Source organism: Dermochelys coriacea, chromosome 1 (genome assembly GCF_009764565.3).
Source record: "Dermochelys coriacea isolate rDerCor1 chromosome 1, rDerCor1.pri.v4, whole genome shotgun sequence".
Lineage (NCBI taxonomy): Eukaryota > Metazoa > Chordata > Testudines > Dermochelyidae > Dermochelys > Dermochelys coriacea.
In genome coordinates, this window is record NC_050068.2 from 62057882 (window position 1) to 62202060 (window position 144179).

Here is a 144179-nt window from a genome sequence, read left to right on the forward strand (position 1 = left end):
CCAAACCCATGCATTCAAAAATTATGAGTCAGGACACCAAAAAAAATCATGACTGGCTTTAAAGCCATGAGATTTTTAAAAATAGTAAGTTGTGTGTTCTTCCTTTGCGCTTTTGGTTTTTATGTGCACTTGGTTTACAGTTTCAAGCTTTTCTCCACAACCATGATGGCTAGAAATTTCATTTTCTTTTTTTTTTAAAAAGCAAAGTTACAAAAGGTGGGGGCTTAAAGAAAAACATCACAATGTGGGACTTGCAAGAGTTGGCCATGCTGCATGTTGTTCAGGCACAATGAAAATTAAGCAGCTCTCCAACCCTCCATCAGTCCCTGGATTCCCTCTCCTTCTACCTAGGAATTTGGATTAATTTTTGTAGTATGGATACTAGATTTATTACAGGTTTCAGAGTAGCAGCCATGTTAGTCTGTATTCGCAAAAAGAAAAGGAGTACTGGTGGCACCTTAGAGACTAACAAATTTATTAGAGCATAAGCTTTCGTGAGCTACAGCTCACTTCATCGGATGCATTTGGTGGAAAAAACAGAGGAGAGATTTATATACACACACACAGAGAACATGAAACAATGGGTTTATCATACACACTGTAAGGAGAGTGATCACTTAAGATAAGCCATCACCAGCAGCGGGGGGGGGGGGGGGGGGGAAGGAGGAAAACCTTTCATGGTGACAAGCAAGGTAGGCTAATTCCAGCAGTTAACAAGAATATCAGAGGAACAGTGGGGGGTGGGGTGGGAGGGAGAAATACCATGGGGAAATAGTTTTACTTTGTGTAATGACTCATCCATTCCCAGTCTCTATTCAAGCCTAAGTTAATTGTATCCAGTTTGCAAATTAATTCCAATTCAGCAGTCTCTCGTTGGAGTCTGTTTTTGAAGCTTTTTTGTTGAAGTATAGCCACTCTAAGATCTGTGATCGAGTGACCAGAGAGATTGAAGTGTTCTCCAACTGGTTTTTGAGTGTTATAATTCTTGACGTCTGATTTATGTCCATTCATTCTTTTACGTAGAGACTGTCCAGTTTGGCCAATGTACATGGCAGAGGGGCATTGCTGGCACATGATGGCATATATCACATTGGTAGATGCGCAGGTGAACGAGCCTCTGATAGTGTGGCTGATGTGATTAGACCCTATGATGGTATCCCCTGAATAGATATGTGGACAGAGTTGGCAACGGGCTTTGTTGCAAGGATAGGTTCCTGGGTTAGTGGTTCTGTTGTGTGGTGTGTGGTTGCTGGTGAGTATTTGCTTCAGATTGGGGGGCTGTCTGTAAGCAAGGACTGGTCTGTCTCCCAAGATCTGTGAGAGTGATGGCTCGTCCTTCAGGATAGGTTGTAGATCCTTGATGATGACTGTGTTTGCACATGGGAGTTGTAAACATAGGACACTTGTGAGGAAATTAATCTACCTTTAAATGAACTGAGATGCCTGCATCACTAGGGTAATATAAGGAGTAAAGCTCTTGCTCTCTAAATTGAGTAGATAATACATACATTTTTGGTAGGATGATTGAAACCACATCTTAATTAGGGAATCTGGTGTTTAGGTTTTAAAATAGAAAATTAAAAAAGAATGATGCTACTAACCAGCCCTTATTTTGTTAACAGGAGAACAGAGGGCTAAGGGTTATCTGCGAATTCATCTATATTAGGGCAGCATGTTCTGTGGGGGGCTAGCATAAGAATGCTTCCTTTACTCAAATTGTTCTCTCTAATTATAGAAAGCTACTACATTGAGGGAAAATATAAAACAAGTTGAACTGTAAGCATACCAGAACTACAAGCATGCACACTAAACAGCACACTCAAAGATAGTGTAAGAAGGAAAAAGTATCTTTAACCAAAAATGATTAGTTCTCTTCTAAAGCTAGGTCTATAAGAAGCCTTACAAACAGTTTCTCAAAAGCTCTTTGATCACATTAAGGAGGCCCCTCCAGCCTCTGTTGGGAATTTCCAACACCACCCACCTCTTTATTTTCTCAGGCCATCACAGGAAGAGAGGTTTTACTGAAGATGCCAACATTTATTAGGCCAGTCAAGATCTTCTATCTTAACCCTTTCACTGCTCCAACCACCTCACCCCAATGGCAAAGCAACCAAACTTTTTCTGCTCTCCGGATTTCAACTTTAAATTGAGATGTTGATTCAGTTAGCTCCTAAATCAATAGGGTCTGAAATGTGCACCCTTGTGTTGCTATGGAGATGCTACAGCATAGTTCCTTTAAAACTCAAATGAATTTATTACATGTTAATTCAAAGTAACTAGTTTTAATAATTAATGGGCATATTACATAATAGAATAAATTTAAAGAGTTCAGTTTAAGGTAGCAGTTAACAAATGTTACTATGTCTCCAGAAGTGATTTCCCCAGGCAATTATGTTACAATTAGCTTCTTCCTCAGTTTATTTTCCATGGAGTTTCTTGCTTGGTCATTTCTTTTATATTCCACTCTTCAAAGGAAACAATTTATCTCCTGTGAATCTAGAGTTTCCATGGTGACAAGATGGTCAGTTAGCCCTTTACTGTATTTCTGTTCATATTACACTAACATTCTTGGAGGAGAAGGAAAAGCATGACTGATTTTGTGTGGTTAACCAATCTGGCTGTAATGTCTGCTGACAGCACAAGGTGAAGAGGTGGTAATCGTGAAAACATACCCTTTTTCAATGACAAGTAAATCAAAAATCATATCCAGTTTGTTATTAAATATTATGGTCCAAACTGAGACAATGTAAGCAACTCTACTGATTTTGCTGGAATTGTGCCTGCTAATAGTAGGGTGAGTCTGGTCTTATGTCTATGCAGGGTAGCAGCTTCCATACAGCACCGCAAATATGCTTTGTCTGTTCAAACAATACAGTATGTTAAATTTACATTATATTTCTGTAGCTACTTAGCCATGCGTGCTGGTCAGCATAAAATTTCAGAGTTTTGACAGTAATGAAAGAGATCCCAAACCTAAACACCCAGTTTTTTTTTTTTTTTTTAAGTGGGGGGAAAAAAGCTGTAATTGAGGTTGATTCTTCTGCTTTGCTGCCGGATGGTTTCTGGGAGGTAACCTCCTTCCATGGCTTACCCTCCCAACTGAACAGTCTCCCCCGTTGTTGGTTTTTAACCACTCCCACTGGCCAAGAATCAGCAGTGTAGGAGTCACATCAGCAGAACAGGTTGCGGTCAGGAAAAAAAAAAGTGTGAAGACAGCAGTGCTGATCAGATAGGGACAATCACATAAATGAAGTAGGTGTGAACAAGGAGGTACCCTTGTGGAGAAGTGAGGTGTTCTGGCCACAGGGTTTTTGGAAGGTGAGCCTGGAAAGTATGGCTGTGGATAGAGGAGTTGATGTGAGAGAAGATATCACAGGGATAAGACAGACAGAAGAAGCATACCCATCTTGGTAGTTATACAACTATAAACATCCAAAACATGGATTAAACAGATAATCCCATCTCTGCCACCTTTTCCACAAACAGGACCAAGACTTTTATTATTTTTCTTGAAAATAATGTAGAAGCTAATTGATATTTTCTCCTGAAGGCCCTGATTCATGGTCCTCCTTAACTCTTGTGGAAAGGAGCTCCAGGATCATGGGCCAATCACTAAGAAGGCTCTTGTTACCACTCACACTAGTCATAAATAGTTCCCTCGTTTCTGAGGATCACAGTCTTTGCAACTTGCCTTGATGGGGGGAGGGAAACAGGCTACCAGGCATTTGATAGCTACCCAAGGTAGCAATCTCAGCCTGCTGTCGTAGCACGACACTTCCCTGGCCACCTCTCAATCTGATCCTCAGGATGGAAGTCAGTCACATTAGGAGCTCAAGCTATGGACTGGGGAGAAGCCAGCAAGGGAGGTGTAAGGAGCAGGAGCAAGGTATGTGCTGGGGAATGGTATGGAGTAACTGAGGACAACACAGAAGTTTTAGTATATCTGGATTAAACAGACCTTGCCAGACTGACTTGATGTAATCTTCCCTACTCATCCCCACCAAATTTCCTTTTTGTCCTGTGTATTTTTTTTTTTTTACCATACAATGTAGCAAGAGTGTATACAATATATTTTAAGCCATTCAGTAGAGATTTCCATTCAGTTGAACATGAGAATCAAAAGCATAAAAGTCTCCCTACTAATGGATTTCTTAATGAAGCAAAGAATGTTACCAAATGAAACAATCAAGTACATAAAAAATATCCTACTCAATATCCATAAAGACCATTTGGGTTTTTTTTGCTAAAATTATTTTTAAAAATTGTGAAATCAACCTCCCCAACTTCTTGCTCCTCAAAACAACCGTTTTCAATGCATTAGTATAGCAACAAAAAAGCGTTAATGTAATTTACTTCTTCCTTGAGTATTTGACTCATTCTCCATATCGAGAGTCTTTGGACTTAGCACAGTCCAGTCACTTTGATGTAGTTTACAATAAAGCAATTCCTTATCTGACAAGTTAAGCAAACCAGAATTAGTTCATATAACACCAGATCAGTTAAGTATTTTTAAACAATACACATATGCATATATTTTCATCACAATATCTTATTGCATTTATCCTGAAGACTCCATAGCTGTTTTTCATCCTGAAGGATTCCCCAAACACTGCACAATCTGTGCAGGAATCACTTCACCCAGCACTGAACTGTCAAAACTTTAGGGAGCTGCTAAGCACACAACACTATGCTACTGTTTAGAACAAGAAGGGAAGAACACTGTATTGAACTGACAAGCGTAGGGGAGACTTAGGTGGGCAGGATTCAATTCTCAACTTGGAATTTAGCAAGAAAACCAGGATTAACTTCGCTAACTTTCATAAAAAGGACTGAGGTCTTTACTACAAGTGGTCAGAACCTGGTTTACACCTCTCATGCCAAGGAGAGCACTACAATGTTTTTTAACATCCTGCTGGGACACTGATTTAGTGCTTAGTTAGAAGGCCATCTACTCTCGCACTAGCACTATTTACTGTCCCATCCTTTGAGTTCTTTCACATAACCAGACCAATCCTACTTAGTTTGTGAGAGCTGAAAAGGAAAGGAAATTCTGAGAGTTTATAATAAATGACTGTTCTCTCAAAAGCATTACAACACATAAGATGTGTTTGTTTTATTTGAAGCCACTGCTAAAAACAAGGACAAATTTAGTGCAACCTGAAGTTCATAATCTGGTAACTGAATACATCATCAAATTACTAAAATGGCAAAAGATATCACTTTTTTTTTTAACAGTACAAGACCTTCATATTGCATTTAGTATAGTTACATAAACATTTAAAGTTATTCAAACTGCTTCTGGTATACAATTGAGTCACTAAACTGGGCTGTGAATCATCATAAGAATGCACAAGTAACCAAATAAGCAGCAGTTACAGTTAAATACTATTCAGACATTACAAAGAACAATGACCCTCTAGAAATACAACTCCAGCTATACAACAGGAATGTACAAAGATGGTACAAAATAAAGTGACTACAGTGGTCAGACACTGTACTTGTCTCTTCAAAGCTCAAGTACAGTATAAGCTTGATAGCAGTGGCTCTTGCTCAAAAAAGCTGAAATTGTTAAACTAAATCAAAAACAACACAAATTTCTGAAACCAATATTTTATTCTTTCAAATAATGCTTTGTAAATAGCGAATGCAAATACTAGCTCCTCTTGTGCCGGTGACAATGTTTACTACTTACTGCGTTCCCACCTTCCCAAGTCTGAGCATCTCTTTACAGAAGAGGTCCATATATAGTTACATTAGAAAAATGTAACATTCAAAATCTGATATATCTTTGAGGCACCTAGGTTCTGGAATGGTGATTTTTTAGCTCAAAGAGCACCAAAGATAGATGTACTATTTATATGACTTTTAAATAAATGCCTAGGCTTCAGTTATTTTGTGTTCTAATTTTGAAAGAGAAATACTAGACCTTGCTGATGGCATTTTACCATATGGGCTTGTTAGAAATGCTTTAAAAAATCCTAATATTAAGGCTTTTGTTTGCATCTTATTTTACAAATTTGAAGAGAAAATATATTTGATTTAACATTATCATTTTCACTGTTATTTTATAGAGGGACCCTTCTTAACTTGCTTTAACTACAGAATCTTACAAAATATATCAAAATATTACCAATTTTCAAAATACCAAAGATATAATTTATAATTTGGTTACTAAATGGCATTCTGGAACAGTAACTATTTCAGATATTTCTATCAATCTAAAATTAAAGAATAACCAAAACAAGTTTCCCTAATTTTAGTATGCCAATACATACACACAGTACACGTAATAGGATAAATTCTGCTCTATTAATCTAGTCTAAATCCTGGAGATACCTAGATTTGCTCTGGTTTGAGAGATCATCATGTGGCCCACTGTCTCGTTCACAGTGAATTTTCATTTCATTACACTTGTACTCTGAAGGGAATGGTTTAAATAAACTAGTTTATTGAATAACCTTTGATTCACTTTAGAATAGAAGACAATTTTCTTATTAACAGGACAGATTACGTCAATCAGATTTGTTCAGGATAAGGATTCCCACGAAATGTTATAGTTTTGTTTATTTAATAACACAATTGTATGAAAATTAAATCAGTAAACTTGTCTCCTATTTTTAAAAGAAGATCTGTAAAAATATTATCTACTTTAAAGTAAAAATTGAGTATTTTCCATCAAAAACCTACACACATATATTTGAAATCTATGCTATATGTTACTTAGAGAAAAAGCTAATGGGTCAAATTCATTCCTGATGTACCACTTAAGTCAATGCAGTTATACTGTGGATATATATTTGGGGCCAAAGTCTCCAAGCAAGAATCACTTTTAAAAAGTTATACTAACATTTTAACGTAAATGAACTATTTCCTGCTTAGCTACTGTTTAAACCTTTATAAAGTGTCAAAGAACCTGCTCATCTGTCTACCTTTTGTAGAAAACCAACCTTATAAAAAAGTGATAATCTGTTAACCAACTTTTTAGAAACCCATCATATTCTACAAGTTTGTTAATCTGTTGATGTTGCATGGAAATTTTTGGAAAATTGTTCTTTTTTTTCTTTTTTCCAGACAGTGGCGTATTTACATTATTTTTTGTATTTCTCATCCCTGTTTTAATTTGGGATACTAATGGGGACTTGGAAACCCTGGACCAATATTCTGTGCTGTCCTTCAACCCTTGAAAGATCACTAAAGGGATTGCAAAGACTGTAAATCAGAGAAGAATTTAGCACAATGGAATTGTTTTTAAGATTCATTTGGCTCTTGTTGCTTATCACTTAGTCAATTTTCTATTTGTGATAATTCTATTGATTGCTCTGCCAAACAGGAGAGGACACAAACAGAGCTTGGTTTCGAATGAGGACTAAGCAGAAAGATCCAATGTTCTCAAGAAAACAAAAAAGACAATCAACCAATCACACACATGCACACATACCAAGAAAACATAAGCCCCTGAAAAATATATTTTTGGGGGAGGGAGTGGGGTAGAGCTCGGAGAGGATGACAAAACAACAAACCTTAATTCATATTTTCAAAGCACTGTAAAAACAACTGTCATTAGTTGCATTATACACATTGGGGGAGATAAAACAAAAAAGTTAAGTAATTTGGGCAAGGGCACACTGCAAATCAGAAGCAATGCTAGGATTAGAACTGTCTCCTTGCGCTATGCTTAAATCAACTAGACCAAATTGCCCATATGAAACAAAATCATCTCTAAATAGATTTTTTTTAAATTTTGCCATGAGGCACCAATTGTTTTTTCAATTAATGAGATGATACAGTGACATGAAATCTGGTAACAGTACCCGAGCAGATATCAGAAACTGGAAATTTAAACTGGTGTCAGTGGTCTAGGTTATATACATTAATTTTATTACACACACACACACACACACACACACACACACACACACACACACACACACACACACACACACAAAGTACCTCTCAAACACAACAAAAGAGGACTACCATTAAAAGTTAAGTAATCTTTCAGTTTGGTGTGAAGACAGACCTGTATCTTAACCATATTCTAATGTTGGGGGGGGCAGGGGGTCTTTTTAAACCCAGATTACTGTAATTGCTAAAAGATGAGCACTCGCATATTTTTTCAAAGCACAATGGCACTGCAAGGAAAGTGCTGGTGGGTTCACCAGGGTTCACCAGCTCTATGCATGGACCCTTTATCTGTAACCAAAGATGAAATTATGAGCGTTGCTGAGCATACGCAATTTCCATTGTAAGTTCTCAACTTCTCAGGATCCGGTTCTAAATTTGGTGATTTAAAAAGTGACAGTCCTTTGAAGTCAGCTGGCTGTTTAAGTTCCAAAACAGATAAGGCCCTATGATTCTCTTGCAGTGACATCACTTTTGAGATAGCATCCTGATATTTATCAGGGAGCACTTTATCCCCTAAAGGGTCTGTAAAACAAAAGAAGATGAACTACTAGCACTTACAAACCAAAAGGCATGTAAAGACACAGACAAACCCTTCCACCACAGGACAAGGAGACAGCATTAGTAACCAACCTCACAATTCCATTTGTTAAAAGACTTGATTGAATGGCTTCCTTTAAAACAAGAATTTTAGTAAAAGGTATTTAAGAAAAATGACCACCAATTTGCAAACTTTTCTTGTTTTATATTTTAAGAAAATTTACTATTTTAAAGTGTTCCTCATTCAGAAGATCAGTTTGTGCCACAAAAATCATTTATACGTGAAGGATTAGGGATAAGGAACTATTTTTCTGAAAAGACGGCAAAATTCCAAGAGGAAAATCTCCAACAAATATTTGCTATTTCTAACACATTGATATGCCATACCAACATATGAAAATGCTCCAAAACAAAGAATTTGCAATAAAAATGGTTGCATGTAAAATTAAAACACGTTTCTTTAGCAATTCAAACTTAATAATCCTATTAATACAGTATGCCTCCAATTATAAACAACTATACCAATTCAGTCGGAATCCCTATATATCCTGTTTTATCATCTGTCAACTATTGTCCATGGACAAGATCTTTCTTCATACACATTCTATAGTCTGAACACAGCAGTATATACAAATATGCGTGGATGGACACAATACTCTAATATCAATTATGAAGATATGCACTGGATAAACATACCGTGTACAGTGTCACAAAATACTTACAGAACAGCTATATTTACTTTCACCCCAGTCTCTTAAAATGCTGACAGTTAATAGACAATTCATCAGTTAAATTTTAACACTATACATCTTTGTCCTTCATGTCTCTTTCTAAAGGAGGAAATGAAAGGAAGAATATTGGGTCTTTGGATTTTTCAGACATTTTCCAGAAGCCAGCCAAATAAAGGTTTATTCAGAAGTCTATCCCCATCAGAAGTCTTCTCCATCATTTCACAGTATTTCAGCACTGCTTGCAAGAGATCTCCCACTTTCCAGTCCCTTTCTCTCAGTCTTTTTGTAAGCTAGAGAAACAATAATAAAATATTTAAGCTACTGAAATAAAAAGCTTGAATGATTGACAATTAAGAAAATTCTCCTTGAAACATCAGGTTTTATTAGAAAACCAGCTGTGAAGAGTTAAACATTATTCCACAGCTATAAAAACAAAACTTCCTCAAGGACCAAACATTTTTTTAAGTTAGTTTCCATAAAAATTTCTTCTCAAGGAAGTTACATTTTCAAGTGATATCGTCCCACAGCTATGTGGTCTGTGGTTCATGGGGGTTGCAGAAAACAGGAAATTCTGAACATCAGATTAATGCATTTGCCACCACCCCCAATAGTACACATGCGATACTGTAAAAGACAAAAGTAAGGATTAATGTAAGGATGTGGATTTTTCTTTCACAACATATAGTGTGGTTTGCTTGGTATATATACACTCTACCCTCAACGGAAACAGAGTCTCCAGTTAGGAAATTTCAATGTCTCCAAAGAAAACAAAACAAAAACAAGAATAAGTTAAACTTCCACTTACAAGCAGAGTCAGTGTAGTTGGAAACTACTTTTCCCTCAGAGGTCTGAACCAGGAATCCTCATATATTAGATATATACTAAGCACTGGGAGACAGTGACAAATTAATGTGTTTTGCCAGCTTCGAGTTTTACAACCTTTCGTTCTGGGCTAAAATTTCTTCCACCATTGCGCCCATTGTTTTTCTTTACATTTAGCTCAACCATGCTTGTCTTCAGTTACTGAAGGCCGTTAGTCCAGCTTGAATCCCCTCTCTAATAAATATTCCACATTAAGAGGAAGTTAAAATACAAAAGAAATAGATTTATAGCACATCTACCACTCGTCTAAATGAGAAGAGTAGACCTGGGCAAATATTAAAAAACTGGCAAATACTAAATTTAATTTTTCGAGGCACAGAAACTATTAGCAAATGATGTCAAATTATGGCCAACCAAAAATTATCTATCTATATGAAAAAGGCACAACAAATTTTTTGATTTTTCACTTTGAAATAGCATTTCATTTAGCTCAGTTAAAAAAACAACCCCAAAAACAAAACAAACAAACAAAAGGCTGAAAACCACATAAAAACAGCCAGATACGGAAAACAAAACAAAAATTCAATTTCTGATCAAACAAAATGGTTCATTTGACCCAAACCAAAAAATATTTCAGTTCTTAATTTTTGTAAGAAAACTGAAAAAATTCAGTTCTGATTCAAATTAAACTGATTTTTTTTTTCCATTTTAACCCCCAAAACAAAAACAAATACAAAAATCAACTACTTCCGCTAGCAGGAAGTGCTCTCCTCTTCAATGCACTAACCTGAGTGAAATTCCTCATGTAAAATTCCTACAGAATTCAATAGGAATGAAGCCAACAGAGTTCTACAGAAATTACTGTTTAAATCTGTATAATTATTTAATTGTATAGGTTTTTTATTATATCCTATACAATCCTACCACAAGGACACAACTCTGATGCATGTATACATGCAAAAACTGACTAAACTATCTAGAAAATATCTGGGCGTCAGATTTAAAATAATGCAGAGTGACCAAACCAAGATTATATTATATAGCATAATTATTTCATGAAAATTCCAGAGTGAGGCTGCTCATTTATCATCCAAACATAAATTTGACTGATGTTCTTAAACAGGATTATTTTCTAGTGGCTAAGTAAATATATTGTAAACACTTTATCAGTTTTTGTAATTCATATACTGCGAAAGTAAAAATATAATAAAACAAAGATGCAAAGATGGCATCTGGCTCTTCTAAATCTTATTGTTTCAATACAGGTTCAAAGGTCAAGCCCATACTTTCTTCATCAGACCGGTCTGTTTCCTACTGTCATCAGAACAGCTATATATTTCAGTTTACTCAAGTAGAAATAGGGTTTTAAATGGCTGGATGGAGGCCAGGACGCCTATAATAGTTAGGTCCAGTTTTGTTCCTTTGAGTCAGCAGTTGTAATTATTTTTCCCTCTATAAATGACCGTCATCTTTTTAAAAGATATTTATATTGCTCACTGTTTTTTTTAAAATCGTGCACTTTCCAGAACTCTCTTGCGCTTCCTGTTACTGCATTTGATGAATGGTGGCAAGTGTTAAGAATAATGGATTCTTTGTTAGGCTTACAGAAAAGGGATATGGTAGCTTTATTAAGTGTGCATGATATGGAGAGGAGAGTTAAATGAGTTATCATTTGGTTAAAAAACTGGCTGGCTGTCTAAGAACAACAGATTTTTTTCCCCCTTTTTTTAAACTAGCTAAGGGCCTGATCCAATGGGTATTAAATTCACTTGGACAGGCCCCATGACAGTAAGGCCAAAAGGGGAAGGATATAGGTCATATGTTCAGATTTTATGAGATCTTTTAGTAGTTGTTCTGTTCTCTTGGTGTCAAGGATTGTCAATTTCAAAGTAGAGGCATCTCACCTGGCAGCTATTTCAGAGGTACTTCTATTTATATATTTGGATTCAAGTTATGGCCAGTTGGGGCAGTGCTGTGTACTTCAGAATATTAGGTAATTTAAGTATCTAAATAAGGATTTAGAGGCATAAAATTTTAGGTACCCATTTTTGAATATCAGCCTGTATGCCTATGCCCATGCCCAACCCCAACCCGCCCCCCATCTCCTGAAATACTGTATTTAAACAAAAAGAAAAGGAGTACTTGTGGCACCTTAGAGACTAAAATTTATTTGAGCGTAAGCTTTCGTGAGCTACAGCTCACTTCATTGGATGCATTTGGGGGAAAATACAGTGGGGAGATTTATATACACACACAGAGAACATGAAACAATGGGTTTTATCATACACACTGTAAGGAGAGTAATCACTTAAGATGAGCCATCGCCAGCAGTGGGGGGGAAAGGAGGAAAACCTTTCATGGTGACAAGCAAGGTAGGCCCTTTCCAGTAGTTAACAAGAACATCTGAGGAACAGTGGGACGTGGGGGGGGGGAAATAACATGGGAAAATAGTTTTACTTTGTGTAATGACTCATTCATTCCCAGTCTCTATTCAAGCCTAAATTAATTGTATGTAATTGTATGTTAATTGTATGCCAATGTACATGGCAGAGGGGAATTGCTGGCACATGATGGCATATATCACATTGGTAGATGCGCAGCCACACTATCAGAGGCTCGTTCACCTGCGCATCTACCAATGTGATATATGCCATCATGTGCCAGCAATGCCTCTCTGCCATGTACATTGGTCAAACTGGACAGTCTCTACGTAAAAGAATAAATGGACACAAATCAGACGTCAAGAATTATAACATTCAAAAACCAGTCGGAGAACACTTCAATCTCTCCGGTCACTCGATTACAGACCTGAGGGTGGCTATCCTTCAACAAAAAAACTTCAAAAACAGACTCCAATGAGAGACTGCTGAATTGGAATTAATTTGCAAACTGGATACAATTAACTTAGGCTTGAATAGAGACTGGGAATGGATGAGTCATTACACAAAGTAAAACTATTTCCCCATGTTATTTCTCCCCCCTCACTCCACCCCCCCGCCCCACTGTTCCTCAGATGTTCTTGTTAACTACTGGAAATGGCCTACCTTGCTTGTCACCATGAAAGGTTTTCCTCCTTTCCTCCCCCCCGCTGCTGGTGATGGCTCATCTTAAGTGATCACGCTCCTTACAGTGTGTATGATAAAACCCATTGTTTCATGTTCTGTGTGTGTATATAAATCTCCCCACTGTATTTTTCACCAAATGCATCCGATGAAGTGAGCTGTAGCTCACGAAAGCTTATGCTCAAATAAATGTGTTAGTCTCTAAGGTGCCACAAGCACTCCTTTTCTTTTTGCGAATACAGACTAACACGGCTGCTACTCTGAAACCTGTATTTAAACAATTACATATTCTTTATAAAAAGACCTTGAGAGGTTAAAACACTCCTGTTTACTTTTAAATCTTATTTATATCATTTTTAGGGCAGGAACTGTCTACTACACTGCATACTACTACTCTACTACTACTGTATAGAGCTTAGCACAATGGGGCCCTGTTCATATGCACAAATACAGCAAATAGAATAAATAAAAAATTAAGAAGTGAAATGCACAGAGTTTGGAAGTTTGGTGTTTTGAATTCACTGAAAGAACTGAAATCAAAGGAGTTACTCTAGGTCCAAGAATTAGGACCAATGTGCCTGGTGTTTATTGGTTGATATATCTGATTGTTTGTTGGGAATGTTAAAATGTTTTTATGGAAGGTAATCATCATATCTGGAAGAAATAATGTTAATAAATAATAAACAACAACAATTAGTGTTTATACAGTACTACATAAAGTACTTTGAGAAGCAGCATTTTCCCATTTTACAGATGAAGAAACTGCATAGGAATCAAGGTGGTTTTTTTTGTTTTTTGTTTTGTTTTTAAGGAAACCCGGAAATTAAGAATAACTCCCTGATTCTTAAGTGGGGCTCTGGATAAACTGTCCACACTGGAATTATAACAGGAATGAAGCCGAAATGAAGAAGAACAAACGAAATTTTAAGAATCACTTTAGAAAAATCTTTCATCCTCCAAATCTTCAATCCTCTGGTGACAGTTTTCTGAGTTATCCAGAAATGACACTGATGCTACTTTGCTTCAAACCATAAGAAGATTCATATTTTGATGCTTTCTGGACTGTGTGACCACTACCTCCCAGTGTAGCACTCATAATGGCATGCCAGGATTATGTTTACCTGAGCCCTGTCCCTTACATCTATAGCCCTATTCCTTTAAGGGTTTGGAGCTCTGCTAAAGAGATTAATTAATGATTACACAATTAGGAAGCAAGGTGTGGTCCCAGGAGAGTATGGTGTGCTCTACTGAGACTGTGTAAGTGGGAGTGTAACACCTGCAAGTTGTATGTTGCATCTGGATGTGTCAATCTTAATTGAGAAGTTGCAGTATCATACGGATAAGCCATATGTACTGTCTTGCCTCTCTCCTGAATCTTTAGGGGTGTACAGTCACCTCTTTTCCAGAGTGTTCCTCTAAATACGAGAGGTATCTAAAGACAGAATAAATGTTGGCTGAAAAATGCATCTAACCCTAACCCTAGATCCCTTCCTGTGAGAATTCAAGTGTTAGTACCCCATGTCTGACACCTAAAGAAGTCAGAGTAGGTAAAGGGATGAGGCTAGAAGAGAGATGTGGTAAGTATGCAGAGGCTTCTCCCATTCAGCTGATCTTTTCCTGACTCTCGTGTTCACCGAGTACAAGTAGTATTACTATAAATACAGGCATTTATATGGGTCCATGCCGTGGGTGCTATATAAATGCTTGAAATAACAAGTAATAATAAAACAAGGATGAAAGGAGGGGAAAGAATGATAGATAAAACAGATTCCCAAGCAGGAATATAGGGTCTGATCCAAAACCCATTCTAGTCAATGCAAAGAATATCACAGAACTTGAACGGGCTTTGCATCATGCATATGACAACTGAGCAGTGCAAAACTATCACCAAAACACTTACAAAACTGACAAACACAACGGGAAAAAGAAATGAAATTTGTAGAACATCTCCACAGCTAATGGAGGCAAACAGAATGCATAAGATAAATCCTCTTGATAAGATCCCTTTCCAAGTTCACATAAAATTAGACATAAAAAGTAAACATAAAATTCACTATTTCTCCTAATATTTTGATTTTCATTAGAAATATGCGTTTTATGTTGTCTTTTAAATTATTTTATCTATCTTCAAGAAATGGAATTCTGAACACACATTTTTCAATATTCCCATTAATTATTCTGCAATCTTCTGGACTTCTTTGAATCAGTACATGAGTTTTTTCACACGAAGAGTTTAGAAATAAATCTAGTTTTTCATCTACCTGCTTTTCCTGGGACAATACAAAACAACTGCTTTAGCTGCTTGAACTTCACAAAGCACCAAATAAGCTGAAACGTCAATATATCAAACAATCAAAATGATCCAAAATACAGTAGTCATGCTTTCTTAGCTATAAATACACTTATCACAAATTATCCTGCCAAGATCTTCATTCTAAGATGCATGGCACTAAGTTAAGGGGTAATCTTTCTCTTTACATGTCAACAGCATGAAAAGAACACCACCTGACAGGACACCATTCTTATCAATCTCACTACTTGGAAACAAAAGAAGTCCATGCTTTCATTAAATGATTCACTTGTTATAGCATACTGATTTTGTGATTACATTTCCCAAACTTGCTAAAAGCCACTATTTCCCAAAGGTAGCTGTCTTCTCAAAGGTGACTCAAAAGACTGTAATTTAACACATTTTTATATTTAATACAGTATTTAAACATGAATAGGAGTGACTGTCACTGCATAATCTTTGAGGACAGGACCACAAGAGGAACACGTTTTCAAAGCCTATCAGAAGTGGAGGGATCCCCAGGTCAGTCTCCATTACAATACTTTGGCTCTCCCCAAAGGCACATGCAAAACCCTGAAATCAGTTGGGCTTCTTTAAGCCTTCCTTCATTCTTCTTGATTACATAATAAATGCTTGGTGTACAAACACACACTCAAAAAACTGTTTAAATAGGAAAATGTGGATAATTTATTGTGAAGTCTTTTTCTTCTAACTATTTGCCTTGTAATAGTCTCTGGAATGAAAATACACTTAAAATCAAGTTTAATTAGATGTTAAACTTTTTCCTCTGTTGCTAATAAATGTACATTCACAACTGTAATAAGATTTGTACAATCAAAATATTAAACTAAGCTATAAACCAAATAACTGCAATTTAAATTCACTTGTGTGAACAAGGTATTGGCAATGGCAAGGGTCAATTTTTTGGTAACTGAAAAATACTGCAAAAATAATGCTAGAAAAATACAGTCTATTCAGTTAAAGGGAAACTTTTATATTTTATCTGCTTTTGATTAAATTTAAATGAAATAACTCATTAAAATATATGGTTAACTGAGCACCTGATACAATTCTGTATATGCTATATTCAGAGACAAACAGGCTCTCATTCTCTCTAAGGCTTAAAATAATTAAGCAATTTTTCTGAATACCTCATACTTCATTGGCAAGTGCAGTAGAAACAGATAATAAATATCATAAAAAAATCTAATCACACTTTGCAATCACATGGCAACACCACAGTACTCACAAGAATGAATTCCTTCGTAGCAGTGTCATGAAAACAAAGCTCGGAGACCTCTGTTTCGGAAGCTGCCAGCCACTGCAGGGTCGTTCTCAACTGGGGGTCCACCATATGTGGTTCCATGTCAACATTCACTATTAGCAATGCCTTTCCTACCTGTCCCACATCTAATATTAAAAATAAAACACAAATGATCAAATCTGCAAGTCAACCGCAGACTCTTTTGAGACAGTTGAACTAGATATGTAATGAGAATGCATATATTAAATACATCATTTTTAACTCTCATTTTAACAAACATATTTTGATCAAGTAGCAGAGATTAGAAAACACACTGGCCTGAAAGTGTCCTATTCTCCTATATGGGTTGGGAAGGGGAAGGGAAAGCACCACTAGCTCCACAACTTGTGGCTGAACTAAAGCATACCTGAAGGCAGAAAGAAATCTAATCGTGATTTAAAGAGTTCAAAGGATGGAAAATTTACTACATCCCCTAGTAATATGTTTAAATGATTAATTACCCTCATTGTTAAAAATTTTCATGTTCCTCCCAGTCTGAAATTTGCTAACTTCAACTTCCAACCACTGGCTGTTGTTAAACCCTCAACTGCTAGATTAAATAGCACTTTAGTATAATATAACTTATCTCTGTACAAATTACACACTGATCAAACTGCTTCTTAATTTTCTATACAAAACACTAAGTTGACTGAGCTCCTTTAACATTTCACTGTGAGACACATTTTTCCAGAACTCAAACCATACTTACTACTCTTTTCTGAGTCATCTCCAATTTTTCAACATCTTTTTTAAAGTATGGGTACCAGAGCTAGATGCACTATTCCAGTCATCATCTCAACAATGCTAGACAGAGAGGCAACAGCCACCTCCCTACTCCTGCTTGATGTTCCGCTATTAATAAAACTAAACATCATGTTAGTCCTTTCTGCCACAGCATCACAAAGGCAGCTCATATTTAGTTGGTTATCTGTGATGATCACTGAGTCCTTTTTGGAATCACTGCTTTCCAAAATACAGTCCCCCTTCCTCCAAGTATGACTACATTCTTTGTTCCCAGATATATGACTATTTGTATTAAATGCCTGTATTAAAGTACATAGCTTACATCCGTTTAGCTTCTATTCCATGAAAGCCTATAATTTATATAATTCTATTGTAGCACACAATTTAATTGAAATTCACACCAATGTGGCAAAGCTCAGCAAGGAGGGAGAGAGATTCTGTAATGAAGAGGACGACTGCCTGCCCTCTGGGAGAAAAAAAAATGAAAGGAATGTAACTGGCAACGGGGAAACCAACAGTTAATAGTAGGTACACATTTGGCAAGCAATGGGAAATTGATTTGGCTATATGCCTGGAAGCTTGACATGTCATAGGAGGAAAATGCTAATTTCAGAAAATCCCTGATACTCAAGTGGATTGAACGCGATGTGGTAACATGTCTACATATGGGACTTGCCCAGTGACTACATGCTTTTCGGTTTCATATGCTAATTATTCACTGAAGAAATTTAATTCTCAATTCTTTACCTGGAAAGGTACCTCAAATAAAATTAGCTTAGAGAACATTCGCAGTGTTGTTGTGGCTGTGCTGGTCCCAGGATATTAAAGAGACATAGTGGATGAGGTCATAGGCGCCAACTCTGTGGGTGCACCAGAACACCCATGGGGAAAAATGGTGGTTGCTGAGCACCCACCGGCAGCCCCCCATTGGAACCTCCCCCTCCCCTCAGTGCCTCCTGCCCACTGGCAAGCCCCGCCGATCAGTGCCTCCTCCTCCCTTCCCGTGCCTCCCGCCCGCCGCAATCAGCTGTTTCGCGGCCTGCAGGAGGCTTGGGGGGGAGGCGGGGCACGAGCGAGGAAGGGATGGGATGGGGTGGAGTCAGGATGGAAAGAGGTGGAGCTTTGAGGGAAGGGCAGGAGTGGGGGTGAGGCCTGGGGTCGAGCACCCCCTGGCACATTGGAAAGTCGGTGCCTGTGGGTGAAGTGTTATTTTTTAATTGAACTTCTGTTGGCGAGACAGACAACCTTCTGAGCGAACATAGAGTTGTGACCAGAAGAAGAGCTCTGCATAAGCTTGAAAGCTCATCTCTTTCATTAAACAGATGTTGGTCCAACAAAAGATATTACCTCACCCATCTCTTAGTTTAGAGAAAACAGAACTAGTGACTGACATGATACATACTGTGACATATTCTAATGTTCTTCAGGGCAGTACCTGTGTGTTTGCTCAGCACGCACAAAGGGTCGCAATCCTGATTGTGGTCTTTGGGTGATACCATAATGCAAGCAATAAAATGATAAGAAATAACAATTCTCTCCATTGAATGACGAGTGGATAACTTGATAAAATGGAAATAGCTGCACTAGAAAAATGGACCACAAAATTCCATAATAAAAGAGTAATATATTAAACTCTAGAACACATTTTGGAATTGTGTAAAAAGTTAAAGATCAAGAACTGTTTTACTTATAATCCACTTTATGGATGCTACAATTTAAAAACAAAAGGAGGACTTGTGGCACCTTAGAGACTAACAAAGTTATTTGAGCATAAGCTTTCGTGAGCTACAGCTCACTTCATCAGATGCACTCAGTGGAAAATTCAGTGGGGAAATTTATATACACAGAGAACATGAAACAAAGGGTGTTACCATACCCACTGTGACAAGAGTGATCAGGTAAGGTGATCTATTACCAGCAGGAGAGCAGGGGGAAGAAAACCTTTTGTAGTGAAAATCAAGGTGGGCCATTTCGAGCAGTTGACAAGAACGTCTGAGGAATTGGGGGTCGGGGGGGGGAGGGAGAAACTAACATGGGGAAATAGTTTTACTTTGTGTAATGACCCATCCACTCCCAGTCTTTATTCAAGCCTAAATTAAATGTATCCAGTTTGCAAATTAATTCCAATTCAGCAGTCTCTCGTTGGAGTCTGTTTTTGAAGTTTTTTTTGTTGAAGAATTGTCACTTTTAGGTCTGTAATCGAATGACCAAAGACATTGAAGTGTTCTCCGACTGGTTTTTGAATGTTATAATTCTTGACGTCTGATGTGTGTCCATTTATTCTTTTACGTAGAGATTGTCCAATACGGCCAATGTACAGGGCAGAGGGGCATTGCTGGCACATGATGGCATATATCACATTGGTAGATGCGCAGGTGAACGAGCCTCTGATAGTGTGGCTGATGTGATTAGGCCCTCTGATGGTGTCCCCTGAATAGATATGTGGACACAGTTGGCAACGGGCTTTATTGCAAGGATAGGTTCCTAGGTTAGTGGTTCTGTTGTGTGGTTGCTGGTGAGTATTTGCTTCAGGTTGGGGGGCTGTCTGTAAGCAAGGACTGGCCTGTTTCCCAAGATCCGTGAGAGTGATGGGTCATCCGTCAGGATTGATTGTAGATTCTTGATGATGAGTTGGAGAGGTTTTAGTTGGGGGCTGAAGGTGACGGTTAGTGGCGTTCTGTTATTTTCTTTGTTGGGCCTGTCCTGCAGTAGGCGACTTCTGGGTACTCTTCTGGCTCTGTCAATCTGTTTCTTCACTTCAGCAGGTGGGTACTGTAGTTGTAAGAACGCTTGATAGAGATCTTGTAGGTGTTTGTCTCTGTCTGAGGGGTTGGAGCAAATGCGGTTATATCGTAGCGCTTGGCTGTAGACAATGGATCGTGCTCCATTTCATGGTCTGGATGAAAGCTAGAGGCGTGTAGGTAGGCACAGCGGTCAGTAGGTTTCTGGTATAGGGGGTGTTTATGTGACCATCACTTATTAGCACCGTAATGTCCAGGAAGTGGATCTCTTGTGTGGATTGGTCCAGGCTGAGATGCATGGTGGGATGGAAATTGTTGAAGTCATGGTGGAATTCCTCAAGGGCTTCTTTTCCATGGGTCCAGATGATGAAGATGTCATCAATGTAGCGCAAGTAGAGTAGGGGCATTAGGAGACGAGAACTGAGGAAGCGCTGTTCTAAGTCAGCCATAAAAATGTTGGCATACAGTGGGGCCATGCGGATACCCATGGCAGTGCCACTGATTTGAAGGTATACATTGTCCCCAAATGTGAAATAGTTATGAGTGAGGACAAAAATCACAAAGTTCAGCCACCAGGTTTGCTGTGACATTATCGGGGATACTGTTCCTGACGGCTTGTAGTGCATCTTTGTGTGGAATGTTGGTGTAGAGGGCTTCTACATCCATAGTGGCTAGGATGGTGTTTTCAGGAAGATCACTGATGGATTATAGTTTCCTCAGCAAGTCAGTGGTGTCTCGAAGATAGCTGGCAGTGCTGGTAGAACCTGAGGAGGGAGTCTACATAGCCAGACAATCCTGTTGTCAGGGTGCCAATGCCTGAGATGATGGGGCGTCCAGGATTTCCAGGTGTATGGATCTTGGGTAGCAGATAGAATATCCCTGGTTGGGGTTCCAGGGGTGTCTGTGCGGATTTGTTTTTGTGCTTTTTCAGGGAGTTTCTTGAGCAAATGGTATAGTTTCTTTTGGTAACCCTCAGTGGGATCAGAGGGTAATGGCTTGTAGAAAGTGGTGTTGGAGAGCTGCCTAGCAGCCTCTTGTTCATATTCCGACCTATTCATGATGATGACAGCACCTCCTTTGTCAGCCTTTTTGATTATGATGTCAGAGTTGTTTCTGAGGCTTGTGTTCTGCATGGCTGAGGTTATGGGGCAAGCGATACTGCTTTTCCACAATTTCATGCTGTGCACGTCGGTGGAAGCACTCTATGTAGAAGTCCAGTCTATTGTTTCGACCTTCAGGAGGAGTCCACCCAGAATCCTTCTTTTTGTAGTCTTAGTAGGAAGGTCTCTGTGGTATGTTAGTATGTTTTTTCAGAGGTGTGTTGGAAATATTCCCTGAATCGGAGATGTCGAAAAGAGGATTCTAGGTCACCACAGAACTGTATCATGTTTGTGGGGGTGGAGGGGCAGAAGGAGAGGCCCCGAGATACCCCAGCAGAAGAATCTGTCCTAAGAGTACATTCAAAAACCAGTCGGAGAACACTTCAATCTCTTTGGTCACTCGATTACAGACCTAAAAGTGGCAATTCTTCAACAAAAAAAACTTCGAAAACAGACTCCAACGAGAGACTGCTGAATTGGAATTAATTTGCAAACTGGATACAAGTAATTTAGGCTTGAATAAAGACTGGGAGTGGATGGGTCATTACACAAAGTAAAACTATTTCCCCATGTTTATTCTCCCCGTCTCCCCCACAGCTCCTCAGATGTTCTTGTCAACTGCTGGAAATGGCCCACCTTGATCATCACTATAAAAGGTTTTTCCCCCCCACTCTCCTGCTGGTAATAGCTTACCTTACCTGATCACTCTCGTTATAGTGTGTATGGTAACACCCATTGTTTAATGTTCTCTGTGTATATAAATCTCCCCACTGTATTTTCCACTGCATGCATCCGATGAAGTGAGCTGTAGCTCACGAAAGCTTATACTCAAATAAATTTGTTAGTCTCTAAGGTGCCACAAGTCCTCCTTTTCTTTTTGCGGATATAGACTAACACGGCTACTACTCTGCTACAATTTAAGGCTCTTTCAATCAAATAGGAAACATAAGGAAAGCTAACAATTTAATATTGAAGGCACTGCAGTATACCTTGAGAGCAGAATACAATTTGATGACATTACACAAAAGGTATTAGCTATTAAAAAGATAATTGTGTAGATAAAGACAGGAGAAGCAGGATTAATTTAGTCAGTCATCTCCCTCAGATTCTTGCAGATGCTTAATGACAAGCCAAACTTTCTTTACTTTTCCTTAACATCTACTAATTTATTTTTTCAAAAGACTGTGGTTGTATTCCACATCAGAAAGTATGTTTCCCCACATCAAGTCACTCTGAAATTGTGCAGCAAAATTCACTCCCTAGTTGAAAGAGAGTTAACTAGAGGTTTACTATTTCACACTTCAGTGGCCCTGTCAGTCAGCAAACTCCTTGTGGTCCCATCTAAAACATCATCTCAATATATGGGAGTGTTACCTGGCACAGAGGTGTCATAAACAGCTCTAACACAAGACCCCCCTTCATCTGGCCCCAGGCTCACAGACCTATAGAATTTAAGGCCAGAAGAGACTGACATCATCATCTCGTCTAATCTCCTGTACATCACAGAATCTTATCCACCGACTGCTGTAATAGACCCAAAGTTGAGTTACTGAAGTTCTCAAAATGATTTAAAGACTTCCTATTACAGAGAAGCCACCATATACTCTAGCTTAAATCGGCAAGAGACCCGTGCCCCAGGCTGCAGAGGAAGGCAAAAACCCACAGGGTCTCTGTCAATCTGACTGTGGGGGAAATTCTTTCCCAACCCCAAACATGGTGATCAGCTGGACCATGGGCATGTAGGCAACCAACTAGTCAGACACCTGGGAAAGAATTCTATGTAGTAACTCAGAGCCCTCCCCATCTAGTGTCCTGTCTCTGGTCGTTGCGGATATTTGCTACTAGCAGTCACAGATGGGCCACATGCCACTGTAGGCAGGCTCATCCCTCCATAAACTTATCAAGCACAGTTTTGCAACTTTGGTTTTTTGGTCCCATTGCTCCCCTTGGAAGGCTGTTTTCGAACTTCACTCCTCCTTTGTCTAATTTCAAGCCTAAACTTGTTGATGGCAGTTTATATCCATTTGTTCTTGTGTCAACATTGGTGCTTAACTTAAATAACTCCTCTCTCTCCCTGGTATTTATCCCTGTAATGTATTTATAGGAGCAGTCATATCTCCCCTCAGCCTTCATTTGGTTAGGCTAAACAAGCCAAGTTCCTTGAGTCTCCTCTCAAAGTACTTTTTCATTCCTCTGATCATCCTAGTAGCCCTTCTCAGGGACAGGGAAGGAGCATGCCCAAAGCACAGTGTATTCTGGCTATCCTCTACTAGTGTAAAATCCTTTGGCAGCTCACATCTACACTGGAGCTGGTGCAGATTTACCCTCAGAATTAATGAGCTGAAACAAGTTACCGACAGACCCTATTCTGTGCTTCAGTGAAAGGAAACAGCACAGCAGAGAATCTGGGTCAATGTGCACTCAACACAGTCCTTGTAGAAATGTTAAAATCACCTGTACTTAATATCTTCCACAGAATGATGACAGACACATGAATTTACACTTCCAATGAGCTAGACACAGAGTTCAATGGCTTATGTGAATAAAGGTACATATTATATTTTCCATATGTGAATAAAGGCACATATTATATTTTCCATTTACCATAATTTAAAGGGCATTAGAAAGTGTTTATAGGTATATCTACACTGCATCTGGGAGGGAGCCTCCCAGTCCGGGTTCACAAACTCACACTAGCAGGGCTTTTCTACCATACTAAAATAGCTGTGTAGACATGGTTTGATGTTGCAAATCAGGCTGTCATTCAGGCTCTCAAGCCCCCCCCCCCCCCCCCAAGATCCGGCCTGAGTAGCAACATCAAAGCAACATCTATACAGCTATTTTAGCATGCTAAGCCCCACTATTGCAAGTTTGTGGAGTCACGCTCGGAGGCTCCCTCCGAGATGTAGGGTAGATATACCCTAAATGGTTCTAGATTAACAATATCCCTTTACACTTACATGATGTGTGCTATGTAAACATCTTTGTATAACAGGGTTGTTACATGGGGGTATGTTTACGTACTATCAAAGCAAAATAATTATAAAAAATAATCCATGTAAATTACAAAAGTCAGTTACAGCAACCTGTACTGAAATCATCATTACCTTCTACAGAATCCCTAGCGTCTTCATCCTTATCTTCTGTTCCATCACTGGATTTTAAAAATAAAATATCAAAGAATTAATAGATACCCAGTACATTTACAATGGATGGAGCCAATCCTAAGAATCAGTGATGAGTGTTAAAGAGAAAAGGAACATGACCATGAAAAAGCATCTTTGCTTCTTACACCATTTCATGTTGTAATTGGGTTTGTTAACAAGTTCCCAAGGTTTAAAAAAAAAACAAACAATCAAAAAAAACCACAAAAACAAACAAACAAACAAACAAACTAATAAAGAAATCCTACCTTAATATGAAAAAAAAATTCTAAGGGATTTTAAAAAGGAAAAAAACATGTTGCTACTTTTAAGCCGGAAACTTTATTTTAGCTTCATTACAAAAAAAAAAAAAGCTCATTGCATTCTTTCAGTTTATATTATTCATATTAAAGACCCCACTGTAAAACAATTAAAAAAGTTTTCATAAGCTGAAGCAAAAGAAAAAACAAAACAGAAATCCTGTAGGAAGCAAGCTCTCATTTGCATGACAAAGTAAATGAACGATTTATAGACTAGCAAAGCAGAACATGCATAAAAGGTATTTTTCATTTTGCAATTAGACATTTGCATTTTAGCACAGCAGAATTTATCCATTCAGTATGAACTCATTGTTATGATTAAGTGAAAAAAGCACATTGATAATGTATAAGATTAGCACATAAATTGTATCCTTCATCTTCAAAAGTGATGATTTCATGCATTAATTATGAGGAACCTATCTGTTTAAATTTCTGGACTCGACCAACCTGTCTGATGTTGGAAAGGATAAATTCTCCTCATACATATCTCCTTCTAAACCAAGACTGCTCCAGCTACTGCTGTTACCATTACTGCCAGGGGAAGAAGAGAACAGAGCTGAACTAGAAAAGAACAACAGCTCAAACTAGAACCTTTACTTTCCTCAAAGCCGCTTTGTCAAGATATTTGATGTACGAGCACTGCAATTTCCTAAGCAGGTTTGCTGGAACAGAATATAGGCATGACCATCAGGGCTGTTCAGAATAGAAAACTGCACAATCATGAAATCTGGTGAGTGCTATAAACAGGTGACAAGATTAATTTGTACTCACACTCATTTTCCAAGTCAGTAATTCTATCCTTGGGCCGAAATCTACAGATCTTTATTTGTGCAAATAGTCTCATTGATTTCAACCGGACTACTCACAGGTCACAATGTAAGTGTATGCATATAAAATATTAGGCAAGAGCTTGTACAAGTATACACTGTGAAGAAGGCTTCACAATAAAAATATTTCTGTAAATCTCATTCCAAAACCCCAGCAGTGATCTACAACAGGTCTGATTAGCAGGAAAAGTTTAGAATTGAAAACTAATTAAATATGCAGAAAATATTTTATTTCATCAGAACTATAAAATTCTTTACAGGTGACTTTTTAAAAATTGCTCTTTATTGTTTAGAACACTTCTAAAACATGACTTCTTATTTTGCTACAAGGTTCTATTTCACTAGTAGTTGGAGATCCATTCCACAGATAAATTGAATTTATTTTTATGTTTCTATGCAGGACAGAGCTAAATTGGGTAAAACACCACCCTAAAACATAGAGGTGAATGCTAATTTAACTTGAATGCCTGGAGCCCTCCAATATATTTTTAAAAAATGTTGCAGACCTCTGATTCAGCCAGTTTGGTGCATTTAACTAGAACATGCTGTGTTTTAGTATGTCTGTTCACTATTCCAATAAAGAAAACAAAAGCAGCGATTTCTAGAGTCTCCAAAGAAAGCAATTAAGTTCTAAAATTGCAGCAAACCAAATAAAATGGCATAGCTTTAAAAAAAAAAAATTCTCAAATTCACAGAAGTATTCGACATGCAATTACTACAATAACATGGATAATTACAATACTACACAAAGTAATTATACAGACAGTTGTGAAAATATTTCTCAAGCAGCAGTGTGCTATATACTATGTAAACATTTTCATTTCTATATATACGAAAAAAATGAAGCTTTTAGTTCTGAATTACAAATATAGCATTCCACATCACAAACATTGAATATAGTTTATTCAGATGACTGCTTTACACATACATATGGCACCTTTCAGCTAGAAATTCTGAAATGTAACTAAAAGACAAACACAGAAACTAAAAGAGATCAGTAAAAAGTTACTAGGTTTCAGTCAGATTGTAAAAGAAAAAAGTACGATGCTTGGAATCTAATAGAATTATCTTGTACATAATACTGCTCTGATTATGGAGCAGCTTTATATATTTTCAACGAGCACTAATTTCACACTACTGTTTGAATTATTCAAACTAGATACTCAGCCACGTGGCTAGACTGTACAATAGCAAAGTATCTGTTTTCTTGTAAAGTGAATTTTGTGCTGTTGCTAGATGCTAGATCCCTGGAGAATAAAGTCATCTATCCACAGAATATGCAGTGAACAGAAAGTATTATTATAAAGCTCCCGCACACTGCCCTCAACCATGACTGATAGAGAAACCCATGGAATAAGTAAAACTTGCTGGTCTGTCAAGTAAGTGTCTTTTGTATTATGTACATGTAGATGCTGAACTAAAAGCTACCAACCACCTTTACAAAGGCTATTGCATTAGAATTATCCCAGGTCATGTTCGCCACAGTAAACTGGAGATATAAGGCTTTGTAACCAATTACTACTCTTTCAAGGCAACCTGTCTCCTAAAGCGGGATGCCCATTCCTGCATCTTCACAGGATCTGCATTATTCCAATCTCTCTTCAATCCAAAAACTGAACAAACCTCTCTAAATCCCATCAAGATAAGTATATATACTGTCAAAAGATTGTTTAAGAGTCACTACATAGAATATACTCTTGTCATGGAAAATATTTAAGAGGAAAGCATGGCACGCTGGATAGGACTGCAACAGCTTGAGGTGCAGATGCTTTACTCTGGAGAAATTCATCCTCTGCCTCAGTATCTAAACCAATAAAAATTATGAGTCTAGCTCTTACAGTTATGAAGCTAACTAAATATAGGCTTGGCAGGATTCAATATAAATAGATAGATGTCTGTAAACATCAACTTCAGCTGAAACACTGAAATTGATGAAAAATATCCATTGGTAACAGTCAGAGCGAGTGCAGCCTCCCCAGTGCACCTGGTGCTGCAGGAACTGAGAGTCATCAGCCCTGCAGCAGCACAGAGAGCCCTCTGCAGCTCCGCAGTCATGGCCCTGCTCACCCACCCTCTAGCAAGGAGTGTGACATTGTTGCCAGGCAGGAACTGTTCAGCAGCAACCTGAACAGCTCGTCCTCCTCCTTACAGACCTGCCAGGGAGTCTCTGCTGTACCGGGCCAGGACACAGCCTCCTCTGCACCTTGTACCCCAGTGTCCTGGGCCCCTCAACTGTACAGGGAGCCCCCTGCACCTCTGCTGTCAGTGCTGGGCATGCCCAAAAGCTCTGCTATCAGCACTGCCCGAACCCTAACCCCAACACTACCCGGCATAATTTCCCCAACTGTGAATAATAATAGTCAAAATTGGAAAAAAATAAAACTGATACTACTTACTGAAATGGCAAAAAATAAATAAATAAATAAATAAATAAATAAATAAATAACAAGAACTGAGTTTTGCCAAGCCTAACTAAATATAACCTGTGCATTGATGCTGTCTACTCAGTTCTGTAGACAGCCTGACATCTATCCATTTCTTCCACACTGAAGATTACATCCGAACATCTACTTCCAATTCAGTTTCAGAACCGATTGAATGTTTGTATAAGAACTGGCAAAGAGTCCTGTGGCAACTTATAGACTAACAGACGTATTGGAGCATAAGCTTTCTGGGTGACTATCAACTTTGTCAGTTGCATGTAGTGGAAATTTCCAGAGGCAGGTAGAAATATGCAAGCAAGAATCAGGCTAGGGATAACGAGGTTAGTTCAATCAGGGAGGATGAGGCCCTCTTCTAGCAGCTGAGCAAAGGAGCAAAGGAACACCAAGGGAGGAGAAACTGCTTTTGTAGTTGGCTAGCCATTCACAGTCTTTGTTTAATCCTCAGCTGATGGTGTCAAATTTTCAAACGAACTGAAGCTCAGCAGTTTCTCTTTGAAGTCTGGTCCTGAAGTTTTTTTGCTGCAGGACCTTTAGAATTGAAATCTAGTCACAAGTCACAAAGCAAAACTTATGAACCACACAACTGATTGGATAAAAACTCTTGGCACTGGAAGACAGTTTAGAAACGTCAAAAGGAAAACACATTTTAAGTAAGGTAGTAGGGAGATAGCCTCTATTTATGGTTGTGCTTTGCTTTCTGAACGTGCTGCGAAACAGATCTATTGCTTCTTTAGAAGATCAATGATCAAAGTTATGTACTGGGGTCTTTTTAAATTTGGATGAATATTAGTGATACTGATAACTGTTCACAGTGCTACTGAACTGTACTATATCAGCACTATGGATAGAAATCAGTTCTACAAGTACCTACAATATCAAAGACAGTGTCAGCCGACTACTATACATAATCTTTGATGATGTGTGACTTACTGGTACAGCAAGTAGCTATAAAAGAAAAAGCAGTTTAGCACTAGGTCTGAATGTCCTGAAGTGACGTGATCTATATGTGACCAATATAGAGGTTTTTAACAGGTGGCTTCAATGATGAAACAGAAAAAGGAGTGAATTGCTGTGTCTGTAAAGTAGATCTCCCTAGTCATACATCTGGCTTGAGCTTTTTTGCCACCCCAAGCAAAAAAAAAAAAACAAAAAAAACCAACCACACCGAAAACGGCAGCCAGAGAGCCGCCGAAGCATCACCCCAATATTGGCTGAAATCCCGCCCCTTCACAGGGGCCGCCCCAGGCACGTGCTTCCTTAGCTGGTGCCTGGAGCCGACCCTGCATCTGTTAATCCTTTCAGTGGCAGAGTGAAGAATTCAGAGCTCTGAAAGAGAGGGAGCTACAGAATGCTGCTGCCACAAAAGGGCTTTTATTCAGTGTACTTTGAATAGAGAATGTATGAAAAATCAAGTCTAAATAAAAGTAGACCCAACCAGTCCATCTTACCACATTGGTGGGCGGACGGGGAGGAGAGGGGAGAAGAGATACATATTTAGATAAATAAATTCAGAGCAAAGGAAAGTCACTTACCACTTCTATTTAGGAGATATTTGGGGATGATGGGACATGACTTAATTGATGGAGGGCTGTCTGTCTATACAGTTTTTCACAGGGGAGCTTAGAAGCAAGATAGAGGAAATGGAATCCAATGAAACCTGTTTACTAAAACTTTACAAAAAACTATTGCAGCAAAGACTATTAAGAATGATTAAAGCACTCTCTGCTGTTCAAAGTAATCTTTCTGTTTCAACACAAAGAAAACAGATATTTGATGCAAAACTAATATGTAAATATGCGGAATTTACTTTAGTGTTATGGGCCTCTGGCTAATCAATTCAGCTCCTTACTCAAAACAATATAGTAGCTACAAAAACATCACTGTGGTGTAAATTTTGCCATCATGTGGACCAATGAAAAAAACAGTTACCTACCTTTTTGTAACTGCTGTTCTTAGAGATGTGTTGCTCATGTCCATATCATTCTAGGTATGTGCGCGCCCACGTGCACAGTCATCAGAGATTTTCGCCTTACCACGGAGTCCCGTGCTCATGAGTTGGCCAGGCACTGCTGGCCCTACACCCTCTCAGTTCCTTCTTACCGGCAACTCCGACAGAGGGACAGGAGGGTGGGTAATGGAATGGACATGAGCAACACATCTTGAAGAACAACAGGTATGTAACGAAAAGGTATGTAACCAAGTGTTCTGCTCTTCAAAAATAAACTTTAACTTATTCTATACTATGAAAAACAGTCAATTATTTTGACTAGTTCAATAAGTATTAATACTGTCCATCGCATTCCATGCTAACTGAAAACTGACTGCAGGAAACAATCACCTATAAGCAAATTTTAGGAGCATAAGAATTAGATGCTACTAGAAAACAAAATACTTTAAAATGTTGCTTTTACTCTTTATTTCCAACTCCCTGAATATTTGTTTCTTTGTATTTTGACTTCACACACTTAAGCATCCAAATTCTGCTTTTAGTTCCACCCATGCATTCTCAGTGAATTACATGGTATTGCATAACTATCTCTTAGGGCAGACTTTGTTACTGAATTAACACATTGATCCAGAAACATAATGCAAAGCAAATGCAAGAAAATACTTCAAAAGTTTAAGTGAGAAGTTTCACTTTAGTACATAAATATGGTGATCATAATATTTTCATACGAGAAAATGTATTAATTCTACATCATTTGAACCAATTTCTAAAATACACTTAACTCTATTCTTCATTATGTTTAAAGCACAAGTTGCAAGGATATATTTCCAGAACATATCTGTACCTATGACAGCAAGGAGCATAGCACTGAATTCATTCTGTATGATTGACAAGTCAAGCTCCTCATTCTTTAACCTACTTCTTGCAAAAGTTAGAACAGCAAATCTCAACACGATCTTCAACACTGGGGGAAAAGTATGATTTTTTTAGCCTGTTCTATTTCCTCTTCACTACAGATAAGATTCACAGTCAGCAATGCACCCAACATGCATGCCCCAATTGAACATAAACAGAGGAATCTTTTCAAAATATTAATTATGAGGAACTAAATCTGTAAGTAACAAAATTATCAAATTCTCCCTGAAAACTGAATTAACATAAGAACGGCCATACTGGGTCAGACCAAAGGTCCATCTAGCCCAGTATCCTGTCTTCCGACAGTGACCAATGCTAGGTGCCCCAGAAGGAATGAACAGAACACGTAATCATGAAGTGATCCAACCCCTGTCACTCATTCCCAGCTTCCGGCAAACAGAGATTAGGGACACCTGCCCATCCTGGCTAAGAGTCATTGATAGACCTATCCTCCATTAATTTATCTAGTTCTTTTTTGAACTCTGTTATAGTCTTGGCCTTCACAACATCCTCTGACAAGGAGTTCCACAGGCTGACTGTGCGTTGTGTGAAGAAATACTTCCTTTTGTTTGTTTTAAACCCGCTGCCTATTAATTTCATTTGGACATCCCTAGTTCTTGTGTTATGAGAAGGAGTAAATAACACTTCTTTATTTACTTTCTCCACACCAGTCATGATTTTATAGACCTCTATCATATTCCCCCCTTAGTCGTCTCTTTTCCAAGCTGAAAAGTCCCAGTCTTATTACTCTCTCCTCATACGGCAGGCGTTCCATACCCCTAATAATTTTTCTTGCCCTTTTCTGAACCTTTTCCAATTCCAATATATATTTTTTGAGACAGGGCAACCACATCTGTACACAGTACCATGGATTTATATAGAGGCAATATGATATTTTCTGCCTTTTTTAGCTATCCCTTTCTTAATGATTCCCAGCATTCTGTTTGCTTTTTTAACTGCTGCTGCAGTGGTTGTTTTCAGAGAACTATCCACAGTGACTCCAAGATCTTTTTCTTGAGTGGTAACCGTTAATTTAGACCCCATCATTTTATATGTATAGTTGGGATTATGTTTTCCAATGTGCATTACTTTGCATTTATCCACATTCAATGTCATCTGCCATTTTGTTGCCTAGTCACCCAGTTTTGAGAGATCCTTTTGTAGCTCTTTGCAGTCTGCTTGGGACCTAACCATCTTTAGAGTTCTGTATCATCTGCAAATTTTGCCACTTCACCGTTTACCCCTTTTCCAGATCATTTATGAATATGTTAAATAGAACTGGGTCCAGTACAGACTCCTGGGGGACACCACTATTTACCTCTCTCCATTCTGAAAACTGACCATTTATTCCTACCCTTTGTTTCCTATCTTTTAACCAGCTACCAATCCATGAGAGAACCTTCTCTCTTATCCCATGACTGCTTACTTTGCTTAAGAGCCTTTGGTGAGGGATCTTGACAAAGGCTTTTTGAAAATCTAAATACACTGTATCCACTGGATACCCCTTGTCCACATGCTTGTTGACCCCTTCAAAGAATTCTAGTAGATTGGTTAGACGCGATTTCCCTTTACAAAAACCAAGTTGACTCTTCTCCAACAAATTATGTTCATCTATGTGTCTGAATTTCGTTCTTTACTATAGTTTCAACCAGTTTGGCCGGTACTGAAGTCAGGCTTACCTGCCTATAATTGCTGGGGCTACCTCTGCAGACCTTTTAAAAAATTGGCATCACATTAGCTATCCTCCGGTCATTTGGTACAGAAGATGATTTAAATGATAAGTTACAGACTACAGTTAGTAGTCCTGCAATTTTACATCCTTCAGAACTCTTGGGTGAATACCATCTGGTCCTAGTGACTTATTACTATTTAGTTTAGCAAATTTGTTCCAAAATCTCCTCTAGTGACACCTCAATCTGGGACAGTTCCTCAGATTTGTCACCTAAAAAGAATGGCTCAGGTTTGGCAATCTCCCTCGCACCCTCAACTGTGAAGACCAATGCAAATAATTCATTTAGTTTCTCTGCAATGGCTTTATTGTCCTTATTGTCCTTGAATGCTCCTTTATCATCTAGATTGTCCAGTGGCCCCACTGGTTGTTTAGCAGGCTTCCTGCTTCTGATGTATTTAAAAAAAATGTTTGCTGTTACTTTTTGAGTCTTTGGCTAGCTGTTCTTCAAGTTCTTTTTTGGCCTTCCTAATTATATTTTTACACTTCATTTGCCAGAGTTTATTCTCCTTTCTATTTTCCTCATTAGGATTTAACTTCTACTTTTTAAAGGATGCCTTTTTGCCCCTCACTGCTTCTTTCACTTTGTTTTTTAGCCATGGTGGATCTTTTTTAGTTCTCTTACTGTGTTTTTTAATTTGTGGTATACATTTAAGCTGAGTCTCTATTACGGGGTCTTTAAAAAGTTTCCGTGCAGCAGGGAATTTCAATGGATTTCCGTGCAGCAGGGATTTCAATTTTGGTACTGTACCTTTTAATTTCTGTTTAACTAACCTCTTCATTTTTAAAAAAAGAAAAAGAGTACTTGTGGCACCTTAGAGACTAACAAATTTATTTGAGCACAAGCTTTCGTGAGCTACAGCTTACTTCATCAGATGCATGCAATGGAAAATACAGTGGGGAGATTTTATATAAACAGAGAACATGAAAAAAGGGGTGTTACTGAACACACTGTAATGAGAGTGATCAGGTAAGGTTAGCTATTATCATAGAATGTCAGGGTTGGAAGGGACCTCAGAAGGTCCAACCCCCTGCTCAAAGCAGGACCAATCCCCAACTAAATCTATTACCAGCCGGAGAGAAAAAAAAACACCCATTGTTTCATGTTCTCTGTGTATATAAAATCTCCCCGCTGTATTTTCCACTGCATGCTTCTGATGAAGTGAGCTGTAGCTCACGAAAGCTTATGCTCTAATAAATTTGTTAGTCTCTAAGGTGCCACAAATACTCCTTTTCTTTTTGCGAATACAGACTAACACGGCTGCTACTCTGAAACTCATCATTTTTGTGTAGTTCCCCTTTCTGAAATTAACTGCTACAGTGTTGGGCCACTGTGGTGTTTTTCCCGCCACAGGGATGTTAAATTTATTTATCTTATGGTCACTATTACCAAGCGGTTCTGCTATATTCACCTCTTGAACCTGATCCTCTGCTCCACTTAGGACTAAATCAAGAATTGCTTCTCCTCTTGTGGGTTCCAAGACTAGCTGCTCCAAGAAGCAGTCATTTAAGGTGTCAAGAAACTTTCTCTCTCCATCCTGTCCTGAGGTGATATGCACCCAGTCTATATGGGGATAGTTGAAATGCCCCATTATTATTGAGTTATTTATTTTAATAGCCTCTCTAATCTCCCTGAGCATTTCATAGTCACTATCACCATCATGGTCAGGTGGTCGGTAATATATCCCTACTCCCATATTCTTATTATTCAAGCATGGAATTACTATCCATAGAGATTCTATGGTACAGTTTGGTTCATTTAAGATTTTTTCTTCATTTGATTCTATGCTTTATTTCACATATAGTGCCACTCCCCCACCAGCACCTGTTCTGTCCTTTCGATATATTTTGTACCCTGGTATTACTGTGTCCCATTGATTATCCTCATTCCACCAAGCTTCTGACATTAACTACGAGTTTGGTGCTCTAATGTATTATACAGGTTGAACCTCTCTAGTCCAGCACCCTTGGGACCTGACCAGTGCCAAACTAGAGAATTTGCCGAACCATTATCACTGCAGAGCTCCAGTGGGTCTCCACAGGCGTGGGAAATAGTAAATTATTATCTGTTTTCAGAAGCTCACAACTTTCTGGAAAATATTTTTCCAGCTGAAATTTTACATGCATAGGTTAGCCGCAACCTACAGACGGAGTTGTAAGGAAAGTTTGAAGATGAAAAAAAAAAATGTTCCCCTGCTTATATGTTATGAAAGGTGAAAAAACCTCACACTTTCCCCAAATTTAAGTATCCTGAGATACCCTTTTGCTCTTACAACTAAAACAAAAACAAAACAAAACAAAAACAGATAAAACTATGATCTGAAATGTTCATGTTAACTATTCCTCAGTAAGGGTGAAACCCTTATGTTATTTTTAAAAAAATAAAGTCAATTATATACATGTACAGTGGAAATTTTTACTAATGTTGGAGCTATTATACTAACTGAAGCTCTACATTAACATACTAATTAATATCTTTGCAGATAAAATGGATTCTCTATTGAAATCTTAATTCTCCTGTGGAGCAAATGAGCTCTGCAGGAGGGAGCCTCTATCCTGAAGAGTTTATAAATCAGTGTAAGGGTCAGTTTTATAACTGAGCAAGAGAGCTTATAAACAACAGAGGTCATAAGCTCTCCAAGCTCAATAATTTTCCTTTGAAAGAGTTTATAAATTCAATCAACAAATCCAATGGATGTGTAAGCTCTTCAAGCCTAACGTGCTCTGAATTTTTCTTGATTTTTTTGTTTGGTTTCTTCTGTTTTGGGGCTGGTTATTTGTTTGTTTATTTTTGGTAAAAACAGGCAAATTAAAATACAAAATCTTGATGATTAAGAACTTAAGCATTAAAAATTAAGAAAATAAAAAAGTTACTGTATTCATGTTATCCACGCCATGTTAGATATACATTGCATTTTGCACTCCTATGTTGCTTTTAAAATTAGTATATTAATATACTGTCATTAAATACATACAATATTCAGATTATACTCATGGCATGTCAACACTATAAAAACTAACTTGATTTCTTGCCATAAGAGTTTAAAATTCATACCGTAACTATTAATATACAATTTGTACAGGTAGGAATGTGAATTCACACTAGAAATATCCCCTTCTGAAGGGCAACACTGATTTAAACATAATAATGCTGAAGCCAATTTTAGTGAAAAAGCATCTTTCTGTTCAATGGAAAATAAAGCTTTCTGATGAAGGAGAAACCTAAACCAGCTCAACATACATTGAGGTGATTGTGTAAGCAGATAAAAGTGTTTACAGTTACCTGTCACTGAGGTGAAGAAAACTGCTGCTCTCATCAGGATGTTCATCTTCAAAGCTTAGATTGGACCAGCTGCCAGTGCTATCATCACCAATACTGAGACTCATCTGCTGACTAACTACAGATTCAGCTGAGTGAAATCCTTCTCTTCCCATAGAACTAAACAAAAATTAAGATGACAGCATTACTGGTGGTATACTTCACACTGTTCTACAAAAATTCACTTAGCCTAATTTAATGATTCTTCAGAGGTATTAAGTCTCCTGCAAAGCAGGGGACATTTGTCAACTGACTCAACTATTCCCTTTTGGATTTACAATTCTCGGAGACTATATATATTACACTTTTGTAAGGAGATTCAAGTCTGGGAGCACCACTTAGAACCATCTTTCACTGGGGAAGTTGGGTAGTAGCATAGACACAAACCCTAATTTGAAAAACTAGTTTGTAGCATTCCAGAATTGCCATAGCAGTTCAGTCTTGTAGATGTGACTACACCTACACAGGGAGGACCTGGCATCTTTGGACTTGTCTGCAATACAAAATGTTAGCTAAAATTTCCCAGTGCTGCTCTGACCAATTCAGCTCCATCAGGGCTAACACAGTCACTGGCATTTTAAGCACCCTGTCATATAGAACTACACAAGGGTAGACAACAAGATGCTTAAAATGCCACCTATAGCCCTCTCTATATTAAAAAAAATGTCCTAGCATAGACATAGGGTTAGTCTCCGTTTCAGAAAAAACAGGCATATCCATTTATTTATAGACTTTTCCCCCTCTGCACAAGAAACCTGAAAAATCTAGACTTTCAAAATCTAGAACCAAATCAAGTGAGCAGGCTTCATTTGCATTAAAGGTATTTCTAAAACCCTTCATCAGGTCCATTCTAACAATACAAAAGAAAACTGTGGTCATTTTGCAAAGTGGTTCAGTCTGAAAATTTGCCTGGCAAGTGCATATAAACTACTCTTAGGGACATATTGTGGCTGCCCATGTGCAGCTGTGCTATGGCTAGAGGGTACAGAAAGTCCTATCTGCTCACTACTCCTTCCAAGGAAAAGTTGTAATATGGCTGCTGTGTTCACAAAGTATAAAGATGACCATGATTGTACTACAGGCAACACTTCACATTTTAAATGGGATATGTGGTTCTGCGGTGTGGCAAGAGTCCTTTTCCACAATATTAGCTAGTACCATTAGGTGAGTGCTAGGAGGCAAAAGGTTATTGTGAGAAACACATTCATCATTTGTACTTACTACACGGTATAAAAAGTGTGTGTCTGACACACTTTTTATACTAAAAGAAAAGGAGTACTTGTGGCACCTTAGAGACTAACAAATTTATTAGAGCATAAGCTTTCGCGAGCTACAGCTCACTTCATCGGATGCATTTGGTGGAAAAAACAGAGGGGAGATACACACTGAGTGTGTATGATAAACCCATTGTTTCGTGTTCTCTGTGTGTGTATATCAATCTCCCCTCTGTTTTTTCCACCAAATGCATCCGATGAAGTGAGCTGTAGCTCGCGAAAGCTTATGCTCTAATAAATTTGTTAGTCTCTAAGGTGCCACAAGTACTCCTTTTCTTTTTGCGAATACAGACTAACATGGCTGCTACTCTGAAACCTGTCACTTTTTATACTGTGTAGTAAGTACAAATGATGAATATGCTTCTCACAGCAACCTTTGGAGTCAGTTTATCTTATAGAGCCATAATGTCTCCCCGACACTACTGGACTGGTGCACAGCTGCTTCCCCAATCCATCATTCCCTTGGACTCTCAGCACCATAATTAAACTTGAAGCTTTACATGAAGTTTTGATTAAAACGCTGCATTTCTGAACCTCTTGCTGAAAACTGACATTTCTGACATCAACAGTATAAGAACTCAAGAGCACTTTATTTATAAGATATATTCTCATTTAATATTACATGTATTCTGAATAAGGATTCCAAATAACATAAGTACAAGGGCTAAGTAATATGAATTCTCAGTCTTCTATCTTTATATGCTACGGGGAACTTTTATTGGAAGGTCTATACTAGAAAGCAATCAAAAAAGGAGAGGAAAATTTCCTTGAGTTTTGGTAGCAATTCTGTGAGAGAATGAAATATCTCTCTTTTAGAATATAAGCTCTTCAGGGCAGAGACCGTAATTTATTGTGTGTTTATACACATAATTTTGCCTTGAAAAACTGGGGAGTAACCTGGTTGGAGCCATTAGGCACCACCACACTATGTTAACATATACAGTTATTTACATTACACATTACCACACCATCTAGAGTCAAGCAAATAAAACAGTTTATTACCAAGCAGATCCCACTCCAAGGCTATGATGAGAGAAATACATTGCTATTATTACTCAGTGAAAAACTACGCTGAAGAGCTAGGTCTTCCACTTGGACATGAAAATGGTGTTATTTGAAGTCACTCTGATCTTTGCAAGGTCTATTTACATTAAGAACTAGTTATTAATGTACCTTCTCATTTACTAATTCAACCACATTCTATCCCATCTTCTATCAAGATATTTAAAGACATTCACTTCTTTCAATATAGTATAGTTTAAGGACTTGTAATAGATTAGACCTTATCAGCAATGTAGCAAGAGCCTGCAAACCAGTTTCTAGTCTTCATCATCTGATGAAGTGAGCTGTAGCTCATGAAAGCTTCTGCTCAAATAAATTTGTTAGTCTCTAAGGTGCCACAAGTACTCCTTTTCTTTTTGCAAATACAGACTAACACGGCTACTACTCTGAAACCAGTTTCTAGTCTGTCTGCTTTAATAATCCTTTATCCACTAAAATCATATATAAAAATAAAATCATTTTTATTTCATATTTCTATTTTCATATATACACAGTTTTTCTTCCAGAAATTAATACAGTGTTACAGTGCAATTACAATCAAAACAGACTATGTAAAAGACAACACCTACTTAATGTAATACATTTGCTCTTGGTGTGCACTGCAAGTCAGATTCTGTAAGTCAGTACTTCCGAGCTAATGCAGCTATAGACAGAATTGCATTATACTGTGGCTCACAGATCAACTGAATTGTCAACTGAAATATTCTAAAGTAGGCTATAAACTGGTTTGCACTGAGCTCCTGTAACTGACAAGATCATTATTATTAAAAAATTCCGAACGTAATTCCAAATTTAAAATTATATTTTCAGAATGTAATTATGGCAAACAGTGCTTCTGACCATATAAATGTTCAGATTAATTAATTAAGCAAAGTGGGTGCTGTTCTCTGGTAACAGCAAGAGAGTAAGAGGGAGAGAATGCAATGTTACCTTATGTTAACAGCCTGACCAATATTAGTCATAGCTGAAGTCATTATTTCTGTAGTGAGGCTTTCTGCAAAGCTGACTCCACCGTGTCCAATACCACTATCAGCTGCCAGACTTGTGTTACTCAGCTCTCTCTCTGCTTTCTCAATAGTTGAACCAACCACCTTCTCAGAAAATACTGTCTTCTGTTCCATGTCAATGTGAATTTTAGGAATATCAAGGTGAAAAATTCTTGATTTTTGACAGACACCACCCAACCCTGAATTGGGGATCTGCCTGATTCTAGAGAGGAGCTCTTGTCCAGGCAGGTGAGGAGATGAACTTCCAGTACAACACTGATATTCCTTCATACTACAGTATCTGCAGGCTGTTCCAGAAAATGGAGACAACTTTTCTGTGTAAGTGAATCTATCCCCATTTTTCCTGTTTTCAGCAGGTTGGAGAACAGCAGACTCCAAACTCATTTCTAAGGTGTCATCCACTACTTTTCTGGCATACTCTTCTATAGCTTGAATGATGCCTTCTCGGTAGCCATATTCATTTAAACTGCCTGTACTATGATATAGTTTATGTTTTTGTGAGAAAGGAAGAACTGTTTTAGAAAGTGTTGTTTTAAGGAGGTCCCCTGTGGCTTCATCAAATTTAGATTTTCTATAAAGACAGGAATCTGTTAAGGATTTTGGCAAGCAAACTGCTGACATTTTCAGTTTTCTTCTGACATCACATGTTATAGGATGAGCAAGGGATTCAGAAAAATGTAACAACTCTGTACCTTCAGTTCTCTGTACATTGTTTATTTCACAGGGTTGGCCACCACACCTATGAACACTACTTTTCATTTGCCATTTTGTATCCATATCTTTGTTCAATATTTTGAACAGCTCATGCCTACCATTTACCTGTGTTTTCTGTACAGGAAATATTGTTCTGTTGTATGTCAGTTTGATTTTCCTGGCAGCTTGTTGTAGGCCTGATTTTATAGATCTGTAAGCAAGTCTACTAGCATACTGATCCATTATTAATTCACTGTTGCCACCTTCTCTTTTCAGAACTCGAATGATGTGATCTGCATATTCATCGGTCACGCTCTCGCAGCTTGGATACCTGGAAGTCAAACCTGTTGTTCCAGGTAAAGAAAGTACGGATGAATCTACCTCTCTGGACCACTGGTTTACTACCGGACACCACCTCTCTTTTGATTTACAGTCTCTATCGTCTTTTCGGAGAGAAAGACAATCTACATGACAGTTAACCCGTTTCAACTTCAGCAGCTTGCAATGCCTTGATTTTATCATCTTCTTAGCCTCATTGATAACCTTTCCAGCCATATCACCTGCATAATTCCACAACGAATGTAAAGTTTCTTCTGGGATATTTATAAAGGCAGTATACCCACATATTTTGTTTTGTGCATTTAACTGGTAGTGTCTGTCAGCTTCTCTTTTAATTGTTTTATCATCTAAATGGGAAGCAGCCATTTCAGTTGCCACAGAAATGATATGACCAGCTAAATGATCAGCATACCGTACTGTTTTCTCTGAATGTTCAGTTTTCTCCACAAGCATTTCAGAGTGTTCTCCGTCTTCACTGCTTTCAACTTCTTCAGAAAGTGATCGCATGAGTTTCAGCATAAACTCTTCCTTTTCCAAGAAATCATGTTCAGTTGCAGATAAGGCAGCAGCAGATGAGTTATAAGGTGTAGAAGGTGGTGTCACAGGTGCAAACTCCTTTGCTAATTCTCCCTTGAGTTTCTTGGTTAGCTTCCTTAGGTTCCATTCAGAACTAGTCTGAGATGGTACTAAAGGAGTTGGTGGTGGTGTATAAGGTACTGTACAGACATTTCCATCTCTGATGCTTGATTTATCTTCCATCTGCAAAGAATCTTCACAGCCAAACATCACCAAAGAAAGGTTACTTGCATGTAGAAAACAGCTCTCCTGCCCAAAAGCTGAAGAACTTGGCATTGTTTTTTGCATATCATGTGTTTTCAATGGTTTACTTTGGGATTTTATTGAACGGCTTCCTGAATCAGTAAACTCTTCTACATTACACCTAGCAAGAGTCCCAGTAGGACACGGAGATGGAGTGCTTGAAGAAAACCTACGTACTTCATGTCCTTTATGTTCCTGAACACAATCTGTAGGTACTGAAAGTAAACACTGAGCAGAGTCATCTGAAGTAACAAGAAATTTAGGTGGGTTATTCAGAGACAACTGTTGCGGTTCCACAATTATAGGAACAAATCTGTGTTTCTCAGATTCTTGTTTCTTTACTGCACTACTCAGTTCTTTTTTACAGTTATTCGTGTTCATCTGTAAGCATCTATTACATTCTACAGTCTCACTTGTGTGGGAGAATATAGATTTAGTTTCATCTACAGACTGTTTTACAATATACTTGGACAAATGATCAGCAAACGTATTCTTAGGGATATCTCCACCAACACACTGCCAACGAGGTGTTTTTCTAGTTACAAAATCTGTATATTCCTCCACTGTTCCGGTAATCCTGGATGAAGTTATTGCTTCATAAGCCTCATTTACTATCATATCTACCATTGTTCCAGAGAAACTGTTGATGCTTGTTGGTCCAGTTGTTAATTCTGAAATATTATTTGCTCCAGGATTATTGTTTGTTTGTTTGAAATCATTCTGATTACAAAAACATTGCACACTATTTTCAGTAATTTCACTGTGATCTGCAGTAAGGTAAATATTTCTAAGAGAAGCCACTTCCTCTTCTCTCTTTTTTGTTGTAAAACATGGCTGTGTAGAGTCTTTGTACATTTTCAGACTGCCATCTGCTGTCGGACAAGTCCATACTTTTGCCTTATAAACATCAGTCTGATGTTGACAAAGTGCTGTTCCAGCTAAGGGCACTGGTATTGAACTTACAACACCAGAAGTACAAAACAAGGCTTGTTGTACAGTATATTCTTTTCCAGTTTCTTGTATTGGATTCAATGCTAAAAGTGCACTATCACGAAAATTAGGAAAAGCAGTGGTAGTCTGTGTTGACTGCAATGTACTTTCTGCACTTACATATTTTATGTTGTCCATGGAAACACTAATTGCTGCTTGCGTTGTGAAGGTCACATCAACCTGGGATAATTCAATGAAAGCTTCCTGAATGACGGATTCAGACAAATCTTTAGCATATGATCTCACCACTTTGTCTTCATAATCAAAGGCCCAATCCTGTGCAGCCGCTGGTGTTGATGGATGTGAAAACTGGCAAACTTCCATGAGTCCCTCAAAAATAAGTTCCTCGGTGAGATCTGCTGCAAATTTTGCAACTGTGTTAGTAAATATTTGTTTCTTTACATATCGCAGTTCTTTTAAAGCACTTGTTATAGCTTCACTGACCAAAAAGCTTGCTAGCCCATTAATTGCACGTTCCTTCAGTGATAAGGCTCGCCGCCTTCCAATCTCATAAAAAGCCATTTGAAAGACTGAAGAAGTCAATCTAACAGCCAAGTGACACAGTGCACTGGTGCATGAAGAAACTCCTTTTTGTAAGTCTTTAAATGCATTACCAAAACTTTTTTCAACCAGTTCTGTTGCAAATTTTTGTATGCTGTCTTTAATCGTAAGTGATTTGTTTTTAGATTTAACTTTCTTATCTGGCTCTTTTTCAGAAGTTTTCCTCGGGAATTCTACAATTTGAGCTTTTTCCTTTTTTGAGACAATCTTATTAGGACTGGAAATGTTTTCAGCATGTTTCTGTAGTGATGTAGAGTGAGAATGAAAAACAGAACCCAGTATTTCAAATGAAACATTGTTTGCATAATCTGAATATTCACTATAAAGTGTATCATGATTTTGATTAAGCCCATCTCCATTGATATCCATTCGACAAAGACATTCAGTTGAAGCACAGCTCCCCAGTGGGCTGAAAGCTGAAGATCTTATAGGGCTGAACAAACCTCCATTGTCTTCTCCTGTTTTCACTGGCCGAGGGGAATCTGGAACATCAAAGAGGCTGTTATAGGGCGATTCTGGTTTACGAGGAGTTGGCTTCCTTACGTTGGCTGGAAGAGTGGGACGATCAAACTTGAATTTTTGAGGATTTAGAATACAATTATTATTATTAGTTTTAGAATACAATTGTTCAAGGGCAATCTTTCTCTTCTGGGGTTGATTACCAAGGATGGGATCCCTTATAAGTTTACAAGTACTTTCCAGAGTCTGTTCCAGTTCATCAAACTGATCAAAACTATCAAAAAATTCACTTACTTCTGAGTCTGAGTCCTCTATACCATCTTTCACTACTGGAATTTTTGGTAGCTGAAGTTTTGCCTTCAAGCTTTTTTGATACCCTTCTTCATCTAAGAAGATAACAGGGCTAGGGCTGGAACAATCTGACTCAGATGATTCAGCAGGAGAGGAAGAAAACAATGTTTTATGCAAAACATTAACACGTTGATCAGAAGAATTACATGGCTTGTAAAAACTCCTCTGTATCCAAGGATCAGAAATAGAGGTTGTGACTGAATTCTTTACAGATGAGGGCAGTTCTTTAAGTCCCAAGATATTTATCAGAGAAGCAGAAGATTTGGCAGATGATTTTCGATGCCCAGAGCTAACAATGATCTTTGAGTCAATATCTTCTAAACAATGAGCAGGGATGGTCTGTGAAGCAGCATCCCGGTGGTTCTGAGTAGTATAGGTTGTGCCTAAAAAGAAAAAGAAAATACCTTAAAAATAAAAGAGACTAAAATAGCAAACTGGGTAATTGATTTTGACAGCAATATCTGGGATTTGTAATTATTACAATAGGTTAGAGGGTCTTAAGACTAGAGAAAATTTTAAAGAATAAAGTACTCCATAAGCACTTTATTATGTCAATGATAGTTCTACTACTACTGCAGGTCATCTTCTTAGAAAATGCGCAATGTGCCTCAATGTCACATGGCCAGGATTCATCACGGAATTTGGTCCACTGGTTGGATCATTAACTTCCCCAACCCAGGCTGGGTACTGATGAGGAGTGCGAAGTGAATAGGACTAAGAGCTCTCGCCTTCATATCACAGATTCTACTTTTTCTGGATCTGACACTGAGTCAACACCTTTGCTTTATGTCATTCTGCTGCTGTGGAAAGAATGGTGAAATCTCCAATTATTCTGGGTTTTTTTGTTTGGTTGGTTTTTAAGGGGTTTTGTATGATGGTAATTAGCAAAACATAATTCGATATGGGTTTCATGTAGTTTACCACAACATGAAAATCCCTCTTTAGCCTAAATTGCCACAAATGAGCTCTGCAATCTATTTCAACAGGGCATGAAAACTAACCGGTATTTTGTATCTTTGAAGTCTCATCTTCATCTAAATGCTCAAAAGCAGTGACAAAATCATCCTCAATTGAAGACACTGACTGATTAGTGTCATCATCCTCTGCATGGGACATCTCTGTTTCATGTTTCTGTAATGAGTATACTTCCATTGTGTATCTTACACCAGTGGCGTATTTGCTCAGTAAGGTAAATACAGAATCAGCTTTGATCCTTGGCAACGAAGGAGACAATCTCATCACACAAAGTACTCCAGAAAGGTGAATCTTGAGAAAGAAAAACAAGATGACAAAAGTGTGTTCTCAATTACATTATAGATGATAGTATGTTAACGTGAAATCATTTAAAATGGCAAGAACAACAAGAGCACAAGTCAGGGACATAAACCGTAGTGAAATTGTCTCTTTAAAGACATTTGTTAATACTACTGTAATTTAAAAGGTATAACAATAATTTAAGTATTTAATGAATACTACAAACAAAACTCCTTTTTACAGATGAGGAAAGTGAAGTGAAGTAGTTAAGTGATTTATCCAACATCACTAGAGCCAAGTTTTGAGGTTTAGAGGCCACTCTTATCCTCTAAGTACATTGTGAATATAAGAGTTCTTTAAAATGAATAAATCGCTACACTAAAAAAACAAAACAAAAAAAAAAACAAAAAAACAACCCTGCTGGTTTGTTCTAAGTAGTTTTTCTCCTGCAAGGAATACAATTACTTCATTATACATTATTAGTCAAAACAATTTTAACTAATTCTAGCTATCTTCACTGACATTTAGAGAGGAAATGGGAAGTACTAAGTGTTGGGAGCAATTAACCTATCCTGCAACTTCTCTCCCTGTTGTTTGACAGAGGAATAGCACTATATCTGAGAAGGGTTGAGAAGACTAAGGGCATGTCTACACCACAAAATTTAGTCGACATAAGTCGACATACAGCCACCACAGTAATTAATTAGATTTTTAATGTCCACCATATGCTCCTTCTGTCGGTGGTGTGCATCCTCACTAGTAGAACTCCGCAGTCAACCTAATTACATCAACTTAAACGCTACACCTCTCAGAGGTGGAGTTATTAAGTCAGCATAGTGGGTGACTTACATTGGCGGGAGCAACATTTTAGTGCACATGCTTACAGAGTTAGGCTGACATGAGATGCCTTACGTCAACCTAACTCTCTAGAGTAGACCAGGCCTCACTCAACCAGTTTCATCTTCCTTCCAAATGCCGATACAAAGGCACTATGGTGTGGGGAGCAGAGGCATGTAGACTACTGAATGAGCCCACAGGCATTTTACAGAGGGCAGCTGAGCATGCAGTTCAGTAGGTTTCACTGCATGCTCACCGTCAGGCAAGTCTGCTGATGTTCAGCCATGTTCAACACAGCCATCTGTGGTTCACTTTGGGGACGTCTCCATTTTTTTTTCCCTTGGACATCGAAGATTCAGACTTTTGAATGGTGAAGAGGAAGGGAAAAAGGGCCCCACAGGGACTTGTTCCTAGCACATTTGACTGCTGCATCTTTTGAAGCATTTTCCTGCACAATTTGCTGTTGCCTAGTTCAGTGCTTATGGCTTACACAGCAGAGTATCTTCCTAGACTAGGAAGGAGAGAGGAAAGTACCTACGATAAAGTACCTTGCATGTCTTAATATTTCATAAATTGCAGCAGGAAATTCTTTAGCCAGTATAATATTTATACCACTATTAATAATATTAAAAATACCATCAGACAAGGTGGATGAGCTCAGAAGGTGTGTTTCTTTCACCAACAGAAGTTTGTCCAACAAAAAATATATTACTTCACTCACCTTGTCTCTCTAATATCTTGGGACTAACACAGCTACAACACTAAAAATACCATGGCACTTAAATAACACACATAGTTTCAAAACGCATTACAAAAGTAGCAATACCCATCAAGTTTCAAAGTAGCAGCCGTGTTAGTCTGTATTCGCAAAAAAGAAAAGGAGTACTTGTGGCACCTTAGAGACCAACAAATTTATTTGAGCAGAAGCTTTCGTGAGCTACAGCTCACTTCATCGGATGAATCACGAAAGCTTCTGCTCAAATAAATTTGTTAGTCTCTAAGGTGCCACAAGTACTCCTTTTTTTTTTTGCAAATACCCAGCAAGGTTATTGCCAGGATTACTTTGTAACACACATCTGAAAGATAAAGAAACTGCAAAAAACATTAATATTCTATGTAGCATATAAAAAGGATTAGGAATTTTACCTGATGTTTAGGGACATTGCTGGTTTCCAGGGGTTTATTTATATCCTTCAGAAAAATAATTTCATTTTCATTTAGACTGCAGAAATGGAGTGATTTCAAAACATCTGGGAGCTCTACAGAAACAGCAGCCAATTCCTAATTCAAACACAAATTCACACACTAAGCAAAAAACTAATATGTTAATGGTAAGGAAACTTTTTGATCTGGAGCACTAGAAAGTTAAATAAATATCGCCAGCCTCTAAGTCTGTCAAAATCACCCCTCTCTTTCCCTTCAGATTTCCAATTATATTCCCACACCAAATTGGAATCCTGCTTAAAGGGCTAGTTTACAACAGAGTTCTAATTCAAATCTCAAGATACTGCTTCCAGAAGAAATAGAATATCATTGCCTCTCAAGACTCAGGGAAACTTTTAAAAGCACCAGGGAGAGAGACTTGGGAGCAGTAAAGAGCAACAGAACATCACAGCAGATATGTAAAAACAGAGAGGGAATATTTGCATGCAATGGTTTCCATCTGGTAATCTCCACATGCTGTATGTTCACCATTATCAGGTTTGTATCTGAGCAGAATATTTTTTAAAAATAATCAGTTCAGGCTTATGTTTAACTAGGATCTTGGTCAACATGGAATTTTGTTTACCTAAAATAAATATGCCCAAAAAAATGAGTACTTAATATTATCTTGCTTACTTCTTATACAATATAAACATTGAGACATTTTTAATATTATGCTTAATCCAACATAAATTATTGAACACAGTGGGCCAGCTTTCTCTTAGTAAACAGAATTCTTTGTGCAACCTCAAGTAGAGAGTCCAAGGTTTGGACCTGTGTACTTAGAACAATATCTGTAAAGTGATTATTTTCACATCACCCTTAGCGAAGTTGGCACTGAATGCTAGTCTGAGTACAATTTGACTCACAGTATTTATCCTTTTGCTTTTAAATACCAATGGACCTTTAACTAAGAAAGCCTCTATATTTAAATGACTAACACCTTCCACCATACACCTTGTCTTTATATTAGCTGTAGAGAGGATAAGTCATTTTGAGGTTCATGACCTAATCAGCACCCTCTTTGGTGTGGTTTTCTAAGACACATCTATTATTTTCCATTACAAGAACACACACACACACACACACACACACACACACAAAATGTCTAAAAGGTACAAGATAAGTTTTATGGCTCCTGATTTTCTTTTACACTTTATTGCATATGCTTAAATGCAAATACTGACACTCTGAAACCAAAATAATTTAAAAATTAACTACAATGTACTAATAAAATCAACAGCTCAGTGATACTTCTAATATTTATTTCACACCACTCTACTTCAAATTACAAGTAAATCATATTTCTCACTTATTTGTAAAACTCTAACTGCACAGTAGTCAAAAGTTCTACTTTGATATGACCTAGAACATGCTGGGAAGGAGGAAAGCATGAATCACAAAGTAGTTTAATATATGACCTATGCACCTGGAGAACTAGAGGAGAGAACTACAAAGTAGTTTAAAGGTTTGTCAACACAGAATGTGCACGTATTTTATGAAAGGTAAATTGTTAAATTTAACAACTTTTATGAAAGGTAAGTTGTTAAAAAGGTAAGATTTAGTTAAACTAGTACAATTTTGTGCCTGGAGTTTCTTACATTGTTTTAAGCTTGTCTGATATCATTTTAGCTTGCACCTATAGTTTACAAGAGTGTTCATATACAAAGTAGCACTGATTTATCCTCACTTCTAAAGTTAAACCAGGCCTGAGACTAAACACACATGAGAGAGGGTTAAATCCATAATATTCTTTATAGTTGCATGAAATAGTCATCATACTTTTGTTAAGCAGTTCTTGTTTTTAAAACGAGAGAGTGTATATAACTCTCCTAAGAATGTCTTAAGATCTGGCCATGGGTATTTCAATAAGCACAGACCCACGGCTGGCACTCAAGTTAACAAAAAAAAATGTTACAACTTTTCAAGAGACAATGGAGGTTTAAGATTTTCCAGGGTTCTATATTCCAAATGAATACAAAACACTGGAGGTCATACGAAAATAAAAAAGTTTAAAACTATTAATTACAAATAAAAAAGTTTAAAACTATTAATTACAATGTTTAAAACACACCATTTATTTTAAAAAGTATGTTCCAAGACACATTCTTGAAGTAAAATAAGTATTAGGGTTCCCGCACCAAAAACATGAAATATCTCAGTTATAATTCAAGTGCTGGAGACAAAGTCATTATCCTGTGTATATATTACCTGCATATGAGCAGCATCTGTCTCTCCAGCAAAACTTAGAAATGTGATCTGTAAAACAAGCATACAAACATTGAAATACAGGATCCAGAAAGAGTCTCCTGGCTTTTTAATTATATAAAAAGCTGCTTAGAATTGAAAAGTGTAATAACTATTTAAAGTAAAGCTTCACACTGTTCTCATCAAGATCCATTATGCCAGAAGAAATGGCCTTGCTAGGAGAATATAAATTGATTCTGTTTTGCTCCAATCATTTAGGAGGAAAGCCTATCTAACCGTTTGTTTTGAATCATAAGATTAGAGAAAAAAAGTCTCATCTAATGTTTTGTTCCAAATTCTAAATAAAAATACTGTTTCAGGAAGGCTCTTGGTCAATCTTAATGGTCACTGATTCCCAAAGGAAAGAAACTCGGGTGCCTGAAAACCAGTCACAGCTGCAGAGTGTAAGCAATTGGTGTCCAATATGTCCCAGTCTAGGAGTGGAAAAATCATGAGATTCCATCCCAAGATAGGTAAAAGTCAGAATATGCACTCAGAGACCACAAAGGGGATAGCTAGCCTGTAACCATGACACAATCTCAACCTTAATCCCATTTTAACATAGTTTTTTTGTTTGGGGATGTACTATACAGATTTCAATACAAGTGATGCTAAAATATTTACTAAAATAAGAGTCACACATCAGTTTAATATTAAAGTTCAAAGCTGTGATACAAGTATCTATTCTGCAAAAATCCAAGATCTGCAGAATTTGATGTTATTTACCTTGGTAACCACTACTCAGACTTCAAATATATTACCACCATCTCAGATGCATTTGAATTACAAAATCTACGTTAAAAAGATTATTAAGGTTGTAAAGTCAAACAAGAAAGTTAACAAATGCCAAAATTACAGTTGCTATACAACCTTAATTTTGCCTATTGGTGCATAATCATTAGGATATCTTTAATTACATGATCACATACTATTTTAGCCAAAGGACCAAGCCTCATTTAGTACACGGGACAGTGCTCATTTAATTAGCAGCTATTTAATATTTTGTTTTAGTCTCACTGTTCTATATTTACCACATATTATTACAAACCCTGCTGTGAAGACAGAATTATTCATTTCCTCATGGGCTCTTTTATGACATTCATCACTATAGTATCTTAGTGCTTCACAAACATTAATTTCTCACACACACACACACACACACACACACACACACACACACACAGAGTGTAAGATGAGGGGATATAAGTATCCTCATTTTACAGATGGAAAAGGAGTCTTCAGGGTAGCATTCAACTGCCTCAGCCAGGAGACCATTCTTTCTCTTCCTGCAATCCCCTGCCTCATTCACTGCATGCCTTCCAACTTCTGGAACATATGAGGCAGGAGTCCTATAGACAATATCCTCCTTCACTACACAATCTTGATTCATCCCCAGAACAGGGTGCACTGAATGAGGAAAGAAAGGGTTCTGTGGAAAAAAACAGTATGTAATTTAAAGATGGCATTGTAAGACATAAGCACAAGGCAGCTGAATTAAGGCTGCACAGGCAACCTTAACTCTGGCATTTCTAAGTTTGGATTGCTTGATTTTGCAATCTAATATTCCCATAATGTGGGGGGGAGGGTTTTTTCGGAGGGGGGGAAGGTTATATAATTGGGGCGGAGGGATAGCTCAGTAGTTTGAGCATTGGCCTGCTAAACCCAGGATTACGAGTTCAATCCTTGAGGGGGCCATTTAGGGATCTGGGGCAAAAATTGGGGATTGGTCCTGCTTTGAGAAGGGGACTGGACTAGATGACCTCCTGAGGTTCCTTCCAACCCTGATATTCTATGATTCTATGATAATTTCCTAGGTTTTTAAAAAAAGCTAACTAAAAAAAAGCCACCAGAGATTCCATCATGTGACATTCATATTGGGTCCCATATAGGTCATCAGCAGAGCTGAAAAATTTAGATCCACCACACAAACCTCTATTACTTGAGCTAACTTAATAACTGGTAACGGTAGTTGGTTGTCATCCTCTGTGGACCAGCATTAGAGATGAGTCACACTTTGCCAGTGGGCTTCACAGCTATTCAATGACAGCAGAGCAATAGTGACACTCAGGAATTTGGGGTTCTATTCCAGGCTCTGGAGGGAGTGTGTTTTAGGGGCCCCAGACTATTTTGCCCATCCCCCACAAGCTTAACTCCTTCTGCCTCATTCCCATCAACCTGTCCCAGACCCAGTCCTGTCTCTTCCCCACTTCAGATTCCTTGTCCCAGTCTCCACTCCTCAGGTTTGCACCCCAATCCCAATCTCCTTGTCTAGCCAGTCCCCCCAGGCTCACTGTTCAAGTCCCAATCTTCCCCACTCCCCATGCCTAGTCCTAATATCCTTGCTCAGAAAGTCCCACTTCCGCTCTCTCCCACCACAACTCCCTTTACCCAATCTCCTCGTTCAGAGAGTCTGTTTACCCCTCTTGGCTACTCATCCTATCCGTCCTATCTATCCTCTATGCTATCTGCCAGTCCTACACTCCTTCTCCAGTCTCTCAAAATCATAAAACCTCAAGAGGTCATCCCGTCCAGTCCCCTGCGCTCAAGGGAGGACTAAGTATTATCTAGATCATTCCTGACAAGTGTTTGTCTAATCTGCTCTCAAAAATCTCCAATGACAGATTCCACACTCTCTCTAGGAAATTTATTCCAGTGTTTAACTACCCTGATGGTTAAGAAGTTTTTCCTAATGTCCAACTTAAATTGCTGGAAGGGTGGTTTTAAATCCATTGCTCCTTCAGAGATTAAGAACAATTTTTCTCCCTCCTCCTTGTAACAATCTCTTATGTACTTGAAAACTTATGTCCCCCACTCAGTCTTCTCCAGACAAACCCAATTTTTTCTATCTTCCCTAAGAGGTCATGTTTTTTAGACCTTTAATCATTTTTGTTGCTCTTCTCTGCACTTTCTCCCATTTGTCCACATGCAGTGTGTTTATAATATGCAAATTTAATCTAGGAAAATATTTAAGTATTTACATAATAAACAAACTCAACCTGGATGTTGAAAGGCACGCTATTATTTTTCTGTCACACATCACTTGTAATAAAGATGCTGAAATTGGACCTTGGTTAATAATTATGTTGATAATTAAGTAAAAATTCAACTCACTTTCGAATCTCACTTTCTAATAATTCCACTGGTTATGCAGTGCTAACAGGAGTTAAAGCTAATAAAAGACTGTCAGTAAGATAAGCAGACAGAATATATACAAAAAACAGATCTGCTAAATGAGATGCTATTTTCATAAAACATTAAAGTTGATGATGTCTCTTCAATTCAGCCAATAAGCAGAGATTTGTACTGCAATTTTTCTATTACTCACCACAGGATACTATATTTGAAGAAACCACATTTATAAAATCCAAATAGTTCTGAATGAATGCAGTTTCGACTGAAAGGTTCTAAAGATACTAAAAAAAAAAAAAAAAAAAGAATCCAGCACAAGTTGTTTTTTAATCAAACTTTTTCAGTATACCTTATGTTGAAATGCAATCATACAGATGAAATTAACATTTTAATCACCCTGCTCATCAGGAAACCATAGAAAGTAGGGCTGGAAATGACCTCAAGAAATCATCTAGTCTAACCCCTTACACTAAGGCAGGATTAAGAATATCTAGATCATCCCTGTCAGGGGTTTGTTCTTTAAAACCTCCAAGAACAGGAATTCCACAACCTCCCTTGGTGACCTGTTCCAGTGTTTAACTATCCTTAAAATTAAAATATTTTTCCTAATAAAAAATAATATATAACAAATAGAAGAAAGCAGAAGTTGATAGTAATGCATATAGATCATATAGAAGCTAAGAACTGTAGAAAACCGCTAAGGAAGCAAAGGGACACAGGAGAACTCTAAAGCCAGCAGAGTTAAGGACAATAAGGAACAAAAAGAATCCTGACAATGGTAGAATTATCAATAATAATGCAGAAAAGGCTGAAGTATTCAATAAATATTAATTTTCTGTATTTGAGGAAAAACAGATGATACAGTCATAAATTGATAACGCTTTTCCCTTCCACTAGTATCTCTGGGAAATGTTAAACAAAAGCTACTAAAGTTAGACATTTTTAAACTGGCAGCTCCAGATAGCATGCACCCAAGAGTTTTAAAAGATCTGGCTGAGGATCTTGCTGGAACTTTAATGTTGATTTTCAATACATCTTGGAGCACTAGGGAAGCTCCAGTTGATTGGAAAGAAGCTAAATGTGCCAATTTTTTAAAAGGGTGAACAGAATGACTTGGCTGATTTTCATCAGCCTGACATCAAACCTGGGCTAGATAATGAAGCAACTGATTTGGGACTCTAATAAAGAATTAAAGAAGGATAATGTAATTAATGCAAATCAGCATGGGTTTATAGAATACAGATCTTGTCAAACTAACTTAATATCTTTTTTTGATGAGATTACAAGTTTGAGTGATATAATATACACAGTTGCCAACGTGGTAAATAAGCACCCCGACTTTCACAATAAGCCAAAAATCAAGATAATCCCATTTCAAAATAAGGCCAAAATAAGCCAACACTCTATGTGACTAGATTCCCCCCAGCATGCAGTATGGGAGTGTGTTGGGCCCTCTGTGCACCCCTTTCCCCTTTTGCCCGAGCCGATCAAAAAAAAAAAAGCAACAAGCTACAACAAGCCAAAAACTCAAGTCAATTAAGCCAAAAAAAGCCCCATTTCTGCAGGTTTGGTATGGGTGATAATACACCTACTACTGACATAACATACTTTGTCTTAGTACCAGACGACACTTCGATTAAAAAAATAGAATGATATAAAATTAACATGGCAAATGTTAAATGAATTAAAAACTGTCTAACCGATAGGGTTTAAAATATTAAGTTTAAAACTGTAAGGACAGGGATCAGTTCTTGGCCATATGCTATTTAACATTTTTATCAATGACCTGGGAGAAAACAAAAATAATCACTGATGAAGTTTGCAGATGACACAAAAATAATGAGGACAGGACAGAGTGATCTGGATGACTTGGTAAACTGGGTGCAAATAATGTGCCAAAAGATTTCATTTCTTTGCTATTATTTTAGATTAACTAGTTAATTATCAAACAGCCAAACAGTTTTGGTTTCATTATCTATTAAAAAGTACATGTCGTCACAGTACAATACCATAGTCATTTTATTGGAAAAGATGTTATTACTTACACGGTATTGTACCAGTGCTATGAGCATGTAAACAACACTGAATGACACACTTATTAATGAATTCTCAACATTTTTGAGATATATATTATTTTCATTTTACAGATCATAAATTTAAGGCAGACAAGTTAAGTGATGTGACTAAAGTCACAGAACAGCTAGATTTGGGATTAGAACTCAGGACTTCTAGATTTCCGGTTCTGTGTGCAATCCTCGAGATTATGCTTCTCAAGAAATTTATCCCACATGTGCCCATTTTATCCCAGTCCCATCAGCAGTTTAGTGTTAACTGAACATCAGTACAACACAATGCCCAATTGTTTTCCAAGCAGTTTTCTAGCAGTTAACTTGCATTTTACTTCATTAGCCCAAGATACAATACAAATGCCCCATGGCTAGACTCATCTTTGAGCCAACAACCTATTTCAGCCATTCCCAGACCCTCTGCCCTACAAATGTAACAAGTGGTTTCTTCCCTTGACCTCTTTATAAACAGACCCCACTCCCCAATACTACAAAGATTACAAACATTGCTCTCTTCTATAGCTAGAGAAGCAAAATCTAACTGTAAAATCATCTGGCCTCTGGGGGGCTGTGTATGAAGAGGATTTAACTAAGCTTATGTTTTTGGACTTTAATCTCTATGAGCTAAATCTTTCCCAAATTCTGTATTTTGGGACTCAACTAATTTCTGACATCTTTTTTGAAAACTGTTCTTGGGTTTTTACTCGAAATGCAAATTTATTTTGACAAATCTATTAATTGGTTTGCGGGGTACCACATTTATTGTTTTCATGATTTAAAAAAAAAAATCTGCTCAGTTTGCAAGTAGATGGCTTTTCTAACTGCGAAGTGCAAACTCACCCTGGGGCTCTGAAAAATCAAGCTGGATATTTTTCTTCTCATATAGACCAGATTCTGCTATTAGTTATACCTGTGCATGTTATTCAAATTATACCCTCATTTAAATCTGTGGAACATCTCTGTTAGAATTCACCAGGATTGCATAATATAGTAGAGGCAAAAATTTGATCCTTCAATTAAAACTTTAACAACTCTGTTGATAATACATGAGCCAGAGGAGAATCCAGCTCCAACTCTCAAAGCTCTATTATCCCTACAGAAACAGGTGTAAACTTACATGGTCAGTAATGTCAGCAGATATGACTATGAACACAGATCTACTGAGCAAGAATATGCCATTTTTACAAAAAGTCACTTTTCAGATGAGAACTAATCTCTACGATGAATCCAATGTTTTCTCTGTTTTGGTTACAGGCAAATTTAAATTTCATGAAGGCTGATATCATCCCTAATATGTCCTGCAAGATCTTAACAATGAGGTTACTCTCTTGTACCTTAGTAAATTTTGTTAAATACTCAGAAATCCCACCATTTATATCCTGAGAAATTTAAAACCAAACTGGACAAATTCCTTAAAAGCGTACTGTAAGGAGTATCTACCACTTTCAGTGGCCAATCACAGTACACAAAACACAACCTATTCAAATGCATTCATGGTCTGATCTTTAATTACACAGTTTAATACTTTGTATACTGTATTAACCATGACAGAACGCAGACTGAAATACTTTTTAATGTAAAGAAAATTTACTACATCTTACATTAAAATAATCAGGACAACTTAAAGTTATATTAAAATTAAAAATAAAGTCAACAATGTTTTAATCTATTTGATTTCTAAATAATATAATTTAGTTGTCTAAGTTGAAGAAGTGAAACAGTATAATTTAAATTAACCTGGCCAGTTTAAAAAGTGTTTGAGACCAAACATAATTTTTGTTTTTACTAGAAGTGGTTAATCTGCAGAAAGCTGCATTACATTTCTTTGAAATATCTGATGATTGGTCCTCATTAAGTTAATTCATAGTAGTATATGTAAACAGCCAGGACATCACAATCCATTTTTGGATTAAATTAGTTATTGTATCATTCTTTTCTTAGACTTTAGACCACATGATATTTCTCAAAAAGTGGAAATGTTTACTCTTTTGGTCAACTCCGCCATTCTTCACTCTTCTGGTGAACCTAAAACTAATTAATTAGGTATGAGGGTAGTTGCAGTTCACAGTCATGTTTTAATGCACATTATACAATCCTGCAGCTTCTGATTCTGTTGTGAACTAAAAGCATCCTTCATATTTATACAAAAGGGTAAGTAGACATGCCATGTCAAACCTCAATAAAATTGTCCTGTTCCTCCTGTCTTAAAGATTCTTCAGTGGACACGTTACATAATTCTTTTCTGCTCTGTAGCAATGATTTCACAGAGCGTAGTACACCATCAGTGAAATCCTGAAAGGTAATGGAGAAACACATAAATCTACAGCAAATGTAAAAGTTGAGCAGAATTTTAAATGTGGGGTATTTTTTCCACAAACATACAACTGTTTTCTGAATGCTGTTTCAAACTATTGTGTGTACAGGCCACCAGCCATCAGCTCCAAAATTTAAATGCTGATTATGATTATGGGGAATCATGCAGTTTTTAAACTGCCAACAGACCTATGCTTCTCTCCAACCAAAAGAATACCCCTCAATGCAAAAAAAAGCCACATTCTTTTCAAAATTGCCAAGTCCTAGCTGAAAAGGCCTATTGCAACAGTAGAGAGAAAACTGCTTGCCATTAATTAATTCAAGCAATACCTGGACTCTTAGGATGAGCAGGGAATAAAGACCCATACAGATACAAAGAAAGGTCCCCTAGATCACTCTGTACCTGTAAATGAAACCTGTACACTTTTCTTTTGCATAGGCAACAAATTAAAATTGTTCTTTCTATGGTGTAAAAAAAAAAAAAAAAAAGGAGGCGGCTTCAGCAGTTAACAAGTAATATATTCACTCGGACTCCCACGTAGCCACTGAAAGGATGATGAAAGAACAGTGTTCATTGCATGTGTTTCTTGGTGCAAATATTTAACAAGAGACGCACACATGAACAGAAGACCATTACAGACAGATGTTTGTAAAACAGGTACTTAAACGCCAGTAGAATCTGACAATTCTGTAATTAAGCTAAAGAACAAAAGAATCAAAAACTTGTTTATTATACCTGGAATTTAAAATCTATAGGAAAAAAAGGTTGGTAATACTGAACAAAAAGATAAACAAAACTGCTCAGCTCCTCAGGTAAGGAAAAAAAAACTTGGTGCCATCTCATTTTACTTCAAGTACGTACTTTGGAGAAGGCCACCAGTTTGAAAAAAACCTAGGTCTCCTTTATTTCTGTAAGAAATGCTAAGGTAATTCCTGAAACAGAGGACTGCAGTTAAAGCAGTCAATAGAAAACATGTCTGCAAAACTAGCCAGCCAGATCTAAAGGTGGTGCAAAAAATGAAGTAAATGAAAAAATGAGTTGAACCTACTAACATTGAAGTACAACATTAACAACAAAGTTACCTAAATCCTGAACAGCTTCTGAAAGATCAGCAAAAGTAGCAGAGACACTAGTTTAATCAGGGAATGTTTGAGCTGCCGACATATCAGGAAAAAAAAATCACTTTATGGTAAAATTTTGTCTTATGTCTTACAATTTAATCTTAAATATGGTGCAGAAAAATGGTATAACATGTCACTCCATAAGTTGCCTGATAATTCCAGTCTGGGCAGCACTATTATATTTGTACTCCCTGACATTGGAGATTGAGGTAGATTCTTCAAAACTGTCAGACAAAAGGAAAATGTAAGCCTAGATTAAGGATTCTTAAAACTGTTCAAGTTGTGGAACACATTTTGGTAGAGTGATAGTCTCCTGGATCACTTGCCCTCTCACTGAAGATTGTACAACATCCCAACAACTAAAACAGTTATTTACACAGAAAGGTAACAGTAAGCAAGTGAAATATTTTAAAATGAAATTCATACTGTAAATGTTTTGTCCATTTGATATAAATTAGTCATAGTGTCTTATTTTGGTATTCATTTAATATTCCTACTCCTATTTAATCTTCCTACTCCATCCTGCTATCCCCACGTACTGTTCAGTTGCAATTTCCTCCCACATCCTGTCCACCTTCTTGGTCTCTTCATTTCCCCTGCTCCCATGCACATGTTGGCTGGTTCCAGTCTCCCTGGACATTCCTCACCTCTGGTTAGCTCCAGTCCCAACAGCAGCTTATAGTTTCTCTCCTAAAAATGTTGGTGGTGGCTAGTAGTCATTTAGTGAAGAAAACTAGGCTGGCCTCATCTCCAGTTTCTTCATTAACTAGTCAATAAGAAGCAGCTGGAAACCTGGAAAGCCAACACCATGTGATCTGACAATTCTTTGCAGATCATCAATGGTCCACAGATTGAAAACTACTTAGGATGGTTCCCAGCTATTACTCTTCCTAAATTGCCTATTACTTTACACAGTGGATCTCAACTTTCTCATGCTGGGATCCTTTTCCCTTATTTAGCAATATGGGAATGGCAGGGTGGTCACAGTCCTCAGGTATGGAAAAAACGGTTACTTACCTGAGTAGTAACTGTTGTTCTTCAAGATGTGCATTGTGCACATATATATTCTACTGCAAGTGTATGTCCACCCAATGCACTCAAGTCAGAGACTTTTGTTCACAGCACCACTAAGTGGCACATGACCCTTTGCTCTCCTCAGGCTCTCAGATGAGGACATAAAAGGGGTGTATCATTCGCCTCCCTCTCCTTTCCTTCACTTCACTGTATGTAATGTCCAAAGTATTGGGGAAGATAGGAGGATTGTGAAACACATCTCAAAGAACAACAGTTACTGCACAGGTATATAACCATTTTTTCTCCATCGAATAATTGTGCGCATATACACTTCACTGCAGGGGACTCATTAGCAGTTCCCTTACAGGAAGGGGACTTTGGATTATCTGAACAGAGATTGTAACACTGATTTTCCAAACTTAGCATTGTCATGAGAGGCTTGAGTGAGGGCATAATGGCTGGACAAAGTAAGTACAGACCCCTTTGTTGCTGCTTTGCAGATATCAGCTAGAGGGATATTGCTCAGAAAGACTGATGAAGTGGACTGAACCCTGGTGGAGTGAGCCATTATTCTTGGTGGAGGAGAGACTTTAGAAAGACCATAGCAGAGCTTCATACAGTCAGAAATCCAAATCACTGAGCAGACACTGACTGACCCGTAACTCTCTCTGTATAGACTATAAAAAGCTGTGAAGAGATTCTGAAGGACCTAGTGCATTCCAGATACAATGCCAAAGCTCTACAAACATCCTAGGTATGAAATCTTTCTTCAGCTCGGGAAGAATGAGATTTTTCAGAAAAACACTAGGATATGAAGGGTTTGGTTCAGATAAACTAAACTTAAAGCTAACTTTAAGCCATTCTTTAAAGGTCATGCCTAAGGTAAGGAAAACCTTGTTAGCCAGGAGAGCCTGAAGTTCTGCAACACTCTTTGTGGAAGCGATTGCCACCAGAAAAGCTATCTTCATAGTCAAGAAAGATAGTCAGGTTGTAGCCATATACTTAAAGAGAGAGTGGGGGCAGGGTAGGAAGGTGGTCCTTACAGTTTGCAGAGGACTAGATTGAGATCCAATACAGATACAGGATCACACACAGGAGGGTAAATGTTGAACAGACCTTTCAAGAATTGGGAAGCAAGATGGTTGGAGAAAACTGAAAATCCTTCTATTGATAGAGGCAATGCAAAATGGAAACTAATAGACTCTGACAGAACTAACTGAAAGGTCTGATGACTTCAGCTGCATCAGACAGTCCAGTCTCTGCGGGATGGGGCAAAAACTGTTGAGACTGCACCCAAACTGAAAATCTCTTCCACTTTGCTTCATATGAGGCTCTAGTGAATTCTTTTCTGCTGCTCACCAAGATGAGCTGAACCTCTCCGGAGCACAATTTCTCATGAGAATTCGACCATAGTTAAGGTATACAATTTCTTAAATAAAAGTATATTAAAGTGTATACTCCTAGTAAGCAAAAAAAAAAAAAAAAGTGCCAAATCTAGTGTTAAGGCTCTGTTTAGTTGTAAATCATCATGTTTTAATGGTTATATCAACTAATGAGAATGCACCTTTCTTTAGAAAACAACTGAGGTACAAATGGAAAAGCTGACTGAACTCAATGATTTAAATGAAGGCTTTCCACTTGGTGATTTAAACTGTCATGATTTAAATCAATCCACCCCACAGGGACTGTCCATTCCATGAGGTGGAGACATTGGTGGTTGGGATGTAGAGACTTCTCTTGGTTCTGAGACAGGAGATCCTTGACTAGAGGCAATGTTATTGGCAACCAGACGGAGATAATACCGATGCTGCCTTGACCATGATGGTGTGATAAGGATTAAATGTTGCTTTGTGTCTTTTCAGTTTCCTGAGTAACCTTGGAATGAGAGGAACTGCCAGGAAAGCACAGAAACGGTGACTGGACTCAGGGAGAAGGAAGGCATCTCTGACTGAGCCGGGTTGCAGACCCTTCTGGAGCAAAATCTCCTGCACCTGTTGTTCAGGATGGTTGCAAACAAGTCTATTATTAGATACTTCTGTAGTGGAAAATCTGAAGGAGAACGTAATTTCTGATTGACCATTCGTATTAGTCTACGAAAACCCTGCTAAGGGAATCCACAATTGTGTTCCTCACTTAGGAAGGTGGAACACATTCCAGGAGACAGTTTCTTATACACAGAATCCATAGAAGGACAGGTTCCTGGCATAGCTGAGATGATTTTGCACTTCCCTACCTGTTTAGATAAATCATAGCAGTGGTGGTATTCATAAGAACTTGTATCATCTGGGTCTTGGTGGTGGACCATAAACATTTTGAAGGCCCCATGAATAGCTTGGCTCTCCAGCATATTTATGTGGAGTAAAACTTCCTGGTGACAAAACAGCTTGTGCCTGAAGTTGACTGAGATAGGCCCTTTCAGCCTTTGGTAGATGCATCTATTACCAGAGTCAGAGTTGGTTCTGGGGACAGAAATGGAACTTCTTTGCTTGCGTTTCACAGATCCAGCCACCAATGTAGAGACTGAAGCACTCATGCAGATACGCAAATCTGCATGTTCAGAGGGTGCCTGGAAGTATGAACACTGTCTGCAGGCCTTCATTCAGCGTAAGGTGAAGTCTGGTATGTGGAGTTATGTATCTGCACAAGGCCATGTGGCCCAGGAGCTATAGGTAGGCATGCACTTAAATCATTGGGTTGGACTTGAAGTTTTCTGAAAGAAACCAAGCACTCTTATGCCTATCTGTGACAGGGATAACAGCCCTGCACACAGCAAGCTATTTAAATCCTGGGGATTTTTTTTTCCTTTTATAATAAATTCTCCTGGTAACTATTAAAAATACTTTCTAAACTAACTAACTGTAAACACTAAAAGAGTTCTGAAAAGCTGGCTAAATGAAGCAAACGCTATGGGGAGCTCCAGCTGTCACCATAGGTGGTGAGAAGGAACTGAGAAGAAAGCGGCAGACGTGACCCTTTTATGCCCTCATCTGATAAAACAAAGAACAGATCTGCATATACCACCTAGTCGTACTTCTGGGGGGAAGTGTCTCCAACTCAAGTGCATACTTACACCTGCAATAGAATGTACATGTGCACAACCACTTGAAGGAGAACTCAGGTTTCAGGTAGAGGTAGAGCATCTTCATCCACAAGTCAGGAGCACAATTTGTTGTTAATAGCAACCAATGCATATAACTCCAATTCCTAGTTATGTTATGGCCCAAAACATGAATATTCTCAAAGCTGCACTTGCTAGTTCTGCCTATTCCTCCCACACAGACAACCAGATATCTGTGAGATGTTAGGTGAAGAGTCCTAGTTCAGCAACTGATCAACAAAGGCTTCACTCATATTAGTTACACTGAGGATGTTCATATTTCACCCCGAGAACCATTTGGAGCAAACCAGTGCTGACCAGTGAAGTACTGTATTCAGCAAAGAAAAACTGTATTCAGCAAGGATCCTTGTCACTTCTTTTCCTAGCTTAAAGCAGCAATTCAAAACTTTGCCACATCCTCTCAGTAGACAGTAAAACAGGAAATCCACATGTAAAAATGCTTCCCACTCATACTGAACAAATGTTAAAAAGTGAACAAAAGCCATCTGTACTTTCATCACATTGTAGTAAGGGCTACTGGCTCTCCTGAACTCTTCTAAAAAGCTGTTCCCAAAGATCTGTAGCCATATCATGAATTTCTCAGGTGACTGTCACTGTAGAGGGGAACTGATTGACTAGCTGCAGCAGCTACCAACCATAATAAAAAAAACTACAAAATCAGACACGTTTACAATTATATTAGGCTTACAAGTTTCACTATTTGCAGATACATCCAATATGATGATTGGAGTGCTTTCACGTTTACAGTGTTGCCCCTTAATTAAACAATCTTCCGATCTAGTAAACTCTGAAGCTTTCACTTGAATCCAATGAGTTTCTTTTGTAAAGATGGCTGCTCCCATGGCCACATCCATGCACCCGAATCCTTTGGCAGATAATTAAAAACTCCTTTGAAGTATCTCAGTAGTTGATAAAAATTCTCGTACGTCTTTTGGTCCGAGTCTGCAGAAAAGGAAAGCCAGACTGCAAGGAGGGGTTCAATAAGAGAGGAAAGGGAGGGTGGATCATGATCACCATGCTGGCTGGCTCCATGGAACAAAGCAAGGAGCATGCTCTATAATCCAATTAACTGCCCTTTTGCAGAAATGTGGAGGACAAGAGAGAGCTGTAGTCAGATCCCAGCAGGGCTAGGAGACAGAAAACAATTTGATGGGTTCCTGGCTGCATGAAAATATAGAATTCCATGGTTTAAAAAACAAACAAACAGAATTTCATGACATATCTTAGGTGCTAAATTCAATGATGCATAATCGCAGAGTCCACAGGACCCTGACTGAGGTTAGCATAACAATTCATACCTATTGATTCAGGCAGAAATCACCGCATAGGTTCACAATCTGTTCACATTTTCAAGGATCTCTCTACAACCATAAGGGCTAGAATTGTAGTAAAAGAATAATAAAGGAAGGGCAGCCAAAGCCCCCTAAAACTCACTGGACATCCAATTTGAGAACTGCAACAAGTAAGTTAATATAGTTCAACAACTCTTTCTAAACTACCAGTTTCTCATAAAGCAATATATATTCTGGAACATAAATTCAGTTTTAAAACTTATTAAAAAATTTACAACAGAATGCAAAGACTACTATGCCTTGTATCTCAATAACAGCATCAAGCTCTTTGGGGGCAGGGACTGCCTTTTGTTCTGTTTCTACAGCTCCTAACACTATGTGTTCCTAGATGGTACGATAATACAAATACAAAATGAAAGGTCTCCAGTGACAGTTCATGTCATTTCAATACATCGGGTGCAGCAAAACTCAAACTTTGGAAAACCAGGAAACTCACTGAAGGTATATGCTTGTGTAACCTTGACAATGCCCTCCCTCCCCCCCGCTAGCAATAGCCACAAGTGGCAATTATCCACAAGCACGGCAGCTTCATTCAGTGTGTGAGTTGTAGCTGTACTGAATGGTTTGAATGTTGGAGACTGTAGGTGGGGCAAGTTGGTTGAGGTGTATTTGTGAGCAAAGCAAATGGACATTAGGAACAGCGGGGGTGGGGGGGGAGGAGAAGGACTGTCCTGTTTGGCCAATGTACATGGCAGAGGGGCATTGCTGGCATTTGCTCCAACCCGTCAGACAGACAAATACCTACCAGATCTCTATCAAGCATTCTTACAACTACAATATCCACCTGCTGAAGTGAAGAAACAGACTGACAGAGTCAGAAGAGTACCCAAAAGTTACCTACTACAGGCTAGGCCCAACAAAGAAAAAAACAGAACACCACTAGCCATCACATTCAGGCCCCAACTAAAACCTATCCAATGCATCATCAAGGACCTACAACCTATCCTGAAGGACAACCCATCACTCTCACAGACCTTGGGAGACAGGCCAGTCCTTGCTTACAGACAGCCCCCCTACCTGAAGCAAATACTCACCAGCAACAACAAAATAAAAACACTAACCCAGGAACCTATCCTTGCAACAAAGCCTGTTGCCAACTGTGTCCACATATCTATTCAGGGGACACCATCAGAGGGCCTAATCACATCAGCCACACTAGCAGAGGCTCATTCACCTGCACATCTACCAATGTGATATATGCCATCATATGCCAGCAATGCCCCTCTGCCATGTACATTAGCCAAACTGGACAGTCTCTACGTAAAAGAATAAATGGACACAAATCAGACGTCAAGAATTATAACATTCAAAAACCAGTCAGAGAAAACTTCAATCTCTTTGGTCACTTGATTACAGATATATCTTTCCTCTGTTTTTTCCACCAAATGCATCCGATGAAGTGAGCTGTAGCTCACGAAAGCTTATGCTCTAATAAATTTGTTAGTCTCTAAGGTGCCACAAGTACTCCTTTTCTTTTTGCGAATACAGACTAACACGGCTGCTACTCTGAGACCTAAAATGGCAATTCTTCAATAAAAAAACTTCAATGCCAGACTCCAACAAGAGACTGCTGAATTGGAATTAATTTGCAAACTGGACACAATTAACTTAGCCTTGAATAAAGACTGGGAGTGGATGGGTCATTACACAAAGTAAAACTATTTCCCCATGTTTATTTCCCCCCCTCCCCCACTGTTCCTCAGACTTTGTCAACTGCTGGAAATGGCCCACCTTGATTATCACTACAAAAGGTTCCCCCCAGCCCTCCTGCGGCTAATAGTTCACCTTACCTGATCACTCTCTTTACAGTGTGTATGGTAACACCCATTGTTTCATGTTCTCTGTGTATATAAATCTCCTCACTGTATTTTCCACTGAACGCATCCGATGAAGTGAGCTGTAGCTCACGAAAGCTTATGCTCAAATAAATTTGTTAGTCACTAAGGTGCCAAAAGTCCTCCTTTTCTTTTTGCGGATACAGACTAACACGGCTGCTACTCTGAAACCTGTCATTAGCTTGAAGAGCGTCTCAGAGCTGTGATTGTGATATGAGGAGATCAGGATCTGCTCCCACCCCAGATGTACGAGCAAAGGAAAGAGAAGCATGTGAACAATGAAGAGCTAGTCTGCACTTTTTTGTTGCAAAATTGGGTAGGTTGTCTCAGTACCAAGGCATGGGAGGGTGCATGTTGGGTCTCTGACCATGGGAATTGTCAGCAGTGAGATGGGATGTGAGCACAGTCTGTGTTTACTGATGAGTAAGGTAAAGTACAGGTTTAGATGTAAGTGTGAAGTATTTGCTAAATTTCACAAGTGTAGTATACTGTCAGAAGAGCAAATGAAGTGTAGGCAGGTGCAGGTAGTTCCTTTCTTGTATAGCGAAATGACAGAGTGGGAGTATGAGTATTATGGGTGTTTTGGGTCACTGCTTACAAACGGCAGAGTTAAGGTTATACAAGTGTGTACCTTAACTCTGTATTCCCCAGTTTTCTTAAGTCTGAGTTTTGTGAACTCAAAATTCTGAAAAGACACAAGCTTTCACCAGGAAATCTTAATTTTGTGTTAATGTTTTTCGCCATTTTATTTCGTGAGGTGTTGTGGGGGAGGGGTGTTAACAAAAAGAATATGTGTTTGTAGGAATTAGTGATTATTGTAGCATGCAGGCCAAGTGGGAATACTGATCATGGTCCTATATCCTTCTCTTCTCCACCTTACTCCTGTGGGAATTCAGTACCAAAAAATTAAAAATTCTGCACACAATAAATTATAATTCTGCAAGTTTTTGCATATTTTATTTGTCAAAATAACACTATATAATCACGCCAGTTTCAATTATTTTGGTAATTTATTTCAAAATACCTGTCAGCAAGTATGTCTAACAATACAGAAAAAAATTCCCCCAGGAGCAGAGAATTTAAGAAACTCCTACAACAACCCAGTTCCTGTTTCTCTACCTCCTCCCCCTCTCAGAGCCCAGCCACGGGGCGCCCCCAACCCCAAACAAGACATCTGCACCTCCCTCTCCCCTCCAGAGCCCAGTTGTGGACACCCCCCCCAAACCCAGCCACCTGCACCCCCTACTCCCCAGAGCCCAGGGATTCAGAGGGAGAAACAGCCTGATGCTGGGTCCGGGGCTTTGTTGTATGGAGTTGCCTACACGCTGCCTCCTTCCTTCAGGACTTGCTGAGAACTACAGCAACTGGGAACCCACCAGCTCCCACCCCTTCCCTCTCCCCCTCCGGCTGGCAGTGTCTTCTATTTGCAAGCTGCGTTCTGCCAAGTCCAGCGGCCCCTAGTGGCAGCCAGCAGCTCTGCAGCCCATTTTGGTGAGCCCAAGGCCTCTGCTTAACTTATCTATCTGTTTAATGTTGATAGTCAAAGAGTTTACAAACAGCTTTAGTTCTTTAGGCCTTTGAGATCAATATCAATACAACAGCTTCCCTCCCAGTGGGGCAGGGCTAACCCCAGATTCTGGCACACAAAAAAGGAGGCAGAGAGTGGGGCTCAGACACCCCATGTGGCAAGGGACCCCCCCCAGATCCCAGCTCACATGAGATGGGGAAAGGAGAGGGGCTCAGATCCACCCACAAAGAGAAGCCCTCCAGAACCTGGCTCATATGAGGGGGCACATGGAAAGAGGTCACACCCCCATAGATAGGCAAGAGATCCCTCAGATCTTGCCACAGACACCTGGAGGGAAGAGAGGGAGGCTCCTACCCCCAAAGAAGCAATGCCTCCCCCATATCCCAGGTCACATGAGGGGGGCAGGAAGAGGGGTCTAGACCCTCCTAGATGGACAGGGACCCCCAAGACCATGGCGCACACACAGAGAGGAGCACGGAATGAGGTTCAGACCCCCTGGGGGCAGGAACCCTGGATCTCAGCTCACATGGGGAGTGGAGAGAAAGGGGCTCAGACCTTCCCCCGACCTACCCCCAATCCTGACATGCACAGAGAGAAGGGGAGAATGTGGAGCTGACAGGCTTCCCAACCCCTCTCATTACCTCCACAACATAAAATGCCTTTATCCTGCCAGCAAGCATTCATATATATATATAAAATATATATTTTATAAAAATATTTAGATTATATTTATTTATAAAATAAAAACAAAGCCCTAACAGAGACAGAATTTAGTGATATGCCACCACACCTTTTAAACATTCCTGCCCAAGGTGCGACTAGAACGGACGTTGCCTGGGGTGGGTCAGGTTCAAAGAACTATTGTATATTCCCTTGAACATCCAGCTTGTGTGCAACTTTGAAGGCCAACAATTCTGTTAACTCTTCTGTCCACACAATCCAGTAGGCATGCAAAGACGTTTGTCAACATCTGAATTTGACTTCCCCCTAAAGGGCTGGTCGATGCCATGCACTCTGTTGGGGGTAACTCTGAGTATGTGCAACTGTGATACAATGGTCTGAGCCCTGGGTTGATCTCTATCTGTGAGCAAAGCAGGTTGCTAGAATCCGTCAACTTTAAGAAAAGCTGTTTTTTTCAGGAGCTGTATTTCGGGAACTCGTTGGTCAGAACCCTGCACCACCATGAGGCACACCAAATTTCAAGGCTATCTGAGTAACTGTAGATTTTAGAGCACTAAGAAAAATCTAGCTTTAAACAGAAAGAAAATCATTGAGAAAAGATTTCCAATATTCCCCAATCTAAAATGACTTATTTCAAAAAAGCATGTAAGATTATTAAAGCTGCTAAACATCATACCCTAAATGAAACAACAACAACAACAGTTATAAATACCCTCCATAAGAAATGGAGGACAGATTTTATTTTTCATCAAAAGCACTGCCCAGCAGAAGTTCATGTGAACTTGAGCATAAGCCAGTCAAGAACCTCGGGTGGAATTAATTTTTGTAGATACACCTCTACCCTGATATAACGCGACCCAATATAATGCGGGTTCACATACAATGCAATAAAGCTCCGACACGCTGCTCTGAGCAGTGTGTTAAGGATGCCGGGCCAGGCCCGAGGGGTTGGATAAAGGACAGAGGGTCTCGGGGGCAGTAAGGGGCTCCCCTCCCCAGGATCTGGGAAGCAGGAGCTGGGGGGCACTTTTGGGGGCCCTGCAGTCCTAGGGTGGCCCAGGAGATTAGCGGGGGGCCGGGAGCAGCCTACTCCGCTTCTCTCGCCCCGGCCCCAGCTGTGTCGCTCGGGGGAGGAGGCTTGGGGGAAGGGATCCCCCCGCACTCAACGGCAGCAGGGGAAGCAGAGCAGCCCGGCCCCAGCCCACTCCACTCCGCCAGCTCCCAGCCGCGGTGCTCCGCTTCCCGCCGCAGGTGAGTGTGGAACCTTTCTCCAAACCCTGCTCCGAGCGACACAGCTGGGGCCAGGGCAAGGAAAATGGAGCGGGCCGGGGACGCGTCATTCCACTTCCCGCCGCAGGTGAGTACGGGGAGCGTCCTTTTCCCAACCTCCCCGCACTCACCAGCGGCGGGAAGCGGAGCACCGCAGCTGGGAGGTAGCGGAGTGGAGCAGACTGGGGCCGTGTCACTCCGCTTCCTGCCGCAGGTGAGCATGCAGGGCGTCCTCTCCCCAACTTCCCCGCACTTACCGGCAGCGGGAAGCAGAGCACCATGGCTGAGAGGTGGCAGAGTGGAGTGGACTGTGACTGCATTGCTCTGCTTCCCGCTACTGCCGGTGAGTGCCTGTCAGGGGGCGAGGGGTGTGGATAGGGGTTGGAGCAGCCAGGGGACAGGGAGCAGGGTAGGGGATGGGGTCCTTGGGGTGATTAGGGATGGGGGTCTCTGGAGGGAGTGGTCAGGGAACAAGGGTCGGGGGGGGGGAAGCAAGTTCGATATAACGCGGTCTCATCTATGAGAGATTTTTTGTCTCCCGAGGACTGTGTTATATCGGGTAGAGGTATATGTTTTATTATAACATCCTTAATACAAATGTCACAAAATAAGGTTTGATTGTAAACAACATATCTATGCTTTTTTTTGTGGTAGGAAACCGTATACTAATATGAATACCTATTACTCCCAAATAAAATATTTAGGTTTGCTAAATAAGGTAATCATCATCTAATAGTCGCAATTTTTCTGAAAACCTTCTAAATTTCATAAGAACTACAGAAAATATGAACCAAGAGGTAAGTCCACTTTGTCCTTTGTTTAAGTTACTCAGTTTCCCAGATTCAGTCACATAATAGTGCTGCAACTGATTACAAAAGTACAAAGCAGAAGCAATTTGAAAACCACATGCCTCCTTAAATCTTTAGCCTTTTAAGACAAAACAAAAAATGAAAATTTACTGGACCTGTCAGCTTATTTTCTTCAAGCTAACTCTCAAGATTCAGATCACAAAGAATTAGGGTTTAAAAAAAAAAACCCCAAAAAAACACAAAATAGCTGTTTACCTTTTTCACTGACACTTTAGGCTTTGTTTGACTGCTTCGGGCCCTGGTACAAGTATCCATGGTTTAATTGATCTTAGTAGTCATGGAAGAAAGTCAGCTCACAAATACCTACAGAAAAACATTTATCATGTCATTATTTTGTGCTTCCCCTTTACCTAGCATATATTTAGAAAACTAATTTTGATAAAACAAGTAATGACTCCACAATTTTGTGATAAAAGATATCTTAAAACTGAACATTTTTATAAACTTTTTATCCATGCAGATGTTGCCTTTTAGAAAAGATACTGCCCCTTTAAAGTTTATATTTAGTTTCTTTTAAAGAAAAAATGTTTGAAAATCTTATAATTAAAACCAATATACTTCCTTCTAGTCAATAGCGAGTGGGACAAGTTCCCTTGATGAGCAGTGCCTGGTGAAAACGATAAATACTTTATTTTTAACATTTCAATTTGTTGTAGCTGAATGGCCATGAAACTTACCAGAATTGTGTCACTGTCATTATTGGTGCAGAATAATAATAATTACAATTTAACTTGATGTGCACACATACTTAATATATCTATATTCAAATGCACGCCAGAGAATGTAAAGACATTTTCAATTGTGCATTTTGCACACATCTTTGTTAAATTAAAACCATTTTTTCCAAACCAAGCAAAGACTTTAGTCCTCAACCATGAGAGCAATGAGGTTTTGGAGCAGCCTCTCAATAAGAGCTGTGGGACAAACAACTTAGTTTTGAGAGAGAGCTGGACAAATTTATGAGTGTGATTGTATGATGGAGCTGCTTAGGATGATAGTGGACAGAGCTCAATAGCCAAGGGGCTCACTTCCCATTTATGTCTTAATGTTCCTAAAAGCTCATACTTCAAGGTTTCAGCCAGTCACCTGCCAGAGTCAAGAAGGGATTTTTTCACCCACCCCCAATGTATTCTGGAAGGTTTTTTTAAATCTCCCTCCTCTCAAGCATCAGGGATGGTCACAGGTGGAGATGGGTCACTGGACAGAGACAGCCAGGGTTCTGAGGTGTCACCAAGCATTCTCTCTCTCTCTCTCAGGTACTTGGCTGGCTGATTCCAGCTCACCTTTAGGCAGGGACCAAGCATGAAAAACTTCAATCTCATTATTGAGCTGTTCAGAAAGTTATGAAAGGAGGGAGAAAACATAAACTCTTGCAATTTTATGCTATAACACCAAGTTTAACAATCCTGGATTGGAAATAGGGTTGACTAAAAAGTCTTGAAGGTCTTTTCCATCTCCAATTTCTAATGATTTTACAATGTTTTATGTGACCTCTATCACTTTAAATAGCAGAGCTGGGAGCCTAGAAAAATTCTGCTCACACATGGTCATTTTTTTTTGGACAGGTCCGTAAATTGCCTCCACTATAATCATAATCATGGTAAACGTTGGGTGAACAGATTTCGTCCATGGATTGGTACATTTTCATGATAATTTTAAAAAGCTACCTTTATTTTAATTTTGTTATATTCTTTGTTGTGTCACATCATCATACCTAAAGTATGACATGAGACAGATACCACACTTAAAGTCTACTGCAGTTCAGAGTGACACCATTTTCCATGACACAATCAGCACAGAAAAAACAAATTTTCCATAATTACAGATTAAAAAAAAACAATTTAATTTATGAATATAAATGAGCTGGCCATTTTCAAATTATATTACGATTTTCAATTCAACAGTTGCATCTTTGCTTATTTGTAGGAAGAAAACCTAAAACATATGTTGCAGAAATGTATGCTTAATACCATGTTTATAGTGTTCATAAAAAAAAAGATGAACTTCTGGCTATCAGTTTCAATATCACTTCTTCTAAAACAAAAAACAAAATAAACCAAAATGAACAAACTATTTTCTATTTTCTTTTTATTTGCTGATTACACTACTATTATGGAATTGTCAAAATAGATCAACTGCATATTGAGCATAGCCATTTGTATATAAACTGAAAGCTGGGAGAGTCAGTGTTTTTGACAACACTACAAATAAGCAGTACATCTCTTAGAAAAAGAGCATACACCCACAGTACATTAAAATTGAGGATAAATACACAAAACGCTTAAAAATCTTTAGTCTATAATTTGGACTTGACCATTCTGCTATTTGAAAAAAACAACAAAATTAAGTTTGAAAACTGTCTCCAATGCAATTGCAGTCTATTTTTTCATGCTTTATCACAAAATATAACATTTTAGGGCATGTTCTAGCTGCATAATTACCTGTGAGGAAATGTTAAATATAGTTACTCTTCTTCTGCCTTCTTAGAATTTTAAAAATAATCTTTCTTTCACCATTGTAAACACCAAGTCCTCATCTTTTTCCCATGTTAATGACAGAGTCAAGATTAACATGGCTATTTTTGTTTATTTCCTGGTAGTGTACACAGATGATAGCATCACAATCATAAAAATAGTATAGCGTTCTTTATTCATAAACTGCTTTAGTTTAAAAAAAAACAAAACTAACCATGTTAGGAACCATTAGGAAAGGAATAGATAACAAGACAAAGTATCATAATGCCACTATACAAATCCACCTTGAATACTGCATGCAGTTCCCATCGCCCCATCTCAAAAAAGATATATTAGACTTGGAAAAGGTAACAGAAGGGCAACACAAATGATTAGGGGTGATGGATCAGCTTCCACCTGAGGAGAGATTAAAAAGAATGGGACTATTCAGCTTAGAAAAGAGATGACTAATTGGGGATATAAAAATCATAAATGGTGTGGAGAAAGTAAATAGGGAAGTGTTATTTACCACTTTTCATAATCCAAGAACCAGGAGTCATCTGATGAAATTAATAGGCAGCAGGTTTAAAACAAAAAAGAAAGTACTTCCTCATACAACAGACTATCAACCTGTTGAACTCATGGCAATGGGATGCTATGAAGGCCAAAAGTATAACTGGGTTAAAAAAAAATTAGTTAAGTTCCTGGAGAATAGGTCCATCATTTATTATTAGACAAGATGATCAGGGATGAAACCCCATGCTCTGGGTGTCCCTAACACACTGAATACCAGAAGCTGGAACTGGACAACAGAGGATGGTTCACTTGGTAATTGCTTCAGAGGGGATGAACAGAACAGAACAAGACATCTGGCACTGGCCACGGCCACTGTCAGAAGACAGGATACCAGGATAGATGTACCACTGGTCTGACCAAGTATGGCCATCGTTTTCTTCTGCAGTACTAGCAAAGGAACCAGAAGAACCCTCAAAAATACTTTTCATTATTTTGCAGTTTTCCTGAAGTAGAACGGTAGATGTAAGCAAAAGTAAATATGTTTTTCCTACCCTAAAATATAAATTTTAAACCATTTTAAGGAAAGTCAAATGTTTGCTTAAAGTAAACAAACCCTACTTGATCCATCTGTGAAAACTTCATAATTACCATCAAAAATGTTGAGAGTGGGGTTGCTTCTGGATATGAAATTTCAAATTATCAAATAAAATCTTTCTGAAAACATTATTCAGTAGAACAGAAATGGTCCATTAGCTTAATTTGTCTTTTTTATATAAAAAGGTAAATTATACAACAGAATGAGACAAAGTGTGGCTGCAACAATAACACCATAAAAATTAAAAGTTATTATTTGATCAAAAAAATCTTATTTGCCCGGGATGAGTAGAATTTAGCAAGAGAATAGGGACTGTGACATCACAAGTGAACCATTTTGGGGGGAAAAAAACAACATTCTATTTTCTTTTGCTGTCCATCCACAGTAAGAGTAAATAATATCACTATTTTTTTTCATTATCAAGAGAATGGACTTTTAAATGTTGTGCAGGGCAGTGAAATTTCATAAGAAATTTACAAAGCTGATCAGCATGAATAGTTAACCATGTAATTAGTTAGGCATAAAAACAAGACATGAAAAATCCACTTGCCTAGTCATTCACATTGACTGGAGACTTTCCCCTAATAGGTCCAATGTCACCAATTTACATATAATTTAGGATCTCAAAACCAAGTTTCTATCTATTTCCATTAGCATATCTAAGTGCTAATCCTTAAGGATCCGAAAGAATCTTTCAAACGTGAACACATGCAATGCTGTTTTCCTGAATCTGAGATGGACAGCTCCAATGCCTCTACTCTACTTTGTGCTGCTTTGAGCAGAGGGTTGGACTAGATGACCTCCTGAGGTCCCTTCCAACCCTGATATTCTATGCTTCTATACCATTCATATCTTTCCCAAGAAGCAGCAAAGTGAAATTCAGACGACCAGTCGTTTTTATTATGCTTAAACTTTATTATTTGTATTACAATAATACTGGAGAATTCCAGTCAGGATCTTAGTGCGGCGCACAGATGTTATTCAGAACTTTGGGGCAGAAGTGAAATTGGCTGCTTGGGAAAGTTTCCAGCAGCCATGAGACAGACACTACCACTAACAGGGATCAACTCACAAAAATAAAGTCGAGGAGAGTGAAATAGAAGCTCTCTCCCGCCGCAGCCAGGAGACCAGACCTCACAGGAGAGGGGGGAAAAGAACAAAAAAACAAAAGCCCTTCACTTATACAGCAGCCAAATTGGGGGGTGGGGGGGATAGGAAGAGAATTCACATTTACTCAGCATCCACAAGCCGGAAGCTGATGTAAAGATTATAATACGTGCGGGGGGGGGGGGTGAGGACAGCCTCTGCCCAGACTCCCAGCACCCTCGCACCTGGCCCTGCCCCTGGGGCTCGCTGACGGGTCCCGCAAACTAGCTCGCCATCCCCCGCTCTGCTGCGACGCCCCCGGGAGCGAGCCCAGCGCTGCTGCGACACGCACCCGGGCCGCTACCTGGGTCAGCTCCCAGCCGGGGCGGGGGCGGGTTCTGCAGAGCGCTCCGCGCAGGGAGGCGGCAACGATGCTCCCCTTGCGGTGATAGGGGGGGGGGGAGACGCGGCCCCGGATCCCTCCCCGCACGGGACCCGGGAGCGAGGGACCAGCGCCCCCGCTGCAGCCAGCCCGGACCGTTCCAAGCGCCCGCGCTGCCCGCCCGGCTCTGTCACGGGCAGCGGGGCCGGAGGCGCGTCGGGCAGGGTCTCGGGGCGGCGGAGGGGGAGGCCGTACCTGACTCCGCGGCGTCCGGCGCCCGCAGCCATGTCACACCCCCTCCACAGCACACAGCCGCCGGGCCCGCTCCGCTCCGCTCCGTCCCACCCCTCCTCAGCTCTCGCGCGACTGCCAGCCAACCGTCGCGAGGTTCGCCGGGCCGCGCTCGCGTGCGCGTGCGCGTGCGCTCGGGCGGGAAGAGGTCATGTGCGAGTTGCCCTCGCCTCCTATTGGGCGATGGGGACAGCGCGAGCCGCCGGACCGAGGAGAGCCCGGGCGGCCGTGAGCAGGGGAGGCGGCGGGGGCTCGGAGAAGCGGGGCAGACGTGGCAGCGCGCGCCGTAAAAGGCGCCCCCCCCCCCTTGAGACACGTGCGGGCCCGAGGCTCGGGCTGGGGGCCGGCCGGGCACCCGCCCCCTGCAGCCGGGAGGGGGAGGCTGGACGGAGAAGGGGCACCCTCGTGCTAGGCGGAGGGGGTCCTGCCCTTGTCCCTGAGCGGCCTAGCGAGGGGCTGCTCGGCTGTTGGCTCCCGCGTGACCTTTTCCGGCAGCTCTCGGCTCTTCTCCTTTCGGTGGAGCCGGAGCGGCGCTGACCAGGCCTGCACCGCACGCTGGAGCCGTAACTGGCCTGGTGCATCAGCCACGGGGGCCAGGAGCGGCCCTGCCAACCTTAGGCAACTCCCCACTCCAGCGACCAGCCGAGGTGGGTTAACTGTTTCAGTCCCACGCTTCAGGCAGGTGGAAGTTTGTGTGTGACTAGATCCTGCTCCCAGTCCAATGAATTAGCGGGCTGCAAAAAACAAAAAAGGCCCCAGGCCAGCCAAAAACAACCACCCAAGTCTTCTGGTAAGCCCGTACCAGTGCACAGACAACAGCGAAACTCTCAAGGGCTTCACAAACAATCGGGCGTTCAGAAGAGGGGACCTGTACCGACGCCCACACAAACACTCTCTTCAGCTCTAGCCAAGTTGCTGATCTCTGAGGTCTGCACTCAGCTACCTCTCCCTTCTCCTGCCCACTTTTCCTGAGGTTAAATGGCCTTAGTGATAGGTAAGCACAAATGTTAAAAAGCCCAACGTCTTTTCCAGATTCTTCAGCTAGGGCCTGGCCCAACTGGTACTGAACTCAATAGAAAGAGTCCTGTTGATATCAATGAAAGTTGAATCAGGCCCTACGACAGGGAAAATAGGAAGGAGAAGATTCTGTTCATGGGAAATCTGTCTCGAGAGATGCTCAGACTGAGGCAGTGACAGCACAGTCTCAACCCATTCTCTCTAATTTAGCCCCTGAGAACGTCTCTCTTCATTCCTCCCCAACCATTTGTTAAATTCAGTGCTGCAAGAGAGTCTCCAACCTGTACTCCAAGTCTGATGACATATTCAAAGTTTACAGTCAATATCTCTTGCACTGTTACAACAATATAACTCTTGTATATGCTGCAGGGGCTCTTGCTCTCTTTTCTTATTTTTTAATCTGTATTAAAAATGGTGTTTCAATTGGATGTATTCATTTTATGGCAACATCTTTTGAATTAATAAGAAGTGCATAGAGGCTCCCCTATCATTTTAGCAGCCTGTAAGCAGGAGCTGTCCCACAGACAGAACACAAGTAGCAGCAGGAAGAAATGACACAAAGCAGAATGATGGCTTAACAACTTGGAGCAGGGATCCTCCGAGAATGCTTCAGAATCCCCCAAAGGTTGGCTTAACCCATGTTCCTGGACCAAAGCGGCCTGAGAGGAGAAGGACCTACAGAACCAGGGATCTGACCAATTGTAGGCCCAAGACAGCCTGCATACAGTTGGGGCTACCCAAACATGCACACTGAGCCTGAACAAGCAGTAGTTGAGAGAAAGAAGAGAATTCCTCAGTTGCTCTCAGCCACAAAGACGATACCCGTGGCTCCACTAGCCAGGAAAGAACTGTCAGCCATTTGGCTTCCCTTGTGCCAGGATACCCCAAAGAAGCACCTGTCCATATCACAGTGAGAGATACCCCGCCTTTGTAGCAAGCTCGAACACTCAGCCTTGTGCTTGATTTCCATACTTTCCCCTTTCATCCCTTGTTCCCATGCACACCATTTCTAATTTCACTCTATTCTTTCCCTTAATAAAGTATTAGTTTCTTCTTACTGCTGTTTAGTCCATCATCATTGGGTAGTTCTCAGATGCATCATGAGGTCATAGAGGCTACACATGCATATATTTACCCTACTACCACTTGCATCTTAACCTGTATAGTCCAGGAAATCTAGCAAGTTAGGGGCTACAATCCTTGCATTTGCTGGGGCTTGGAACATAAAGAACCAGGAGCCCACTGATCCCAAGGAGGTCACAGAGGTGGGACAAACAAGTTCCACCACTCTTGAGGACTAAGGAGGAAGTCAAATACACTTGGAGTCAAATTTGACCTGACAGTATCCATTAAGAAAATGCTCCCAGGGAGCATTTACATATTCTGTATACTTGTCATCCCTACCGTAGATAAATTTCAAAAGTTCTGCAGTTCTCCAGTTAACAAGCTTATGACAGAAAGTTCCTCTTTGTTTCAAAATACCTTTCAGTGTTCAGGACAATTGGTAATAGGGTGACCAGATATCCCAATTTTATAGGGACAGTCCCTATATTTGGGGCATTGTCTTTTATAGGCGCCTATTACCCGCTACCCCGTCCGGATTTTCACATTTGCTATCTGGTCATCCTATCAGTGATAACTCTATCAGAAAAAAGAAAAGGAGTACTTGTGGCACCTTAGAGACTAACAAATTTATTAGAGCATAAGCTTTCGTGAGCTACAGCTCACTTCATCACGGCTGCTACTATGAACTCTATCAGAGTGGCTTTTTCTGAATGTTAAGACTTACTCAAACTAAAAACATTTCAGAACAAAACAGGAACTAAATATGAACTAAAAGGAAGCTTTAAAAATAAACTGTGACATCTTTTTCCTTTTATTTAGTAATAATAAGTTCTTATGGCACTTTGCCAAATCTTTGACATTCAGGATTTATAACCACCAGGAAACCATGAAAACATAACCTACAGTACACCATTGTTTGCCCAGAAAATTGTTTTCATACATCATGTTAGAAATGGAAATTATTGACTGTATTGAAATGTTGATATTTAAACAGTCTGATCTAAATGTTGCGTTTGTGATTACACAAGAAAATTGGTTAGTTATTGGACACTTTCTCTCTATGTTGCTTTTGAAAAGAACATCTTACAGCAGCAGTTTCTGGGTTCCCGAAGCTGCATGTTCTACAGGATATATCTAGTTTTATTTTTCATGTATGCATGGGGGAGGGAAGGGAAATACAAACGTATCCATTGCAAATGATTGAAAATTCAGAAGTTGGTAATTTTATTTATATTCTAGAATCTTCCATTCCTAGATGCAGTAGAGCAACCCGAAAGGCAGCAAATAATTGCCTTTTACATTCAGTTCACATTTTCATTTTAAATACAGGCATACAGGGACAAAAGACAAACAAAACTTGTATCTAACCTAACATAAATAAGACTGACTGATTAAGACCACAGTATGTTGGGTATTATGCTGTCCAAGGATCAGCTACCTTGATAACTATTGCTAAAGAGTTTGTAAATCCATGTGGACAAAATTCTGAGGTAGAGTAACAGGACTTAAAACCCATGTTGAAAATAGTTTCAGATTTCTGAGTTGTGTCTCTTTCTCTTTAGAGATCAAGCAAGGCCTACTTACATATACTCGCTGCTGTTTTGTGGAAGCTCCTGCCAACTTTAATAGCTGTCTCCATTAATACAATAATTTCTAGTGCACATTTTAGGATCAAACCAGCCTCAGCCAATAGCTGTTTTTGGATTGCTTCATTTGCATAGCACACCCAGCAGGCCTTTAAATTAATGTATCATTTAAACTCCAAATTGGCAATGCTCTGTTAATTTTCTTAATTTGCCCACATATTCATTTGCTTTTTGATTCAGCATATAATTCACTTTGCAATTAACAGTGGCTTTGAGGATAGGTGATTTTGTAGAATTTCCACTATCTCAATAAATGCTTTGTCCGTGGATTTAGTAGCAGTTATACCATGCAGCATCTTATAAATTTAGTCCGTTATGCTCCATAAGACCACCACCTTTTTTACAACAATATAATTGGTAGTTATTATGTATCATTGCAGATTTGACACAGATAAGCCATTCCTCTACTAAGCTATCAAGTCAGTTTTCCCAAACAACCAGACATTTTTAACACTTTACTTTCTAAATGAGTGGTTGATTCAGTCCCGGTGGCTGCAGGTTGCAGTTTCCTTTTCAGTTTCACTAGTGCTTGTGGTCACTATTTCAGTGTATTCCTGGATTAAGATCTTGTTGCCAATTGTTGTCTCTTTTCCTTTTTACAGAGTATGCAAAGCCTGCCTACTGTGACAACGTTCCTCCTCTACCTTGGTGGGTCTTGTGCTTATTGGCAGATTTGCTTTCTTCGGAGATTCACAGCAGCCCTCAGCTTGGCCGTTTTCATGAACCCACAGTCCAGGTCAACTCCTCCCGTGTCTGATCTGGAGTTGGGACGTTTGGGGGGGAACCTAGGCCCACCCTCTACTTCGGGTTCCAGCCCAGGGCCCTGTGGAATGCAGCTGTCTAGTGTGCCTCTTGGAACAGCTGTGCGACAGCTACAACTCCCTGGGCTTCTTCCCCACGGCCTCCTCCCAACACTTTCTTTATCCTCACCATAGGACCTTCCCCCTGGCGTCTGATAATGCTTGTACTCCTCAGTTCTCCAGCAGTACACCACCTCACTCTCAGCTCCTACTGCCTCTTGCTCCCAGCTCCTCACATGCGCACCACAAACTGAAGTGATGTTTGTGATTTTTTAAACCAAGGTGCCCTGATTATCCTGCCTTAATTGATTCTAGCAGCTTCTTGATTGGCTGCAGGTGTTCCAGAAAGCTCCTGATTGTTCTGGAACCTTCCCTGTTCCCTTACCCAGGGAAAAGGGACCTACTTAACCTGGGGCTAATACATCTGCCTTCTATCACTCTCCTTTAGCCATATATACAAACTGCTGATCTGGCAGGTTTTGATGCATACAACACTGCACACACTAGAGAGCGCTCAAACTATTTAAAGGGATACTACCAGATTCCAACACACTAGAATAATGTTTGGAAACTTACTAATTGTGGGATTGTCTCACAATCTTCCTTGATTTCTCTCAAAGATATCAGAGGTACCAAGATTTGAAACATCTACAAAATCCTGGGCTGAGATCCTCATCCCTTTTTCAGCTCCTTTGGGCAGACAACCTGAAAGCCCCATATCTGATGAAGGGAGAATTTTCCCAATGCAGGCACTGTAGAAGATGGCCATAAAGTTGTCTCGCAAGGATTCCCTTGCAAGCCCTTGTGTAGGGTTTGTGTTGGAGTGGGGCTGTAGGTAAGAGAAGAATATTAGGGTAAGCACTGCAGTACACAGCACTATGGAGATTCTGAACAATGCTATAAAAACAGAAATGTAGAAGGGATCTTAGTAGGGCACCTAGTCCAGGCCCCAGCACTGAGACATGCCTATAGTCTGTATGGCAGCCTAAAGAGGCTGATGCAATTTAGACAAGCCCCTGGCCTATGTCAAGTTACACTAGAGAGCTCTCCAGCCTACAGAGCAGCCCAGCATCGAGAGCGCACAAAGTTGACTTAAAGCCATCATAGGCTGCAGTAAATAATCTCAGCCCTGGTATTAAAGTTGTCACAGCTGGTAACTAGAGACTAACCTGGTCAGTTTGCCATTTTCATGACCATCAGATTTTACTGTGATTCAGTTTAAACCATGAACTTTACCAAAACTATCATTTCCAGCTTCTCCAAAATCTGTTTTGTCATAGAATCCTAATTAAATTCCAAATTTAAATGCCAACACCTTGTAGATAGCAGCTTGACTGCCATTTGATGATGGTCCACCTATTGGTATTTTCAGTATTACAACTCACACTGAGGGTGGAGATAAAAATAATTAAATAATTCTTCCAAAGATACAGTACTGCACTAAGCACTGCTCTAAGGCTATTTCCAAGATGTGTTTTGGTTCATTGTGGAGAGAGACTTTATATACTATATATTAGTACTTTTTGAAATAAGACATGAAGGAGATTGTGCTGTTCTTTTGGACTGCATCCATCATGTAAAAACTCCAATACTTTAATCTGAAGTGACAGGAATGATCATACGCATCCCATTTCATCAAACAGCCTTGTACTATGGAAAGTTCAAGAGGAGTGAGAGATTATAAATCTTACTGACAGGACTTTTCTGAACAAACTCATGGAGAAGTGTTCAAGTATGTATGGATCATTTGATTACAAATAACAAAGTATTCAACCAGGTTTACCTAAAAGATCTTTATTGAAATAGCTCCTTGATAACGAAGACGTTATTCAGAGCAGCATGAAGTCCTCTACCTTGGAATGCAGTTTGTCATTTTACTGTTGCATAATGCAAGACTGACTTTAAAATATGGAGGAGCCCAGGAAAATTATTGTGGAAGAGTCTCATTCCATCCATCTCTTTTCCCTTCCCTCATCTCATCATAGGAAACATAGGAATCGTCTATAATATACTCCTGTAACTTGTCCCCGACAGTGGCCAGTTACAGCTGCTACAGAGAAAGGTGCAATAAACCTAGTAATTAAAGAATAATCAGAACATAGGGGAAATTTCTTCATAATCTCTAGATAATCAAGGTGGGTGAGATACTGTCTTTTGTTTCAACAACTTCTATTGGTGAGAGAAACAAGTTTTCAAGCTACGCAGATCTGAGGAAAAGTTCCAGAAGTTCAAAAGCTTGCCTCTCTTAGCAGCAGAAGTCGGTCCAATAAAAGATATTACATCACCCACTTTCTCTCTCTAATATTCTGGGACCGACAGGGCTACACCACCATTGCAAATTTCATATCTCTGACATTTAGCACAATCATCTTGTGTCCAAAGCATGAGCACACATCTCTTATTTGAAAAAGATATCCTATCTAATGTAACTATGAATGTTCTCGCTATTCATATATGGGCCTGATCCAATAAGTCCCATTGACTTAAATGGGCATTGGATCAGGCGCCAAATGACTAATCTAAATATCTCATGCTAGTGAGTTTCACATGCTAAGTGTGGGCTGTGTATAAAGCAATGCCAATTTATCAGTTTTAAATATGATCTCTTTGAATTTCAATGAATGCCAGGTTGTTCACTATGAAAGGTGGAAGTTGCCATAGATCTAAGTTTCTAAGATCACCCAGGCATCATAGGCTACCCGGCTATTCCTCCCTTAGAGTTGGTATGGCAACTTCCAGCTTTTCATGTTCTCTGTATGTATATATATATCTTACTATATGTTCCATTCTATGCATCTGATGAAGTGGGCTGTACCCCACAAAAGCTTATGCTCAAATAAATTTGTTAGTCTCTAAGAAAAGGAGTACTTGTGGCACCTTAGAGACTAACAAATTTATTAGAGCATAAGCTTTCGTGAGCTACAGCTCACTTAAATGCATCCGATGAAGTGAGCTGTAGCTCACGAAAGCTTATGCTCTAATAAATTTGTTAGTCTCTAAGGTGCCACAAGTACTCCTTTTCTTTTTGCGAATACAGACTAACACGGCTGCTACTCTGAAACCTTAGTCTCTAAGGTGTCACAAGTATTCCAATCCTATTTTTGGCATCCATTTTGGAAAATCTTGTCCTAGAGTTGTAAGTGCTAATGCACTTGCCTCACTTAAGAGCTTTTGCTTTTAGGAGTTGCAGATTTTAAGTAGCTCAAGAGGATCAAGTTAGTACCCTTAGATCCCAGTGTACTCGAGAGTTTCTAAGATCTCCAAGGCATCATAGGCTACCTGGCTGTTCCTCCCTTAGTTCTCAATGCCCTGATTACTTCTTAACTTTAGGGAGGTAGGGGACACTGCATAGGGTTGCCAGTTTTGGTTGGATGTATTCCTGGAGATTTCATCACATGACATAATCATTAATTAAAGACTAATCTTTAATTCCTGGCGAGTGCAGGCCAATCCTGGAGGGTTGGCAACCCTAACACTGCAGAATGCAAGGCATGGTGACTATTGCCCTGTTGATCTCAAAGTGTTCACGTTCTAGCTGTTCAGGACATTGTGAGCTGCTAAGTGATATTTGAGTGCAGATTTCACAAAGAGCCACAGCTTATAAAAGGTGACTGACTAGCAAAACTCCTAAATTCAGTCAGAGCAGAGACCCAGCTTTTGAGGCTTTGAGCTTTGCCAAAGGACTGTCCCATAACTCTGAAATGCCAGCATTTGGATGTAGAACATTACATACATTGGCATTTGACACTGAAAATGTTGCGCGTCAATTTTGGGTTAATATTATTTTCCTCATCATCTTCCATGGCATAAATAGAAGCATTATGGTAAATAATAGTAATAAATTTAGGATTCAGAGTAGCAGCGTGTTAGTCTGTATCTGCAAAAAGAAAAGGAGTACTTGTGCCACCTTAGAGACTAACAAATTTGGTGCCAAAAGTACTCCTTTTCTTTTTACTAATAAATTTGTTAGTCTTACTTTATTTATTTTAAAATTAGCCTATGGATGAGATTTTATTCAGATCTATGTAAAGTTTCAATAGTTAAATCTATTTTTAAACTAGTGGGAACTGAAAAACATTAGACAAAATCCATAACATTTCAAAAGGGGTCTATTGTTAACACTTTCCAATTTCTAAACTACTGAGCAGATCTATGTGTAACAACAACAAAATGAGTCAATGGTGTAATTTTAGTGGTGAAATATCATTCATCCTTAACAAAGGGATTTAAATCTCTGCATTAATTGAAAAAACCTCAGCACTCTTAATTATGGACCTGCAAATGATGCCTCCATGATATTATAATAAAATAATGACAATTAACATATTTACACAGTACCTTTCATTCTGAAAGATTCCAAAGCAATCAGGGTTGGAATTTGCAAACCTCTAAGCACCCATTGGCTTTGATGGAAGTTGAGGGTTTACAATACCTCTTTGAGTTACTCAGCTCCTTGCAAAAATTGAGCTGGTTAGTGATCTCTTCACTCATTATTGAAATGCAGCTCTCTCAGGGTTTGAAACACCGTCGCTATTTAACAGCAGGTCAGAAAGTGACAAACAATATCCTATCCACTTGAGACTGCTGGGAGAATTTAGCTAGGGAAGTCAGGGCTCTGGGATTAAATATCCACAGTATTAGGAAAAGTGCCACAGAATTTTTAATGAACCCAAGTTGTCAGGTATCCTGTTCATTTCTCAGAAAAACAAACTCTCCAGCAGAAAAGTGGCCCTTAGCATCTTGCCTGGGGCATTGGTTACATACTGAGTCAGAGGAAATGGTGACACCTACTGCATCAGAAACATCATTCCAAGCTGCCCACTTCAGTTTTCTTCAGAGATGTCCCATCCAAGTGCTGACTGTTTAGTTTGTGAATTCTAATACTATTGCTACAGAGTTTTGTTTGTTTTTTTTCCTAAGAGTGCCTCAAGTTTACCTGTTCATTCAGTGACATTTTGGGCTTGGTACAGTACATATTAATGTGTCTATCCTAAATGTATTTTAATTTATAAAAGTTCTAGTCTTTATATTGTAGCATGAGTCACAGTGGCTATAATTTATGAAGTAATCAGCAGCTATATATTTCTACAGTGCACACGAGAGAGTAAAGAAATCTGTTCTCAGTAGTTTTGGATTTTCATGGTGATACAATTGTGCATCCACTGGGTGGCCCATTTTCAAAAGAATATAGAAAGCTCATCTATTCCTGTCTGCAAGCAAGAGGGGTGGATTGTAGGTACCATTGGCCAAAATAGCTTAACTACTTCATAAATCACATGATAAGATTATTGAGGAAATACCAGGTGCTTTCAACAACACTTTCACTGTATTTATTCATTAGACTCGTTATTCACATCATTTTCACTGTGGTCCATATTCAGTCATGACAGGGAAACTGGAGGGGAGAGGGAAACTGAAAAGAAGGGAATGAAGGGCAACATATGGGAAGAGATTGTGGATGTCTTTCAGAGCAGACCATAGAGTAATGCCTGGTAGATGTCATCATTCATACAATTCTGAAAAAAAATGTTTATTCTATGCAAGTTAGTTTTGGGGACAATACACTAATGACTTACTTAGATACCACAGTGGTGAATACAGTAAAAAAGCCTAGAACAGCTCGATAGAGCCTATTCATTTCATATTGAAAGTTAGCTAGCCTTTGATGAAACATTAAGCAATTCTAACACAGGAGATTATAACAGCTTTGTTACATACCTCAGGTCAGAAGTAAGTTTCTAGTGCCATGACTGCTTATGGTGCTCAAGGATGGACTAAAGTTATCTGGGGCCAGTATCCAATAAAGTTGTGGGGCCCTGAGACACACATTTGCTCACCTTTTCATATTACAATGGGAGCTGAAAGTGAATATGACTGAGTCACGGAGCCAGGACATCAACAGATTAGTAAAATGCTGGGAGAGTGGAAATCCTCATCTCTCCAGTACATGTTCCAATGTCCTTCTCCCGGCCCAGAAACACAATAAAAGGCAGATTCACAGCTAGCTTAAATCAGTATAGCTTCATTGAGACTATTAGCTCTATTTACATTTAGTTGAGAATCCAACTGCTTTTTCTTTCCGCTCACCCAGGCAGTCTTCATCTTTAGGTTTGTTTTGCGTATGAACGTTTGTGTATGGCAGAAACTACAAAACCCAAGTTATAGTTAGACAAAAGGAAACAGAGCTTTGTTCTGCAAACTGGTTCCCATTTGTCCATCAACAGGAAAATCTTGATTAAATTGTAATTGAATTGACTGTCTAATAAAATGTGAGGCAATTAATTTTCCTTTTGTAGTTTATGTATTTTCAGAAGGGATTCAAGTGAATCAGATATATCTATGGCATATTGTTGATGATTCCCTAGTCAATGGATATGGTTTAATAATTTAACTTTTATTTAAAAAACAAACACTTTATCAAGCTTTAGTTGAACTTAATCAGGTATTAAATATAGTTCTTGACTGAGAAGTAATTGACTATTGAATGGCTTTGTACAGTTAACGGTTATTGGATTTTCAGGAATTTAGTTTCATTTGGCTGGGCTACCTCTTCCAGTAGTTTTAGGAGATACAATTAGTGTTCCTATCAGTATTTTAACAGACTCAGTATTCTGGGAATGACAAAGTAATCGTTTTTATGATGGAGCGGCCACAGGGAGATATGATTATATTCAAAATATTAACAATGAAGAAATTCAGATCTCCCTTCCTGCAGAATAAGGCCATTGAACTACCTTCAGTGGACTACTTCTTGAACTATCTTCAGTGGACATGGAGAACAATTGATCAGTGTCCTCTTTAAAACAGCCATTAACATATTCAAAAACTTATCACCCCCCCCCCCAGTCATCTTTTCTCAAGATTAAACATGCCCCATTTTTTAACCTTTCCTCTTAGGTCAGGTTTTCTAAACCTTTTATCATTTGTGTTGCTTCCCTCTGGACTCTTGCCAATTGATCCACATCTTTAGTAAAGTGTGGCACACAAAACTGGACACAAAAATCCAGCCAATGCCTCACCAGTGCCAAGCAGAGCAGAATAATTACCTCCCATTTCTTACATACAGCACATCTTTTAAATACACCCTAGAATGATATTAGCCCTTTTTTGCAACTGCATCATATTATTGGCTCATATTCAATTTGTGATCCAATATAACCCCAGATCCTTTTCAGCAGTACTATTGACTAGCCAGTTATTTCCCATTTTGTAGTTATGCATATGATTTTTCCTTCCTAAGTGCTGTACTTTGCACTTGTCTTTATTGGATTTCATCTTATTCATTTCAGAGCAATTCTCCAATTTATCAAGATAATTTTTAATTTGAATCCGGACCTCCAAAGTGCCAACACTTCCCAGCTTGGTGTCACCCTTAATTTTATAAGCATACTCCACTCCATTATCCAAGTCATTAATGAAAATATTGAATAGAACTGGACCCAGGACAGACCACTGCAGGACCTCAATAGATACTCTCCCCCCGCCAGTTTGACAACAAACCATTGGTAACTCTGAGTGCACATCCAGTTTTGCATTCACTTTATACAGGTAGTCCTCGGATTTATGACACAATTGGTTCCTTACAATTGCGTCGTAAGTTGAAATGTAACTTGGAACCGCAATCTACTCCATTGCAGGGTGAGCGTCGTAAACTCGAAACCTAGTCGTAAGTCGAATCAGGGTGTCAATTTAAAAGTCGAATGGCACTTACAACGCTTAAGTCAAACGTCGTAAGTCAGAGGACTGCCTGTATTAATTTCGTCTAGACCACACTTCCCTACTTTGCTTTGAGAACGTCATGTGGAACTGTGTCAATATCCTTACTAAAATCAAGAAATGCCAGGTCTACAGCTTCAGGGTCCCATGATGTGCTGCCTTCCCGCAAGCATTGTGCATTCTGACTTTACAGATTCCAAGTCCCTTGCACCTTGACGTGCTCAGAATACAAATGCTAAGCCATGGCACTGCACTGCCATCAGATGGCCACAGCAGTTGAGTCCATTTATTTATTTCTTAACTGCTTTTGGTTTCTAAGAGTGTACTTTATATATATATTTATAAATTTATTTTCAAAGTTGCAATTATGTAATTAGAAAATAGCCTGTAATAGCTCCAAAGGAAACAACTAGTTAAATACATAACTAGACAATATTCCCACATCTATTTCCAGAACAGTGGCAGATTTTTAACTGACGCACAGGAGAACTCTGTTTCAGTGGTTCGAATGGCGTCTTTTTAATATATTTTTTTTTCATTTTTGCACTACACCCACTCATAACATTAATGTGAAATGACAGGCCTGTGTAGTGCCATTAGTTTTGCTTCTGACTATATTTTTGTTACCCCACTCCAACCATCCCCATTTGGTTTTAATTTGTTTAGACCAGATGCCTCATCTTCCTTTTCACTAAACTGCACAAACGAGAATGGGGGAATATTTAGATTTGCTCATTAAAGTTATATTTGCGCAACAGTTCTAGTTCCAACTCCTCAATGTCTGTCAATTCATGTTGTTTTTGGTTTTGGCTAATCTTGTTGTCAGACTATATGTTAGCATAATTTCAAGTCCTTTAGTGGTATTTACTGCATTCAATACAATTATGATGAGAATGGAATAAATCATTAGACAAACAAAAACATCTTTTAAAGTGTTTTCAGTTTAAATTTAAAATCATATATATTTAAACCAGATTCTTTTAAATGGAAATTGCAGAGATCTAGGTGCATATCCCAAGATAAGACTGTTATAACAAAACTTTCAATCACATTCACATTCTTTTGTTTTTTATTCAGACACACGTAAAAGAAGGTGATGGCGAGATTTTTTTTTGTGAAACCTACTTGTTAGTAAGGCTTATTGTTACTGATGCCTCCAAAGTATCCTGGGGAGTGAGCTAGACTATCAATGATCTTACTATCTTATGCTGCCTAGGATTTAATGTCTTCTATTTTCTTTCATTATTGCCATTTCAGGCTAATTGTTCATTGGGATTCAAGTTAAGCTTTGAATATTACAACAAATCATTTTGGGTCACTTCAGAAATAATATACAAAAATAAATAAATGAAAAGTATTCCAAGTATGGGCTCTGATCCCAAGAGGAGGTGAGCACATGGAGCTCCCACTGTATTCAAGCTGCCAGATCTGACATTTAAAAGATGTGGGTTACTAGAAGAATGCCTTTCTGATTCCATACCTTTGCAGTTATGTTCAGCAAAGGCACTCAGGTTGGAGACAATATGCATTGCAAGTGATCAGAACCTCATGAACAGGCCCGTAAGTCCAAGAACCGAATCGGGTTAATGTTTTACTGGTCTTTCATGGGGGGTGGGAGGGGAAAGACTCTCTTCTGCATATACCATGATCAGTGTAGCTACTTTCGCATCAGGTCCCCTGTGAGTACTAGGCCAGTAGCCCACTAACACAGAGAACAAAAGCTAGTCCTTGTCTGCTGAAGTCTCCTCTGAATCTTGACAAGAGATCAGGTCATTCATCAGTTTAGCTGGGATAGCCTCTCAGATGTTCAATATGTACCTCTAAAAGAAAACTATTTGTACTGCTATCACTTAGCTTGGAAAAATGGGCACTGCTGTATATTCAAATTTAAAGTCAGCTGTTACTTTAGATTTACACTTGCATCCTTTTTTCCCCCTTCATTTAATTTGCTGTATGTCAGCAACATCTAGCATAAGATCCCCGCAAAAGTAAACACCTATGTACACAGTGACCTACTTAGAAATTACATGCTGTCTTTCACGTAGGCATAAAGAAGGATTTTTTTTTTAAAAAGTCACATTTAAAGGCTGTAATTTACAACTTTAGGGCTTTGAGTGGCATACTGCAAGGAGGTGATGCACGTTAGCCACACCTCCAAATTTTATTCCATTTGAGTTTACAGAGAGTTTTCTTTTAAACTTCAAAGGCTCAGTTGTGCCAAAAGATTGAGGCAGAATGTCCTACTGATTTAAATGGGGAATCTTGCTTTAAAACTGATGGCATTGATAAGGTCCCAAGTTCTCAATTCCACAGCTTAGCAACTAAAAATGCATCCCTACTAACATTTAAAACTCAGGAAATTACAACTTTGTCCAAGACACTGTTCAACATCCCCCACATACAAAGAACCCGAAGACTTGTTACATTGAATGCATTCTGTTTATTTAAGAAGGAAGATCTCAAGTGAGTGCCCATTACAGGAGGCATCTCTCATAATATACAATAAAATCAACCATTGCTTCCAGCAGAATACAAAAATACACATCTCAGTGACTTCCATACAATAATAAATATGTAATCATGCATCCGACAATAAAAAGGCACAGAAAACTGGTCACTTAGTAGTCATAAAAATTACTAACTATATTAACAAAGCCACCTGAATTATCTGTACAAGGAAATGTAACAATATATTCCAAAGGTGAAAACACATAAACCATCTTTAAAATAGTATATGCAATAAATACCTCAACTGTTTTATATATTAAAAATAAAACTGTGCCATTGTAAACAGTATGTAAACAAACAAAACTCACTGTTCCTTACCATTATTAAAAGTAAATAAAGCCAAAAGTTATAACCCTGCTCTGTTAGATATATTTCATTGGCAAGTTTTTCAGGCAGTTTAAAGTTGTACTCTTTTCTGCAGCAAACAGAGCCCACTATGTGTCTTACTCTTAGAAATAAGTACTACAGCATTACTATGCTTCAAAACTGACCACCTGAAATATAGTAGGTCCTTAAATATCAACAAGATTGTCAGAAATGAAACTTAAGAAAAGCAATTTTTGCAGTGTTATGGACAAAAGTAACTGAATTATATGAAATATTATAGTGTCAATAAAACTTAGTCACCTATATAACACCGTTCGTCCACAGATTTCAGAGTGCTTTACAAAGGTGGGTAAGCATTATTATCCCCATTTTACAGAAGAAGAAACTGAGGCACAGTGTGGTTAAGTGACTTGCCCAAGGTTATACAGGAAGTCAATGGCAGAGAGCTAGGACTATAATCCAGGGCTACCAACTCCCAGTCTGGTGCTCTATCCACTGTACTATACTTCCTCATTCCCTATATATTCTTAGTTTGAGATTTAATTTGTTATGTCTTTTAGGACAGTGAGTATGGAGTCCTGCACTCACAATTCCCAAGTATAATTATAGAAAGATAAGAAAGATGTGTAGGAGAGTTATCTGCTCACTTAGCCCAGAATCTGCTCCCACTGAACGAAATGGGAGTTTTTCTATTGGCAACAGTGGGGGCACGATCAAATCTAGGCAGACTGGCATGCCCATGCAAAGCCTTAGTAAGTCTCTGCATTAGCCCAGTGGTCAGCCCTTGTAGGCCTGATTGCAGAATCAAGGTCTTTATGTTTAGTCTTTTGGGGTCTGATCCTTCAAGCAACAAGCAGACAAAACTTCCAGGACGTTCAACCAGGGCGGCAGATCAGGCCGTTTTCCAACATCATTTTTATCAAGGGGGTGGAGGGGTACAAACAAAAAACCTAAAGAACTCTGAACCCAAATAATTTTCCCTTGGAAAAGAATCATCAGGGAAGAAGTGACATACTGTATAAATGCCTTTAGAATATCTCGGCCAAAGGAAAATGTTTAGCTTCTCAGTTCTTCAGCTTTTGATAACACTGGTACAGAGTCATAATTTTAAGAACCCTATTGTATCCCTGGGAGGTTCTTCACCTGTGATTATCTGTGAGAGACAAACACTGATCTGTTTCAGATGTGCATATGCCAAAGTGCATGTGGTTCTTATCTGAAATTAATATATTTAGGTCTAGATTAAGGTATTAAATGTATGAACACATTAGGAAAACAGCTCAAAGACAATACTTTCAAAGAGGGGAGGTCAAATCCTGGCCCCATTCAAGTCAACGGCAAAACTCCCATTAACTTTAATAGGGCCAGGATTTCAGCCAGAATCTTTAAGAATTCTTTAGAGGGCAACAATCAAAAACCCTGCTATTGCATCATATACATTATACATATTTAAAATATTCATTAGCATCTGTAAACACTAACTAGTTTCTGCAATTCATCTTATATAAAAATACTACTATGAAAAATCCATCTTTAGTATCGGATATACAACACTGTCCTCAGGAGCCAAAAAATCTTACCACGTTATAGGTGAAACTGCGTTATATCGAACTTGCTTTGATCCACTGGAGCGCGCAGCCCCTCCCCCCCGGAGTGCTGATTTACAGCGTTATATCCAAATTCATGTTATATCAGGTCTTGTTATATCGGGGTAGAGGTGTATTTTAAGTTTTCCTGCACATGGGTTAGAATCATTACACACACACACACACACACACAGTATGTATATAAACATACACTCTTGCTTACACACTATATATTATCCACATGTATACACATACCATGGACAATATAAATATCTATATGACTAATTTAAGTTTGCAGACTCTAATGTTCACCAATTTGATACCCATTTTTATGTGAGGAATGATTTCTATTTGCATTGAGCTGGTACACCCTGACCCTGTGAAGACTTGTGTAAATGCTTAGCTCTAAACACATGGACAGTCTCAGTTAAAGCTAAGGACATGCATAGGAATTTGTAGAATCAGAGTCTCATTTTGCATGATGTTTGCAAAGATATTGAATTTTCCTATATATAAAATTGTAGAGCAGTTTGGCATGTTCACACCAATAAGATCTCGGAAAGAGCTTTGATTCAACAAAAGTGTCCAGGACATTCACAATATATCTGTGGAAAAAATAGCATAAAGCGTGTTGGATTGTTCCACTTGCCAATTAATATACTCAACTCCCTCCACCTCATTTGTAAGTCAGGTCATACTTTCAATCTCTAATATAACTATAACTTGAACTATATGATGATTTCATAAAACATTTTAGCAGATTTCATTAACTATGGGATTTATCCTGCAACTCTTACATATGGACTAGTAGTCCTTATTCATGCAAGCAGTCAAACATTACTAAAAATAAAAACAGAATAACTGCACGATTAAAGGTTGAAGCCAACAGGAACAGACTTCATTTGGACTGCCAGTTTTAAGGACGGTTGCAGGATTGGGTGCTACTTGCACATTTGTTTGGTGGGTGGTGGTTTTTATTATTGTGTTTGCAGTATGGATAATAAAAGAATCTATGCTAACTGTCCAAACAGCTTCAGTGAATAGATATTGAATAGCAGCTGTGTGGGGAAAGGAATACAGCAATGGTGTTAAAATGCAGTCAGAATCTGATAGTGATATTTAAATCATCAGGATGATTTAAATTAACATTATTACTACAATTTTAATGATTTATTCCTCAATTTTTGTTTGGCAATCACTTTTTTTTGGTAGCCACTGTGTATATAGCTGGGAACAAGAGAAAAATCTGATTAAAAAACAAATATGAAATGCAGAAACTAAACTGACAGGTTTCAGAGTAGCAGCCGTGTTAGTCTGTATCCAGAAAAAGAAAAGGAGTACTTGTGGCACCTTAGAGACTAACAAATGTATTAGAGCATAAGCTTTCGTGAGCTACAGCTCACTTAATCGTATGCATCTGATGAAGTGAGCTGTAGCTCACAAAAGCTTATGCTCTAATACATTTGTTAGTCTCTAAGGTGCCACAAGTCCTCCTTTTCTTTTTGAGAAACTAAACTATTTCTACTACATTAGATGTCTTTAATGGGACATCTGAAGAATGGGGCATCTGAAGAAGTGGGTTTTTTTAACCATGAAAGCTTATGCCCAAATAAATCTGTTAGTCTTTAAGGTGCCACTGGACTCCTTTTTGTTTTAATGGGACTATAATTGTGATAAACATTTACAGCCTAGCATTAAAAAAAAAAAAGGTATCTTCTCCTCAAGACGTATTATGAAAGTTAGTTGAAGGGTTTGTGCTCTGGGTGATTTAAGAGATCATCTGGTCCTGAGTGAACTTCACTGCTTAATTCTCTTTACTGCATTGCTGTCCTATACGCACGGCTGTGTAGGGCACCGCTGGGTCTTAGTGTCTACCCCTCCAATGTCTTCCTATCCCTGTTATAATCTGACCCTTCCTGCAGGCTCCCACCACAGCTAGCTGCTGCAGCCTGGTGAGTCTTCCTCCAGAGGGGATCTAGTACTTAAAAGTGAAAAAGCCTGCCAGAAGTATTAGCACAACACTGAAACTCTTAAAGCGCCATTCAAGTGGTAATGAAGCCATTTAACAGGCATTTGCCAAGCCCCCGGTATATACTGTCAGTTTCTGAATTTACTGATAAAAAACAGTTGTGCATTACTGTAATATGTACTCAGAACATGTTAAAATTTGTTTTAAAAATATTTCATGAGTTTGTTGTTGAAGATTACAAAATCACATCTCTAAAAAATCCTTGCATAGATTTTTAGATGCACAATCTGAGTATTCATCTTTAGCCTTAAATGCTTGGATCTTTAGACATATAGTTTTTTAAATAAATCCTTCAAAAGGCCACCCGTATCCAAAATACACATGTGAGCCCGGGCTGCCGTTGGGCACCAGTTTTATAATACTGCATAAGGACTCATAAATCCTAGGACAGCCCTGAATACAACAGTTAAGAATGTTAGCAAGCTGTATACTCAATTCTTCAGGAGAAGGACAATATTTATGAACAAGTTATTTTCCTGAGGCTGTGACACATTAAGATGCCTGGGATTTTAACAGCGTGTGCTGTTAAATAATATAGTTAAACCTCTTTGTGCTGTTTTGGGGCCTAGTCCTACAATTCCTGTACCAACAGAACTAACTTTGGCTTCAACAGGAGGTTTGCCTGTGCTAGGACTGTGCCTTCTAGTTCTATTAATTTTAAATAAATGTCTGCTGTTACTTAACATTTTGTTCACATTATTTAACTGATTCGTGGGCTGCCATTATGGATTAAGACATGAGGCTTCTGGTTCTAGATCAGACAGAGGCATTAAGCTGATGTTTCTGATTTTTCCAATTCAATCCTGAGAGTTGCCAAAAGTGGGCATTCCTCACCTCTCAAAAGTTACTCAGTGCCTCGTAGGCTCAAAGGAAGCTAAGGTTTTCGTAACAGCAAATCCCATTTATTGTGACTATAATCCTCTGCTGTGAACATTATTTTTGCTGTGTGACAAGAACTCTCCCCTTACCCCCCAAACACACCAACTTACAAACAAACTAAATGACCAGATAGATAGTTTGCCTGCTCTAGGAAGGTTCAGTGTTCCAGCCTTCCCAGGCTTCAAAGTACATAATATAAGTGTGTCGATAAATTAAGTAACTGTTTCAAGGTTCAGACACAGATCAAGTGTTTGAGGGAGAGTAGTGTTTGTGTGGGAAAATGATGATTTTATCATATATATGGCCAAATTTTCCAAAGTGTGTGTTTTAAGCATTTAGCCAATTTGACATAGGAAACACTCAGATACTACAATGAAGGGTGCCAGTACAAAACCCTAAGATAGCTGGATAACTAGAAGGTAAAGCCTGTTGCACACATAAATATAGAGACACAAAATTCTGTGAGTCTAGGGTAACTGGAAATAAGTGTTTTGTGTGTGCACCTGCATGCCTGAACACTTCCTTACACATGCTAAATATCATTTTCTTCAAGATATCCAAAGAAAAGCATATATTCTCACAATTGCCTTCTGATCACTCCCAGGCCCCTGACCACCAACATACACATTCTTTTTAATTTATGCCTTCATCTGAACCATGGCACAGTGAACAGTCTCCAAGAGTTTTCCTGAACCCCCTCATTCACACAAACAGTTGCCTCTGTAACCAAAACGAAAATTAGTCTCAAGCAAACCCTACTTCCACAGATTTTGAAAGGAAAATGTTATTTACCTTAAAATGTTAATAATTTGTTCCTTCTGAATTGCTATTAAAAGGATGCTATAGAATAATAATTATACTAAAAATAACAAGGATTTTAACATTCTAATTTATTCCTTATTATTCAGATTCATTATTTATTTCTGCGTTTCTCTCAGCTTCCTCAATGAAAACAGACTCATCAGTTTCACTTTTGCTTTTAGTCCATTTCATGTCAGGTTCATTTTCCTGTTCCCATGCTCTAGCCCAAAGCTGATATGTTTGGGTTGCAAACACTACTTTTGAATGAGGATTTGTTTCCACCAGAATTAAAAAAAAAATCATAGAAAATTTCTACTGGTCTTAGGTTTTGTAAAATATTGTTTTAATTTTATTTTAAAGAATATTTTGACCCTGTGTGTGCCCATTCCAATTTCTTACAGATATTAGTTAGTTTTTAACCTCTGAAATATTTGTTCCACAAAAAGACCTAAGAGACTAACCCTTACATACTTTACCTATTAGAAATGTAAAAACATCTCACTGTTTTCACAAAAAGAACAGGAGTACTTGTGGCATCTTAGAGACTAACAAATTTATGAGAGCATAAGCTTTCGTAGGCTACAGCCCCCTTCATCAGATGCATAGAATGGTGTGTGTGTGTGTGTGTGTACACACACACACACACACACACACACACACACACACAGAGATAAGTTGGAAGTTACCATACAAACTGTGAGAGGCTCTATTTATATCTTACTATATGTTCCATTCTATGCATCCGACGAAGGCGGCTGTAGCCCACAAAAGCTTATGCTCTCATAAATTTGTTAATCTCTAAGGTGCCACAAGTACTCCTGTTCTTCTTGCGGATACAGACTAACTAAAAACTGTCATTGTTTTCAGTACTTTAAAAACTACCGTAAGTGATCATAGGGGTTTCTTTCTAAAAAAATATGCTGCAATCTGGAGAAATGTTAGTTGCTGGTGGAACAGACATGTCTAAAGAGCAGCAGGTCAAATACTATCCCCAGTTGGGTTTGTGCAAGTATAACTAAGGTCAGAATTTGGTCCCCTATATTATTATAAGTATGAACCAACCCCTGCAGCCCTTACTCAGATGTGTAATACTTACGTAAACAGTCTCATAGAAAGCCACAGGACTGCTTGTGTAAGGACTGCTCGCATCAATCAGGGTTTCAAGATCAGGTCTAATTTTGCATCAGAGTTACATTATTCTACTGTATATTGTTTTATACAGATTTTTATTATTTTAAAAAATTATATGTGTCAATTTGGGTTATGTGTTATTTTTAGATTTATAAAAAATTAGTGGTAAACTAATTTCAAATCAAATATACACTCTGGGAATTTGTGTACAACCATATAATACACAGCACGTTTAATTAACTCAGCTGTTGTCACATACAGGTAACGAAAGTACACTTCTGCGATTACTTAGCTTCCCAGGCCCCTGCTCTCATTTGGGTATGCAGTAATTTTTGGCCCAGATTTTCGCCAAACAGCTTCTTTTTTAGGCACCTAAATAAGTGGCTAGATTTTTAAAAGTGCTCAACTTCTACTTAGACACTTATGATGGAATCCTGGTCCCAATCCCACTGGCTTCAATGGGGCCAGGATTTCGTCTCTAAGATAGCTGGATAGCTCAGTGGAAGCTGATAGGCAAAATCAATCTGCTTCATTTAGGTTCCTAAGGTTACATCTGCACTACAGCCGGGATCGACGCTCTGACATCGATCCACTGGCGGTTGATTTAGTGGATCTAGTGAAGACCCGCCAAATCGACAGCAGATCATTCTCCAATTGACCCCTGTACTCTACCCTCGAAGAGAAGAGTAAGGTAAGTCGACAGGAGAGTTTTGTTATTCACATAGCTGGAATTGCGTAGCCTAGGTTGACTTACCGTGGTACTGCAGACATAGCCTAAGTGGGAGCTCAGGTCTTTTGAAAATCTGGCCCATTGTGTTTAAGCGCCCTACCTGTTGGAAATATTAAAGCACAACTGCATGCTCACTTAGGTGCACAAAAGTCAGCATGTTTGCCAATTTAGCCAAGGATGTTAAGTGTTTGAATGTCATTGATGAGAGTGATAATGTTTTATTTTTCTGGACTGTGAATGGATGAAATACGTCTTCTGTTGTAAAATTTAGCATAGCAATACACATGAACTTGAATACACTTAAAACTTGGTGAAACCTGCCTGCAAGTGCTGGAAATATTAAAATCCTACATTTCTGATGATTTTACTTCTCCTTTTTTGGCTGTTTTGTCCTTTATCATACTCATTTTTAAAACAAATGAATTTATACTTAAGTGCCTATTGTTACAGCCTTTAATTCAATAATTCAAAAGAAGAATAGGAGCCTCTTCTTATTCCTACTGAAATTAATGGGAGTTTTGTCCCTGACTTCAGTGGGTTGCAGGGTTGAACCTGGGAATTCTAGAAAATCTTTTGTAAGAGTAAAGATGGGAAGCTTTCCAAGTGCAATATAATTTCTGAGAAATAAACTGGGCTTCTGTATGGCAGAAATGAGCATTTCAAGTACATAAGCAAACCATTAACAGAGCTATTAAACATAACACAACAGCAGTAGAAAAGAACTAGAAAATGCATTTTTGTATAAAATATCCAATTCCACACTATATCCCATAGATAGATAAATACACAGATTTATACAACCAGTGAAGACCTTCTATTGATGATTATCAAGTGATACTTTATATTATCAACAATGCTGATAGCAGTATCAGATTTTTATCTATAAAAGTATACCAGCCAAATTTTAATTCCTACCCAAACTCCTCAATTATCTCAAGTCACAAAAAAAAAAAATCCAGCTAATTATTTTACTCAAGCCAACAATATAGTCATGTACAATTCCTGAAAACATTAAAATCTTTGCAGCTTAAATGAGCAGCATTTTGATATAAAAATCATACCCCCAAATTTGTAACCTGTTAGTAAAGAATCAGCAAAAGGAGGATCTTGTTGTATAAATGTAACACGGTATAATGCAGTAGTGAAATATTTATCCTACTTGGGAGAAAGGAGAAAAACTCCATATAACTCTCTGCGGCTTTGAATTACTCACCCATGAATGATCAGCTAATTCCCTGGTTGTAAGATAAATATATTACTCCAACTCATTTATCCTCAACAATATATAATCTCACATAACCGAAACTTTGACAAATATCAACACTTTTTACACCACTAGTTACTAGTTACCAGGACTGTCAAACAAACGAAGGAGCCTAATACTTAGGGGTACAGATATAGCTATGAATAAACAGTGGTAAACACTAATAGTGCAATCATAAACATTAGGAATCAAACAAAATAGATTCTCTTTCCTTTTTGTCTTTCATGTCCAATTGGCTTTATCTATGTACAATATATTTTCTTAAATACATTTTTGAAAGTAACACTACTATACTTTGTTATGTCTTGTTTATATATTAATTTACCATTCAGTGTGAAACAGGTTATCTGTCAACCTGACAGAAGGCAGGGCTATGATACAATAACAGAACACAGACAATCTTTACCAGGATACCTTGTGAAAAAAAAGTACGTGTCTCATGTGGGTAGTGTGCAGTTTTCATAAGGTGAATTGGCATTATTTAATCCAGTTAAAAAGTATAAACTGGCAGATTACATATTTGTATAGACAAAATATCAGGGAATGCAGAGAAATCCACAAAAATGGAATATGAGCATTATATTTGAAAATAATAATTCTTGTTTGCATTAAAATGCTACGTTTTAGTGCACATTAGCTATAATGATACTCCTTCCCCAGAGCACAAGAGGCTGAGAGAACTATTATGTTAAAATAGACACAGTTCAGCTGTTTTTTTTTTTATTATTGATTTTCTCTTCCCCCTTAAGTGTAAAATCTTTTCCTTTTAAACAGAAGTGTACTGGGGAGTAGATGGGGGGAGCAGGAAGGGCTTTACATGAAAAAAGTAGAAAGGGGAAAATGCACAAAAAATATAGTGAAAAGAAAAAAAAATAATTTCACATTTTTGTACATATTTCCCCCCTTACAATACCGTAAAAACGAATACCATTTGCATTTGTGATTTGAACAGACTTTTTTAAAGAAGGCATTTTGTATTATAAAGGCAGCACATGTACCATCTGAAAAAGTGGTTGCTACAATAGTTGAACACAAGAAAGTAGAAAACATTATACAAAAAAACACCCCTGATTTTAAGATAATATATCTGCCCATGACAATCTACTACCGTTTTAACATGCATGTCTCCCTTTCCTCCTTCTAAGTGGTATAGCCAGGTCATCTGAACAAATACTGTCACTTCCATTTTAATAACAACTGCCCTGTTTTGCCTTGCACATATTTGCAGTAGGGCAGAGGTGAATTGTCTACATGTAGGAGCAGAAGAATCATATTAATGTTTTTGTTTCCTCCAGTTGGGTTTTTTTTTATTATTTTTTTTTGGTTATAGTATTACCTGCTACATGATTTCAACTGTCATGAGTCAGATCCCCCCAAAATCATATTCGTAAAAAAAAATGAGATTTTTAAAAATAATAATTTGGGGGAATCTCTTCATTTTCCTTCTGCTTTCTGAGCCCTTTGAGTACATGTTTTCAACCTTTTCTCCATAGCCATGAGGACCTGAAATTCAGTTAAAAAAAAAAAAAGGACTCCAGGAGCTGGGGTTTTAACAAAAAACACTAAATATTTCAAAAGTTGCTATAAAATCATAAATTAGTAACATTGTGTTTAAAAAGTTCTTTCCGCAGAAAATCGACTTAGGTAAACAACATTATAGACTTATGCCTTCAGTAAAAAGATTCCTTAGTTATTTTTGTTCTACTTATCAATGCATTTAGAACTGATATGAAATACATTTTTAAGTCATAGTTTCCTATAAAATTTGCTCTCCTGGACCTCGGTCAAATAAAGTATAAATAAAGTCTAAATACTTAGTCTACTTGTACATTAAAAATACCTCCACTTACATAACCGATGTTAAATTCTTTGGCAGTCATTTAAAAAACGTGGACTACTAATAGAAAGACAACAGCTGAAAAGTTGCTCTATCCTGAGGTAATTTTAGGAGTGTTATAACAAAGAGGAATTATTAATAATACATTTTCCTGTCCAAAAGGAGTTTACCCTTTTCAGAGGCAGTCACTGAAGACTACACAGAAATTGAGAAAGAAGACTAAAGAAATTCTGCTGCATATGCCCAATTCTATGCATTGTTTAGGGAGACAGTGGGTATGTTAGAGATAATTCATCCTATGACTAGGAAATTATAATCTTGAGTTTACCAGCAAGATTAATTATATATTCTATCAGAACACCCACAATTAGAATGCTGCCACACATTAAAAGGTACACACTGTAGCTTACAGAGAAGCTGGGAGAGAAAGGAAAGATGGTTTATGGAGACATAACAGATGTCATCTGAACATAATTAAAGGGTCAGTGTCAAGTACATTTTTAAAACTCTCTATTGTTTGCATACCTTTTTAGTACAACAGCTTGAAAATAATGCACTTGGCAAACAATTTTTGTTTTGGTTTGGTTTTTGCTGAAAACCTAATGGAACACAGCTTCTTTCTTTTGTTTGTTTACCAGCATAATCAGTTATGTCAGCATAGTTCTCAGAACTGTGTCCTTCTATTTACTCTACAGCAGAAGAGCACATGGCGCTTGAGACAGACAGACTTGAGCTATTTTTTTTTTAATTAAAATTTCCTGGAAAGAGTGGTGAAGGATGTTAGAAAAAAACTTAAATAAGACATTTACCTTCCAGGAGACAACCACTACCAAATGAGAAAGATAGGTCAAAGTTAGGACCTAATATTTGACACTGTTCCCTTTAAAACATGTAGGAAACAAACTTTTTTAAACCAATGAAAGTCTGCTCAAATATTAGAAAGGAATCATATATTAACCTACTCTTTAACCTTTAAGAGTTGACAAAGTCTCTGCTGTTGAAAAGGAGGATCTATGATTAGTAAAAGTCATGCCTCTTTAACTGGCATGCTGCATTCTTGCAAACGGCAAGGAGGTATCCATTTTATACAAGCTCAGTTAGGGTATGTCTACACTTAAAAGGCTACAGGTGATACTGTAGCACTTCAGTGTAGATTCTCCCTACAGTGACAGGAGTGGTTCTCTGTTGCTATAGTTAATCCACCTCCCTGAGAGGCGATACCACCACTCCCAAGAGGAGAAGGCGGGTGGTGGTGGTCGGGGACTCTCTCCTCCGGGGGACTGAGTCATCTATCTGCCGCCCTGACCGGGAAAACCGAGAAGTCTGCTGCTTGCCAGGGGCTAAGATTCGTGATGTGACGGAGAGACTGCCGAGACTCATCAAGCCCTCGGATCGCTACCCCTTCCTGCTTCTCCACGTGGGCACCAATGATACTGCCAAGAATGACCTTGAGCGGATCACTGCGGACTACGTGGCTCTGGGAAGAAGGATAAAGGAGTTGGAGGCGCAAGTGGTGTTCTCGTCCATCCTCCCCGTGGAAGGAAAAGGCCTGGGTAGGGACCGTCGAATCGTGGAGGTCAACGAATGGCTACGCAGGTGGTGTCGGAGAGAAGGCTTTGGATTCTTTGACCATGGGATGGTGTTCCATGAAGGAGGAGTGCTGGGCAGAGACGGGCTCCATCTTACGAAGAGAGGGAAGAACATCTTTGCCAGCAGGCTGGCTAACCTAGTGAGGAGGGCTTTAAACTAGGTTCACCGGGGGAAGGAGACCAAAGCCCTGAGGTAAGTGGGAAAGCGGGATACCGGGAGGAAGCACAGGCAGGAAGGTCTGTGAGGGGAGGGCTCCTGCCTCATACTGGGAATGAGGGGCGATCAACAGGTTATCTCAAGTGCTTATATACAAATGCACAAAGCCTTGGAAACAAGCAGGGAGAACTGGAGGTCCTGGTGATGTCAAGGAATTATGACGTGATTGGAATAACAGAGACTTGGTGGGATAACTCACATGACTGGAGTACAGTCATGGATGGTTATAAACTGTTCAGGAAGGACAGGCAGGGCAGAAAAGGTGGGGGAGTAGCACTGTATGTAAGGGAGCAGTATGACTGCTCAGAGCTCCGGTACGAAACTGTGGAAAAACCTGAGTGTCTCTGGATTAAGTTTAGAAGTGTGTGCAACAAGAGTGATGTCATGGTGGGAGTCTGCTATAGACCACCGGACCAGGGGGATGAGGTGGATGAGGCTTTCTTCCGGCAACTCACGGAAGCTACTAGATCGCATGCCCTGATTCTCATGGGTGACTTTAATTTTCCTGATATCTGCTGGGAGAGCAATACAGCGGTGCATAGACAATCCAGGAAGTTTTTGGAAAGCGTAGGGGACAATTTCCTGGTGCAAGTGCTAGGGGAGCCAACTAGGGGGAGCGCTTTTCTTGACCTGCTGCTCACAAACCGGGTAGAATTAGTGGGGGAAGCAAAAGTGGATGGGAATCTGGGAGGCAGTGACCATGAGTTGGTTGAGTTCAGGATCCTGACGCAGGGAAGAAAGGTAAGCAGCAGGATACGGACCCTGGACTTCAGGAAAGCAGACTTTGACTCCCTCAGGGAACAGATGGCCAGGATCCCCTGGGGGACTAACATGAAAGGGAAGGGAGTCCAGGAGAGCTGGCTGTATTTCAAGGAATCCCTGTTGAGGTTACAGGGACAAACCATCCCGATGAGTCGAAAGAATAGTAAATATGGCAGGCGACCAGCTTGGCTTAATGGTGAAATCCTAGCGGATCTTAAACATAAAAAAGAAGCTTACAAGAAGTGGAAGGTTGGACATATGACCAGGGAAGAGTATAAAAATATTGCTCGGGCATGTAGGAAAGATATCAGGAGGGCCAAATCGCACCTGGAGCTGCAGCTAGCAAGAGATGTCAAGAGTAACAAGAAGGGTTTCTTCAGGTATGTTGGCAACAAGAAGAAAGCCAAGGAAAGTGTGGGCCCCTTACTGAATGAGGGAGGCAAGCTAGTGACAGAGGATGTGGAAAAAGCTAATGTACTCAATGCTTTTTTTGCTTCTGTTTTCACTAACAAGGTCAGCTCCCAGACTGCTGTGCTGGGCAACACAAAATGGGGAAGAGATGGCCAGCCCTCTGTAGAGATAGAGGTGGTTAGGGACTATTTAGAAAAGCTGGACGTGCACAAGTCCATGGGGCCGGACGAATTGCATCCGAGAGTGCTGAAGGAATTGGCGGCTGTGATTGCAGAGCCCTTGGCCATTATCTTTGAAAACTCGTGGCGAACGGGGGAAGTCCCGGATGACTGGAAAAAGGCTAATGTAGTGCCCATCTTTAAAAAAGGGAAGAAGGAGGATCCTGGGAACTACAGGCCGGTCAGCCTCACCTCAGTCCCTGGAAAAATCATGGAGCAGGTCCTCAAAGAATCAATCCTGAAGCACTTAGAGGAGAGGAAAGTGATCAGGAACAGTCAGCATGGATTCACCAAGGGAAGGTCATGCCTGACTAATCTAATTGCCTTTTATGATGAGATTACTGGTTCTGTGGATGAAGGGAAAGCAGCGGATGTATTGTTTCTTGACTTTAGCAAAGCTTTTGACACGGTCTCCCACAGCATTCTTGTCAGCAAGTTAAGGAAGTATGGGCTGGATGAATGCACTATAAGGTGGGTAGAAAGCTGGCTAGATTGTCGGGCTCAACGGGTAGTGATCAATGGCTCCATGTCTAGTTGGCAGCCGGTGTCAAGTGGAGTGCCCCAGGGGTCGGTCCTGGGGCCCGTTTTGTTCAATATCTTCATAAATGATCTGGAGGATGGTGTGGATTGCACTCTCAGCAAATTTGCGGATGATACTAAACTGGGAGGAGTGGTAGATACGCTGGAGGGGAGGGATAGGATACAGAAGGACCTAGACAAATTGGAGGATTGGGCCAAAAGAAATCTAATGAGGTTCAATAAGGATAAGTGCAGGGTCCTGCACTTAGGATGGAAGAATCCAATGCACCGCTACAGACTAGGGACCGAATGGCTCGGCAGCAGTTCTGCGGAAAAGGACCTAGGGGTGACAGTGGACGAGAAGCTGGATATGAGTCAGCAGTGTGCCCTTGTTGCCAAGAAGGCCAATGGCATTTTGGGATGTATAAGTAGGGGCATAGCGAGCAGATCGAGGGACGTGATCGTTCCCCTCTATTCGACACTGGTGAGGCCTCATCTGGAGTACTGTGTCCAGTTTTGGGCCCCACACTACAGGAAGGATGTGGATAAATTGGAAAGAGTACAACGAAGGGCAACAAAAATGATTAGGGGTCTAGAGCACATGACTTATGAGGAGAGGCTGAGGGAGCTGGGATTGTTTAGTCTGCAGAAGAGAAGAATGAGGGGGGATTTGATAGCTGCTTTCAACTACCTGAAAGGGGGTTTCAAAGAGGATGGCTCTAGACTGTTCTCAATGGTAGCAGATGACAGAACGAGGAGTAATGGTCTCAAGTTGCAATGGGGGAGGTTTAGATTGGATATTAGGAAAAACTTTTTCACTAAGAGGGTGGTGAAACACTGGAATGCGTTACCTAGGGAGGTGGTAGAATCTCCTTCCTTAGAGGTTTTTAAGGTCAGGCTTGACAAAGCCCTGGCTGGGATGATTTAACTGGGACTTGGTCCTGCTTTGAGCAGGGGGTTGGACTAGATGACCTTCTGGGGTCCCTTCCAACCCTGATATTCTATGATTCTATGATAGCTAGGTTGACAGAAGAATTCTTCCGTCAGCCTCGCACTGTCTACACTAGGGGGTTAAGTTGGCATAGCGAAGTCTTGCAGGGCTGTGGATTTTGCACATCCCTCAGAGATGTAGTTATGCTGATGTAGGTTTTCAGTATAGAGAAGACCTTACCTTGTAACTATACCCAAGCTGTGAAACATCAAGATATCCTAATTATTTAAGTAGTTTTTACTGTAGTTTTTACTTCCAGAGATATTTAAATTCTTTACCCATTAGATAAATACTTGATGAAAAATTATCTGGGAACTCAATTAATTATAAAACTATGTCTTGTTTAGATGCACCCCAACTGAATTTCATAAAGCCTGTTGTAATGAAATGTTTAGTATCAGAGTAATTCTAAATGAACCTGTTTACACTCTGTATTATTGTTTTGCATGTGATTTACTTAAGCGTGCATAGTGTACAATACTTGGGAAAGGATTACCATTTTTACTAAATATGTATGATTAACCAGTACAGTAGTACTGGTAAGAAACAGATTGAATAGAGATATGTGGAGGCAACGTCAGATAGAGATATGTGGAGTTGATGCGTACATTGTTTTGGTATTTAAAGAATCTTTAAAAAATAATATTAAAATGGTGCACATTCTAAGTTCTTATATCAGACTGGGGAAGTTTACCTCAAAAAATGAAATCAGCTGTAACATTAAAACATTTTATACACATAGTAAATAACATTAAAATTACTTCTGGCTTTTAAAAAAACATTTCACTAACCTTTTTAATCCTCTTTTTGCATAACAAATAAAATGAGTAATGCCTAGAGTTCAGATATGCTACAGATATTCATGGTAACTGACTAGCTATATTAAAATGGGCCATAAGAAAGTTCTCTGATCATTTTCCATTTGGGAAGCTGATTGATAATTTTGTGAGATACCTATCACTCCAAAACACTCAGGAGTTAATTACCTGATATACCTACTCTACATGGGTAATTTAAAAACCGAACTATAGAATGTATCAATTATATACAATGCACGTCATTTGCTAAATATGGCACAGATGCTAAGTGTTCACATCCACAAGTCTTTGCCACATAACATGTTCAGGTAAAATACAACACTGAAGAATAGAAAAGTGCCTGTAACCAAATAAAAGACACACAAGTAGTAATAAATTAAATCTTATTAAAACCGATATAAAAATTGTTCAAGTGTTTAAAGTATCAGATATGTCATGCAACAGAAAGACAGACGATTCAGATAGGTACACCATGCATTATAGTTTGCATTCGTGCTGTCTGTAACCATACTCCTTGGCCAGTGAGTGCTAAGTACCTGAGGCAATGTCAGTCTTGCAAGCAAAACCAGGAACATTCCATCTCTCAGTCTTCTGTACAAAATGTTTTAGGGAAGCTGTGCTTCAGAAAGTTAACCAGGCAACCTCAGGCTCTACAGTGATATGTTGCTGCATTGTAAGAGAGCTGTACTGGGCCATATGTAAGGAAAGCAATCATTACTTAATTACATTTTCCAGGCAATGCAGTTCACTATATACCAACCTCTTTACCAAAATGTGCTTACTTGAACTTGCCAAGTTTGCACACTAAGAAAAGGTCTTCACTGAACATATAACCTTTTTTTTTTTTTTGGCACAAACCCATTCAGATTCTCAGATCAAGCTCTTCACCACACAAGAATACAGATATATTAACCTGCATAGTACACCAGTGCTTATCCAACCATATAGTAAATTACAAACCAGCAAAGTGCCTCCACTTTGCTAACTAGCAATTCTTCCTCCTTCAAAGGATAGCACCAGTATAGTTACACTTCTGACAACGGAGCATTCTTGCCAAGCTCTTTAATTCCCTGGAGAATTCGCTTCATATGACCCACTTTCATTATCCCCAGGTCCTATAAAAGAAAAGGAGAGGAGGGTTTTATTTACAAAAGAGAAAAAGCCCAACACAATTCAGCCATGCAGCAGTTACAGAATCCTTTACAGTTCATTATAAGTAATTTGCAACAGCAAACACATTTCTAAATGTGGAAATAGCAAAGTGTTATCTAACGTTGCAAAAAATATACGTTACAGACAACTTATCATGAACCTCTTTCTATTCAGCACAGAGAAAATTACTTACCTGCAATAACTGCTGTACCTCACACAAACCCTTACTTTTGTGTTCTCCTGACTTCTGTGCACATCCATTAGGTTTTTTAAATTTCCAGAAATTGCTCAATCTCCCTCTCCTCTCTAACGTAGCAGTTGTTGGCTTCAAAGGATGTGATAGATCATAGCTTCCATCCGTCAATTTTTGTTTTCTCTGTGGCCCTAACATGCCTATCTTAATCAGTGAATATGCACATCCCCATGGGAAAGTGGATGTAGGTCTACAGGTATGTAGGACAACTTTCCTTCAGAGAACAATAGCTAAGGTTAGAGTGAATTTCTCAGTCCAGAAAAGTAAGGATGTTAACATGGATATGCTTGGTGATTAGAGGAAAGTTTCTGACAAACATGACAATGACATCCAGGAGGAAAATGGAAAAGTACACATGAAACAAATCTGAATGTATTGTATAACTTTCTCTATGTACATCAAAGTGGCAGTTAACATCAGCTGAAATGTTCTCGATATTGTTTTCTGGGACCCAACTCTTCAGGACTAGCACTAGCAAGGACCTCTTAAGAAAAGACTGCCTCTCCCCAACTACCCACCCCTTTGGAACTCATTCCCTTTGGCAGGGAATTGGCAGAATTTCAAGGGCATTGTGTAAGAATTATTTATTTTTTTAATCTTACTCCTTTTCATTCACTTTATTTCAACAATTTGTCTATATTTTTTGCAATAGCCATCATACTTTTATTTAACCCAACCCACTATGAGTTGCTTATGGAATTCATTTTTTATTTTTTTGTAAACAGTGTGTAGTTGAAATAAAAAAGGAATCGATCCTTGTTTAATTGGTATTGGTCTAGTGGTCAGAGCAGCAGAATGGGATTCCTGACTCTGCTACTGACCATGTAACTTCAAGCAGTTTACCTAACCTTTCTGAGTCTCAGTTTCCCCAAACCCATATACAAAACCCACCTTTGTTAAACATTTTGAAATCTCCTTGGATTAATGATGCCAGGTAAGTACAAGGTATAAATATTATTAAAGTTATTTGAAAAATTATGAACATATTAAATATTTCTGAAATATAAAATCTTCCACTTTAGGAGAACACATTTTCCACATCAAAGATAATAAAAAGGGAAAGGGCATCATAAAACAATTCTTATTATTTTAAAGTACTGTAAAAACTGTAGTAACAATATATATCCTGGTATGCACACTTTCCACAAAGAGTTCATATATACGTTTTCTGCAGTCATCAAAAGCTCTGGAAATAAGCATTGATACTTAAGTTATTATGCAATTTAATTTCCATTTACCAACCTGAGACAAGGAAAGTGTGGTATAAAATTGAAAGAAATCCCTTTCTCTCTATAAAATTTAAGTGGGCACAAATTAAACACATGGGCCTCTCTTCACCTTTGAAGATTTGAGTTCAAATTCAGGTTAGGCTGGAAATGGAAAAAAATTGGTCCTGTTTCCTAATGGACAATTATCTACACTACAGCTCAAGATCATATATGATGATTCGGCATAATTAGAAGGTCCTGCTCAAAATGGATCCCAGACTAAAACTGCAAGGATTTTGCACATCTAGTTGGATTGACAGACTAATGTGAAGAAACTTGTAGTACATCTGTCTGTACTGCACTTTGCTCTCTCTGCTGTCAACCTCACTCTTTCTTGAGTACTCAACAAAAACATCTAAGAAAGAAAAATAGTTAGTGCATGCAACAATTATTAAATGCACATAACAATGACTGCAACTTTTTTTCCCTGAGAACGAACTGGCATAAGGTTATAGATTCAAAGTTGGAGAAAATTTTCTTATTTGCCTTCAAGTTAATTTTCTAATGAAGAAAAGAAAAGTTCAAAGCAACTATACAGAAACCTCCTTGCAACAATTTGTCAGAGGATCTACTGTTTCCATCTAAATTACAGTCACTTCAAAATAGAATGAAAATAGAATATATATCTTTCACCATCATCACTAAACTTGGGCATGCATTTGATGAGGCTTTGCCAGGTTTTCATTCGTAGGATTTTTTGGTAGCTGAGCATTGTAGCAGGATTTTGTCAGATTTCAGGGATTAGAAAGAGGACAGGATCGTGTTAGGACACTTCCAGCATATCAACAGCTCTTTCCCAACCCTAGGCCTCAGACTCTCATTACAAATTCTCCTGGTCCCTCAGTTAAAGTTTGCCACCCTCAAGAAAACAAACAAACAAAGGTAAAAAAGTTCTGAATTTTCACTTGTGGGGATCTTCCCAAACCATTCTGTTGAGAAGACAGCACATATGACGACTTTGGAAGCCATCTAGATGCCAAAAAGTTTTCAGGGATGTTTTTATTCTGACTTTTGCCCTACACAAAGGGAGGGATTTGGAACAGCAACACACTGCAAATCATTCACAAAGTAGACTCCACCCTCCAAAAGCATACATTAATTACCTTATATATGGTATCATATATCTCTATTTAACTGACATCTGATTAACGAACTTCCATTTGGCCAACATTTGTTCCATTCTCTGGGTTTTCAAATTCGGCAAGCTAACACAGGCTGGAAGGGGGACCCACGGCACAATTTCAAGTCTAGTTCCGGAGCTGGACCTTCTCCCCCCACCCCCATCCTTTCCATGCCACACTGCTAGGCTATGTTGCCAGCCCATCTCAGTTTGTACCACCCAGTGATGTAAGTACTCAAGAGGTCCTTGAAAAATAACTGGAGAAGAACCTGATGAAAGTTCTTGCAAAAATTTTCTTCTTAAATTGTTGTCAGCCGTCAGGGAATTTTCATCTGTACTATACTCTGGAGGTGAGGCTAGAGATGGTAGGCTGCCTAGCCAGCTTCGCCCCCCGCCTCCCCGGCCAAAAAAAAGGTTTGCCACTCAATCTTTGGCAAAAAGGGTTCCAAACAAATAACACATATAGAATTCTGTGTTAACAGCTTTAAGATCAGAGATTTCTTCTAGCTGTATTACTAATTTAACACAGACATCCAGTAAGGCCAAAATATAACAAATCTCAAAGGATTTTTTTTTTATATTCTCTAAAAGAGCTTTTTTTGAAAACTGTAATTCCTATTAGAGACATAAGGTGGGTGAGGCAGCAGCTTTTATTCGACTAACTTCTGTTGGTGGGAGAGACAAGGTTCACTACCTATACCGATAGGAGGGGTTCTCCTTTCAGCGCAGGTAAGCCACCTCCCCGGGAAGCAGTAGCTAGATTGACTGAGAGTCAGGTCGACATAACTACACCACCCTGGGGTATGGATTTAATTTCCTAGTGTAGGTCAGGCCACGGAGCTCTTCTTCAGGTCTGGGAAATGTACTTAGGCCTGGTCTACTGTAGGAAATTAGGTTGGTATAACGGCATTGCTCATGGCTGTAAAAAATGTGCACCATAACTCTAGCAAAGTTATGAATTGGGAGCTTAAATTCATAACTTTGCTAGATACTAAAAATCAAATAAAAATGGACTGAATAGAGACATCAGCTTTATAGCTTATTACAACAAATCTATAACCCACTAATACCTCCCCTCAAGCTGCCTTTCCCCTGCTCCCCCTTTTCCTGCTCCCTTTACTGGAGTGTGTTAAAGTGCCACTTCATCTTGAATGGTCCATTGAAATATATGCTAACTAATTAGGCTAAACAATCTGTTCAATCTGTTCCATTTACCTGTGACACTGACTACGTTTCTCATACCTGAAGAAGGGCTCTCTGTGTAAGGTCGAAAGCTCATCTCTCTCACCAATGGAAGTTGGTCTGATAAATGATATTATCTCACCCACTGTCTCTGTCTAATATCCTGGGACCAACACAGATACAACAACACTTAATTCCTATTACTCAGTAAACAAAAACTAAAGATGAAAACAATACACAACTCACACCATACATTTCAGTTTGACTCTTACTATACAACTATCCAGATCCTGCATCTTCAAATATAGGACACACTTCTGTGCTAAAATCTTTCTATAGAAAGATTAGAACTACAGTACCACCGTAGCCCAGTAGACACTCTTGCAGCTAGGAATATTAGCAACCAGCTGTCATGCACATGAGCAGTTTTAAAATGCTAGTAACTGTTAATATTTTTTTCTGTAAATTAGTAGAGAGGTTAATTCTCAAGGAGAAGAACTCAGCTACAATTTTCCTATTTTTGAGTAATGCATGTGAAATCAAGCATTTTAAATGCCTTAACAATATAGAATTAAAGAGTCAGAATCACTGCTATCCTCAGGCTGCTTTGAGCTTATCTGACCGGCAAAACCCAGCTTTCTGGTTCCTGAGTGACACAGAGAAGCTGGAGAGTACAGATGAAACCAGTACATATTACTTTCTATTCTCATAAAATGGGTGACTGGATTTTGTACAAGCATTGAAAGAAAAACAAACAAACAAACAAAAACCTCTACAATCGAAACTTCAACTGACGAGATACTTCTAAAAGTTATGAGAAAGGTGAAGAGGAGGAGTTATAATAAAAGCCAGATGTAACCTTATAGCAATTCAATAATCCAACCCAGCCCTCCTCCCTGCCTTCTCCACCACCAAATTACGAGACAAGATACTGACAAGCCAGACTGTTTGGGCTTCCCTGGGATGCCAGGATTTTATTGTTCCTCTCAGTGTACGTCCCCATGTATCTGCACAGATTATTTGGGAATCACTTGGGACATGCTGAGGGAGTCTGCTTGTAGAGCAGACAAAGGGAACTGAGGTCTAAGTCAGGCCTTCCTTCTGCAGCTCCTATGGCACTGACACTCAATGTTTCATTCCCACGACCACCAAAGGAAGGGAGAGATCTTGTGGATGGAAGGTCCATGCTAAGATCAGCCACTTGGGGCTTGGGAAGGGGCATTATGAAGGGGCAAGAGAGGCAGAGTCTTGAGGGACATCTGGCACTGCTTGCGGATGTTCTCCATTTTGAACAGATGCCACAGAGAGGCACAAACTGAGTCCAGGATACACCAACTATGGCAGAAAAAAGACTGATGTCAGGGGCTTCTCAGCTTGTTGAGTTGCTTTCAACCCACTTGGATGCTGGGGTGAGAAGGAAGTGGTCACATTCCAGGACTGGGGATCTAGTTCATGAAAGGGCTTTCCTGGTGCTACAATTTTGCAGTAACCCTCTGATAGTAGAGGAGAGAGGTGGGCCGGCAGGCTCGGATATAATAGGCAACAGGCCTTGTACAAATGTGGATCACAATGAGGAAAGGATGTACGTGGATCCTAATTTTCATGTGCATTGAAGACCCATTAAGTTTCAGTAGTCATGTGAGAGAAAAATATGATAGGGGAAATTTGTGGATGTGTTTTCCAGTGTCCTTGTAGCACAGGGATATATCTTTGATCAACTCAGCAGTGAGAAAACTGTAGGTGGCGAGCACTGTCTCTAATTCGCGAACTGAATTCAGAATTCATGCCAGTATGGTTTGCAACAAACAAGCTGAGTGCTCCACTCAACTATTCAGATATGCTGCTATAACACAAAAAACACAAACATTTGGCCAAAGGGGCTGCTGGGATTTAATGAGCACTTTTGGTGAAAGTTCCACAGCTATTCTGGCAAAAATATGAAACACTCCCGACATGACACTGTGGTTACTGCACACGACCCAGCCTCTTTGTAGTTAATGGACAGTGGCTTCCCTGTACCACTGGCAATTAAAAATATCAATTTGATTCATCATTTGCTCTAGTCAGTTAATGGTCATATTGCAGAAAGCTACTTGGTTAAGTTTCAGTTTGATCACACAATCAAAATGATTCTTGAACAAGGTCAGAGGGACTTTACTTGCCTACTGTAACGCTGTTTACTACCAGTCCACTCCAATAATTTTGATCTCGCAGGGCATGAAGGACAGAGGCCATAACAGGGACCCGAAGCAGTGCCACATGAAACTTAAGGAGCTGAGGCAAGCCTATCAGAAAACCAGAGAGGCCAACGGCTGCTCCGGGTCAGAGCCCCAAACATGCCGCTTCTATGACGAACTGCATGCCATTTTAGGGAGTTCAACCACCACTACCCCAGCCGTGTTGTTTGATTCCTTCAACGGAGACGGAGGCAACACGGAAGCAGGCTTTGGGGACGAGGAAAACAATGATGATGAGTTGTAGATAGCTCAGAGCAAACAAACAGAGAAACCGGTTTTCCCGGCAGCCAGGAACTGTTTCTCACCCTGCATCTGGAGCCAGTACCCCCCGAACCCACCCAAGGCTGCCTTCCAGATCCATCAGGCAGAGAAGGGAGCTCTGGTGACTGTACCTTTTAAAATACTATATAAGGTTTAAAAGCCAGCATGTTTAATGATTAATTTGCCCTGGCATTCATGGCTCTCCTGGATATACTCCCAAAGCCTTTGCAAAAGGTTACTGGGGAGGGCAGCCTTATTCCATCCACCATGGTAGGACACTTTACCACTCCAGGTCAGTAGCACATACTCGGGAATCATTGTAGAACAAAACATTGCGGTGTATGTTTGCTGGCATTCAAACAACATCCATTCTTTATCTCTCTGTGTTATCCTCAGGAGAGTGACATCTTTCATGGTCACCTGGTTGAAATAGGGTGCTTTTCTTAAGGGGACATTCAGAGGTGCCTGTTCCTGCTGGGCTGTTTGCCTATGGCTGAACAGAAATGTTCCCCGCTGTTAGCCACGTGGTGCGGGGAAGCAAAATGCGATCTTGTAACGAAAGCACATGTGCTATGTATGTAATCTTAACAGCAAGGTTTACCATGAAAGAGTGTACCCATTGTTCTATAAAATGTGTCTTTTTAAATACCACTATCCCTTTTTTTTTTCTCCACCAGCTGCATGTGTTTCAAGGATCACAGGATCTTCTCCTTCCCAGAGGCTAGCGAAGATTAGAAGGCAAAAAAAACGCACTCGCGATGAAATATTCTCTGAGCTCATGCTGTCCTCACACTCTGACAGAGCACAGATGAATGCAGACAATGTCAGAGTGCAGGAAAGCACAAATGACTGGGAGGAGAGGTGGCAGGCTGAAGAGAGTTAGTGGCAGGCTGAAGAGAGGGCTGAAGCTGAAAGGTGGCGGCAGTGTGATGAGAGCGTGATGCTATAAGGAGGGCTTTGGGATGTATGGCCACTGGGAGGCATTCACAGACAGAGGACAGTTCTCTCGGGATGGACTTCATCTGAGTAGGGAAGGAAATAGACTTCTAGGATCAAGGCTGGCACAACTGATAAAGAGCTTTAAACTAGGAATTAGGGGGAGATGGTTGGGAGATGTCCAGGTAATCTCCACGCCAGATTTTAGCATTGAGAGGAAAGACAATGAAGTAAGAAAGGATACAGCCGTGGGTAGGAGAATGTATATAAGGAGCAAGGGCGGTGTGTATACTAGTCTAATAGGTTATACTGGCTGTAGAATGACTGTGCCTAATAGGGTACAAAATGTGAGCGAGGTCAAACAGCAAAAATTAAGATGTTTGTACACCAATGCGAGGAGCCTAGGTAACAAAATGGAGAAACTAGAGCTACTGGTGCAGGAAGTGAAACCAGATATTCTAGGGAAAACAGAAACATGGTGGAATAGTAGTCATGACTGGACTACAGGTATTGAAGGGTATGTGCTGTTTACGAAAGACAGAAACAAAGGTAAAGATGGTGGAGTAGCATTGTATATCAATGAGGAGGTAGAATGTAAAGAAATAAGAAACGATGCAATGGATAAGACAGAGTCCGTCTGGGCAAAAATTACATTGGGGAAGATAACTAGTAAAGCCTCTCCTACGATAGTGCTTGGGGTGTGCTATAGACCTCCGGGATTTAATTTGGATATGGATAGAGCCCTTTTTAATGTTTTTAATAAAGTAAATACTAATGGAAACTGCGTGATCGTGGGAGACTTTAACTTCCCAGATATAAACTGGAGGATCAGTGCTAGTAATAATAATAGGGCTCAGATTTTCCTAGATGCGATAGCTGATGGATTCCTTCATCAAGTAGTTGCTGAACCGACTAGAGGGGATGCCATTTTAGATTTAATTTTGGTGAGTAGCGAGGACCTCATAGAAGAAATGGTTGTAGGGGACAATCTTGGCTCAAGTGATCATGAGCTAATTCAGTTCAAACTAAATGGAAGGATTAACAAAAATAAATCTGCAACTAGAGTTTTTGATTTCAAAAGGGCTGACTTTCAAAAATTAAGGAAATTAGTTAGGGAAGTGGATTGGACTGAAGAACTTATGGATCTAGAGGAGGCCTGGGATTACTTTAAATCAAAGCTGCAGAAGCTATTGGAAGCCTGTATCCCAAGAAAGGGGGAAAAATTCATAGGAAGGAGTTGTAGACCAAGCTGGATGAGCAAGCATCTTAGAGAGGTGATTAAGAAGAAGCAGAAAGCATACAGGGAGTGGAAGATGGGAGGGATCAGCAAGGAAAGCTACCTAATTGAGGTCAGAACATGTAGGGATAAAGTGAGACAGGCTAAAAGTCGAGTCGAGTTGGACCTTGCAAAGGGAATTAAAACCAATAGTAAAAGGTTCTATAGCCATATAAATAAGAAGAAAACTAAGAAAGAAGAAGTGGGGCCGCTAAACACTGAGGATGGAGTGGAGGTTAAAGATAATCTAGGCATGGCCCAATATCTAAACAAATACTTTGCCTCAGTCTTTAATAAGGCTAAAGAGGATCTTGGGGATAATGGTAGCATGACAAATGGGAATGAGGATATGGAGGTAGATATTACCATATCTGAGGTAGAAGCGAAACTGAAACAGCTTAATGGGACTAAATCGGGGGGCCCAGATAATCTTCATCCAAGAATATTAAAGGAATTGGCACCTGTAATTGCAAGCCCATTAGCAAGAATTTTTAATGAATCTGTAAACTCTGGAGTAGTACCGAATGATTGGAGAATTGCTAATATAGCTCCTATTTTTAAGAAAGGAAAAAAAAGTGATCCGGGTAACTACAGGCCAGTTAGTTTGACATCTGTAGAATGCAAGGTTCTGGAAAAAATTTTGAAGGAGAAATTAGTTAAGGACATTGAAGTCAATGGTAAATGGGACAAAATACAACATGGTTTTACAAAAGGTAGATCGTGCCAAACCAACCTAATCTCCTTTTTTGAAAAAGTAACAGATTTTTTAGATAAAGGAAATGCAGTGGATCTAATTTACCTGGATTTCAGTAAGGCATTTGATACTGTGCCACATGGGGAATTATTAGTTAAATTGGAGAAGATGGGGATCAATATGAACATCAAAAGGTGGATAAGGAATTGGTTAAAGGGGAGACTGCAACGGGTCCTACTGAAAGGCCAACTGTCAGGTTGGAGGGAGGTTACCAGTGGAGTTCCTCAGGGATCGGTTTTGGGACCAATCTTTTTATTACTGACCTTGGCACAAAAAGTGGGAGTGTGCTAATAAAGTTTGCAGATGATACAAGCTGGGAGGTATTGCCAATTCAGAGAAGGATCAGGATATTATACAGGAGGATCTGGATGACCTTGTAAACTGGAGTAATAGTAATAGGATGAAATTTAATAGCGAGAAGTGTAAGGTTATGCATTTAGGGATTAAAAACAAGAATTTTAGTTATAAGGTGGGGACGCATCAATTAGAAGTAACGGAAGAGGAGAAGAACCTTGGAGTATTGGTTGATCATAGGATGACTATAAGCTGCCAATGTGATATGGCTGTGAAAAAAGCTAATGCGGTTTTGGGATGCATCAGGAGAGGCATTTCCAGTAGGGATAAGGAGGTTTTAGTACTATTATACAAGGCACTGGTGAGACCTCACCTAGAATACTGTGTGCAGTTCTGGTCTCCCATGTTTAAAAAGGATGAATTCAAACTGGAGCAGGTAGAGAGAAGGCCTACTAGGATGATCCGAGGAATGGAAAACTTGTCTTATGAAAGGAGACTTAAGGAGCTTGGCTTGTTTAGCCTAACTAAAAGAAGGTTGAGGGGAGATATGATTGCTCTCTAAATATATCAGAGGAATAAATACAGGAGAGGGAGAGGAATTATTTCAGCTCAGCACCAATGTGGACACAAGAACAAATGGGTATAAACTGGCCACCAGGAAGTTTAGTTAAATTGATTCCTGACTGACCGGTAACTGTCTGGCATTGCAAACTTCCACAGGGCTATTGCCACTCGCTTCTCAACTGTGAGGGCTGCTCTTATCCTGGTATTCTTGCGCCTCAGGGCAGGGGAAAGCAAGTTACAAAGTTTCATGTAAGTGCCATTACGTATGTGAAAGTTTCGCAGCCACTGGGAATCGTCCCAGACCTGCAACACTATGCGGTCCCACCAGTCTGTGCTTGTTTCCCGGGCCCAGAATCAGCGTTCCACCACATGAGCCTGCCCCATTAGCACCATGATGCCCACCTTACCAGGGCACGTGCTTTGAGAGAAGTCTGTGTCCATGTCCTCATCACTCTCGTAACCGCGCTGACGTCGCCTACTTGCCCAGTTTTGCTTTGCCAGGTTCTGGTGCTGCATATACTGCTGGATAATGCATGTGGTGTTTAATGTTCTCCTAATTGCCAAAGTGATCTGAGCGGGCTCCATGCTTGCCGTGGTATGGCGTCTGCACAGAAAAAAGGCGCGGAACGATTGTCTGCTGTTGCCCTGACGGAGGGAGGGGTGACTGACGACATGGCTTACAGGGAATTAAAATCAACAAAGGGGGTGGCTTTGCGAGAAACTGAATGGCCGCCTCAAGGATAGAACTCAAAACCTCAAGGACAGAACTCAAAACTGGGTTTAGCAAGCTGTTGATTTCACAGAGGGAGGGAGGGAGGAGAAAATGAATACAAAACAAATCTGGTCTATTTCTTATTTTGAGCCACTTCATCTATATTTATACATCTTGCTGGCAGCAGACTGTGCAGTACAACCGCTAACCATCGTCACCTCCTGGGTGCTTGGCAGAAGACGGTGTAGTATGACTGCTGGCCATCATCTTCTGTTGGCTGCAGATTAAAAGACAGTGCACTGCCGGTACGACTCAATCGCCATGAGACGAAACAAGGGAAATGACCTGGCTGAGTCACTCCCATGTTTTCCCAGGCGCCCGATTAAAAGAGCACCCAGGACTACGTCGATGACGGCTACCAGTCATACTGCACTGTATGCCGCCAAAAGGCAATAAACTGCTGCTATGTAGCAATGCAGAACCACATCCACCAGCACCCAGGAGACATACAGTGATGGTTAGCTGAGTGGACTCCATGGTTGCCCTGGTATGGCGTCTGCACAGGTAACTCAAGAAAAAATGCACAAAACAATTGTCTGCCCTTGCTTTTACAGAGGTAGGGAGGGAATGGGGGCCTGACTATATGTATCCAGAACCACCCGCGACCATGTTTTAGCCCCATCAGGCACTCGGATTTCTACCCAGAATTCAAATGGGCATTGGAGACTGTGGGAACTGTGGGATAGCTACCCACAGTGCAAAGCTCCGGAAGTCGACGGTTGCCTCGGTACTGTGGACACAGTCCGCCGACTACATGCTCTTAGAGCATTTGTATGGGGACACACGCACTTGACTGTATAAAAACGCTTTCTACAAAACCGACTTCGATAAATTCGACCTAATTTCATAGTGTAGACATAGGGTAAGTGTGGAAGGCTTTAAAAGGGGCAGATTCAGGCATTAGAAGCCTTTTCTCCATGCAGCAGGCAAGGCAGCACCTACCCTCCTTCCTTCCTATCATGGTTCCTTCCCCACTCTGAACTCTAGGGTATAGATGTGGTGACCTGCATGAAAGACCTCCTAAGCTTATTCTTACCAGCTTAGGTTAAAAACTTCCCCAAGGTACAAACTTTGCCTTGGTCTTGAACAGTATGCTGCCACCACCAAGCGTTTTAAACAACGAACAGGGAAAGAGACCACTTGGAGACGTCTTCCCCCAAAATATCCCCCCAAGCCTTACACCCCCTTTCCTGGGGAAAGCTTGATAATAATTTTCACCAACTGTACAGGTGAACACAGACCCAAACCCTTGGATCTTATGAACAATGAAAAATCAATCAGGTTCTTGAAAGAATAATTTTAATTAAAGAAAAGGTAAAAGAATCACCTCTTTAAAATCAGGATGGAAAATACTTTACAGGGTATTCAGATTCAGATACTCCATAGAGAAGGCATCCAGTGACCAGATAAATGGGCTGGTAAAGGACTTTAAAAGGAGGTGCTAGTTAAAGGAAGAGAACGGGGGGTGAGGCAGGTTCGGGGCTTCTATGATTGGTAGGGCAGAGAGCCAACCCCCCTTTCTTATAGTCCACGTTAACCCTCCCTTACAAGGAGGGGGGGTGGATGCTAATATCTAAGTCAGGGATTGGCTGGGGGACCAGAATGAAAAATGAAGTGGGTTTGATAGAAGCTCCACATAGTTATTTGAATGAACATGGAGTTGCCTGCACTGTATACTTTTATCTGCCAGATAGTCCCAGACAGCTAATAATAAAGCTGCAGCCTCATTAAATCCATATAAAGTTTCCTTCTTTCAGTATAGCTGGACAATGGGCAATTACACCAGAGACTGTAATGTTGTCTGTGATGTATTATTTGGATAATTTTCTGTTTCTTGGTTCTTGCAGGTTTGGACTCTGTGAGGCCTCAATGGAAGCATTTAATGCGGTGACAAAGAGGCTCCAGGGTCTCACCGATGCAGGATACAACAGAAGGACCAGTGACATGTATCATACAAGACTAGGTACATTACAAGAACACAACTACCTATGCCAACAACATTCCTCCTATGGCAGATATACAATGTCAGCACTGTCTTATCAGGAAGTATTACAGGCTATGGGAGCAATTTTTAAAACAATTTAATGGAGCATCCTTACAGACGTCCACATGGAAAAATAGCCTAGACATGCAGCAGTATTCAGATGTGGCTGGACACAATGACTTGTGTTTTAGATATAAACATTAGGATATTGTATAAATTGAAACCTCTTGTTTTATGCAGTATGAGAAGTTGCAATTTGTTGCATGCAGATTTCTCAAACACATTATCAAAAGGTCATGATTTCTGTTTCAGGAAAAAGTAATTTAATGAATTCCCCAAAGATACTGTCTCTATTACATATAATGGATACACTTAAGTAAATCCAGAAAAAGACCAGCAATCTCAAACAACATCATTTCAAAGCGCAAAGTAACTATCATCTGCCAGGCTAATATTTTTCAACACACTAACACAGGGGTGGACAAACTTTTTGGGCCAAGGGCCACATCTGGGTGGGGAAATTGTATACAGGGCTGGGGCAGAGGGTTGGGGTGCAGGAGGGAGTGTGGGGTATGGGAGGTGGTGCGGTGTGCAGGAACGGACTATGGGCAGAGGAGGGGTGAGGACTGCAGCAAGGGGTTGGGGTTCATGAGGGGTGCGAGGTGCGGCAGGGGGCTCAGGGCAGGGAGTTAGCGTGCAAGATTCAGGCAGGGAGTTGGGGGGCAGGGTGCAGGAGGGGTTCAGGCTCCGGGGTGGCAGCGGTGCACACCGGGGCCAGGGTAGGCTCCCTGCTTGCCTGCCCTGGCCCCACGCCGTACTGCTCCGGGAAGCGGCCGGCACCACCTCCCTGTACGGCCCCTGGGAAAGCGGGGGCAGGGGGCACAGGGCTCTGCGTGCTGCCCTTGCCACGCCTCCAGGTACCTCCCCCGAAGTTCCCATTGGCCGCGGTTCCCCGTTCCTACCAATGGGAGCTGGGGTGGGGCGGTGCCTGAAGGCAAGGGCAACGCACAGAGCCCTCTGCCCCATCCCCACAGGGACGTGGTGTTGGCCGCTTCTGAGAGCAGCGCAGGGCCTGCAGCACCACAGGGGGCAATCCTGCGGGCCGGATCCAAAGCCCTGAGCGGCTGGATCCGGCCCGCAGACCATAGTTTGCCCACTCCTGCACTAACATTTCTTCTCCCAAAACATGGTTCTTATTTATTTGAACTGAACAGGGAGGAATGATTTTTCATTTTTTAAATAAGTGATCTCAGAAAGACAGAAGGCTTGATTTTTTTCACAAAATTAAAAACTGACCAAAAACAAAACAAAAAGCTGTTCTGAAGGATATATTTGGACACCTGACAGACAAACTCATAAGCCTGCAAATGGCCAATGCTGAAGACTATCATCAAACTGTTCATCTTCCACACACTGACTACTGAAGTAATGTATTCATAATTTTAAATGAACTTTTACCTGCTGACCTTGCACTAGATACATTTAAAATAATTATCACTAGCCTAATAAATTGATTATGAACAATTCACCTTCCACACTGATCCTCTTTACTAAATCTAGTTAAAACTAAGTTTTGTTTTTTTTTAAAGTTAACAATGTAATATATTGATGTAGGTAAGACAATGGGAGTGCTTTCATTGAGCCTGATGAAACATACTATAATTCTATATGAAGCATGAAAAAAGATATCTCCAATATTGCTAATATCCATGGCTTGAAAATACAGGACAACATATAAGAAATTCAGGCCACAGGACAGCGTGTAGTAATTTACTGCATATTTGCACAGTATAAGCCAAGCTACAAGCACATAACAGAAGCAAGGACAGTAGAAAGGTTTTGTTTTGTTTTTGTCAAAGAAAATTCTAAAGAGCAGAAAAGTAGCACAAAGGAAATACCTTAAGATCTCGCCTTTCCAGGTGTAAAAGCTCAGAGCCTCGGATGTCATGGCTGATGAAGATTTCTTTGTACTCTCCCAAACTGAGCAGATCCAGCCAAGCAGCAACTTCATCTGTGCCCCATTTTTGAACTACCAAAGTTAAGAGCAAAACCCCCTTAATTTCTACATGCTCAAATGATTACAAGCAAAGGTTAGGCCAAAGAGTGTGGAAAACAGAGTAGAACTGCCGTGCTAGCAAAGGGAAAGGTTAAAGGCGTCATTTCCACAAAAATTGAGTTTCTTTTTACATGCAGGTTAGAGGTTAGCAATAAATATGAGAAGGTATCTAAACAAAGATGGGGTTCTTTGCTTTGCAGCCGAGCTTTCAGCTTTACTCCAGTTTCCTCAATAAAGCCATCAAACCTCATATACTTCAACAAATTCACTTTTAATCATCTTAGGATCAGTTGTGCAAGGTCCAAGTTTGTTCCACTGTATACTAATGACACTTTATTGGTTCAGTGCAGCCAGAAATAAAACACACTTCAAATACTAATTAAAATGTAAAATCAACATATATACTGTACTCCTATAGAGATCACAGCATGCAAGCCCAACTTTAGAAGTTTTTCTAGTGTTCTTAATTAATGCAACAGATATTCTATTAACCATACCAGTTGCACAGGCCATTAAAAAGCTTTCTGTCAACATTGTTCTCTAAGGTTAGTTGCCCACATTAGTCTTAATAGGCCAAGTTTATTCAAAGAAAGTAGATTTATGTTACCGACTATTATTCTTTTGCACCTTTGTTTATCTTTCATTCAATGCTGATTAGCTTCAGACTGAAGTACTCTAATATGTTTTATATTTTAACATATTAGAGAACTGAAAAGCTAAATTCAGATTAACAACTGTAGAGAGCTTGTTTTGCATTTGAGGGCAGTGTAGCACACTGCCTGCTGTGAAAGATCAAGGCGTGGGAGCAGTTTTAGGTTTATTGTGACACCAGTTATTTTCAGGGCATAATATCAAGGTAGCATGTTCACAGAAAACAGTGGGGAGAGAGGAGAGTGGAGTTTGTTCAACTTCTACTAACTAATTAAGAGAGCAGGATTTTGTTTGATGTACATAATTAACTGCAGCGAAAACTTATTTGGGACTTTAAGGGATAACTGGTTCAATTAAACAAGTGTTAATGAAAGCCATTGTGCAGCCTCTCAGACTACCCTGAAAAATCGGAATCACTGCTTTATACAGAAACAGAACTGGTTTATGTACGACTTGTGTTGGCATGGAGTTAGTTAAATAAAACCACCCAAACAGACGCATGGAACCTTCTATCCCAAAAGTAGATGGCAAAACAGTAGCTACCGAAGTATTTTTTAAACTATTTCTTCTATTCACCTAGTTGTTTGGGGATCCTATTGACACACATCTGCTAAATGTACTGCATGAAATCCTCCTCCCATTGAAGTCATCAATCAGCAAAACTCCTCCTGACTTCAATGGAGCTAGGATTTTATCCTCTAGGTGTCGCACATTATTTTAGCTGTTATGAAAGATATGAAATCATGTTTTCTTCCAAAAGTCATGATCTTTCTTGCAATGCCAAAACACATACCAGGCTGAGGGCTGCTCTTATGCTTTTGGACTTTTTCCTTTTTAAATTTTGGCACTATGCGAAATACTGTACTTCTGTTGTTTCTCTTAGAATAATCCAGAAGGGGATCCTGCATGGAAAAAGAGGAAAACAACCACTAAACTTTAAAATTGCCTCACATGATGATGGGGAATTCTAATTTACTCTTGTCTAGTGAAGTAAAATAATGTTCTCTTAGGAGTAATCACCTGACCTACCTCATCATCATTTGGCTGGAAAACATAATAAAGCCATGGAATCTCAGCAAGTTTTCTCAATTCAATCTCCACACTGTGCAATGCATCAGACAGCAGCTCTTCATGGGGAGGATCCAATTGCTATTTATGAACAAACCAGAAAAAGAATGTTAAATGGCTGCCTTATACTGAAAGTAAACAAATGGGGGATTTCTTACTCCATTTAATTTCCCTGCGTCTGCATTTCACCATTCTGGAGACTGCATTTGGGTTGGTCCTAACTACAAGAATGACAAACAGCTAAAACTTTGGTGTGAGCCCACCTATCCATTTCTGCCATCACTCATTGCACTCCAGAAATATAAATGGAGATTTAAAGCACAAGGGAGAGTCTCCCAAACTAATGGATGTACAAACCCAGAGACTCCAAATGTACAGTAAGAAATTCCCTAGTCTTGTGGCCTTCTACCTCTATCAATCCAGAAGCACAACTGGTAATCAGCACAGTGCCAAATGTAGAAATATTAATATTTTGTGCGTTTCCCAATTCTGCTATAAGCTCATAGTTGTATGCTTTTATTACTGGCCTATGATGTCTCATAACAATGGAGGCAAGAATTTTAAAAAGGCCAGTGGCCTGGAGAAAACTTGGATAAAAAACAGCATCAGAGAAAACAAGAGTAACTTATAGTGTCAGGAAGCCCAAGGATGCCGTTCCTCAAATTTTTTCATGTGATGCACAGCTCTTCTCTGGTTACGAGGTAGAAATAGAATGGGTGGAGTAACCAGGATTCTTCCATGAAGACCTTTCCAAGATTTCAATGTCCCTTTAACAGACTAAGCAACGAATTAGGAACAAGGATGGGGTCAGCAACCTTTGAGAAGTGGCATGCCAAGTCTTCATTAATTCAAGGTTTCGTGTGCCAGTGATAAAATTTACATTTATAGGGGCCGCTGAGGGAACCCCAGACTGGCAGCAGGCTGAGCGGGGCCGGCAGCCAGGACTCCAGCTGGGAGGGGGCTGGGCGGTTGGATCCCCACATAGCAACAAGGTGAATAGAACCCCAGGCCGGCAGCGGGCTGAGTGGGGGCCAATGGCCGGGACAGTGGCTGGCAGCAGCCAGAACCCCAGACCGGCAGCGGGCTGAGCTGATCAGCCCACTGCCGGTCTGGGGTTCCGTCCACCAGCTCCTGCCAGCCAGGGTCGTAGCTGCCGGCCCCACTCAGCCCACTGCCGGCCTGGGGTTCTGTTCACCCAGGCAGGAGTGGGCTGATTGGGGCCAGCGGCTGGGACCCTGGCTGGCGTCAAAGTGCCAGTAAAAATTGGCTCGCGTTCTGCCTTTGGCACGCATGCCACAGATTGCTGACCCCTGAGCTAGGAATTCCCAAATTCTAATCCCAGCTCTGACAGTGACTCACTGTCTCTCTGGAATGAGCAGGGGGAAAAGTAGGTATATTGGGGTCAGAAATAGTAACTAGTCCTTTGACAGCCCACTTAATCAATTGCTCTAAAAAAAGAAAGGTAAGAATCGTTATCCCCTTTTGCAAATATGGAAAAAAGAGGTGTGCAAGAAGGTATCTTTGTTTTGCTGAAACCAAAAAAATCCATACCGAATTCCACATTCAGGTTATTTTGAAAATGACCACCAAAATCAGTACAATTGCTCCCCTTTGAAAATGAATGTAATATCCACTAATAATGTATTTTATACTCCTTCCACATTTTCAGTCTTCAGTATGCCATAAAGTTTTATACTGAAATGTAGCACTGCATAGAAGTTGTAATGGAGGAAGCTGGAAATATCAGCTGAGACTTTTGGCACCAGGAAAGGGGTTGGTGGCCATTTGTGATATGGGATAAGCACAATAGCTGGATATTTCTGCTAAAAAGAGCCATCATGTTGAAATTTTAATTTGCCATCATGAGGTTTCAAAGTAAACACCCCCACCAAGATCAATGGGACCGTTCACACTTCTCAGAGATATAGTTTAGGGTTGGGAGCAGACTCAAGCAGACACATGGCATCAGTTTAAACTGCCATTACATTTTCAAAATTTCAAATTTAATTTTCATAATTAAGAGGACTTGAAGTTCATTATTTTTTCTATTGAAATGAAAGCATAGATTTGAGGGCACAGTTCTGCATCGAAAGGTTGGATTCGGTGTCAAATTCTGCAGAGTTACAGAATACATGGTATCCTGGATTTGATTTCAAGAGTCCATTTGTCTGTGGCCAAAATAGTCCAGAGTGGTGCTCTTGCAGATGTTATCTGTAGGGGTTGGACCTGTGGATCTGCTGGATAGCAAAGATTTACACAGTTGTTGAAAGGGCCTTTGATCTCTAGTTCTGAAGATTTTTTTTTTTTGAGATATCTTGGAAGGTAGAATTTAATTATAGGTATAGTAAAATACTTCCTTCCTTCCTGCCATTAGAGTTTATGTATGTTAACATTTTTTTCTAGTGAGAAATCTTCTCTTATAAGATGTTACTGTAGTATAATGGGATTCGAAATCTTAGTTATCCCTTGTTTTGGCATTTTTTAAAGGGAATATTTTTAAGAAGTTTCTAAGATTTATGGAGAAAATACAAGAGTCACAGCAGCCTTAATTTTTTTCCCCCCCCACAGGCTGCTTGAGGTTCTCTGAGCTGCACAGTGGTGTTTGGGAGAGGCCTGGAGTCTGAGCATAGATAACAACGAAGCCTTTCTCTTTCCACTAAGGAAGAGATCACTTTAGAATGTTTTCATTTTCTGGGTTATTCTGTTTTTGATTTGTTCTTCTCAGGGGAAGATGAAAGAAGTGGACCAGTCCAAATGGTATGTGTTTCCTCAGATGACATCTATCTATAGTCTCACAAAGAGTCTCAGAGAATTACATTTTGGCAGTGGAAAATCAATTAATTCTGAACTTATGGTGAGTAAGTGCACTAAGGGCTTGATCCTGCTCCCACTGAAATCAATGTTGAAACTTCTCTGCACGTCTAACAGACCATGAAGTCTTAGAACCTTCCTGTTTCTAATGGAAAGATTAGCCCAGTGAATTAGAGTCTGACTTGTCAATTAGATCTTCTCAGTAGGGAGAGGAGAAGTTTGAGACGGAAGGAGCAACACTGGTGGAGACAGCTGCAGCGGCACAGGAGCTAGCAAACAGAGCTGTAAATAGGGGAGTTTGAGTGGGAGTTTGTAAGAGGAGTTTGTATTGTGGTGCTTGTTTGGGGTTTGCTTTTGCTGGGGGGGCTGGTCTTTTTGGTGTGGCTTGTGTTTCCCAGATTAACAGGATTTAGGTGGGAAGGCGATGACAGATACGGAGGCAGCTGTGGGAGTGACTCCTGTAGTGGAAAATACATTGAGGATGACTGGATGTGGAAGCTGTGGTATGTACATGATCCTGGAGGGGGGACCCGGTAAGAGTTTTTTCTGCATGAAATGCCATCTGATAGAGCTGATGGAGGAAAAGTTCCGAGGTTTGGAGATGCAGGTGGAAATTCTCGTTGAGTTTAGGAAGGGGTTTGAGCAGATGATGGAGCAAAGACATGAGGTATCTGAAGGGAAAAGCTCAGACTCACAGATGGAACCAGGGCTGGGGAATTTTGAGGAGAGACTGGATGAGGAAAGTGGTCAGTGGAAGCATGTGACTCAAAGAACCAGGCAGAGGAAAAGACGGGCTAGTGAAGGAGAAATAGAGCTTAGGAACAGGTTTGCAGAGTTGGAAAATGAAGAAGGGGCTCAGCAGGTACTTGTTGAAGGTGGAACGGTAAGGAAGAAGAGAAGAGAGGCTAGTCCTATAGGCAAAGGAAGAGTCAAGGGAGACTACACCAAATATGAGCCCCAGGAGGATACAGGATGGATTGAAGAGGATTATAAGGGAAAATAGGAATGGAAAGAACTTGCAGCCAGAGGGAACAGGGGAGAGACTGGAGAATAGCACCGTCACCAGGAAAAGGCAGGTCTATGTGATCGGGGACTCTTTACTGAGAAGAATAGACAGGCCTGTAACTAGAGCTGATCCAGAGAATAGAAGGGTGTGCTGTCTTCCGGGTGCTAAGATAAGGGATGTAGACCTGAGGTTGAAAAGGATCCTAAAGGGAGCGGGAAAGAATCCCCTAATTATCCTTCATGTGGGAACAAATGATACGGCTAGATTCTCACTGGAAAGTATTAAAGGGAGACTATGCTAGGCTGGGGAAGACGCTTAAGGAAATTGAGGCTCAAGTGATCTTTAGTGGGATCCTTCCTGTTCCTAGAGAAGGGCAACAAAGGTGTGACAAGATTATGACTGTCAACAGATGGCTTAGGCAGTGGTGCTATAAGGAGGGCTTTGGGATGTATGGCCACTGGGAGGCATTCACAGACAGAGGACAGTTCTCTCGGGATGGACTTCATCTGAGTAGGGAAGGAAATAGACTTCTAGGATGGAGGCTGGCACAACTGATAAAGAGAGCTTTAAACTAGGAATTTGGGGGAGATGGTTGGGAGATGTCCAGGTAATCTCCATGCCAGATTTTAGCATTGAGAGGAAAGACGATGAAGTAAGAAAGGATACAGCCGTGGGTAGGAGAATGTATATAAGGAGCAAGGGCGGTGTGTATACTAGTCTAATAGGTTATACTGGCTGTAGAATGACTGTGCCTAATAGGGTACAAAATGTGAGCGAGGTCAAACAGCAAAAATTAAGATGTTTGTACACCAATGCGAGGAGCCTAGGTAATAAAATGGAGGAACTAGAGCTACTGGTGCAGGAAGTGAAACCAGATATTCTAGGGAAAACAGAAACATGGTGGAATAGTAGTCATGACTGGACTACAGGTATTGAAGGGTATGTGCTGTTTAGGAAAGACAGAAACAAAGGTAAAGGTGGTGGAGTAGCATTGTATATCAATGATGAGGTAGAATGTAAAGAAATAAGAAACGATGCAATGGATAAGACAGAGTCCGTCTGGGCAAAAATTACATTGGGGAAGATAACTAGTAAAGCCTCTCCTACGATAGTGCTTGGGGTGTGCTATAGACCTCCGGGATCTAATTTGGATATGGATAGAGCCCTTTTTAATGTTTTTAATAAAGTAAATACTAATGGAAACTGCGTGATCATGGGAGACTAACTTCCCAGATATAGACTGGAGGACCAGTGCTAGTAATAATAATAGGGCTCAGATTTTCCTAGATGCGATAGCTGATGGATTCCTTCATCAAGTAGTTGCTGAACCGACTAGAGGGGATGCCATTTTAGATTTAATTTTGGTGAGTAGCTAGGACCTCATAGAAAAAATGGTTGTAGGGGACAATCTTGGCTCAAGTGATCATGAGCTAATTCAGTTCAAACTAAATGGAAGGATTAACAAAAATAAATCTGCAACTAGAGTTTTTGATTTCAAAAGGGCTGACTTTCAAAAATTAAGGAAATTAGTTAGGGAAGTGGATTGGACTGAAGAACTTATGGATCTAAAGGTAGAGGAGGCCTGGGATTACTTTAAATCAAAGCTGCAGAAGCTATTGGAAGCCTGTATCCCAAGAAAGGGGGAAAAATTCATAGGAAGGAGTTGTAGACCAAGCTGGATGAGCAAGCATCTTAGAGAGGTGATTAAGAAGAAGCAGAAAGCATACAGGGAGTGGAAGATGGGAGGGATCAGCAAGGAAAGCTACCTAATTGAGGTCAAAAGAAAAGGGGTACTTGTGGCACCTTAGAGACTAACAAATATATTAGAGCATAAGCTTTCGTGAGCTACAGCTCACTTCATCGGATGCATCCGAGCAGGTACAGAGAAGGGCTACTAGGATGATCCGAGGAATGGAAAACTTGTCTTATGAAAGGAGACTTAAGGAGCTTGGCTTGTTTAGCCTAACTAAAAGAAGGTTGAGGGGAGATGTGATTGCTCTCTATAAATATATCAGAGGAATAAATACAGGAGAGGGAGAGGAATTATTTCAGCTCAGCACCAATGTGGACACAAGAACAAATGGGTATAAACTGGCCACCAGGAAGTTGAGACTTGAAATCAGACGAAGGTTTTTAACCATCAGAGGAGTGAAGTTTTGGAATAGCCTTCCAAGGGAAGCAGTGGGGGCAAAAGATCTATCTGGCTTTAAGATTCTACTTGATAAGTTTATGGAGGAGATGGTATGATGGGATAATGTGATTTTGGTAAGTAATTGATCTTTAAATATTCAGGGTAAATAGGCTTAATCCCCTGAGATGGGATATTAGATGGATGGGATCTGAGTTACCCAGGAAAGAATTTTCTGTAGTATCTGGCTGGTGAATCTTGCCCATAAGCTCAGGGTTTAACTGATTGCCATATTTGGGGTCGGGAAGGAATTTTCCTCCAGGGCAGATTGGAGAGGCCCTGGAGGTTTTTCGCCTTCCTCTGTAGCATGGGGCATGAGTGACTTGAGGGATGCTTCTCTGCTCCTTGAAGTCTTTAAACCATGATTTAAGGACTTCAATAGCTCAGACATAGGTGAGGTTTTTCGTAGGAGTGGGTGAGTGAGATTCTGTGGCCTGCGCTGTGCAGGAGGTCGGACTAGATGATCAGAATGGTCCCTTCTGACCTTAGTATCTATGAATCTATGAAACCCCAGCTGCCTCCTCCCCTCCCAAAAAAAGATCAACAGGCAGTACAGGCAATGATGGCATCAACTGCATGGCTGTCAGGAGCACTGGGCGCAGAAAAGGGGAGTGTGGAAGGAATGGAGAGATTAAAAGAGGTAAAAATAAGGAAGGAGCAAATTAAGAGATCTGCTTCTTTGTCAGGGGAGACGGTTTAACTGGAGTATAGTGCGTGACTGGCAGTTTAAGTAACACCAAACGTTTCAGCTGTATCCATCATCTCCATGGGTCGGCCCAACCTACATGTTGTTTCAGCCCTGATGGAAGTACAAGCCAACAAGACTGTCCAAGGCTAAGTTTTACTGCGGATTCACAAACGAGAGTTCTGGGTATCTCTAAAGTCAACAGGCGGACTGACCCAGAAGATGTATTGATATCAGATAACAGCCTTGTTTAAAAAAAAATGGTTTGGCACTGATACTCTAAGAGTAAGGTTGCTCCCTCTTTTGGCTGAAAAATGAAGCGTGTCAGTGTATATGATTTCATAATTTATTCAGGTCCTATCATCTCTTGATACATTACACCACTTTTAGTATAGCATTCCAATCATCATCTGAAGACTGTTTGACGAAATTCCTTCCCCCAACATTTTTAAATCCAAATATTGCATTCTTGCTTTCACATTAGCATATAGGAATTTGAAATCTCAGCAGATTTCTTCCCCCTATATTTGATAAATTTATCTGGAGAGCTTTGTTCCCTTCCTAAAGTTAAATAAAACAGAGCATGTGCCTAACATGTTAATACTTCCAGAAGTGAACTGTTGACACAGTGTTCAGATGGCAATGACTTTTAGTCACTACGGAAATAGAGTGGATTTGTACCATTTATTTAGGATGTGAAAGAGTCTTTATCTTAATATCATTCCTTTCAGACTCAAGTCCCTCTACAGGAAAATATTCCAATCAATATCCATTTGTAATTATCACACACTTAGGGTAATTAATAAAATATTAATAAATTTTCTCCTGAATCTGAAGACTAAAAGCATGGAACAGACAAAACCATTCCTACTTAGTGTATCAACTGATAGAAAAGCATGAGGAACCCTATCAAATATACCAATTTCTAACTCTATGTCCAGAGCACAATGTGTGATTATTGAAGAACTTTACTATTTTTAGATCCACAAACAAGCAACCAAGGGAAGAGATGCAATTACTTTCAATGCCAACAAAACTTTACTGGACACTCATCAATTAACAACGGTTTAGGAAGAGAAACTAATGCCTTCCATGCTGCAAGTGAATGGACTAGGAGAACAATTCAGAATCCATTTCAACTCAAATAATAGGTGTAATATAAAATCCTCTGATTCAGCCTTTTATAGGTTCTGAGGTATAGTATTTCATTGCACTATAACCCTTTAGAGAAGCATGACGTACACAGTGACAAGTTACACAATATGTTTATGAGTAAACAAAACAACATTTATTTTATCTTCTTACCAAAGGAACCCTTCCTACTAGTAGAGATTCAGTTTCATTATGTAGTGCCTTCACATTGACAGCTATTTCAATGGCAGTATTTCTGGTAAGACTCTGGGGAATAGAAGCAGAACAGTGAAATAAGTTAAACTGTGAGCACAAGTACATTGAGTTTACAATCCCAACCTTAGCCAGTTTTTCTGAAAGGAACCAGCTTGATTCAGCTCTGCTTGACAAGTTTATTCTACCAGACCAAAAGGAATAAGATATAAAGCAATGTACATAGGCCAAAATCTGATATCAGATGCATCTGTATAACGGCCATTGAAGCTTGTGGGAATTTCACCTGTTTACTTAGGGGCAGAACAAACTGTATTAGCTTATGTAAGCACCCAGAATGGAAGGGGGGGGAAATGTACTGTATTTGCTGGCTGGTTGTCACCTGACTCTGTTTACTGAGGTCTCAGATGTACTAGAGCATCAAGTGACCAGCCACATGTTCTTTATGACTGGTTAAGGCCACTAGAGAAACTCTGGGCCTTTTATTAACAAGGATTGTTAATGAGGATTGTTCACAACACCCTTGAAGGAGGCAAGCTGCCACACTTTAACAAGCAGTGGTTAGCCTGCATAGTTACTATGGTGATGAGGGCTTAAGTAGATTAGGTTAGGTTAGACAAAATTAGACCGACAAACTCACGTTCATGAAATCATGTTAGTGCCCAGATCCTGCCAAAGCTCGAATTTTGGAGGTTGGGCTAGGAGATAAGGAGCTCAGTTCTGCTCCTGCTGAAATTCTCCCATTAGTACCATGTCCTCCATTAAGGTGTGTGTGTGCATCTGTGTGAGTGTGCCCGCGTGACTGTACCTGGGTGTAGTTCTGTGTCCATCTCCCAGCACTCTGAGTCATGCCCTTAATGCTATGCTCTGCCTTGTCCCTGTATCTTCCTTTGCCCCGTTCTCACACACCCCTATTTCCAATATATGTAATGTCCCACTCCCACTTAGGTCCAGTCGCCACAAAAGGGAATGTTTTTCCATCCAGCAGTGCCTTCCTCCTCCCCATTGGGAGCTGTCAACTACCCTCTATCTCAGGGGGTCAGCAACCTTTGAGAAGTGGCGTGCCAAGTCTTATTAATTTAAGGTTTCGCGTTCCAGTAATAAATTTTACATTTACAGGGCCCCCCGACAGAACCCCAGACTGGCAGCCCACTGAGCCGCTCAGCCCGCTGCCAGTCTGGGGTTCCATCCACTGGCCACTAAAAATCAGCTTGCATGCCGCAGGTTGCCGACACCTGCTCTACCTCTTCCAATGTGCTCCAGGTCTGTGGGGAAGGGAGTCTTTCTCCCCCTTCCTCTTCCCTCTGGTTGCCCCTGCTGGTGCTGCCTCTGCCTTTCAGACTCACTGAAGTAGAGTCTCAACAGAGCCCATCAGCTATTAAGTGGCCCTACAGGAGGGGGTGCTGAGGCTGCGGCTGCAGGGGCAGGAGAAAAGGCATTGCTGGTTTCCTCCCCATCCCATTGGGCGGTTGTGCCTATGTCACACTCTTAAAGTTAAGCATGTTTGCAGGATCAGGAGCCTTGGATATCAATAACCTCAGCAGTTAACATATTAGCCATTGGAAAATGTTGATTGGGACTACGGGACTACTCCGGTGTCTCCAGAAACACTTCTGCACACAGGGGCTACAGTTGATTTATAATTAAATAAGGCTCTGTTGTTCCTTTACCTCAGGAAACCTTGGATTGGCTTTATTTAATGCATGTGAACACGCATTGACAGCATGAGCCAGCTCCTGTTCCAACAGGTTGTGTATTTTTGCAGCTTCACAGATTCTACAAAAATATGAAAAACAGGAAAGGTACTTTGCCACTTTCTTTTACAACCAGTTAAAATGTGATTGAAATTAAAAAACATTGGCAGATGGAAAAGAAATATTTCACAGAACATTTACACAAACTATACTAGAGTCCTAAGCACATTGCTATGTATCTAAAGCTTAAATATAAGTATCACCTTAGACAACAAAGAACTTTGCTCTCTTGTCTAAATGACATTTTTAATACAGAAGATCTGCTCTGATATGAGGGCTTGAGGAACGTTTATTGTCCTAACTGGCACATCATCCGACCAGCAATGGGTACATATAGATTATACTGATTAAACCAAGAATATTCATTCACAAAATTCATACAGGAAACACATTCTGAAGAGAATTATTATGGTGGTGTCATGTGACAGTCTGTATACTCTGTTAGTTATGTGTAATAATAAATGCAACATAAAATGCAACATAAAACTGAATTTGACCACTTGTGATCATTAAAATTCCGGTGCAACTTACAATCTAAGTACAGTTTTTTACAACAGTAAAAGTATTAACCTGTGACCTGGCTACATTTCATTTTGGATAATTATATTTCATTATGCCTACATAAATTCCCCCTTTCTGCCTACCTGAATCATCCCTGCAAGTTAAACTGAATATGCTGTTCTATAATCCTGTCCTAAACTTGTGCAGTTAAACAGTTGCTCTAGCAGTGTCTGGTGCATGACATGATTTCTATATTATAGCATTTGTGACAGTGAGCACCATAATACAGTCCACTGTAAACTGGTATTTTCACTTGTTCATAATTGTCTCAAGAACATTTTTAAACTGAAAATATCTATGTTAGTCTCTGCCCAAAGGTGAGCATTTTAAAAAACATATACAAGACTGGTTCGGCGATTTTTCAAGATGAGATTGACGGGTTTACAGGAGGGAGGGTAAAAATTCCACACACACCTGTTGCAACTGAAATTTTGCGCTCACACAACTCAGATGACGCTAGTTAGAAACATCAAATGTGGTGCTATTCTAGACATTGCTGAGCCAGGAAAAGCAATCCAAGTTTGAAGACAATCCCTGTTTTAAAATTATGAAGGTCTGAAAACAGTGCGTGTGTCTGCATATGTGTGATAAAACATTTTTCATTTAAAATATAAGACCACCAAAAAGCTGATATGTGTTAGTATTTTGAGAGGGTGCTGGAATATTTTAGTATGAAAGTGTCCTTAAGTTGCTGGAGGCTGTCTGATTTAGGATGACAGCTCTAAAAGGATTTAGCATGATGCAGTGGACAAAGTCAGGATGACAAGGACTCTATTCCCAGCTCCATCACTTGATTCAGAGTGTGCCCTTGTGCAAGTCACTTATTTTTCTGTACCTCAGTTTCCAACTGTAAAATGGAGAGGATGCTGCTCACCTTTGTAAAGCATATGGTGATCTACAGTTGAACAGTGCTCTACAACTGCCACATATTTTCATAAAGTTATTTAATGCTTCCTATCAGCAGCAGCAAAATGGTGGCTCTAAGACCGAGATGTCAGGTCTTCAGACTGCTTCTCCAAGCAGCAGCCTAGCCCCCAGCAAATGGAGAGAATGGTGGGGCCACCATCATCACATTGTGTGCCAGGGAAGGAATAATGATGAAGCTGCAGGGACGTTGCCTGACATCTGTCCCCAGTGCACATTATGGGGAACAGAGGGGAGTATGAAGAAGGGACCGGAACCACAGGGGTCTGTCTGTGGGGACTCGTGGTGAACTCAGAGATATTCTCTACACCTTTCTAGGCAAGAGTTCTTCCTACAACACAGAAAGCCAGTGAAAACACAGGAGGGGTACGACAAGGCTAAAGCAGTGAAAACAGCCAGTGAAACAAAGCTAGAATCAAGGCTGTGCAGCACTTCAAAGACGGGCATAATAAGAGCAAAGACCAGAGACTCTCCATTGGTATTGAGAGAGACCCCTCCCTAAACACATCTATCATCTCAGACATAAAATATCTCGCATTCAGCATCATCACTTAGGGTGCCTTTGTAGTAAGACTAAAGGTATTTACACTATTTTCTGTAGAAAGATATCATTTGAAACAGAAAATGGGATAAAATGCAACATGAGTTTGCCAAAGATACATCATGTTAATCTAAGCCAATATGTTTCTCTGATAAGATAACTGATTTTTAAAGACAAGAGAAATGCAGTAGATCTAATCTATCTGGACTTCAGTACAGCAATTGACACAATGGACTATTTATTAGTTAAGACAGGGATTAATATTGGAATTGGAAACTGGGTAAGAAACTGGCTGAAGAGGGGAAGACAACAAGTTACGCTGAAGGGAGAGCTATCAGGCTGGAGAGAGGTTACTAGTGGAATTCCTTAAGGATTGTTCTTGGGACCAATCTTATTTAATATTTTCTTCAATGACACAGAAAGTAGGTGTGTGCCAATGAAATTTGTTCATTTACACAAAGTCGAGAGGCATCATCAATGCAGAGGAGGATCAGATTATTATACAGGAAAATCTGGGTGATGTAGAGGACTGGAGTAATAGAAATGGGATGAAATTAAATAATACAAAGTGCAAGGTAATATACTTATGGACTAACAACAAGAATTTCTGCTACAAGCTGGTGGCTCAGCAGTGGGAAATGAAAGACAGACAGACAGACCTGGGTGTATTTGTCAATCAGACAAAAGGCAAACGCTATCTAGGATGCATCAGATGAGGTATTTCTAGTATAGATAGGGAATTATTAAGGCTATCGTATAAGGCACTTCTAAGACCTCATTTGGAATACAGTGTACAATTCTGATCATCCATCCTCAAGAAAGATAAATCGAAACTGGAACAGGAGCAGCACAGAGCTCCTTGGTCGATCAGGGGAATAGAAAGCCTAATTAAGAGAGGAGACTAAAAGAGCATCGCTTGTTTGGTCTAGCAAAATGAAGGCTGAGGGGGATATGACTGCTCCTTATAAATACATCAGTAGGGTAAACACCAGGGAGGAAGAAGAGCTATTTAAACTAAAGGAGAACATTGGCACAAGAACAAATGGGCCATGAATAAATTTAGGCTGGAAATTAGAAGAAGGTTTCTAACCAACAAAGAAGTGAAGTTTTAAGATAGAGCTTGATAAACTTATGGATGAGATTGTATGACGGCATGTTGTGATAGCAAGGGACTGGACTCGAGATCCTAAGAGATCCCTTCCAATCTGTGTCCCATGTTTCTATGAAACATTCAGTAAACTGACTTAAAAATGAGTGAGTAGCTTTGCTTGCAGTACATGCAAAACAAATACTTTTATAAAAACAAACATTTGCTTCTTTGAAAGCATAGGGCCTTTATTTAAAAAAAAACATAAGGAATTCTTAGTGGGCCTTTTTGCTGTTTTTCAAGGGGTGTCTCATGTAAAAATAAAAGAGCTTTGCAAGTTGCCTGGAAAAAGATGAGTGGTGATTTGGGGGATTAAAATGTTTTATAAGCTTTGCTGTTGGCTTTTAAAAATGTTTGTGACTCAGTAAAAACATACTTTTCTTTGAAAAAGTGGGGTACGTCTGTGAAAACTGAATTTTCACCTTCTTAAATTTTTTTTTTGCATTTTAGGGGGAAAACGGTTTCTGGGGTGAGTAGGAGAGCAGAATCAGTTCTGTGTAGGCATATCCCTATCAGCCAAAAATAGTTTTTTGGATGCATTACTCAAGATTTGGAAAATATTAAAACCAACAGAATTTAAACTCCAAACTGACATTACCACACTTCTAAATAAAGTGTGGCTCTTGTGTACCTTGGTTAATGCAGAATGAGTCAATGGATGGAATTCCTCTGCCACATAGAGGAAATGATTTGGAGCATTACACTTAGGGCTTGTCTACTTGGGGACACTCAGAAGATTAATCTTAATTAATTTTTAATGTGGATTAGTTAAACCACATTAAATCCATGTGGATGCTCTTACTCAGAATTAAAGTGTCCTTAATTCAATTTAGCTTAATTCACTTCCAAAGTGAATTACACTGAACCAAATTAAAGCCACTTTAATTTTGAATAAGAGCATCCACACCATGTCTAAATACAGTTTAACTAATTTACTTTAAATTCACACATTTAGTTAATTCAGATTAATTTTTCTCAGTGTCTCCAAGTAGATGAGCCCTGAGAAGGCAAAAGAATTGGATGCATCATTTGAATTCCTGAGAAAAGAAAGCAAAAAGGGATTAGTTTATGAATCCCTATGATTATGAATAGAAGGATGGGAAAATGTATGAGCCAAAATTTAAATTCAAAGTGGATTTCTTTAGTATGTTGCTGGATACAACACTGGTTTCATACAGCTTGGAGTTTTCATATTAATAGCTGAAACAAATCATTCCAACTTGTAACTAATTTGGAACTTTGTGCTGATTTGGAATAGAGAAAGGAACAGCAAAGCCTTGCTGAAATGATACAAACCACTAGAAATTCTTCACTGTCTTGTTAAGAAAAGATTTCAGCAGATTATGCCCTGGTTTACACTGGGGGGGGCGGGAGAAATTATCTAAATTACGCAACTTCAGCTGCGTGAATAACGTAGATGAAGTCGACGTACTTAGATCGACTTACTGTGGTGTCTCCACCATGGTGAGTCTACTCTGCCTGCACCTCTTGTGGCGCTGGAGTACAGGAGTCGACGGGAGAGTGCTCGGGGGTTGATTTATCACGTCTAGACTAGATTCGGTGGGTAGTGAAGACATACCCTTAGCCACACATGAGCCACTAAAGGGCGAAACTTCAACTGATCAACAGTCAAGAGACCGTTGGGACTTGCAGCAGAATGTGAACTCTCATAACAATGAATATGTACACAAAAAGGTAACAGAGTAGCAGCCATGTTAGTCTGTATTCGCAAAAAGAAAAGGAGTACTTTATTATTTTCCTATTTACCTAATAGTTATTTTCCACCAAATGCATCCGATGAAGTGAGCTGTAGTTCACGAAAGCTTATGCTCAAATAAATTTGTTAGTCTCTAAGGTGCCACAAGTACTCCTTTTCTTTTTACAAAAAGGTAAGAAGGATCTATCAATTAATTGCAGTTAACTCATGCAAATTAACTAAAAAAAGTAATCACGGTTAAAAAAAATTAATTGCGATTAATCGCACTTATAACAATAGAATACCAATTGAAATTTATTAAATATTTTTGGATGTTTTTCACATTTTCAATATTATTTCAATTATAACACAGATACAAAGTGCACAGTTCTCACTTTATATTAATATTTGTTATTACAAATATATGCACTGAAAAAAGGATAAACAAAAGAAATAGTATTTTTCAATTCACTTCATACAAATACGGAAGTTCAGTTCCTTTATCGTGAAAGTGTAACTTACAATTGCAGATTTTTTTTTTTGGTTACATAACTGCACTCAAAAACAAAACAGTGTAAAACTTAAGAGCCTACAAGTCCACTCAGTCCTACTTCTTATTCTGCCAATCTCTAAGACATTGTTTGTAAACAAGTTTGTTTACATTGACGGGAGATACTGCTGCCTGCTTCTTATTTACAATGTCACCTGAAAGCGAGAACAGGCATTTGCATGGCACTTTTGTAGCCGATGTTGCAAGGTATTTACATGCCAGATATGTTGTTTGCCCCTTCCATGCTTCTACTACCATTCCAGAGGACATGCTTCCATGTGATGATGCTCGTTAAAAAATAACATGTCAATGAAATGTGTGACTGTACTCCTTGAGGGGAGAATTGTATGTCTCCTGCTCGGTTTTACCTGCATTCTGCATATATTTCATTTTACAGCAGTCTCGGATGATGACCCAGCACATGTTCATTTTAAGAACACTTTCACAGCAGATTTGACAAAATGCAAAGAAGGTACCGATCTGAGATTTCTAAAAATAGCTACAGCACTCGACCCAAGATTTAAGAATCTGAAGTGCCATCTAAAATCTGAGAGGGACAAGGTGTGGAGCATGCTTTTAGACGTCTTAAAAGAACAACACACACTGATGCAGAAACTACAGAATCCAAACCAGCAAAAAAGAAAATCAACTTCGGGCTGGTGGCATCTGACTCAGATGATGAAAATGAACATGCATCAGTCCATACTGCTTTGGATCGTTATCAAGCAGAACTCGTCATCAGCATGGAAGCATATCCTCTGGAATGGTGATTGAAGCATGAAGGAACATATGAATCTTTAGCGCATCTGGTATGTAAATATCTTGCAATGCCAGCTACAACAGTGCCACGTGAATGCCTGTTCTCATTTTCAGGTGAGACTGTAAACAAGAAGCAGGTAGCATGATCTCCTGCAAATTTTAACCAACCTTGTTTGTCTGAGTGATTGGCTGAACAAGAAGTAGGACTGAGTGGACTTGTAGGCTCTAAAGTTCTACATTGTTTTATTTTTGAATGCAGGTTTTTTATTTTTTTCCATAATTCTACATTTGTACGTTCAACTTTCAGGATAAAGAGATTGCACTAGAGCACTTGTATGAGGTGAATTGAAAAATACTTTGTTTTTAGAGTGCAAATATTTGAATAAAAATAAATATAAAATGAGCACTGTACACTTTGTATTCTGTGTTGTAATGGAAATTAATATATTTGAAAATGTTGTAAACATCCAAAAATATTTAAAATAAATGGTATTCGATCGTTAACAGCACGATTAATCACAATGAATTTTTTTTAATCACGCGATTAATCACGATTTTTTTAATCGCTTGACAGCCCTATTTATTATTAATAGTTAGGCATAAGAAAGATAATCATTTTCATTTGCTGATCATAAATATGGAACCAAATATAACATGAATAGATTCTGTGAATTTATAATTTTTCCATAATTTGTTACCTCTCTCTCATTAATTTTAACACAGTTACCCACTAGAAAACTATTGGGTTTGTATATTAAAGCTATGTTCTTATGGTCTCATTTAGTCCACATAAAGAAAAGAGATGAGTACCAATATTTTATTTTACTTTCTATCTCTGAGAAATGGTACAGCTATGAGTTTAAAACAGTGATATTTGAAGAAGATATATGGCTAAACCTACTGTCAGAAAATAAGTTATCAAAGTATGTATTATTTATGTATTATTTTATGTATGCAACAGGCCCAAATTAACAATTTTTGGTCAAAATTGTTTTTTGACATAAAATTATATTTTCGACTAAACTAATATTTTTGTGAAACGTGTCTGCTTTCTGCAGAAACTGCTGAGTTTTCATCAAAAACTCTCTGGACAAACACTGAAAACATTCAGTTTTTGGCAGAAAATGTTTGATTTATCAACACAAAGTCAAAAATTTTCATGGGCAAAAACAATATTTGCTGATCTGCTGTAGCAGTGGTTCTCAAAGCTGATTCGCTGCCTGTTCAGGGAAAGCCCCTGGCGGGCCGAGCCGGTTTGTTTACCGGCCGCGTCTGCAGGTTCAGCCAATCGCGGCTTCCACTGGCCACGGTTTGCTGCTCCAGGCCAATGGGGGCTGCGGGAAGGGCGGCCAGCACATCCCTCGGCCCGCGCTGCTTTCCGCAGGCCCTACTGGCCTGGAGTGGCGAACTTCAGCCAGTGGGAGGCACGATCGTCCGAACCTTTGGACGCAGCAGGTAAACAAACCGGCCTGGCCCACCAGAGGCTTTCCCTGAACAAGCAGCAGACGGCTTTGAGAACCACTGTGCTAGAGTATATAAAATAGACTTTTAAAAATACTGATACGGTGATAATAAATCTTCAGTCAGAATATAGAAATACCCTCAGTTTTATAAATAATTTTACCGTGGGGAGTATGCTACTATTCCATTAAACCCATTTATTCTACTCTACCTGGTAATAAGCTCTTCTGCAGCTTTTGAACACAGCTGGATCTGTGCAACTTCTTCTTCCGCAGCCAGCTCAACAGCCTGTTGAGGGTACAAGTGAGATCGGAGGACAGGTTTGCAGGAATCATACTTCTGTTTGTCTTCCCAAGATTTTAGGGTATTTTCAAAAGCCTGATGAAAATGGTATGCTACATTAGCTGACAGTACTTGCAGTTTTTTAATTAAGCTTGTTAGGTGCACAGATTGGTACATCATTTTACATAAATATTACAAATACTCCACATTATAAATGGTGTTTAAAATTAGTCTTTAAAACTAAATTCAGAGAACAACATTTACTTCTGTGAGTAACCTCTCTTTCCCCTGTCCTCTATAAAATATACTATTAGTTAGAGATACATTTACATGAACACATTATTGTAGCATACTTTGTCAGGACAAGATGTTCTGAACCTTCTGCTGAGCACAGTGGGAATCTAACAGTCATGCAGCGTGCAAACATGAAAACAAGGAAAAAAAAAAAAAAAGCCCTAACAAACTTGCTTTAAACAACAAAGTAGCTATCATAACACAAGCCATGATGCAGGGAGACGACTGAATTTAGCATCCACTCAGGCCAATGAACTGAGGAACTATGGGGAAGTTGAGAGCATTTACACCAGGGGAGGGCAAACTATGTCCCACAGGCTGGATTCAGCCCATCAGGGCTTTCAATCCGTCCCGCAGGATTGCTAGCCCTGTGGCGCAGCGGGGCTAAGGCTCCCTGCCTGCCCTAGCCCTGCGCGGCTCCTGGAAGTGGCCAGCACCACGTCCCTGCGGCCCCTGGGGGGGGGCCCCCCTCCGTGTGCTGCCCTCACCTGCAGGCACCGCCCCCCGCAGCTCCCATTGGCCGGGAATGGGGAACCATGGCCAATGGGAGCTTCAGGGTTGGTACCTACAGGCGAGGGCAGCACACAGCAGAGCCGCCTGCCCCACCCCACCCCCAGGAGCCACTGCCGGACATGCTGGCCACTTCCGGGAGTGATGCGGGGCCAGGGCAGGCAGGGAGCTTGCCTTATTCCTGCTGCACACTGCTGCCACCCCGGAGCCACTCGAGGTAAGTGGTGCTGGGGCAGAGCCTGCGCTCTGAATCCTTCCTGCACCACAACCGTCTTGAGCTCCCTCCCACACTCCGCACCCCCTCCTGCACCCCAACCCCCTGCATGAGACCCCTGCCACACCCCGCACCGCCTCCTACACCTCAAACTCCTTCCCCAGTCCTACATACAATTTCCCCACACAGATGTGGCCTTTGGGCCAGAAAGTTTGCCCACCTCTGGTTTACACCCTTGATTCTAGAGTGCTAGAATAGCACACATGCCCTCAAGAGCTGAACTGGTTTGAAATAGGTTCTGTTACTATTTAGCAGGGCATGCAATCTTGCTGTGGCAGTCATGAAGGAGGCACGTTATATACCTTATTACCTATGTAATTGCAACTAAAACTTCCAATTTATGATAAAGTACAAAGCTAGTATCTGAAAGAGAAAGTACATTATAGTCACTAATACTCTTATGTTTATACAAAAGTATACATAGTACTACAGACAAAGACAGATAATCAGAACATTTCCTCCTGGAAGTTTGAGGATTTCATCTTATCAAAAAAAGATGAGACTTAAGCTATTTGCGTACAAGAACATATCTGTACCATCCTTTTATTTATTATTTCATAAGCTATTTTCTCTTCTTATAACTGAACCAAGTTTTATAATAATGGCACTAATGAAGCATCCCATACAAAAAATAAAATGCTTTCTGTAACTTACTCTGTCTCGTGTTAGCATCTGAGCTCTGTTTTTATGCACAATTTTAATAACTCCTGGGGGCTGGATCCATGCCTCTCCATCTACTTGCACTGGAACCCCTTCATCTCCAAGTATGGTGATCTTTACTGACCGACACTGAAAGAGAGTAAACATGTTATTTCACAGAGTAATACATTAATGAAATTGACAGTCCACCTGCATTAGACTGGTTGTTAGGAGCTGTGGCTTCTATCCAAGTTTGTCTTGAGGGTAAAACACTGTTCTATTTCATTAATCATTTATGATGACTTGTTATCCGTTACAATTAAAACAAAGTCAACATTTTATTAATGTATAATGCAGTAGTTGTCTAGACTACCTCTTTTCTCTGCAGCCTCCCAGCATACCAGCTATCTTTGTTGCTTTCCAGCAAAACACATACCTGAGCTATTCTGTGGTGCTGCAATTTGATGACTCTTGAAACTGCCATCTGCATGCTGCCAAATACTGCAACAACTTCTAAGATTTTGTCATCAAATGATGGTGCCCCAAATATCTGAGAGGAAAAGAAAATATCAATATTAGACTCTAAACTCTTATTGCAATCTACACAGTGCAGGGATTCTGTCTCTGTTTGTGTCTGATGCAATTCCAAACACACGTTAGGTATTTAAATAGTAGAACTAATGTATTTGAAAAATAAAATTCTAGATTCAAGTATATATAAATTATACCGTCACTTGAACACAGCAAAGGACTGTCATGACAAGGGTGATCATAATGGCAATTCAAGTACTTGAAAGCCACAGTATATTATCCATATATAGGGTTGGTGGCAGGTTTAAATGCACATACTGACAAGTGTTAGTCAACTCAAGATTAATATGGCAAACATTACTATGCTAATCTTCACCTGGTCAATATTTCTGAAGTCCAAGAGTAATTAAGAAGGACATTTATTTATTTTAACAGAGCTCAAAAGTGTTTATCTTTCTTTGTCCAGAATTCTCTTTAGACCATCTTCAAAATCTATACTAGTAAATGAAATGTCAATGCCACTTCATTTAATGCTGAAGAAGAATCTCATTTTATAGCATAAAATTCACCTGTTTTAATAATGAAAACTTTAATTGAACATTCTGTTTTTGTATCAAAATAATGCCCCAATCCAGCATGTACTTAAGTACATGTCCGTTGACTTCAATTGGACTAATCACAGGGCATAAAAATTAAGCACATGAGTAAGTCTTTGCAGGACCAGGAACTAACACTGAAAGCAGATTTTGTAAGTTAGCTTGGCAGTTCCCTAACAAAGTTTCTCTCTCTCTAGGATATTATATGACCCTCATCATCAAGAGCATGCAAATGTCTTACACGAATATAGAACAAAAAGATTATTCTTTGCCAGGAGCTTCTCCTTCCTTTTCTATTTCAAGTAACTTTTGATATATCTAGCTTCAGCTTATTTGCCTTTA

General features: G+C 39.6%; 2 protein-coding genes across 5 annotated transcripts in view; both read right to left on the bottom strand.

The window, feature by feature from the left end:
- Window positions 1-5084: 5084 nt before the first annotated feature.
- On the bottom strand, window positions 5085-74676 carry AKAP11 (A-kinase anchoring protein 11). Of its 4 annotated transcripts, none has more exons than XM_038401243.2 (12): window positions 74560-74676; window positions 69468-69575; window positions 56347-56463; window positions 48941-48988; window positions 46673-46807; window positions 44437-44701; window positions 39147-43818; window positions 35845-36000; window positions 25146-25229; window positions 24343-24389; window positions 16597-16757; window positions 5085-9463 (listed from the first exon to the last, which is right to left on the bottom strand). In XM_038401243.2, exons 2-12 carry the CDS (start codon window positions 69525-69527, stop codon window positions 9317-9319), a joined length of 5892 nt encoding a protein of 1963 aa, XP_038257171.1. In that variant the 5' UTR covers window positions 69528-69575; window positions 74560-74676; the 3' UTR covers window positions 5085-9316. The 4 variants fall into 4 exon arrangements, with proteins under 4 accessions (XP_038257171.1, XP_043360476.1, XP_038257178.1 ...); XM_043504541.1 differs by lacking the exon at window positions 74560-74676 and adding an exon at window positions 73909-73964; XM_038401250.2 differs by lacking the exon at window positions 25146-25229.
- Window positions 74677-104665: 29989 nt separating this feature from the next.
- The window catches only part of DGKH (diacylglycerol kinase eta), a 263958-nt gene continuing 224444 nt past the window's right edge, over window positions 104666-144179 (bottom strand). Inside the window, 9 exon segments of the mRNA XM_038385138.2 lie at window positions 104666-106571; window positions 121408-121538; window positions 123010-123118; window positions 123246-123365; window positions 131280-131372; window positions 132989-133094; window positions 140923-141089; window positions 142726-142860; window positions 143147-143260. Coding sequence (XP_038241066.2) covers window positions 106482-106571; window positions 121408-121538; window positions 123010-123118; window positions 123246-123365; window positions 131280-131372; window positions 132989-133094; window positions 140923-141089; window positions 142726-142860; window positions 143147-143260 — 1065 coding nt within the window. The 3' untranslated portion in view covers window positions 104666-106481.

Bases quoted from the DNA above. Each gene is read 5' to 3' on its own strand.
- AKAP11 (XM_038401243.2), bottom strand. From the start codon at position 69,527: ATGGATACTTGTACCAGGGCCCGAAGCAGTCAAACAAAGCCTAAAGTG. The intron at 36,001-39,146 runs GTAACATTGCAT...ATTTTTGTTTAG, and splicing joins GGTCAGGCTGTTAACATAAG to TTCTATGGGAAGAGAAGGAT. The intron at 25,230-35,844 runs GTAACTGTAAAC...TTCCCCTGGCAG, and splicing joins TTTCTTCACCTCAGTGACAG to TAATGGTAACAGCAGTAGCT.